General features: G+C 34.1%; 3 protein-coding genes across 7 annotated transcripts; all 3 read left to right on the top strand.

The window, feature by feature from the left end:
• Positions 1-7,695: 7,695 nt before the first annotated feature.
• Positions 7,696-9,349, top strand: LOC145735327 (uncharacterized). Its single transcript, XM_081989172.1, has 2 exons — positions 7,696-7,854; positions 8,047-9,349. Exons 1-2 carry the CDS (start codon positions 7,840-7,842, stop codon positions 9,211-9,213), a joined length of 1,182 nt encoding a protein of 393 aa, XP_081845298.1. The 5' UTR covers positions 7,696-7,839; the 3' UTR covers positions 9,214-9,349.
• A 40,726-nt stretch (positions 9,350-50,075) lies between these two features.
• LOC145735317 (uncharacterized) lies at positions 50,076-127,081 on the top strand. Of its 5 annotated transcripts, none has more exons than XR_014179644.1 (12): positions 50,076-50,220; positions 91,137-91,186; positions 105,327-105,440; positions 120,360-120,545; positions 120,599-120,909; positions 120,969-121,257; positions 121,322-121,518; positions 121,740-121,966; positions 122,253-122,564; positions 124,442-124,805; positions 125,488-126,828; positions 126,905-127,081. XR_014179644.1 is itself a non-coding variant. In XM_081989165.1 (12 exons), the coding sequence occupies exons 3-12, from the start codon at positions 105,398-105,400 to the stop codon at positions 126,682-126,684; spliced, it is 3,072 nt and encodes a 1,023-aa protein (XP_081845291.1). In that variant the 5' UTR covers positions 50,076-50,220; positions 91,137-91,186; positions 105,327-105,397; the 3' UTR covers positions 126,685-127,081. The 5 variants fall into 5 exon arrangements, 4 of the variants coding, with proteins under 4 accessions (XP_081845291.1, XP_081845292.1, XP_081845289.1 ...); XM_081989165.1 differs by having other exon boundaries at positions 120,599-120,777; positions 120,832-120,909; positions 125,488-127,081; XM_081989166.1 differs by having other exon boundaries at positions 122,367-122,564; positions 125,488-127,081.
• Positions 52,986-63,727, top strand: LOC145736100 (uncharacterized). Its single transcript, XM_081990351.1, has 2 exons — positions 52,986-58,301; positions 63,359-63,727. Exons 1-2 carry the CDS (start codon positions 52,986-52,988, stop codon positions 63,725-63,727), a joined length of 5,685 nt encoding a protein of 1,894 aa, XP_081846477.1.
• Positions 127,082-128,676: the final 1,595 nt, after the last annotated feature.

Genomic DNA, 128,676 nt, shown 5'->3' with positions numbered 1-128,676 from the left:
CAGGCCAAAATAAAACGGTTAATTTTGCAGTAGCATTCCTGGCAGGAATAAAGTTATCAATGTCTAAATTTCCATAATATGGCGATATGCATACTGGCTGCTTCATGAGCAGATTTACATACACTTTCAAGGGAGGAAGACCGGATGGATTTTCATTGTGGAAAAATGTAAATTTTCGTTTTCTTCGGCGCTTTCGCGCCGCTGAAATGATAAAAAGCCCGCCAGGAGATTTCATAATGTGTATGTTGAAAATTGCACTTAAATACTGGGGTTTCATTAAATTGCTTTTGCGCCAGAAAAATTGTTTTGCTTTAGATTGAGCCACAACGTTGTTGAAGGGCAAATTTGCATTTTAATTCGCCAAGGTAAAAGGGTAAAGGAGTTTTGTGTGTGTTTTTCATTTGCATCCTTCAGCTCTACTCCTTTACGTAAACGCTTTCTATAATACGTCACCTGTAATTAAATACATTGAAATAACCTTTGAAGTGCAATATTGTTGAGAAATTTCAAGAAAATAAATAATGGTGCAACTTAATTTTAATTTTCAAAAACTTGGTTTCTACCTAATGTGGCATTCTAAATCAAACTAAACTGTGACGTTGATGTATATAACTGTTAAAACCTGGCGAGTCTCTTCATAATATAAATAAAGATGACAATCACAGAGTATACAGGGTGTTTCTTGAAAGCTGTATCACTAATCTTTAACCGACTTAATTTCCCAAAAAGCATTTTAAAACAAAGTGTCAGTTTTCACTAAAATTCCCCAGATTATCGTTCCGTTTTGCTTTAATTCAACTTTCTTTAAATGTCCACTTAGATTTGCTAATCTCAAAACCAACAGAATTTGGTCATTGGATTTTTAAAACATTTTTAGAATCACTAACTACAAAATCCAACTCATAAACATTTTTTTTGTTTTTTCTGTCTGTGTGAGTGTTTAAATAATATTTTTTTATAAAAATTAGAATACCAAAAACCAATTTTTTCTAGTTTATACAAGTTGTATTTCCAGTTCAGTTAAGTCAATTTTACAGTGAAAGAAGACAGAAATGGAGTTTTCAAGACAGAGCGTGTATAGATTGACTTTCAGGCCTTACAAGTCTGAAACTGAGTAAACATAGTCTTGAAACTCGATTTTTCATGCTGAAAGCAGTTTTAAATCCTTTAGAGAGCTCGAATTTTTAGGATTGATGAGTTTTTAAGTCAATTTTATAGTGAAAGAAGCCAAAAATAAAGTTTTTAAAACTACAAAAAGTGTACAAAGTTGGCTTTCAGGCCTTACAAGTCTGAAACCGAGGAAAAATAGTCTTGAAACTCGATTTTTCAGGCTGAAAGCAGTTTTAAATCACTAAAAACTGTCTAGGATCCTTTAGAGAGCTCGAATTTTCAGCATTGATGAGTTTTTAAGTCAATTTTACAGTGAAAGAAGCCAGAAATGGAGTTTTTAAAACTACAGAGAGAGTACAAGTTGGCTTTCAGGCCTTACAAGTCTAAAACCGAATAAACAGTCTTGAAACTCGATTTTTCAGGCTGAAAGGAGTTTTAAATCACTAAAAACTGTCTAGGATCCTTTAGAAAGCTCGAATTTTCAGGATTGATGAGTTTTTGAGTCAATTGTACAGTGAAAGAAGCCAGAAATAAAGTTTTTAAAACTACAAAACGTGTACAAGTTGGCTTTCAGGCCTTAGGAGTCTGAAACTTAGTAAAAATAGTCTTGAAACTCGATTTTTCATGCTGAAAGCAGTTTTAAATCACTAAAAACTGTCTAGGATCCTTTCGAGAGCTCCAATTTTCAGGATTGATGAGATTCATCACTAAAAACTGTCTAGGATCCTTTAGAGAGCTCCAATTTTCAGAATTGTTGAGATTTTAAGTTAATTTTATAGTGAAAGAAGCCAGAAATTTAGTTTTCAAGACTGCAGTGAGTGTACAAGTTGGCTTTCGGTCGTTACAAGTCTGAAACCCAGTAAAAATAGTCTTGAAACTCGATTTTTCATGCTGAAAGCAGTTTTAAATCACTAAAAACTGTCTAGGATCCTTAAGAAAACTCGAATTTTCAGGATTGATGAGTTTTTAAGTCAATTTTACAGTGAAAGAAGCCAGAAATGGAGTTTTTAAAACTACAGAGAGAGTATAAGTTGGCTTTCAGGCCTTACAAGTCTGAAACTGAGTAAAAATAGTCTTGAAACTCGATTTTACAGGCTGAACAGTCTAGAATCCTTTAGAGAGCTCAAACTTTTATGGTTGATGAGGAAACTTAAAACTGTATTGTTTTTTCTTCAATTTTTATAGCTTCATAGAACAATATTTGACAGTTTTCAGTATTTTGAGATATGCAACTAGCCCTCTATAACCACTTTCAAAATGCCAGAAGTTCTTTCCAGAGGCATGAATCCTAAAATTTTCAAGAATCTTTTTAAATTGCCAGATGCTTCTATAACTATTTTGGAAATGCCAGAGGCCACTAAATCCTACGGAAAAACCTTTCAAAAATTGTTAAATGTCTCTACAAAATGTTCCAAAGAATTCAAGCTTTTTTCAAAATTGTCAGCTGCTTTTAGAGTTATTTGTGCAATCCCAAAGCCCTTTACAAGTGTCTCAAACCTGTCAAGAGTCTGGTAAGTGGCAATTTTAAAATGCTAATAATTGACTCATTTGATTTTTAGTGAAAAGGATTTTGTGGTAACATGGGGGAAAATTTTGAGATCAAATAAAGTTCTGCTTTGTTGCATTGTCAAGTTTAAATGATTCATGATATAGATTTTATCTTCTAGATATTGGTTAATAATAGAACTGGCAAATTAAGTGCATATTAAAAATCCTAATAAAAAGGTTTCAGCGTACCCCACGTGCCTTATCCTACACATTCAATTACCTAAATTTTCACTCCGGCGCCCTTCAACCCCATCCAAAAGACAAGGGCGTCCGAGAATTAAAACAATTTAATCTCGTCGCCTCGCGTCTACATTTTTGGGGAAATTACGTCCGCCCTTTTGACATAAAATGGGGCCGGTATCAGCGGCGGGCCCCCCGAAAACACTAACGCAATTAAGACGGTCTTGCAACAATAACGTTTCCCGTCCCGGAATTCGGAAAAGGAACGGGGACGCCGCTTAGGAATCCTTTACTCCAGAATTGGAAAGTCTAACCTAATACTCTTCATCGTGGCGGCATTATAAATTTAATCAGTTCGGGCAGAATGCGGTCATTCCGGACGTTTTTAATTTAATTAGGGAAAGTAATTTGTCTCGATGTTGAGCTATGTCTATTTATAAACGCTTTTGATGCTGTTCGGGAAATTGAAATAGTTTCCCCAGGGACGAAATTCCCTGGATTGCCAAGTGACGAAATGGACATTCTCGTCAATTGGATGCAGTCACATATACGCTCTCGAGAGATAAAAATAGTCGAGAATGTCGTTTACACAGGAAGGAATGAACGTTGCTTAACATAATCTACGGAAAGGTTTTTTTTTGTACTGTTATATAATTGGTTTTTTATAATCTAAAGTTGATTAGACAATCTCTTGTTTGTCGAATACGCACCTTTCTCTCTTTCAAGTCCTTTTAGTTACGAAAGCATGACCAGCATTTCACTCATCTGCTTTAATTCCATCCGGAAAATTAATGTTGAAGGGTTGACAAGCGGGGGCGTTTTTTCCTAAAGAAACAGCTATTGGCTTTTTTCTTCGCGAGAATAAATCTTTGATAAAGCTGACACAAATCTTTTTCTTTGCTAAATAATGTAGGTCCAGCTGAAACCGATACTGACACAAAGTAGAATTTATATTCTAATATCCGCCTCTCAACTGTACCATACAATTTATACAGCAGGACACCCTAGAAGACTGTTTAATATCAAAATTTTTAGACTAATTCCTATACCAAAGTTTGCAGTAAACAAAGAAATAATAATTACGTTTAGCTACAGGTGTAACTTAATTTAAACTTTTCCTTTTTAGGGTGTAACAGGGAGTTTAAGGGGGTAAATCTTAAACACGGTGGCACTTGTAATTAATTTCGAATTTGTAATTTGGTTCGGTAACTACGACAAATATTTGCAGGGCAAACTTACAAGAGTTGATACGAAAATTTTCAATTTGATCAGTTAATTACTTCAGTATTAAAATAATTAATAAATCCAAAATATAAGAAAATATTGTAGTAGAAAATAAGTTTTTCGTGGCGATCAACTTGGGAAATTGCAAACAATTGAAAGGAAGAAAGTAGGTGACTACTTCCCGCACGCATTTTCAGAAAGTGATGTACTGTTGCGTAGATTATTTTTCTCATCATGCTAACAACCAAGACAAGCTAGAGAAAATTGTATAGCCAATCACTGAAAGGTTTTTGAACCTGCCTGACCTCTGCTAAAGCCACAAGTGATTGGTTATGTAACAGTAATATTTATAGAAATTTGAAATTTCTTCATTGTCACTTCTGATTTAATCTGTAAAATGCCTTATAGCGTGTTGATAATATTGGACCGTGAAAACAAATGTGTCTTATGAAGGACAGATTTTAATTTACCTCATATTTTGCAAAATGTTGACCCATGCCATTTTAAATCTTCTTGCCCAGGCTGTCTAGAATTCCGATCCAAATATTTTTGAAGATGCCAAAGTCAATTTTTATTTTTACAATTTATGCCTATTTGCAATATAAAATTGTTTATTCTTAATTATTTCAGAAAGTATCAATTTTTCAAATAAATTCGATCTACCTTCACCCTAATTTTTAGGTGTTTCATTAAACTTCACTTTTTGAACTTTTTTAAACTGACTTTTTGACGCTAATTTTTGATCCCCCTGTATCATTATATTCAACTTTTTTGCACACCGAACAAGATGACACAACTCAAAAACCCGTTTTCTAATATGCTTACTTTTTAAGGACTCAAAAAGTAAAGTTTCGCATAAAATGGTAAATATCTCAGAAACTGATATTTATGAATATGATGTTATACATGAAATTCGTTTAAAATTTGACGTAGAATTCAAAAAAATATACAGGATTGTAAGCAACTTAATACTAATTTACCATAATTTTTGGATTTTCTACATGAAAAACTTGACTTTCTGTGCCTTTTAGAGCTGACTTTTTGAGGCTAATTTTTGTGCACCCTGTATCATTATTTTCAACTTTTTTGCACACAGAGAACAAGACGACAAAACTCAAAAATAAAGAAAAACCCGTTTTCTAATATGCTTACATTTTAAGGACTCAAAAAGTCAAGTTTTGCATCAAATGGTAAATATCTCAGAAACTGATACATTTAGGAATATGATATTATACATGAAATACGTCTAAAACTTGAAGTAGAATCCGAAAAACTATACAGAGTGTCTCATTTGTAAGTAACATAATACTAACTCATAACTTAACTAATTTTTGGATTTTCTACTTGAAAAACTTGACTTTCTGAGCTTTTTAGAGCTGACTTTTTGAGGCTAATTTTTGATCACTCTGTATCATCATTTTTAACTTAAAAACCAAAAAAAAAAGAACGTTTTTTAATATGCTTATATTTTGGGGATTGAAAATGTTAAGTTTCGCATAAAATGGTAAATATCTCAGAAAGTGATAAATTTAGGAATCTTATACATAGAATACGTCTAAAATTTGACGTAGAATCCGAAAAACCATACAGATTGTGTCTCATTTGTAAGTAACCTAATACTAACTTAGCCTAATTTTTGGGAGTTCTATTGATTCAATTTGAGTTCAATTTTTGACCACCCAGTATCATTATTTTCGACGTTTTTCTGCACCCACTCTTAGAACAAACTTTATTTAACAAGATAAAACACAAAAACCAACAAAAATCCGTTTTCTAAAATGTATAAATTGAAATTGTTTTAGGGAACAAAAATGTAAAATTTTACATAAAATGGTAAATTTTTCAGAAACGGATACATATAGGTATATGACATTATACATATACAAGGTATCCCATTTAAAATAAGCAAGTTGACTTCTACTTCCGGTTATACCGGAAGTGACAAAAGAATGAAAATATTTGTAAAATATAGCACTCATCAAATTTATCCAAATTTTATTGAACAGTTTGTATGGCTAACCCAGTATACTAAAGTTAACATACATTTTCTTCCCTGTAACACTGCATAGAACGCTATAGAACGATCATAAATGTGATTGAAAATACATTCTACTACAGGCTCTGGTAAACCAAAAATGGTATCTACTTTTATGGTTTTATTGGAGCAAAATCATTATACTTAGTAATGCATTTCTAACTTTCATGTTTAAATATGAAAATAGCACTAATACGGATTTGCACTTCAGTTAATAACAAAGCAATTTATGACTGTATACTGCGAGTAGTAAAAAACTGATCACTTCCCTTCTAAGAAGTAATTTCAGACTAACAGTAGTATTCTCTTTCTCTCCAGTTTCTTGTATTATTAGTTAATGATGTTTTATAGTTCTATAGAATTTACATTTATGTGCCTATAGTTTTTCTCATTTACTCTGTGGGAGTTATATGAATGGGAATCCTTATCATAAAGTTTAATAACAATTAGTAAATTTTATTGGTTTTTCAGTTAGCTACTCCAAGCTATTAAAAATTCTTCAGGTGCTAATGCTAATGTGCTTACTATAAACAAAATGGAATGGGTGGCAACTATGTGTGACTAAAGGCTATTAAGTTTTGAGAGGAAACTCAGAAGGTTCTAACCTTAATGTACCCCCTTGAACAATGAGACTTAACCCGACAGCCACTAGAAATGCACATTCTACCGTTTCCAGTTTTGGAAACCGATATTTTGCAGGCGAAACTGAAACTTCAGCCGTTTGGAACCGCCGCAAACCGTAAATCCAAAACCGGTCTGAATCCGCTTGGATCGTTCGTTCAAACAGATCCAAAATAAATTACCTTTAATGAATTCATTAAGAGTTGATCTCGGCCCTGGAGGGAAATGGATTTTGAGGGGATCTTATTAAATTCTCAAATACGCCATTAAACCCGGTATTCTTAAGGCGTCTTAATGCATTTTCAGTGTTAAAACAGTTCCACTTTCGGCGACATGCGATGGAGTTTCCACGTATAACGCGATTAGGGTTCGTGCACACTGTGATTTATCGAAGAAAGTTACTTTTATTTTCCTGTATCTATGTGTGTATATGTAAATGCATCTTGCATTTTAACTGTAATTATTTTGACCGGTTAATTAAGTTGGAAAAACTGTGATTAAAGCACTTTTACTTTTCATTGAACTTGTCCTGGTTGTTGTCCATTTTCAACCAGAACAACAAAAAAAAACGAGTCTTAAAACTTTCACGGTTAGTAATTTAATAAATTCAAATATCTAATTTACTGACATGTTTTCGGAAAAATTGTGAAATCGCGTTTAGTACGCCCATTTAAACACTGGTTTAACGGGCGTTGCTAGTTAAAGTCAGTCACCCCAGCATTTTTTCAAAATATCCCCTTCACTGATTTCCATTGAAGTTTCGTGTTTTAACAAAAATTACTGCTTTCTACTTAAATTGTTTTTTAAGACGTTTCAAAAATGATTTCCTATAGTCTCATAAATGTAGTGCATCCCAAAAAATTAGCCCCTCTAACAAATCTGCTGCACTTTGATACCATCAGAGAAAGTGCACCATTCGTTGCACACAAAGAAATGGGGGAACTACTTATAAGATAGACTTTTAAGCCTCGTGTTCGTTCAGTTTACCTTGGCATTGTCGTATATTTCTTTTCTTAGATATGTAGATAAGCTTTTTGGATCTTAATTTTTCCTAATTCGTGAATCAAAAGGTTTGCAGTTAACAGGTGTAGTGTGTTTGGTGAATTTGGCTAGTATACACCATGAAGATTTTACATGTAAGTACTTAAATGATACCAATTTCATTATTCCACTTTAAACTCGCACGTTATATTCAAGATCAATTACAGACGCTTTCTTTCTGTTATTTACCTTGCATAGAACAATTAATTAACATATGTCGAGCTCTACTTATTCTAGTTTAACGGTCGCAGAAATTAATCGAAACTCTCTTCTCGTTTTACTTTCAGGCATTGTTAACCTGCAGCCTGACGCTGGTCTTAGTCAGCGGCCAAAGGTACTCAAAGTCAATTTCTACTGTACAACAGAGAATGGGCTACACCCCTAATTTTTTGCATCATACTCCTGGTTATCACGGTGATTTGCACGGTCAAAACTCAATTAAACTTGACTACTATCAAGCTCAACAGCAACAGGTTTCATCAGTACCTAGAGGAAGGAATAAGTACCCTAATCAAGGCCCTCAACATGGAAATTCATTTAATGTGGGATATAACCTAAGGTTTCAAGAAGGGAATAAGAAATTTCACTTACCACCTGGAGGAAAAAAATTCGAAAATGCTGAAGTGATTAGAGGAAGACTGAAAAACAACGAGCAGGTTAGAGCACCAGGTCCTAACCAAGAGTACGGTCCTCAAACATTCCTTCAACAGAAACCTTCGTCAAGTACTCGTTACACATCATCACCAACTAATCAACACTATCAAACCACCAGGCAACCCTCATTCAGTTACCCCACTCAGCAAAACATCTTTATCAAACCTGAACAATCCCAAAATGATGCTCCATGGAAAAGTATTGGAGTAGAAGAGCAGCAAGCTATACAACCTCAAAACTATTTTGAAAAATCTTTTAACAATCCTCAAGGATTTGCAAGCTTCAATCACGAGGTGGCCTTAAAGAACAGCGAATCATTTGACTTTAGCAACGTCCACGGGCAAATTTCTTATGGAGATGATCGTAGTGGGGTGGAGGATAACATTCCAGCTGGATCAGAGCATCATCCCCAAAACATCGATCTGAATAACCTGAATATCGAAGCGCACATACCAAAAAATTTAAGAGGAGTCAAACCCTTACCGTTGGACACCAGTTTGCTTCAGGACCCAGTTTTGACGACATCCCTGAAGGGCAACCCTGATACCGCTAAACTTGGAGGAAAAGTGATTCCAATTCATTTTGACGTTAGTTCAGTTCAAGCAGCAGTACAGAAAGAATTGGGAAAATCACAAACCTACTCACCTTTTGGACAACAAAACTTTGATCAGTATAACTTACAGCAGAACGTATATGATGCACAAAAGGCTAATGATGTAGGTGGTTTTAATGGTGATCCATACAAAATTGTTTCGATGAGACCACCCCCTGTAACCCCTAATTTTGGATATAGACAGTAGAATATAGGCCAACCAAATAATTATGTAATATTTTTCGTAGACTGATTAACTTATCTGATATTTTGTTATTTATTTTTACTCTTTGTATTGTTGATTTTGCCATTGTTTATGTTGTAATACATTTTGTTACAGTTACATTGGATTGAGGTTTGTTTTATTGGAAACTACATAAACAAATGTTGGGATTAAACATTTTAGTTAGTTTTTTAGTTTGGTGCAGTTTATTCCAGTGTTCTCTATTGTATTTCTCCAACTTTGAGACAGTAGAAAAAGACACGATTTTCTAACAAACACTACATAGTGATACAAGCAACACACAATCTTTAGGAGTAAGTAAGTAATAAGTCATTAATAATGTCTGGGATACATAATAGCTGAAACTTGTCAAATAATCAATATAAATTTTCCCATAAAAATTCTTCAAAACAAAGTTTTAAAATAAAATCCATCGAGATGTCTCCTTAGTCAAATTGAATTATGTCGTAAATCAGAAAAGCACTTTTTTAATTTACATTTCCTTCAAAGGCTTCAATAATTTAAAAGTTGGCTTAAAGGCTTAAAACGAAAAGCCAACTTTAATCGATAATTCGAGGGCAAAGTTTGGACAAGTACAACTTTTGAACTAATTTATCATTAAGGAAGTTGAGACAGTCCACCCTATTCAGGAAAAATTACAGTAATTCGTATACTGATCTTATAAGAGAGTTTGTTTGTTAGAAAATATGCAAAGTTTAACACTTTTAGGTTAAAGCTAAGAACAACTATCCTATAGAATACGTATTTAAGTCGTTTAATATATTTTGAGCTTTTTTTTATTCTTTCAGTGCATTTAAACAGGGTTTTCAGTAATACAACAAGACTAAAGAAAGAAATTTTATAATTGTTAAAAACTTTGCAGTGGAATTTTCAAACATATAAATCAAGTAATATATGCAATCTTCCGTAAATGGCAAGGCACTTTCACATTAAAGCATGCCTTAAACTTTTAAAAACGCCATAACTAGCAGTCTAACTAACATGATTTCGTACCGTCTGGCGTTCAACAAATCTTCCTTTTTGGCTTGGCTCAAATTAAAACAATGCCCTTATAAATTATCCCTAAACAAAAACAATTTTGACGAGATATTTATCAGCATCGAGAATGAATAGGAAACGGTGGAACAAAGCAAGTTTTAAGAAAATTCAGGGACTCATAGTCAGCTAAAGCCCTTTCATTAAACCCGCATTGTCGCGTAATTTTAAATTCAAAACGCCCCGGTCGCTGGAGACTAATGACAAATAATTTTCCCGATTTAATTCCCGGATTTTCTCATGTCGGGATTCAAAAACGTTTTACGGCCTTCGTAAAGGCTTATCGTTCCCTTATTGTCATCGGAATTTTCCTGTTTTACCTGGAAAGGGCACTCTAATCAAAAGGGTTTTCACCCACACGGTTATGAAGATTTTTCCACCATATACGGGAATTAAGCGGAAAAATATTTGCCAGTTTTAATTGGTCTCCATTTACTTCAAGGGGCACTAATGACCTCGTTAGGTTGTATGTTCCATCACTGCTGTATGGTAATGAAGTCGAGCAGCCTTAATTTACATCTTTACCCCTCCATAGAAATTCAATTTTTTTTTGGTTTAAAAAAATGCTCGCAAATTTTCGTTGGCATTGCAAAAGCTTCATTTGGATTATACAGAGAATAAATTTAACACAAAAACACATGAAAGGGAAGTAAAAACGTTTTTAAAAGATGGTATTAACGAAAAGTCTCGTCAATTTACTTTATTAAAAAGGAGAATAATTTAATTTAGACGACTACATATTTATTAACCATGTTAAAAATAAATACATTGGAGTAACAGAATAAAACAGAAATAATAGGACAACCAATAAAGAGTTTGTAACATTTGTCACGATTATTCTTTTCTATTGGGATTATCCAAAATGGCAAAAAGCTATATCTACGTAATTTAAGACACTTGGCTGTTTCTCCCTTTTGTTAGTGAAAGTTATTAAAACGAAATAACAAGCTCCACAAACAATAACCCATTGTCATCCGCACTCGAAAGCGACAAACTAGCGGAAATAAATTTTTATCCGGGGTGCTTGGAAAACAACTTGGAGTTGACAGAAAAGCGGTAGTTATTAAAGGAGACGTCCGTTTTCTTATTAAATCCAAATAATATGACAATTGCAGCAGTTCCGGAACTGAGTTTTTTCCGAACCTCTCAATTAAGCTGATTGGTCCTCTTCGATGAGATAACACTTTCGTTGAAAAACAAACTTTAGTGTACAATGATTGTTTAATTTTAAAACTTACACAAGCATCAAGGTTTGTAGTAAATACTTTCGTTTACATTTAAATGATAATTTTTCGTTGGATACCTTCCAAAGATACCTTCAAACAGTGTTGAAAATTTCCCATCTCTGGACCTCTGAAGAATCCAAATCACATTTCGATATTTGGAAAATACTTTGAAATTTTTTTAAAACTCGAGTAAATACTCCATTTAACTTATTCATTAAAGCAATAACAATATTTGTTTATATACAGGGTTAGAAAAAGAAATTGAATAGTGGTGAAGTGTATCTATCATAAACTTGGAAATTTTCAAATACCACTCAACTATGAAACTACAAAACTTGTTTCAATGCAATACAATGCATTTTATAGTTTTATGAGCTGTTTTTTGGCAGCTGTGACGTGTCACGTCCTATTGTGGATATATTTCAATCTGTCACAATGGTGGTAACTGTCAAATACCACACCATAAAGCTGTAAAAATACAAAAACTGTTTAAAAGCACTATTATAGTAAATACACAGGTTTGAGCCACTTGTAGACAACTGGGGCATTTGCTCAAATAACTCTAGAAGCTTTTTCAATTTACTACTTCTAGTTTATCCTAGAATTTAGTGGCCTCTGGCATTTCCAAAATGATTGTAAAAGCATCAAGCAGTTTTTTTGGTAAAATATGTGTGCTACTTAGCATGGAACTTATGCAAAAAATATACACTTATTTGTAAAAATCCTCTATCTATGCACTACATTTAACAAACATTAGATAATATTAAACTTGGAATGTACTAAAGTACGAAAATGCCTTCAGTAAAGGGATACATAATATATAGCGTAACGGAAGTTAGTTTGGGAGTTGAAACTTTGGGGACACCTGTCAGCTACTAGTTGCAAAGTCGTAAAACCACATAATTATTGGAAGGCTATCCGGAAACTTCTCGGACTGGAGTTTCCACGTTTTCTTTCTTTTTACAGTTGAAAGTTTCCAAATGTATATTTTATGTGTGTTGGTTGCAAGCTACCTTGCAGATTACTCGGTTCGTATGGACGCTTTGGCGAATTAGTTCTATGGTAGTTCTTTGCTTAATAGTGCTGGTAGTTTTTGGTAAAGTTTGCTAGACTAGTAGTCTAGACGTTATTAAGTTCCTGTTTGGCTATAAACTTTACTGAAACTTATTACATTATAATTACCGGTAAATGCAAGTTAAGGTAGACAAGATGCATTAAATTGTGAAGAGCTGGTTCCTAAGTAAGCAAAACGTATAAATAAATTCGATGCCAAAGCCGTTTAGTTCCGCTTTATGGAAGTGGCTCGAGAATCGTATATCAGTGAGTTTTATAAACAGTTCTTAGGGAATCCAATCGACTGTTCCAGAAGAGAAATGCGAATATCTGGAATCAGTTCACGACTGAGCAATTTCTATATCGAAGTATTGAAACTCAGCTTTTGTATTCGATGCACAACGAAGTTAAACGAACGCGAACTTTTCCGTCGTGTATGTAAGTTGAAATTACCTGTAAGGTTTTATGATCTATCAGAATTTATCACTTTATATAGGAGGAAGATTAAGGCGGATGCACTCGTTATATGGACGTTAAAAAGATATTAGTCGAGTGATTATTTTAAGCGCTGGCAAAGGAGATTCGACACTAATCCCAAAGTTGAAGAAAGTCGTTACCGGATTATCGCTCCTGAAAATTTAATTGCGCAAGTTTTCGCTGAAATTATATTCAAAGTTACCATTATAACCTCTCCGAGGTAATTTTAGGGTAGCATAAATTGGACCTGGGAAAAAAAGTCTAATCGGTTAATGCCGGGTGCCATTTGTGGCTAAGCTCTCCAAATAAAAGCAATTTATTTACTGGGTGGATGCTTTAAGCTTCAGAATTTAAGAGCAATTAAGGAGGCAAATAGAGCTTTTAAATTGTAAATTACGCTTTTAAATGTTTGGTAGATGGTTTTTCAAACTACAAAATACAGAGCAACTAATTAACGTTGAAGTTTAAATGCTCAAGTAATGACAGTCAAATAAGTCTAAGGAAAAAGGCTGCTTCAGCAATTCTAACATAATTCAAAATAGAAAAAGTTAAATCATTATTTAGCTTCAATTTTAATTAACAACACTTTTAAGTTATTTTGTAACAAACATTAAACTTTCAAAAATATGCACACAAATTGTTGTTAACACTGATCTTTAAAAACAGCTATAAGTGCTCAATATGTCTATCCCATGCCAAAATCTGATTGAATCAAAAAATTGCATGTTCCTGTTCAGTTTGTAAGTTTCATCATTTACGTGTAATAAATTTGGTTTTTTACTATTCAGTATTACCTGATACTTTTAGCCAAGTATAGCTATTTGGTGTAAGATAGTCGCAAGATCAGTCATCAGTCAGTTTGAGCCAGATATTAACATGTTGGTGTCATCTGCAAAGCTTCTTAACATGAACTCAAACTGAGTTTAAGGCTTTTATGACTCCTGTCTTAAAAAGGTTGTTTCTGCGTTTTTCAGAATCAGAAACCGTTTGATTCTACCGAAATTGTGCAAAAAGTAAGCAAAAACCATCCTCAAAATCTGTTGCTTTTCTTATGCTAGACCTAACCAATTTTCTACCACCGTCCAGCTTTCTTACAAGTTTTACCATGCCACTAAAGAGGAAAGCAATGCTAGAGGTCAGAATTATTTATGTATTTAATTTGTATTGTAACAAGATGTTAAAGTAATACCTAGAATGATGGATAAGTTAAAGAAAAACATCTACATTTATCTGATCAGCAATTTTTAACTTTCCAGTTGTTAGGTACAGTTTTTTGCTTCTTTAGAACTGTTAAAATTTCCAGAGGCTCTAGGACCATTTCGAAAGTTTTATAGACCTATAAATCCTATTGAGGACCTTCTAAAAAATGCCAGAGGCTTCTACAAGTGTCTTAAACCTTCCCAGACTTGTTTAAAATTGTTAGAGTCTCTAGGGCCGTTTTGAATAATGTGCCTCCTCTAAATGCTACTGAGAACTTTCTGAAAAGTTCCAGAGCCCTCTACAACTGTCTTATAGTTTCCCAGAACTGTTTTGAATTGCCAGAGGTCTCTAGGACCATTTTGAAAGTTCCATAGATCTCTAAATCCTATTGAGAAACCTCTAAAAAGTTCCAGAGCTCTCTACAATTGTTTTACACTTTTCTAGAACTGTTTTAAAATGCCAGCGGCCTCTACAGGTGTCTTTGCAGACTGTGTTTTAAATTGTCAAAGACTTCTAGGGCCGTTTTGAATGTGCCAAAGACCTCTAAATGCTACTGACCACCTTCTAAAATGTTCCAGAGCCCTTTACAACAGTCGTACACTTTCCCAGAACTATTTTGAATTGTCAGGACCATTTTGAACGTTCTATAGACTTCTAAATCCTATTGAGAACCTTCTAAAAAGTGCCAGAGACTTCTACAAGTGTCTTAAACCTTTCCAGACATGTTTTAATTTGTCAGATGCCTCTAAAACAATTTTGAAAGTGCTAGAGCTCTCTAAATAATACTGCAAATGTTCTACACCTTCTAAATGTGTTCCAACCCATTTTTTGTGATTAAGGTGCCATCTGCACAGCTTGTTAACATGAATCTTTCTCTTGTATTTCATATTTTATTGATATACTGCTAAGTAACTAAAACAACTGCTTATTCGGAGTTTATGATCACTTTTCGTGTCTTATATGAAATTCCATGCTTTATTCCATATTTTCATAATTTGACCAGCAGATTCTCGTGATTGATCTTATCCTTTACTCAGATCCAGGAAAATGCTCAGGAAATTACCGAGATACTCGTTCTTGAATAAAATACTAAATAATGACAATTGGAAATGACTGTAAAATAAGCGTTAAACTCACAGTTTTCTATAAAGGTAAAGCACAAATTTACATACCAATATACTGCTAGGAAAACGAAAAAAGGAAGCAATCAATAACACTTAATAAAATAATAAATTTGGCAGCCACGCCTCGCAAATTTCTAAATTGCCACTATAAATCTGGATCTAATGGCACTCAAAATAGGACCGCGTTTACCATACAATAGAAGCCAATAACCAAAGCTGTTTAGCTTTTAAAAGGGCGAGATGTATATTTTTTACCTTTTTAGATTAATGCGTTCCAGAGTGGGGCTGCACTTAAGTGATTGAAAATGGCGGTCAGGTGTACACCGGCGTAGAATTAATTCCGGATTTTATTAGCTTTAAAACGTTGATGGAAAAAAATATAGATTGTAGAGGGGGAGTCTACATAAATTATTCAGGGGCCACGATTTTTGCCACGTCTGGAACAAATTCAAAGTGACTGGCTCCCGCTTTCAGGCATCCGCGATGTTTGCTGAATTTATTGTGGCCGACGCCACATTCAATATCTTAATCAGAAATCTCATTTTCTTTTAATTCTAGGCACGTTTACGCTTGCTTCTTCAGAATAAATTTCAGTCCTGTCGAGTATCTGAAAAACTGGAGATGAATATGATTATCATTCATACATAAACAATTTATTAATTGAACGATTGAAATTTATGGTTGCGAGAAAACCAAAAGTTATAACAATTATCAACCTAAAAGCGGTTAGCGCTAATTAAAATCGCTACACCCTGTTTGCATATATTGTTCGTCAGTTTAATTTACTTGCTGATTAAACTGCTATCCAATAAAACGTTCCAAATTAACGGAAATCGAGGTTTTAATCTGTTAATAAATTCTACGGTTAGGTTATTAAAATTTAAATTTGATGCATTCGAACGTCTATCGGATGCCAAATCATTAACTAATGGAAAAGCTTTTCAAAACTACTGTCAGTTACTTTTAGGAATTTTTAATAAATTAAATCTGCACATTGTCAAACAATGTTGTAATTTTGAAATGCTGGTAAACGTAAAACACTTAAAATTATTCGAAATTACAGTTCAAATGAAATTCCTGATTTGAGTTGATACATTCCAGAGTCTATTGCAACATTTTAGTAAATAGTTTGCAAGTGATTGGTCGAACTATGTAACATCCAATTTAGTTCCAACGTTATGTTTATATTCACATTTATTTTTTAAAAAATAATGCTTATTTAATTATTCTTAAAAATTATTGTTTTATTCTTACTTTTCTGCTAATGATTATTTGCCTAAAACTAGAAAATTACCTTTTTGGTTTTTGCCTTCTCTGCTGAATAATGTGTTACTGTGACTGAGCTGGCTGATTGTTCAAAATGGTCAAAGAAAGACAACTGATAAAAGAGTGGAAAAAAGTGTTAAAAATATTGAGCTGGCTAATTGACCATAATTTTTAAAAGAATACTAATTGTTGAAGGGTGAAGTTTTTAAGATAACATTAAGTATGACAGCTAGAAATGTAGCTTGTAATTTTTGAATTCTTTTACCTGAATACAGTTTTCTTTAAAAAATCACAAATAACCCGAAATATTTGCCATGGAATACTACAGTGTAACTACTAGAAATAGTGAAGTATCAGAATTTGACAGCTCTTAACTTGGTTACTGTGACAGCTAGAAGATTCATTCGAACGTCAAAATGTTTCACGTGATTTTGGTTTTCTTTAAAAAATTAGAAAAATTTCATAATTTGACAGTTCCTAACTTGGCCCCTGTGACAGCGAGGAGGTTCCTTGTAAGTGTGTAATGTAGACCAAAACTTCTACTTTCTTTTGTTAAGACAGAATTTAATGGAAAAACAGTAATAACTGAGAAAACTAACCTAGAACACTGTTGTGCAAGCGAAAATTAAATACAAAACTTTAGTATATTCTCTTCTACAGATTTTGAATGTTTAGTACGTTACTTATAAACTCAAACTATCCCAAAGTAGTGGTTTTCCCAGGTAAATATTTTTTCTTCAGGAGAAATCCTCAAAAAATACTCCAAACAAACAAAAATCATACATAAGAGAACACACATTTATCGTTCGTTATACACCATTGTTTCTTATGCAAAAACAAAAACAAAAATTTACTACGTTGTCAAAAGAAGATTGAAAGTGAAAGTATGTGTTGAAATGATTGAGCTAGCTAATTGCCCAGAAATTTCAAAAGAAGACTAACTGATAAAGAAGGAAAAATGTGTTGAATTGATTGAGTTGGCTTATTGCTCAGGAATTTCAAAAAGAGACCAACTGATGATGATTTTCTCCCTTAACTTGAATAGTTGTTTCAACAAATTTTCTTACCTGCTCTCTCTGGTAAAAGTATAACTTATCATATTACAAACTGTTTTCACAATTTCCAAATTTGGTTTCCATCATCGAAAATTTAATTTTTTAGTAAAAGAATGAGTGTATCATCTATCATATATTTTTTTAAGGTAAATACTAAAATTATTACTTGCCTCTCGTAAAATTCAGTTCAAACTCTGAATATTTTGATGGGAAGAAAAGATATTCTATGTTCAGGATGTTAGTTTGGGAATGCAAGACTATTGTTCAACTTTTAGTTAGAACTTCTCATGAGAGACAGTTTTTCTGGATTCCTGGAGGTTGTATGTTTTAAAAAAAGAGGAATTATCAAAACAAACTACTCAGAAGCTCTTGTGACCCCAAAACAGCTTAATGAAAGATGTGACAGTTACTGCAAATTCCATAGAAACTTTTTCATCTTTTAGTATAAGAAAATGTGTGTCAAGAAACTTTATGTGGTTTATATATTCTCAATGACACAGAAAGATATTTGAGGAAGAATTCTAAGAAATTGCGGTAGGGTAAATTTAAAGGTTGTAAGTGCGTCGAGGGGTTAAATCCAACGACATAACGAACACGGTCTTTTTAAATATTCACCCCCAAGTTTGGAAGATATACGAGGACGCCATTATAAATCACGTAACGGTTCTGGTTACGTGATCGGAATGTGACACTATTGCCCAATCCAGAAAGTCTTTATTGGAAACGTATGTATATTAATGGTGGCCTTAAATTGCGTTACAGTAACGTCAGAACTTTATTATGTATTGGATGGAGTCGGCAGGGGGGGGAGAAGCAAAAGAAATCTATTATTGTAGAAAGAAGAAGGAAACACACGTCTCTGGAGAGGTTTTCGGATTTATTTAAATAACTCCCGCGAAACTTCTGTAACTGACGGGCGGTAATAGAATTCATAACTCAGTAATACAGAACGCGGCTCCGTTTTATATTACTATATTACAAGAACTTGGCATGCCGGATATTAAAATAAAAAATGCCCGGTCATATTTTATTTAACCGTTAATTAAATGTATATAAGACCATTTTTACGCGGGTTTTAAATAAAACGAAATGGCTCATAATTCTTCGCGATACTTTACCCGCAAAAATAGCTGTTTTTAATTTAGGAGTTATGTGTTTTCTTAGAGCGCCCGCTCTAAGCTGCCTTATTACCTCTACTTTTTTCAACAAAGCTCCCCAAAAACAACCCTGACCCTTTAAAGCTCCGTTTTAACATTTCAGCTATTGAATTCTATTGTATCGTAAAACGGTTGGTCCTTTTCGGTGCCATTAAGTCCAAATTTATAGCAGCAATCTTGAAGTTTTCGAAGCGTGAATCTTGCCAAGGCCTGGATAAATTTGAATATGCCAGGGTAACAAGAGGCCTTCGTTCGCTAATTTGGCTTGAATCCACATTCCCGTGGGTTAACTATAGTAAATAACAGCCGGACTACGTATGATAAAAATTCCAAACTTGTTATCCACTTTAATTTTGAGCAAAACGAAAATCCGTATTGACTACGCTGGCTGGTTCAGTGTGTGGCTCCCCGAAGGCAATATATCGAATTTATTGCTTACATATACGTTAGGTTCAATATCTTAATCAGAAATCTTTTGCCGTGCTTTAATTCCGATCACGTTTTCTACAACAGTTCTTCCCAAAATTCCTTGATTTGTAGGTAAAAAAACGCCATCAGTTTCAATGAAAAATATTCGGCCAGCTTTAAACGACAAGCGGAAACACGCAAACTTTCTATTAAGGAAAATGAAATTTATCTTTTAGGGGTTGTTATAAAATAATTTGTGCAATTCCAATGCGTCATTTTCACCGCATTTATTTACTTTGCGAACATGCTTAACTAGATTTTCATTAGTTTTTCTGTTATTAGCCTGAAACCAGTCATATGGACGAGATGGTGAGTGTAAATGGTTCCACAAATCAATGGTACCAGTTTGAAGGTTTAACCTAACCTAACCTTTTTATGTCAAAACTGTTTATTAAGCATGTAGGTTAGTTTTCCATGTAAATGTCAACTATCATTACCCACTCCATAGAGATATAAAACTGTAAAACAAACTTAAAAAACAGCTGAATTCGTTTAAAGGTGTTTAATTGCATTTTGCATCTCAATAAGTAAATTTTTTTGGGATTTTATGTCAAAACTGTCTATTAGACATGTAGGTTAGTTTGCCAAGAAACTGTCAACTGTCAAAACTTGCTCCATAGAGGTATAAAACTGTAAAACACAGTTAAAAGGCAGCTGAGTTCGTTTGAAGGCATTTAATTGCATTTTTTACCTTCATGAGTTGGTTTTTTGGGTGATTTTGTCAAAACTGTCTATTAGAGATGTAGGTTAGTTTGCCAAGAAACTGTCAACTGTCAAAACCCGCTTCATAGAGATATAAAACTGTAAAACAAACTTAAAAAAGAGCTGAATTCGTTTAAAGGTGTTTAATTGCATTTTGCATCTCAATAAGTAAATTTTTTTGTGATTTTATGTCAAAACTGTTTATTAGACATGTAGGTTAGTTTGCCAAGAAACTGTCAACTGTCAAAACCTGCTCCATAGAAGTATAAAACTGTAAAACACACTTAAAAAACCCTGAATGCGGTAAAAGGTCTTTAACTGCATTTTTCACTTTTATGAGTAGATTTTTGGGTGGTTTTATGTCAAAACTGTCTGTTAGGCACGTAGGTTAGTTTGCCGGAGAAGTGTCAACTGTCTAAACCTGCTCCATAGAGGTATAAAACTGTAAAACACACTTAAAAGGCAGCTGAGTTCGTTTGAAGGCATTTAATTGCATTTTTCACCTTCATGAGTTGGTTTTTTGGGTGGTTTTGTCAAAACTGTCTATTAGGCATGTAGGTTAGTTTGCCGGAGATGTGTCAACTGTCCAAACCTGCATAGAGGTATAAAACTGTAAACCCCATTTGCACCGTCGTACTTGTCAAGCTTAAATTGAGTTTGGTTCAGACTGTGACGATACAGGTGGGAAAAGTTACAGTCTGGACTAAACTTAACTTAACCTAGACTTAAAGTACGATGGTGCAAATGGGGGTTAAATATACTTAGAAAGCAGCTGAATTTTTGGTTTTTTTTACATGTTTAGGTTATTTTTGATATCGTTGTTCGTTCGATAGAAATATCTGTATATATTTTGTGAAATATATTATTATTATTAGCATTATTGTATGTCTGGTAGACTGTAATGCGAGTCAGCTGCAGCATTACACTAGATCTGAGGAATCCTAATCTAACCTTAATCTATAATAGTTTCAATAAGATTACCCAATAAATATGCGCTATTTCCAGTACAAAACAATTAACAATGAGGTGATTTTATTGCCTGGCATTCCTTTAAGTACATAATCCTTATCAAGCACGTAAACTTTCAATTGAATACCATGAATCCAAAGGCACGACGTTTTAATACAAATATAGTAACGACGTCCAGTTTTTTCATTCCAAATCAATCTGTTGACCTTTAATCTGAATAAACCAACAATCAACAGTAATCCGATAAAATGAAATGAGAGTTGTTTTAAATTAAAAATGGTAATTCAGTGAATATCTTTATGCTTTGGCAAACTAATTATCAAAATTGTTTAAAATTCAATATTTGCGTCAATATAGTTAATTTAGAAAAAATAATCTGAGTGCACTGCTCTCGAACTTTATATACAGAAAAATTATGGTTTTATGTTTTTGCAGGGTTTTTTCAAATATTTAAACTTTTTAAATTGCAAATTGCCTACATTTAAAGTGTCCTGTATCTCTTAGGACCAGTTGTACAACAGTGGTTTAACCTCAAAACCAGATTTAAGTCAGAAACGTCACTTTGACAGCAATACATTTCATATGGCAAAGTATCAGTCCCAGTTCAACTTAACTGAAAATTTGTAACACGCTATACTGTGTATTGTAATATGAAATAATTCTCAAAAATCGTCAAGAAAATGTCAAAATATTTGGCTTATCATTATGGGGATGACTACAAGACTTTGGAGCTTTTTAAATAAAAGTTGTGGGTTTACTGCTCAAAAAAATTGGTTAATTATTGCTGACTCAAAATTTCTAACTGCTTGCTAATTCAAATTACTTTGCGTGCAAATAATGTTGAAAAGTACACTAAAAACCTCGAACAAAGCGATGTTTTGTTTTGTTTCAAACTGCTGTTTCTTGTTTTGGAGTTACACTGGCATTTTTTTTTTACCCATTGGCTAGGTATTTATAGTCATGAAAAGTCCAAACAGAACTTAATAAATACGCTGACCTTTCAAAAATAAACGTAGTTACTCGACCTAATTTGAAGTCTTATTGTTTATTATCCTCAGTCTGTTTCTGAAGGTGAAGACTCTTCACAAAAAAATCTAGAACCGATTTCAGTTCTAAGGCAAGCCTCTTGTTTCGAGCCCACTAGGTATTGTTTTTTTTAGGCTTCCTTTTTTTCACTATGATTGATCCTTAGTTGCACTTAGGTGTGTTCGTCTTAAGAAATAACGAGGCCACCATAAAACCAATTGTATAAATTGGCTGTTTTTTTACCATTAAATTTGACAAAAAGGAAATCAGTAACAGGATTTTTGAAATTCGCATCAGCATCCTTAAGCCACCGGGGTTTAGTGCCTTGTTCTCTTTACTATCCGAAAACCGTGAACGACAAATATAAATTTTCTATTCTCCTTCGAACTCTTTGCCCTGAGGAACTCATTTTACGAGGCAACCCAGGAAAACAAAACAATAAATCTGTTTTATTAACCCCTATTTATATGCGCTATCTGAGCTCATGGATTTTTTCCCTTTTTATTAGCTCAGTACGTTGCTGGTTATAGAAGTTCAATCCCTATTCTGGTTTCATTTAGTTTTATGTATACAGGGTGATTCCAAAGATGGGGCTTTCCTTTCACCTGCGAATAGGGCTTCAAAAAATAAGGTTTAAGGTTAAATACAATTTTTTCGAAATGTGAACAATAACGAAGATACAGGGTGTCAAAGTTTTACTGAAAAAATGAAAACAAAAAAATAACTTTAACTTAATTTTAACTTTTGAGAAATTTCAATCCGAAAATTGTGTCACTTTTTGTGAGTTTGCAGCGTTGTTGCTAAGTTTGAAGCCTTGTGAAGCTGTAATTTGCACTTCAATCTAGATTTTTTAAATATCATTAGAAAGAGGATAAAAAATGTTACAAAATGTCGGTTGAGCGAATTTTCTAACTTTTTCAGTTTTTGAGATATTTCAATTCGAAAATTGTGTCACTTTTTGTGAGTTTGCAGCGTTGTTGCTAAGTTTGAAGCCTTGTGAAGCTGTAATTTGCACTCCAATCTAGATTTTTTAAATATCATTAGAAAGAGGATAAAAAATGTTACAAAATGTCGGTTGAGCGAATTTTTCAGTTTTTGAGAAATTTCAATTCGAAAATTGTGTCACTTTTTGTGAGTTGAAAGCGTTGTTGCCAGGATTAAACCTTTGTGAAGCTGTAATTTGCACTCAAATGGAAAAAAAATGCAAAATGCTTCAACATGGTGTTGAGAGAATTTTTTAACTTTTGCACTTTTTCAGATATTTTAATTCAAAAATTGTGTCACTTTTTGTTTGAGTTTGCAGCGATGTTGCCAGGTTTGAAGCCTTGTGACGCTGTAATTTGTTCTCCAATCTAGATTTTCTATATATCGTTGAAAAGATGATTAAAAATGCTATAAAATGTCGATAGTATACACCCTGTATCTTCGTTATTGTTCATATTTCAAAAAAGCGTCAAACGAAAAAAAAACCCTATTTTTTGAAGCCCTATTTGCAGGTGAAAGGAAAGCCCCAACTTTGGAATAACTCTGTATATTTGCAAATTAGTAGTATATTAAGTCCACATGTGCAGTATTTGATTAAAGATGGTATAATGTCAAGCTTTGGTACCTTATAAGGTAATAAATAATGAGAACTAGACACGTTCAGTTCCTCGTGATTAGGAGCGGCCATAAGCAGTTCACGGTCAGCAAATCTTAGCCAAGAATACACCCGATTTGCCGCCTTCTCTCGTGTTTATGTCACTTTCGATTTGAATGAAAACATTGCAACAATAAAAATCCGGGGCGTGATCCATTGTTTATTAATTTAATCGAGTTCCGTCTCTAAATTAGCACCAAGGCCGGAGAAACTTGAGCGCAAAGTGGCGGATAAACGTCGACCAATAAACAAAATTGCATTTCCGAACCCGCTGCTAATGTCAATATAAATTTGGGGTTTCATCAGTTTATCTAGCTCAAAGGAGATTACCCTTAAAAGAATCTATTAGGAATTCCAATTTATCTAGACTGAAACACTGGCGGCAACGAAATAAACGAGATATTTATTGGCGGGGCCCTTTACAGTTTTTAAAACTGGGTTGGTTGCCCGTTGGCCATCTGAGAAATTTAATTTCAAATTGCTGAGATGGTATTGGGAAATCCGAAGAACTTTATCCTAACAATTTTTTCATTACATTTTTTTTGATAAAAACTGATCGTCTTGATGGTCTTTCTCAAGAAATAATGAAGAAAAATGTACTCTTTTTGTCTCCATAAAGAAGATATTTGGTATATTCATCCCCACAATTTTCCAATAATTATTAAACAATTTTAAAATCTGTTTGGTAGATTAAAAAAAAACGGTAATAACCATCATCTCTTTCAAATTTAAATGAATGAAAAGGATCTCTTTGGTAAATAGGCCATTTAGTTGATAAATTATTTTAATGGTAGTCTGCGCCTATTGGCTGAAAACAACAATAATTGATGACGCGTGTAGTGGTCAATAGTCACTTTATACCATTTAGCCTAGTTCCCGTTAAATAACTAATACGTTTGTATTATCCGACCAGCGACAATCTTTATTATAATATGTATGTAAAACCCGGTTTACGTTCAACTGTTAATGCTTTATATGGACTAATGGTCAAATAACTGTTGTCGAACAAAAATCGGGAATAATGGAATTGACCAGTCTGTAAAATTAATATTTCAGGTTAAGGCTTTCAATTATTCAAATGTGAGCTGAAGTGTGCCACAATGAATTTTATTAATTACGTGCATAAAAACAGGAAACAAAAATTTTGGACCTTTCCATACTCTTTTAAACTTCACTGTTCAAATACGAGCATACATTATTCATTTTATCACATTATAAATACATTATAACTTTGCTAGATCATTTTAGATTCGTCAGCCAGCTGATATTGCAGTAGAGGGTGGACAGGATGTTACAGAATACGTATTACAAATTTATAAGATTTTTTTAACATACAGTTGTGATGTCAGATTTACCGTTAAAATGGGACCGTTTTTAGTAACATTGCCATTATGTGGTTTGTAAAACATTTTATTTGGCGAATTGCCAAATCCCTATGTTTTGTTTTGCAGTGTTTTTTCAGGTTATTGGATAGAAAATTTAATTAGGATTCCAAAAATGTGCTTAAAACAGTCATTTTCTTACTCCAAGTGGGTTTTACAAGCGATTTTGTCCCTGACTGTTCTTTTAAACTGTGTTTCAGGTTTGAATTTGACACCATTTTTCTTTGTGACTATAGGTATAAAATTTTCTAATATTTTTTTTTCAAGTTACTGGATACAGAATTTTATGAGGATTTCAAAAATGTGCCTAAAACAGTCATTTTCTTACTCTAAGTGAGTTTTACAGGTGATTTTGTCCCTGACTGTTCGTTTCTGGACATTCAAATTTGACACCGTTTTTTTTCCTGACTGTATTAAATTTTGTAGTATTTTTTCAAGTTATTAAATAGGAAATGTAATGAGGATTCAAAAAATGTCCTTAAAACAATAATTTCTTTAACTCCTAGTGGGATTACAAGCGACTTTGTCCTTGACTGTCCTTGCAAACTGTATTTATGGCAGTTCAAACTTGACACCACTTTTTTTCCTGACTGTACTAAATTTTGTAGTATTTTTTCAGGTTATTAAATAGGAAATTTAATGAGGATTCCAAAAATGTGCTTAAAACAGTCATTTTCTTACTCCAAGTGGGTTTACAGGCGATTTTGTCCCTGACTGTCCTTGCAAACTGTATTTATGGCAGTTCAAACTTGACACCACTTTTTTTCCTGACTGTACTAAATTTCGTAGTATTTTTTCAGGTTATTAAATAGGAAATGTAATGAGGATTCCAAAAATGTGCTTAAAACAATTTTTTTCTTACTCCAAGTGGATTTACAAGCGATTTTGTCCCTGACTGTCCTTTCAAACTGTATTTGTGGCAGTTCAAACTTGACATAGCCTTTTTCCCTGACTGTACTAATTTTTGACGTGTTTTTTTAGGTTATTGAATAGAAAATTTGATGAGGATTCTAAAAATGTGCTTAAAATCTCCATTTTCTTACTTCAAGTGGGTCACGTGACTCCCTAGCTAAATTATTCTTTAAAACCACGTGATATCTGTCACTAATGTCAAAACTGTCAAAATTTCCCTAGAATCTGCAAAAGTTTAACAGAGTGTTCGAAATGAGACGTGTTTTAAGATTTATCATAGTTATTTTGACAATTGTCACGTGATCGTTTAGCTAAATAGTATTCTAAAATCACGTGACAACCTTCAGTAACGTCAAAAATGTCAAACTGTTCTCGAAAGTTGAAAAAATAGATATAAAACGTGTTTCTGAGATTTATGACAGTTATTTTGCTAGTTGTCACGTTGCTGTTTTGCTGAATTATTCTCTAAAACCACGTGATATTTGTCAATAATATCAATATTTAGAAAGCATGAATGAAAATCTGTATTTTTAAAGTATGGTTTATACATAGCAAACTGACATTGATGATTACATTTTGTGTATAATAATGTAAAATGAAATTAGTTTTGATCTACCGTAATCTACCGTTTTTTTGACCCATTATTCTACCACCAGTAAATACTTTGACTTGGCAAAACTGGTTGTGAGAGCAAAATGTAAAATAGCATGTAAAATATTACATTTAGTTAAAATGAGCTTTTGAGTGTTTTTAAGTATTTTCAAATGACTTGGCAATTATGAAACAACTTCTAGATGACGTGCACCAATATATGTTTGGTTATCACTATGTCTTCTTAGCCTGCTAGGGAAATAGACATTAACCCAATAATAACAGTTTCTTGTCCACCCATTCTCTCAAACGATGCTTGGTTACTAAAACTAATTTCCCTAGACAATTTTTTTAACTAAAAAATTTAAAAGCAAAACACATTAAAGGAACTAAAAAAGAAAATCTTGTTTAAAAGTTGTCGGAAAAGTAGTAGCTCACATTAAGGCGGATTGAGCAATTTAAATGCGAGCCACGCAGGTTTTGCGCGTCGAGCAATGCAGCGGTTTAAAATGCTCAATGCGAACGCCATTTTTTTTCTGGATGCTTTTACTAATTGAGTTTATTAAAACGCCAATTTGTTCCACGGTTTTGCATTTAAATTGTTCACAGATGTGTCTTTTTTTGCTTTGGTTTCGTTAAAAACTCTGCAATTTTTGCCAGTGCTGATTGTCATTAACCTCACTGGTGACTTTGTCAAACACTTCCAACACAGATTTAAAGATTACGAATTAAGAAAGTCTTTGCAAAAGCTTCTGAAAATTTGTATTTTTTAGAACTTTTCCTGGAGCGTGACAGGAAAGTAAATAAATAGAAATGGGTTTTACAAGTTTTTTTTGTGAGACGCCCACCCTGAGGATTTTTTAAGGGTCGATCAATCACTCCCAGCCAGATAAAATGCCTAAGAAATTAATTATTCCACGCCACAAACGGAATTTGTACTACAAGCGAAGATTGTTGCACGTAAGACTTTATAGGAAAACGGGAATACTAATCCTCTTTCTCTTCATTGTTAGGGGGTTGCCACTTAACCTTCCCGGCATAAATACACCACCCCCTCCTATAAATAAAACATGAAGATTGTGGCCTTCCTATTTGATATATGTTCTCCAGTACGTGCTTCTAAAGCGTTTTGCTACATGAGACGTAAAATTAAATTTAGTGAAATGATACGGCTTCATCTTCCCAAGAGAGATTGATTATCATAATTTCAAATTTGCCTCTCCAAAAAAAAAACTTTATGCGACCCTTGACAATGACAACATTATTATTTATTGGGCAATTTATCATTTTAAGGGATTACTACTTGCAACTTTCAAGGAGTTAAAAAATCCCTTTCAGGAAGATTTAAATTTCTGGGGAAAAAAGAATTTTTTTGGGGGTAAAACACACACAAAAAAAAACTATTTTACAAAGACTATCGGGACCCCGTAAATCATTGTCAGTGGGGAGGGTGATAAATCGCGGTTTAGAGGTGAGGCTTTCATGAATTTTGCATTACTTCATGTTCGAACCGCAATTATGCACAAAGGAAGAGCAAGGATCTGAAAGTCCTCTATTACCTTTTGAATTTCCTGGTCTCACCGTTTGGGCGACCATTTCAATTCTCTACTGGATTTGATTTACTATCTGCAAAATTCGATGGGATTTAAGCGAGCGACAATAATTTACATCAGTAAATCGGTGCAAACAGAACAGGTGCGCTGTTCGACATTTTCCTGCGGGTATTTTAAAGATTGCCATTCACTTAATGACTTTTCACATTTTTGTAACCTTTCAAATCAAAGTAAATTCTGTTTTAAATGTCGTTACATGAAATAATTGAAAACGCCCATTTATACAGTAGAAATTTTGTCCATTTGAATTTACTGTTGTGGTTCAAATCTATTAGAATATACAGTTTTTCAGTTAAAACCAGTTGGATTTTTTCCAGAACAAAATTGTAATAGAAAGAAGTAGTAGTCCATATTCTTTCAGTGGAGTCGCAGGAGTACGAAAGGAAGAAAATGACAAACAGTCTTCTGCTCAGACCTTACCATCTAAGGTCATAATAAAGTATTGTGGAGAAGACTGTTTGTCATTTTCTTCCTTTCGTAAAATTGTAATAGGAATTACACAATAAACTAGTGATGCGCGTAAATTTACCGGTAAGGTAAAGTGAAATTTAGTGTGACAGGAAAATTAACCTTAATTTTTGCAAATTCTAGGCAAATTTTGACAGTTTTGACATTAATGACAGGGAGATCACGTGGTTTTTGGAGGATATTTTCCGTGCAGTCACGTGACCACTGTCAAAAAACTATTTTGTATCAAATACTGCAAGAAAACTTTTCTAAACCCTGATTTTTGCAACTTTTGAGCACAGTTTGACAGTCAGGGACAAAAATACTTGTCAAACCTACTTGGAGTGAGAAAATGACTGTTTTAGGTACATTTTTGGAATTCTCGTAAAATTTCCTATCCAATAACTTGAAAAAACACTACAAAGTATGGTACGGTCAAGAAGAAAAGCGGTGTCAAAGTTTGAACTGACAGAAACACAGTTTGAAGTCAGTCAGGGCAAAATCGCCTGTAAAACCCATTTGGAAGAAAAAAATTATTATTTTAAGCACATTGTTGGAGTTCTTATTAAATTTCCTATCTAATAATCTAAAAAACACTACAAAATTTTGTACAGTAAGGGAGAAAAGCGGTGTCAAAGTTTAAACTGACAGAAACACAGTTTGAAAGAACGGTCAGAGACAAAATCGCCTATAAAACCCACTTGTAGTGAAAAAATTACTGTTTTAAGCACATTTTTGGAATCCTTATTAAATTTCCTATCCAATAACCTGAAAAACACTACAAAATTGTGTACAGTCAGGTAGAAAAGCGATGTCACAATTTTAACTGGCAGAAACACAGTTTGAAAGGACAGTCAGGGACAAAATGGCCTGTAGAACCCACTTGAAATTCAAAAATTACTGTTTTAAGCACATTTTTGGAATCCTCATTTAATTTCCTATCCAATAACCTGAAAAACACTAAAAAATGTTGTACAGTCAGGGAGAAAAGCGCTGTCAAAATTTGAACTGACAGAAACACAGTTTGAAAGGACAGTCAGGGACAAAAACGCCTGTAGAACCCTCTTGGAATAAAAAAATGACTGTTTAAGCACATTTTTGGAATCCTTATTAAATTTCCTATCTAGTAACCTAAAAAACACTACAAAATTTCGTACAGTCAGGGAGAAAAGCGCTGTCAAAATTTGAACTGGCAGAAACACAGGGTGAAAGGACAGTTAGGGACAAAGTTGCCTGTAAAACCCTCTTGGAGTGAAAAAATTACTGTTTTAAGCACATATTTGGATCCTCATAAAATTTCCTATCCAATAACCTGAAAAACACAAAAAAATGTTGTACAGTCAGGAAGAAAAGCGGTGTCAAAGTTTGAACTGAGAGAAACACAGTTTGAAAGGACAGTCAGGGACAAAATCGCCTGTAGAACCCAATTGGAATAAAAAAATGACTGTTTTAAGCACATTTTTGGAATCCTTATTAAATTTCCTATGTAGTAACCTAAAAAACACTACAAAATTTGGTACAGTCACGGAGAAAAACTCTGTCAAAATTTGAACTGGCAGAAACACAGGGTGAAAGGACAGTTAGGAACAAAGTTGCCTGTAAAACCCTCTTGGAGTGAGAAAATGACTGTTTTAAGAACATTTTTGGATTTCCTATCCAACATCCTGAAAAACACTACAAAATTTGGTAGAGTTACCTCAAGCACTATACAACAACAACAAGCACTATAAGATCAAGTAATGAAATTGCATAGATTTAAATAACGTTGCTCGATTCTCTCCTTGTAAGATGCTTGCGGATATCGACACGAACAACACAACAATCAGGTTAAAACGAGCCAAATATTATGTAAAAACAGCTTGTCTGACTATCTTATCTGCATATCTCATCAGTTAATAAAATTCTAATCATTAGGTTAGCTAACATCCAGTCAAAAACTGTTACGTCTATTGCTGAAATAAAAATAACATTCAATGACATTCCTTTAAAACTTGCAAGATTAATTAATTACATTTTCCAGGGATTTTCTTACCACAAGGAAATTGTGATTCTTCTTTGAATGTTTAGGATATCCTCTAAAAGTGATTAATTAATTCTCTTCTAATTGTATTTTTCATATTTCTTATACCTGTCTGAAATTATGTTTTTATTCAACTGAATACTTTTTTGATCAAACACTGCAAACTACAAAATCCATTTATATAGCTGCAATGCGGTTTCAATTATCCCGTTTCTCAAACTCTATAAATGTGCAACAAAATACAGCTAATATTATTCCCGGTTATAACATTATTTCGATTTAATTGCTTTGATATCAATTTCGATTCGAAATAGGTTTGTTGGACGCTCTATAACCAGCCGTAAATTTTCGGAGATAGATCCATAGAGCCCTTAATGCCCTGCCGTGGCCTGAATATTAAATTTAAATAAAAAGTGTCTTTTAAAAGATTTATGCGCCAGAATCCCATTAAAAATTTTGTCTGCGCGGCAATCTCGTAATGGTTTTAAACGATCATCTCCGAGGATTGTTATAATGGAGAAATTTGATACGGGGAATAAATTCACTTCATCGAACCGAATGTTTTTATAGGGTTCCAACTGGGGCTGATTCAATTTTTTTTGAATAAAAATCATTTCCAAATCTTTTTGAAAACACTGCCCGCATATCCAAGAATACCGTTCAAAAGGCATGGATTTATGAATATTTGATACATTAAACATGAAATCGCTTGATGCGGTCTCATAAGTCGGATATATGCAGTCTTTTCTTGTGTTCGCAGTCTTAAATGATGTGTAAAACGAAATTTTGCGGAACAAAGCCAAACTACTCCATTATCGGCTTCTGCAGTCTTACTCCTAGTGATATGTTTTCTGCAGTATGAAAATCTATTGTATTTATTAAATGGGAAGTACAACAGAAAATTTTAATTGATACTGATCATACAATATAAATCATTCTTCTTAAATCAGTCAAGGTAATTCAAACAATACTTGTTAGGAATTTTAAGTTTTAGCATCCTTAAAGATGAGCCGCATCTATCCAAGCTTAACAAAAATATCTCTATAAACTTAATATTACCTCAAGCCCCAAGATATCCTAATTAGGAACTCCTTCCTGCCAAATAAAAGGTTTCCGAGCGGTCTTTGAAGGTAAATTTAAGCGAAATAGCGTTCACAAGGGATTTCTTTAACCACAAGTGGATGGCGAAATATTACGCTACGGTTGCATCTTAGGAAAGCAACGCTTTGAAGCTTATTTTGTAGCTGAATGGTAACGTAACAAAGCCGGAGCGCTTTCTGATGATTAATGTGCCGAAGCGGCATATTTCCATCTGGGTTATTTCTTTCTTGAGGAACGACGTCGTAAGAGGGGTTGGAGGAGGGCTAAGATGTCGACCGGATATTAGGGATTAAGAACTTTATTAAAGAACCCTTCAAAAAGATTTCATTTTATTAAAAAGTTGACCAGTAGTCAATTTCGCGATTGCAAGACCGCCATTGAGAGAGGAAAATAATTTCCAGTTGGTCCAGGGTTTTTGCCTAATTAGCTAGAAAGCTTTTCGCTGGGTTGGTTAATTATTATTTTTCGGTTGTGGCGTATTCAGCAGTTAAACGGCCACCCGTCCATTAAGACCGTTAGCAAATAGGCAATTTTGCAAAACATGGGATTATCTGGGCTAAAATGTCGATGAACTAATTATACAAGCATATGTTGGCTACCAGATTGAACGTTTATTTGATCCCTTGTCATTTAAATCCTGTTCGGTAGTTGGTAAGTCCAGTTGACAAAGTTTTAAAAATCATAAAACAAAATTCTCTTATTCGTGACATTTAGATAGAAAAACATTTTCAACAAGACCAGTTTATTAATAATTAGTTTAATTTTCTATGTTGACATCGATTTTACGTGGTAATTAGACCCTTATTAAATTATTTACATTGTTGGGTGTTGCATGATAATAACACAGCTAATAATGTTCTACACCTAAAAGCCTGTTTTAGGGCCTGGTCTGCCAAGCCCTTTTCCCGGGATAATTTGGACGACTCATTTAAATTAAAAAGATATTTTATGTTGTTTGACTTAGTTTAATATCTAGAAAAGTATCATTCTTATTTTATAAATAAACAAAAGTGGCAGTATTCAGGACATCAATTGAGGAACATCTAGTATTTTACACGACTCACTTAGTTGGGACATTGTTCAAAAGTCTTCTTCTACTTGTTAGAGATCTACATGATCTCTTGATTCCGGATATGCTTCTGTATTGGTATTGGTAGGTGTGGATGGTGACAGATATACTGCGACCTGATTAGATCTATTGTACCCCATCTTCTTCTGCTATGTCAACGATTCCTTGTTCATAGCAGTCCCTTAAGATTTAGTTCTTTTAGGAATTTCAGGATCTTGAGAGGATTCATTTGAGTTATATCTTCTACAGTCAGCTGATATGATCCCAGTGTGTTCAACCTCCTGAGGTGTACAGCATAACACTCCAGATTGATTGATTGATTGATGCCCTTTTTCGTGCCAGAGTATCTGCTTGCTCTACTCTAACGTGCCCCGGAACCTAGAAGAGATCATTCCTAGATCATTGAGTTTTCCTAGACATTCCAAAACCATCATCGATGTTGGATGAGCTCAACGCTTTAATTTGGCTATCGGAAAGAAGCGGAATTTCCTTGTTTCAGTATTTGCTGTCGAGGTTGAACTGAATACACCTTTTGATAGTGAGTTTCAGTTTCAGTTTCCCCAGTTTCGCTAGTGATGGTCATACTAGCGTTTTACCTATGAATATGTCTTTATTGAGTTGCTGACTGATCTACTCTGTAGGTCATCTCATTCTCTCATAATTTTCTGTGAATATGGCATATCATGCTGATGTTACTGTAACTTATTCTACGATTTTGTTCATTAGGAAATTGACTCTCATTTGCAACATTATAAATTTGATCTAATTTGAAAGAATAAGAAACAAATTTTGAGTAAAATTTAAAAATATAATAACACACAGCTGTTTGTAAAACTTAATCTAGTGCCCTATTTTAAACTTTTTACTAATCAGAATGACAGAAACCAACAGTGATTCCAAATATGTATCAATACAAATTGGGATTCTTGATTGATTTTCTTCAAGAAGCCGTGGTGTGATATACTGAAACTTGAATCACTAGATCATTAAAACATTTTTCTGTGGTAATAACCAGACCAAGCACAATTCTAAATTTTATGTTCTTTGATATCGTTTTTTTCGTCCGGGTGGCTGATAATACACCGTTCAAAACAACGCAAAAGGTAAATTAAACTCGCTGGCTATACATAAAAGCAAAAAAAACAAATTAATTTAATCCCAGAAATAAAATCGGCGACACAAACACACAGCAGAATCTCTGTATTTTATTAGCAACGCAAATATGATAGGAAATTTGCATTGATAGCCGTGCGAGCTGCCAGATGCGAGAGAGTTTTATCTATTTCAAAACACGTGAAGTTTCCCAATCCTGCTTTTTTTCCAGTTCATGGTTTTAAACTGAATTAGGATATCTATGACTTGTCTGTCAAAGTTTCTGCGCTTTATAGAACCGATTGAGATAGTTTCTCTGTGTTCGTAAATGGGTGATGGATTGCTCGGCCTGAATCTGTACACAGGCCGATTTATTGCCAATAACTCGCTGAGAAATAATATTTACTATGACACGTGAATATTGATGGAATTTCCTATGTATTTGTTGATACGGAAAAGCAGCTACTTTTTGATCTAAGTCGCGACATGCTGAGGATTTATCGTGCAAAGAACCTATCGAGATTACGATAAAGCATAAACGTGTAATATATTTTATGCAACTGGGGATGTCGCTTTGTTGCGATATATAGATCAGTATTATGAAAGTGTATTGATTCAAGTAATATCAAACATTTGCGCTAAAATTTTAACGATTTATGCCCGTTCCCTTTTACGCCAAATGCTGGCTGATTTACGACCGGCAGTATTAAATGTTAAAGTTCCCGTTATTAGTAAACATGCCGGCAATTTTTGTTGCTTAATAAACTGCATCAAATAACAATTACAACCATGTGTGTTCTCCCTCTTGAAAGTTTTCCCATTTACCCTTCCAAGAGGCTGTGTGTGGAACACTTAATACACGGTGATTAAACTGAAAATATTTTCCAGTCGTTACGCGTATGAATGTATACAGCGAGCAAAATGTCAAGGAAAACAATTTTCCTATTATTTCTCTTTAGTCGGGCCCAGTTTAGGGGCGTTTTGTTAAATGGCCTATAAACCCGGGCTGCGCGAATACGACCTCTTTTGTTTCTCTAAATAACAAACTCTTTGATAACATCTCGGCTTTTGTTTCTGACGTATATATTTCTATATTATTCTGCCACTTAATGCCGCTGCTGCTGTTTATTCCTCAGATATCTGCCCGGAATTTATGAGCTGGGAAAGAAGAGCGAGCGTTATGCAAAAATAAAACCGCTGCTTAGCTGCGCTGTATATGGAACTTATTCTTTATTCTATTATATTAAAACCTTAACCAAAACCGCTTAAGGTTCGTATACACAAAGGTGCTTGAAAGCCTCGCTTAGTTTGCGTCAGGGGACGCATAATAGGTACCCCCATGTGCGTTTTCCTATGACTGTTCCTTTGATCAGTGAACCATTGCAGCATTAATAATGTAGAATATGTATGCGTTGGATGTACGTATAAGGGATATACACACAAATGTAACCTTAGAGAGTAATGAGTTAAAAAAAAATTAAATTACATAGTAGTTCAAAGCTCTTGTCAGTTCCTTACAGAGAAGATAATAACTACTGTGAAGAAGAATGTACTTACAAAAATCCTGATTAAAGAAGAAGAGGAAATTTGAAAACATGTGAGAAGAAACCAGTTCAGAAACGCCATATACTTTAAAAATGAACAGAAATAACAGAGCTTGAAGCTTGAAACTAACTTACTTCCAAAAATGTTTTATAAAGACTATTTAAATACTGTAGTTTTGATTGAAGAAAGTGTTGTACATCATTCATCAAAGACATTACGAATATTATGCAACCATTTTATTTATACAGCCCTGCATATTTGGTTTAACTGGAATACGAACTCTATTCTAAGCAAACAATATTATAACAACACATATTACATACTACATTTATTATAATTAAAGTCCGGATTAAAAAGTACTAAAATAGTGAAAAAAAGCGCTTAAAAGGCAATTTTTTTTCCTTACAAAACCATAAAAATATGTAAAAAATCATAAAACTCTTACAGAGAGTCAATTTTTTTATTTTTTTTGAATTCAAACTCTAGAAATTTTTGAAGCTTTTGAACTGCTTTAGAAACGTACGAAAAAAACTTTCAAATTGTTTTGAACTACTTAAGGAACATTCGAAAGGTTTCTGGACAGTTTAAGAAACATATTGAAGATTCTGGAATACTTTAGAGGCATTTGGAAATTCTTAGACGGTTCTAGAATTTTCTGAAAGCTTCTAGACTGTTTTGATACCTTTTCGGAGCTTCTAGGCTAGTTGAAGAGCATTTAGAATCTTTTAGACGGTTTTAAAAGCTTTTGCAAGCTTCCAGGTTGTTTTGAAAGTCTTCCAAGTATTTTAGAAGCATTTTGGAGTTTCTGTAGTGCTTTGAAATCTTTTTAAACTACTTTAAAAGTTTTGAAGGTTCTGGACTGCTTTTAAAAGCATTTAAAAGCTTGTAGACGACTCTAGAAACTTTTGGAAGCTGTTAAATTGCTCTAGAAGCATACGGAAGCTTAGAGTCTTGCAATCTTTAGAGAGCTTCTATAGATAAGTTGAAAAGCATTTGGAAGCAAGCTTTAAGACTGTTCTAAAAGCTTTTGGAACCTTCTAGGCTGTTTTGAAAGCTTTTTGCAGGAGCTTCTATAGTGTTTTGGAATGTTTTTTCATTTTTTTAGACTAATTTGGAGCATTTGGAAATTATTTGGTCAGTTTAAATTTGTAAATTGATACTTACTCATTTTGCAACAAATAATTGGACTGTTTTTGTCTCTCAGAAGCCTTCAATATCTCAATATGGCTATTGCAATTGTAAATTAACCTATACACAATAAAAACATACAAAAAATAGCAGCAAATAAGCACAAAAAGAAGAAAAAAGTATGAAAAAATGTGTCAAATAACGCGTTTTTGCGTAAATCGTTTACATTAGATGTCAAAGGTTGGTTGCTTTTGTTATGTACAAAAAGCAAAATTTCTAGAAATTCGGACTCTAATTATAGCAAAAAACTAGTATTAAAATCTATTTCATTCCTAATTATTATCAATTTTTATTTTCATTCCTAATAAGAAAATTATGACAAAAATTAGAAATGTCACCAATCAATAGTATGGCAATAAGCGCAATTGAGCAGCTATATGAACAGCCATACTCTATGATAAGGTAGGGAAACACTGTGTTGCCAGCATTCCTGGTGACAACACTATTTATAGCACTAATGAGATGAAAAGACCATGCCAAGGAATGGGAATTCACCGTTAGACTACACACTCCACTTTTGCTGATGACCATATAATCATAGCATAGAATAAAAAAAATCTGAAATTTATGTCAAGGAAACAAAAATTAGGTGTGATGAATACATTTATTTCGGAACAAAAATAACAACAGAAGGAAACACACAAAAAAAAATAGAGAGTAGAATAGGAAAAGGAAAAAGAACAATTAGATACTAACTAAACTCTATATTATGGTTAAACAACACCTCTTCTGAAAAGAAACCCTATATCTACTTCACAGTGTTAAAACGCATGGTCTTTCTGGCATCGAGAAGAGACAGAATAAAGGAAATAGTAAGAGTAGAAAAAACGATTAGTGATAGAGGACTTTCAACCAAAACAGTTAAGCTGGTACGGACAAAGAATGGCAGAACACAGAATTCCAAAACTCGCATTTCAGTAGATACTAACAGAAAGAAATACTTAAAAGTTACTTGGATAAGGAGCATTAAGAGACCAGGAAACCGGGAGCTGAATTTGGACAGTTGTCTTTCAGTCTAATTTAAGTCAAAACAACAACTTATATGCATAATTTGATATTAAACTTGTTGGTATAGTTTCTATTTACGCAAATGAATAAATTGATTTTCCACCTGATATATCGTGCTTGTTTAATCCCTGTCCGATATCGTAACATTAATTAAAACACCTGGATATTGGAGACAACGCGTAGCCAGAAACCGCATCCCGAGTTTCAATTCCAATTCCGAATCGAACCAGAAGGTGTCGCAGGAGCAATTATTGCAGACTCGGCTTCGCTGACAACTTGTCATTTAATTGCATCTAGACGTACTAAGCACGAAAATCATTCGCATCGAGTTCCAATTCCTCGTCGTCTTTGGTTTGTTAGCAAGTTTGCGGAATAATTTGCATATATACATCTTTGCGCGACTAAATTTCCTATTATACTGGCAGGCCTTTAGTAGGAAAATTCAATAAGGCGCAGAGTACGCTTTATAATATCTAAATATTTTCGTTTAGTGAAGAGAATAATGGGTTGGGGGGCAAAAGCAGAGCAAACGTTTCAAAGGTAATTATTCGGTTGCTTGTTCCGTCATGTTAATTTGCCAGGCAGACGTCATCAGCAACTAGTCAACATCTGCACCGGGCTATGATAATTAAAGGAGCTTCAGGGTTTCGTTGATTTCAAACTGTGCATTCTGTATGGTAACTAGTACAACTCAATCTGTATCCAATTTGGAAGGAGGTTACCGTATAAGACATGCATTAAACATGCAGATGCTCGTTAAATGGAGATATCGAGTATTATTAGTTTCCACACAAACACATTGATTACTTTTTTTCCCCATTAAATTTGTAAATCACTGGTGTAGATATGAATCTCAATTCTTGATATAATAATAGAGTATAATGATGTGGTACTAAACACAAAATGTTACGACAGTGAGAGGTAGTATAATGCCAAGAAATTTTCTATAACAACTCATTATTTTAAATTGTGGGTAATTCAATATTTGCTCAAACTGACAAGAAGTTTGCTTAAGGCAGCAACTGTTTTAATGAATACACCAATTTAGTTTAAAAATCTTTCATATAGCATCAATATGATATTGATTCAGTTTTGAATTATGATGTGTTTAAGACATTTTGGGAAAGATAAGCAATAGGAACACAAGAACCATTAAAGTGATTTAGATGTGGAAATTGTTGAAATTACAGGGTTTTTCAATGAAAAGTAGCCACCCTGAATACCTTCCAAAATAATTTCTCTGTTAAAAAATGCTAAGACACGTCAACAAAGATTGCAAGGGGTACATCTTTTTACGTAGGATTTGAAGTTCTGCCATCAGCCCCTTTGCCGCCATAGCCACCCCCACTAAGTTTTTAAATGGCGCCATACCCTGTGTGGCACATCGTTGGAAAGGGTATTTCATAAGGAATTAATTGCACTATTTTATTTGTACATTTGCTTTGAATTGAGACCAAAAAAAAAAAAAAAACATTTTTTTCTTATTTTGGTCAAACTGCTGATAACACTACCGAATACCTGTTTTCCATTCCATGTTTTTGCCTTAGTCGGTCAACTTGTAAGTTCGTTTTGAAGGAACATTGTCAATATGGTTTACACGACTGCTGAAAGCATAGAAATTGTACGTTTTTCATCCAGATAAATTAATTGGTCATCAGTATGTCTTAAAGTTGATGCAAAAATTCATGGAAACTGGTATTTTAGGAGACCACATAGTTGGTCCGTTTTTTATTGACGGTAATTTGAATGGCGCTACTTATCTTGAGCTTCTTGACACCACTGTTGATCCGACCATAACAGAGCTACTAGAAAATGATGAAAATTTATTTGAAAATCAACTAATTTTCCAACAAGACCTCCAGACTATTCACTTCCCGTTCGAAAATATCTGAACAATCGATTTCCTGGAAGATGGATTGGTAGACGTGTTCCAATGGAATGGCCTGCGAGATCACCCGAGCTCACTCCGTTGGACTTTTTTCTATGGGGGCATTTAAAATCTAAAGTCTATGCAACCCAGCCGGCCAATATTGCAGACTTTAGGCAGAGAATAATACATGAATGCCGACAACTGATACCGCAAGTCCTCACAAATGTTCGCGAACTCTTCCAAAGTCGCTTGTATTATTGTATGGAAGTTAACGGAGGTTATTTTGAGCCATTAATTAAATGATAACCGCTATTTGCTATTATTTCTGCAGTTAACAAAAAATAAACATAAAACGTATTTTTTATTTTTTTTGGTCTCAATTCAAAGCAAATGTACGAATAAAATAGTGCAATTAATTCCTTATGAAATACCCTTTCCAACGATGTGCCACACACAGGGTATAGTGCCATTTGAAAACTTAGCGGGGGTGGCTATGGCGGCAAAGGGGCTGATGGCAGAAATTCAAATCCTACGTAAAAAGATGTCCCCCTTGCAATCTTTGTTGACGGGTCTTAGCATTTTTTAACAGAGAAATTATTTTGGAAAATATTCAGGGTGACTACTTTTCATTGAAAAACCCTGTATTGGTTTACAACTCGTAATAAAAATAATGTCTGAATTAGTGAAACACTATTTTAACTTGTTATTTCATAGCGTTGGAACAAAGAATCTGCTTTGTTACTTTGATTTGACCCCAACATACTTTAACCCAACTTTTTATAGCGGATTTTCACGCTAAACTGAAACGAAAAATGCCAATGTACTAATTCTCGCCCTCCCAATCAATAATTATTAGCGTTTTTCATGTTAATCGGCAACAAAAGGTTTCCAGAAGTAATGGCACTCCAGGGAGCTGGATTGTGTGCGAGTAGGCGTGACGAACCTGAACTATAGTTAGTTGCGATCCGGCAATTATTCCACCTTTATCACGACATCCGCTGGTGGAATCAAATGCTAAACGGTATATCACGCAATAGCCGATGGCACGTCTTCATCACACCCATGGAATCAGTGGCGTAGGTTACAACCATATTTCAGGTGAAATTAAAATCTCTCAAAAAGAAGAACTTTCCTAGAATACAACTTTAAACTCCAGCTAAATTCAGTACATTACAGAATGTTAATTATTCAGTCAGAGTCAGAGAGCGAGCAACAGTATGTAGTCATTTATAATAACCTCCAGAGAGCTACCTTTATCGTCGAATCAAATTATTATTTATCAACATTTTGACATTTACTGTTATTTAGAATATCTATGAGTTCTCCACACCTCTGCACCAAATTTACTAAAGCTAACACATTTACGTATTTAACCCTGAAGTAATGGCATTTAGGCAATCAAAATTTATTATGATTTTGTACTGCTTAATGGTGCCCGATCACGGAAAGTTCTTTTTGGTAAAATTTCTAATCCAATCGCATCCAATAATAAACGAGCATCGAAACTTACAGGCAGGCAATTGGATTGGTGGCTATTTGGCTAGTTTATAACACTAAACCTGTAGATGGACAGAAACAATTAGTTCTCTAGGTTTGGCAAACACAAAACTGGTATCAATTTCCCATCCCACCTTGTTTAGTTTAGTTAGTTTACGGAGTTACGTAATGAGATCCCATGTTGTTTTAGATGCATTAACTGGATGCACATAGTTTGCATCGAAACAACCAGGAAGAGATAATGGAGATTCGATATTATGCTTAACAAAGTTTGGTTACTTAAGGTTTGTAAAGTATTCAGGTCTGCAACCTAGCGCAAACTGTGTGGCTACAGCTAGTATTAAATACAGCAGCTTTATGGAACGCCCTGTAGCAGAAATCGTTAAATCAACAACTGTAATATCGATGTTTTTAATCAGAATTTAATTTCCTGGAATGGTATTAAAACTGGAGACGCCTGCAGCAGCACAACTGGCAAGGAAATAAATTAGAGACAACGCACATATACGCCAGAATAACGGGCGTTCAGGATAAACAAATTAAATTAATCTCGAATCTGGAAATCGGCGAAACAAACACGATGCGATTTTCCTACTTTATTAGCAAGGCAAATAATATGATAGGAAATTTGCATTGATAGTCCTGGTTCCGCGGAAGTGCATAATGTTATCTGTTTTTCATTGTTATAACGGAAAATTTATCTTTGCTGTTTTCTACCTATTTTAAGGTGGGAGTGTTTTAGAATAAATAATGTCTGCCAGTTGTAATTTCCATTAATCCTCTGTGGTATGTGGTGTTTAGCCATAAATCACTATTTAATTGGGTTATAGTAATGCGGAATATAAGTACAACCTAAAAAAGGATCTGCACATTACAAAAAAAAACTTATTGTAGCTTCCTGGTTATATTTTGGTGAAAACAATTATTAAAACATTCTCAAAAGCAGCATTGAACCATGTAATTTGCCTGTCAGCAAGAGCAACAAGTTGTGCAACATTCAATTTGGTTTCATTGAAAAATAATTTGTTTCTATTACAGTAAAAAAGTTTGGTACTTACGGCCTGTTTTGTATATTATGGTAATGTAAAGGCGGTTTCCTTTTTGATGATTCGATTTATAGTCCTTGAAAACACGGTTAATTTAATAAAAATCAAACAACCACGTCACCTTGAATCTTATCCGTTTCTAAATGGCACAGTAATTACTACTTACGGTAGCAAATTAGATTAATACTAGTCGATATGAGTTTGTACGTATTAATCAAAGTTACGCCCAATTTGGTACCCAATCTTGTAGAATGATAAATGGTACTAGGTACTTAGAGGTAGGCTGTGGAACACGTGCCAAATGAAAGATAGAGAACTTGGTGGGTGTTCTTTATTAATTTTGTTTGTTATGTATAGCTTCAATGTGAATTATAAAAAAAGGTAAATTAGTGACATTCTTACAAATAATCATCCATTTGTTTTAATTGCAGTATAAAACGGTTTGACAAAAATGATTGAATATTCAAATTGAACATAAATGCAAGTAATTATTAATACAGTAATGCAATCGAGTTGGCACGTGTAGTGATCGATTAGCAATTATAATTACCGATTGGAAATAATGATTCGTACTTTTAATACCTATTTAATCCTACTGTTACTTGTTTTAATTAGGTTAATTTGGTAATTAATATACAATATCATAATGCCTTACTTCTGTCCAGATGATATTTGTGCTACTACAAGAAAATTTCATGCTTCATAACAGAAACAACAGTCCAGTTGACTTTCTTCATCAGCCTTGAAAAAAACAACATTTAAGACTAAAAAATGCTTAGACTAATAAATGGTTTGAAACACAACTCATAACTTTCTTTTTAGACAAAACTTAGTTGTTCCCCTAAGTTGACCCCCAAAATCTAAGCAGAAAAGCCAAAGACAATCACTTTAGACACATTGAAGAGCAAGGTTAGCCTTAGTACCGCACCTACACTAAACTATTAATCTTAAAAGGTTATTATATTCGCACTCCCTCACTGTGTCGCAATTCCGGTACCAATCAACAGTGACAATCTTGACTTATATTACATTTAGATATCGGCCACCCGCAAGAATTTTGATTCAAATTCAGTGAACGCTGATAATGGTTTGGGAATTATGTCGATCACAATCTGTGTACACTGAGAAAATGGTTTATTAAGGTTCAGTTTGGTTGTATCAAAAATTGCTTCTCAGACACAATGTTCTTGCTGCTTTTATTGTTTTTTTTTTTGGTGTATTGCTAATCCTAGACATGATAGAACACTACTAGTCATATTATTTGACTCAGCACACCTCTAAACCTATGATCTCTTCTAGTAGCTAGTTACTAAACGAGGATGGAATTCCTGTAACATAATTAAAAATGAAAAGCTAGATAAAATCTTTTTCCCAATCCAATCTTCTTGTCATGCTGTTTATCTTTCATCTTTTTTCCTCGTAAGACGAAGGTAAAGATAAACGATATGTGGCATTGCATCAGTTCTCTATTTGCTATTATTATGCGCTTTAGTGGTCTACTAATCACATCCTGGTTAGGAAAAAATCTAAGAAAATTGAGTTTTAATACAATTTTACTAGATACAGCATTAAAATAGTACTTGACTGATATGAACTGTCAACTTAAGTTATCTTAAAAAACACGACAGATTTCTATATGTTAATAACTTTAATCAACAGTAGCTACAAAAAATAGTGGGTGAGTCGCATTTTTTTTCTATTCCTAAATTGTGCGTTGTAGTATAGATTTAATTGCATATTTTTTGCGGAGCAAGAATTGCCTCGACCCTAACGAAGCAAAAAAACTTGTAATAAAATAAATTCCACTTTGACTTTCGCATGAAACCAACATCCCCTATTACCATAAGAATGCCCCCGTTACCGCAAAAATAAGATAATTTTATTCAGAAGACGCCTTTTCTGGTTGGCTGTTTATTCGGTTGTGTCGCCGTGGGGCACAATTGATTATGTGAATAGAACAACATGTCACATTTTTATCGAAATCTGTGGCTTCAGGTTATACGTTCCCCCTTTTTATGACGATCTATTCGCCGGCACCGCTTGTTTTGCCTTTTTGATAATAAAATATACGTCCACATTCGCTCGTCCTCGATAAACGTAATTGAGACATCACAAAACAGGAACAGTTTATATGATCTTTTGCCTTGTCTTGGAGAAATGATTATGTGATCAAATAATTGAATTTGCAGCTCCAAGACCAATTTTTCCCTTCAGCAGGCAACGAAAACACAAAAAAGAAGAAGAATCTGGCTTGAAGAAGTAAAAAGTCATCTCAGAAAGGTTTACAAGCTAATTTTTTGATAATGAAAATAGTTTAAAAACAGAATTTTTAAACTAATTTTTGGAGTTAGGACTGCAAAAATGAGCATTCAAGACTTGTGAGAGATCTACTATTAGGAATAGTCTTAAAATTTGTTTTTTCAGACTGCAATCTATTATCGAGTGTCTGAAACTGGATTTCAAGCACTAAAAACAGTCCGGAAATCAAGACAAAAATTGTGGCATAAAACTCTTTTTTATTATTAAAAATAGTCTAAAAGTTTTCTTTCAACTAGAAATGATTTTACTAAGACTAAAGAGAGTTCAAAAATCTATTTTCAGGACTTTAATTGGAGTACCAACTCAATTTTATGAACTGAAACAAATCTAGAATTCAATTAAACACTGTAAAGAGTTAGTCCGAAAATAAAATTTTCGGGCTAACTCATTTCTAAAAATTGGATTTCAAGACATTTAGTTCCAAAATTTTTTACTTTAATTTCTGAAGAGTCTGAAACTTGACTTTTACTATAATAGTTAGTCTTAAACTCGATTTTTCAGTCTTAAAGCACTAAAAACAATTTAGTCAATTTAATAGTGAAAAAACTTGAAATGACCAAGACAATGTACAAACTGGCTTGCAGTCCTGATAAGTTAAAAATTTTGGGTAGATAGTCTTGAAACTGGATTTTTCGGACTGAAAGCCTTAAAGCACTAAAAACAGTCTAGATTTTTAAGGAATGCTCAATTTTTTAGCACTGAGGTGTCTAAAAGTCAATTTAATAGAGACAAAGCTTCAAATGACATTTTTAAGCTTATGAAGAATGTAAAAATTGTTTTTAAGTCTGCTATATCATACATTTAGTGAAGATAGTCTTGAAACTCGATTTTCCAAGCTGAAGTCAGTTTTGAAGCACTAGAAGTAGTAGAAAATGACTATTTTCAAGACTAAAATATTGAAATTGGTCTTCAAATTATGAAAACTTACTTCAAATGCAAATTTTAAGCTTTTGATGTCACTTTCATTGGTTTATAGTCACTTTTACGTGTCCAAGTCAATTTTCAAGATTTAAATGTGTAAATTTATAAAAATTTATAAAAATTCTAAAAAAGTAGTTTTTTATGTCTACAAGTCAGTTTTCAATACAAAAGCCTTTCAATTTATCTGAAAACTATGACGACTGACTACAAAGACATTCTTTAAGCTTTTAAGACAAATTGTCTAAAAACTACGGAAACTTGTTACGAAGACAATTTTTAAGTCTCTCAAGTCAATTTATTCGTTTCTAAGTCAATTTTTAAGACCAAAGTCATTCAGTTTGTCCGGAAACTACACGGACATTTTTTAAGCTTCTTAGTCAATTTTCACCGTTTCCAAGACAATTTTTAAGTTGGGTTGCGTTGGTTTCGGGTATTTGAATGTAATAACTCAAATCTCATAAATAAATTAAATTTCAAATCAGAGTTTTATAAAAGATACTTTCTTTTTCAACTTGAACAGTTCAGGACAGTTTTGACAATCCTCATTAACATTCCATAATGAGTATTAATTTCATAAGTGCTTGTTTTAGAAAGCATTTTTCGGGAAAACAACATAGTTTGATAAAGTTGACTGTTACTCCAAATTTGTTGTATAACTTTATAGTGATAGCATGATAGCAAAACTTGCTTTTAGTGCTAGAGTTGATGGAAGAAAATCACTTTTAGCCTTGCATTAATGGAATACTATAGTTTTATCTAGTACAAAAGCAACAGACAGCTTTCGGAAATTGGCAAAAGCGTCAGAACTTCCCGTTATGTAGCTGGGGATTGCACTTATAAATAGAGCCTTTCAATCGCTTTGAATGCAAACAGTTTCATCAAATATTCGAATCGAAGCCGCAACCACACTTGACTTTGTTGTGCATTTGATTGTTCCATTGCATTTCAAAGTTTTTTCATTATAAGTGGAGCAACGACAGAATAATTATATAATAATAATTGTTAAATGGTTGACTGATTTATTATCGGTTGGCTGAAGTCATCAATCTTTTCGACTTCTAATACAAAAACTGATATTATCTGATCTGGTATACACTACAAGTTTTGTTATTCTAATCTGCTTTGGTATAAATTCAAGATAATTTTAGTTTATTCTGTGTATGCTCTTCGTGTGATATAAATCACGAAAAAACTTGTACAAACATCCAGCTAGAGGCAAGGAAGTAATAAATTACTTCCCCAACAAAGTGTGTCACTTACTTAAGCACGTGAGAAAGTAATTAGATCCTAAATAATTAACCGCCTCAACCCTACACATCTTCTTTGTCTAGGGTTGTAGCAAGAAATTCGTGTACCTAATGAAAGATTCACACGAGACGAGCTAATTCGTTCCACTTTACCTGACTTTCTTGAAATATACATGTTTTAAGGTCTTTGCTTGACACCGTGCTTCGATCTCCCCTTACAACACTGATTTTGATTCATGGTTACCATGCAATTAATAGCTGATTATTAATTTAACCATTTAAGTTGGAAAACGTTGTAGGCTATCAAAACAAACAACGCTCACTTAAACTAGATTTTTTTGACTAATTAAGAGTACTTGTGAGAAAATAGTTCCTTGAGTATGTTATGCGTGTAAGTGTGTATGTAGATATGTGCAAGGTTGAACCGTAATTGCCGCAGATTTATTCATCAACCTTGTGTATTATTTTTATTGGTTTTCTAGGTTTTTGTAGTGAAAGTGCCTCCAATAAAATTGTAAAACTTTTTGCATTCAATCTAGGTTAGCGATTTTCCTTTTGCCTGTGGTTTAACCCAATCAAAATTACGCCACTGTGAGATTCACACTAGGAAATCAGATTCAAACTTACAACCAGGAACTGAAAATCGTTAAAAAAACTTTCTCCATTAGAATTATTCATTGCGAAAGACCCTCTAGTTTATTTAGATGCAATCTTGAAATATCTCTCTCTAAGGGGAAACTTGGAGTTAATGAATCACTTAAGTGAGTGGATATTCTGACCATGATGACCAATTACTCTAGGATAAAGGTTTTGATGAATTAGCCTGTTTTCTTGACAATTAATTGTGTTAAGATGTTGTTAAAAATTAGTACAAAGCAATGTTTTTCATTCACCATTTAGTGACGACCTTCATTTCATTATGTGCATTGACACAAGAGGTCAATAGTGACTTCAAATAAAAAAAATGTAGAAGGTATTTGCTTTACTTGCTCAAGATACTTAAAATTAATATTATTACAAGAATAAAGAATCCATACAACTACAATGTGAGTCTAATTAAACATAACTAAGTTGAAGAATAAACATGATTTTATGAAAACTCTAATTTGTTGATAAATATCAACGTTACGACGGATTTAAACTTAGAAGCAAAGTTGTTTTTTTCTTTAGTCTGGTATAGTTAACGTTTGAATTTACTGTTGCAAAATACTGCTACAGAATAATTCTTTGTCACAAATATTCAATTCCATTTATTACGACTTTGAAATTACTTTAATACTATTTTTTTGCTGTCGTAGTATGGTTTCTTAGTAAGACTAAGTGCGTTTCTTCAGTAAGAACTGTAATTACTATTGTAGTGCAATAGTGTTCATTTAATATTAGTATCCCACATTTTACAGGATGTCCAGCAGACACATGAACAAAAGGACAAACTCTTTTATCCCTAACAATTTTTTATCGTAGCTTTTTGATTCAATTTGCTTAAGTGCCAAATTGTACCTTTTACTTTAGTAAAACCATTAACTATGATTATATTGCTTTAATTTCCATTTAATTACTATCCAACAATATTTACTAGTGATGAGTAAAATAAATAGTAAATATTTTACTTTACCAGGAAAATTTGACCTATAAATTACTGGTAAATTACAAATACTGTGTTTCTGGCAGTTCAAATTTTAACACTGCCTTTCTCTCTGACTGTACCATATTTTGTAAAGATAAGAAGGAGTATAGGAAATTTCATAAAGATTCCAAAAATGTGCTTAAAACAGTAATTTTCTCACTGCAAGTGGGTTTTACAGGCGATTTTGTCGCTGACGGTCCTTTCAAACTGTGTTTCTGACAGTTTGAACTTTGACACAGCTTTTCTTTCTGACAACCAATTTTTGTAGTGTTTTTCAGGATATTCATAGGAAATTTAATAAGGATTCCAAAAATGGGCTTAAACCAGTCATTTTCTCACTCCAAATGGGTCTGACAAGCAATTTTATTCCTGATTGTCAAACTGTGCCAAAAAGATGGAAAAATCAGGGTTTAGAAAACTTTTCTTTCAGTATTCGATACACTACGTGTTTCTGAGATTTATGACAGTTATTTTGACAGTGATCACGTGAGTGCCTAGCTAAATTATCCTCCAAGAACCACGTGATGTATGTGACTAACATCAAAACTGTCAAAATTTGCCTAGAATTACAATTTAGCCCAGTTTTCTTACAGTTATTGAAACAACGTGTTTCTGAGATTGATGACAGTTTTTATTGTTTTATTACTGATAAACCAAAATCTCTAAAATAATAAATGAACCAAAACAGCCTTTTATTCCATCTTTACTTTTCAGGATTTTATTTTGACCAAAAATTTACTGGTAAAATTGGTAAATTTTCCTGTCACACTAAATTTTACTTTTCCAATTTTACTTTACCTTACCGATAAATAACCAGTCAAGGTAAACAAGTAAAAATGTATAAAACTAGTTGCAAAATAGTGGAAATATCAACACTAATCTTTCGATACAATTTGTGTCAATTACTTGGAAATTATAGCAAAAATCAACATCAACACATTCACACCAGCAAATGACATGCATCTGAGCTATTTTCTGCTTACTTGCAGTAATGTATAAATTAGTACTTTTAGACAAAAAATACAAGCTTTATGACCTTCTAGACCTGTTTCCAATACAATGCTTAACACTACTAATAATAATTGTAGTAGTAAACTTTATAAGCTTCACATCTTTTGTGTGGTAGATTTGTTGATTATGATAAACACTCTTTTAGGATTATTAAGTTATGTAAAGATATTAGATTGGAAAAAACTGACAGAATTAACAGTCACTCATTAAGAAAATCAGTAACAACACGAGGATTTTGCAAATTAAGATCGCTTGACGAATATTTAAGTAGGCGTTACATATTGTTGCAAGAACTTTTGTTTGTCCTTAACACGTAGGAGAAATTGTATGTTCAGGTTGTACTAATTGTCAGATAATGCCATGTAATTTGTTTACACGGATTTCAACAAATAATTTGTTGTTTTTACTGGAAATAGGTAAATTTGTAGAAATTATGTCACGTTCTTTATTATAGCATTCACTATTCTTTACTGTGTGATTATTATTATGTGTAAAAAATATTAGGGTCAATTATTTAATGATTTTAGATATGAAACTGGAACAACAATGGAAGCAACTTGATTTACTTGTATTTTGGTTTCTGTAATCAATCAAAATCACTGATTTTCACTAAGACTGATGGCTAATTCTTAATTAATCATCCTGAGGTGACATTTAGTGGTATGGAGAATTGAGTAATTCGGAGTTTAAATAAACGATCGCGACGTTTCGACACCCCGAACTGATTTCGCCACCATCATCATGAACCTCGTGAGAAAATGCCAAGATGCTCCAATTAATGAACGGTGCCAAGCAATTAAACGGGAAAATTACGCAAACGAGTACCGGTACTGCCGCAACGTGCACACGCCGCCAAACAATACGACAACTGTACCCACTGAATGGTACTCTTCGGGTGACCTAGAGAGAAAACTGTGCACCCGGGAGTACCCGGTCAGTCTTCGACGGAGTCTTTGCCTCTTGTTTCAGTCGCCGTGTAGACTTCAATACGCCTAGTGGTTCTCCTTCTCTCTTCCTGTTGTGCGACGATACGTCATCGTGCTCTCTTTTGTCGGTGCGCTTCTTCCGGTGAGTACCTTGCCCTTTTTTTGCTATTGTCCGTGCCCTCCTCCGGTACCCCTTCTCGTTGATATGGTGTCACCAGGTCAGTGGTGGGGGATTCGGTGCCCTTTTTCGGCGATCACCCCCCTACGGCACGTAGAAAGTGCTTTGTTTGGTTCGAAACCGCGGAAGATTATACAGAGATATCGATGCTCGATTAAGTGAGAATTTTACTTTTACTCTTTGAGCTGCCGGGCATCTGTTGTTTATGTTAATGATGATCAATCAGGATGTGACGGTGTTCGTATATAATTATTTTCAAACGTGATGTTCGTTTTTATTACGACTTCAAGCGGATTTTTGATTTCTCTGATTGATTACGGTAATCACCCTAATTTAGCAATATTTGGGTTTGTACACTGTAGACAGGTCAAGACTAAGTTTATTTAGTAACTTTTCTGATTTGGAGGAAATTGCTTTAATAAGAAAGCAAATTAATAAAGTGTAATAATAACACAGTGTATTAAAAACAGGATTGTATAGAACAAAAGGTACTCTAAAACTGAACTTTAAGAATAATATCAAGGTTACTGTAATAGCTATTATTTTCAATAGTTTTTTTGTTAATAGTTGCCTTTAGTATGCTAATATAAATTATATTCCAGTCTTATAACATATATTATTAATGTTTTTTTAATCAATCAATTTACTCTTAGAATCTCATTTCTATAGAAATAAAATTATTCTGAAGTGAAAGCCCTTAGCATTGTAATCCGATATAAACTTGATCTTTCACATTTAACAGGGAACCAAGAATGAAAAAGAGCATTTAATAACAGTTAATACCAAAATGAATTTTGATAAAAATCATACAAGCGGTTTTGGAGATTTTAGTTTTAATCTTCCTAGACAAAATCGCACTAATAAAAGCAGCTATACAGGGAAAGATCAGAAATTCAAAAACCCTCTTCATTTGCGCTTTCTTTAGCTTTAGCTTAACAGAAATTAGTGAAATTGCCATTAGATTTTTAATAAAAAATGATTTTTTAGTAAAAACGAATTTATCAGGCCCACTTTTTCTGGTAGTCATAATTATTCAGGTCTAAATTGCATCTTTAACGTAGCATCAAACTTTCACTGCAGTTAATTTTTGATATGTCTTCTTAAATCGTTTCTTTAATCGTATATAAAAATTCCTGATTTTGCTTATTTGCTGTTTTTAAATCGTTTTTGATCTTTTTTTCAGCCTCTTGGTTATTTGAGCTTAATGAAACATTGACACTTTCACTAATAAATTGTTACTTGACCAGTTTCTCTAAGTTTTGAGAAACATTCTTCTGTAGTCAACTTATTTACCTGTCAAGGTATTTGCCAGTTTTTCTATAAAATTTTTTCAAAATTATCTTTTTCAAGAAGAAAATCTTGCAAAGTCAAATCATTGTTTCCTAAATTTCTCAAATTGTAGTCTTTTGGAATTAACTTTGAATTTATTTTTAAAAAAACATATGACGACAATAAATCTTCGAAGCCAGCAACTATCATAATTTAGTAAAATATGGTTAATAAGGTATTTGTGGGTGTCTGAAACATAATCTTATATATTCTTCTTGTATTTTCTGTCATGAGTGACAAAGATCGATTGAAAGTAATAATTAATTAGTGGATGTTCTGTGTAAGTAATATTTTTTAAAAAACAATGCTTGCAGGTCAAGGCAACTAACATAATGTTCATAACCCATTTTTGCTTGAAAGAATCCGTAATAATATGAAATGTTCGTGGTGAATGTCATACATAACCATGAAAATTAGTTTGGTTGTTGAGATTTGCTTGAAAACAGTCACATGACTAAGAAAATGCACTTTTAACTTGTTAAAGTGTAAAAATTCAAAGTTAGCTAGCTATTTTCCAAGCCAAATTTCAAGCTGAATTGTGAAATCAGTCACGTGACCTTAAGAAGGAAATTCCTTAGAGAGAATAATGGTAAACCAAAACTAGAACTGCTTGAAAACAGTCACGTGACTTAAAAAAATCCACTTTTATCTTCTAAAGTCTAAAAATTCAAAGTTAGCTAGGTAGTAGCTATTTTCCAAGCCAAATTTCAAGCTGAATTGTGAAATCAGTCACGTGACCTTAAGAAGGCAATTCTTAGAGAGAATAATGGTAAACCAAAACTAGAACTGCTTGAAAACAGTCACGTGACTTAAAAAAATCCACTTTTATCTTCTAAAGTCTAAAAATTCAAAGTTAGCTAGTTAGTAACAATTTTCTAAGCAAAAAATTCAAGCAGATTTTTAAAATCACTTACCTTAAGAACGCAATTCTTAAAGATAGAATAATAGTACGTAAATCAGTCTCAATTTGACCAAACTTTAATTGTATTTTTTTTGTCACTCTATTTTCGTAAACTATTGTCGCGCACTTACAATAATAATTAACCTCAATTCGGAACGCACTCTGTTTGTAAAGTATAGTGTGTATCGGGCAAGACGTCATTATTGAAAGATCGACATTTGACAGTGCATGTGTGTAAACCAGACTGGTAGAGAACCTAAAAAAAATAATGTGTCTTTTTGGTGGAAAAAAGTAGAGGTTGCAGAAAATAAAGAATTTAGTAATTTTCCTCGTTAAATTTAAATAGTGGAGTTTTATTTGCCTCAAACCGGTGGTTTGTGTTCGCGAAGTCCACATTTGGCGACCGTGACAGGACGGGGAAAATTGACTATTGTGTTGGAGACTTCAGGTCCAAAGTTTAGGGAGATTTCATTTGTGTAAAGTTACAGTCTGTGGAAAGATGGATCTCGAAATCAAGAAAAAAGGCCGTAAAGTTCTTCGGGCATCCTTTACAAGGTGCTGTACAGAGTTAGAGACTGTATTAGCAGAGCCAACTGAAGACCAGTTACAGAAGGCACAAGTGTTGCAGGAGTTATTAACTGGGAAGTTAGCAGAACTGCAGGTGAAAGACGCCGAGATATTTGAAGCTATGTTAGTGTGTGATGTTGAAGAAGAGGACTTAATTAAAGAGAAAGACATGTGTGATACATACTTAAAACGTGCAAAAACCCTTGAATTGTGCTATTTGAAGCTACGTAAAGTGGACAGTCCTCAAATTGATGACTTAAATGAAAGTGCTAGTTCCGTTGCTGCTATTACAGGTAAGAGGAAGTTTAAATTGCCTGTAATACAATTTAAAAAGTTTGATGGAAACATAAAAGATTGGCTTTCCTTTTGGGCACAATTTAAGAAAATCCATGAAGATATTGAGATGGACCCTGCTGACAAGATCGAATATCTTATTCAGTCTACTGTGCCAGGTAGTAGGGCTAGGCGAGTTGTTGAAAGTTTTCCTGCTATAGGAGTAAATTATGTACAAATTGTAGATAGTTTAAGAAGTAGGTTTGGTAGGGAAGACCTACAAATTGAAGTATATGTCAGGGAACTATTGAAGTTAATTTTAAACAACGCCCTAGCCAAGACAAAAATTGAGTTGTTTAACCTTTATGATAGTCTCGAAACTCAGTTAAGGTCACTTCAAACTTTAGGAATTACAGCTGATAAGTATGCTGCCATTCTTTACCCATTAATTGAATCTTGTCTTCCTGAGGAATTACTAAGAGTATGGCAACGTAGCACTGTGGGACATTTGAAAGAAAATGAGGAATATGAAGAAAATTCTAATAGTGTACCAAGTGGTTGTAACAACAGCTTAGAAAGTCGACTTAAAGCTTTAATGACATTTTTGCAAAGTGAAGTACAAAATGAGCAACGAATCAGTCTTGCTGCTGAAGGTTTTGGACTATGTAGTGTAAGAAATCGCTCGGATACTCCAGGTGGCCATGTAGAACGGAGGAAAAAGGTGTCACTAGAATATCCATCAACTGCAGCTGACTTGCTTAATAATACTACAGTTGTTAAGTGTCTCTTTTGTGAAGGTGGTCATGAAAGTGTAAATTGTTTCAAGGCAACAAAATTACCTTTAGAGAAAAAGAAGCAAATTGTTAATGATAAAAGAGCATGTTTCTCTTGTTTAAGGAAAGGACATCAAGCTAGAAAGTGTAGAGGTCATGTAAAATGTTTGGTGTGTGAAAAGAGTCATGTCACTTTGATGTGTCCTGAGATAAAATCAAATAGGAATACACCAACTGCCAGTGAACAACCTATTGAAGCTCAACACTCAATTCACCAGGAAGATTTGGTAGCAACTAACTGTGTTAGCCTTGGTATTGCTTCTCGAGTTTTTATGCAAACTTTACGCGTTGAGATGGCAGCCCCTAATGGTTCCTGTAGTGTTCGTGCTCTAATAGACACAGGATCGCAACGTTCTTATGTTTTGCAGTCTACTGTTCAAAAATTAAAGTTAGTTGAATTATCTCGACATAAAATACTGCACTGTTTATTTGGAGGTCGTTTAGTGGAACAGACCCACAGTCGTTTTGAGGTAGAACTAGTATACAAGGGTCATAGATGCAAATTAGAAGTTTTGAGCCAACCTACCATATGCAATGAAGTGATTCCTGTACCTCCAGGACTCTGGATTGATGAGTTGCATAGCCTAGGCATAGAGCTTGCAGATACTGCGGAAAATTCTGCCATTGAGGTAATGATAGGGGCAGATGCGGCAGGTTACTTAATTACTGGAAGGAAACATCTACTTGACTGTGGACTGGTGGCTGTAGAAACACTACTTGGGTGGACTTTGATGGGCAAATTGCAAAATGAGTATTGGAAGGACCATCTGGCTACTTCAACCATAAATTTGTATCTTAATGATCAAGTTATTGCCAATTTGTGGGAGTTGGATATATTAGGCATAACTGAACCCAGCAGAGACAAAAGTAGAAGGGAATTGGAAATTTCAGCAGAGATTTTTTTCAATGAGACAGTAAAAGTGGACAGTGAAGGCCGCTATGAAGTAAGACTACCATGGCTGGAGGGGCATCCTGTACTTCCCAGTAATCTGTTAGTTGCTCAGAAACGTTTGACATCCACTTTGAGAAAGCTGAACACAATGGATTTGTATGAACTATATAACGGCGTATTACTGGAATGGGAAGAAGCTGGAATTATTGAGCGAGTACCCAAGGGAAATGTAACAACATATAGTCACTACTTGCCCCACAGACCAGTTGTACGAGAAAGTTCAGCGACTACCAAGATCCGGCCAGTTTTTGACGCTGGTGCAAGACAAGGTCAGTGCCCTTCTTTAAATCAATGTTTGGAAAAGGGCCCCAATTTGATAGAGATTATACCTGATGTTTTGATTGGGTTCAGAAAGTACCGAATTGGAGTAATATCTGATATTAAAAAGGCGTTTCTTCAAATAGCAGTAAATGAAGCAGATCGGGATTTTCTCAGGTTTTTGTGGATCAACAGCAAAGAAGAGGAGATTATCTACCGACATCGACGGGTGGTGTTTGGCGTTAACTGCAGCCCGTTTCTTCTTGCGGCGACAATAAGACACCATCTTGAGCTAACCAAGGAAAAAATAGCTTCTTCAGAATGGCCTTATCAAATGAATACTTTGGATAAACTTAATGGTTGTTTCTATGTGGATAATTGCGTTACAAGTTTGCCAGATGAAGCATCAGTGGAGTCATTTGTTAAGGAATCTTTTGAAATCATGCTCAAGGGTAAGTTTGAACTTACAGGGTGGGAGAAATCTTGTAGTAAAAGTCCTAGGATGAACAAGAATCAGTTAGACATTAATGTTTTGGGTCTTACTTGGAACTTGAATCGAGACACTCTGTCCTTGAGGAACAGCTTGAAGGAGGTAGACATACCCGAGGATCTGACGATAACTAGAAGACTCATATTATCCCACACTCAACGGATTTTTGACCCTATTGGTTTGGTGAGTCCCACAACATTGTGTCCAAAGCTATTATTACAGCAAACTTGGAAGCGAGGACTAAACTGGGATTCGGAAGTCAATGAAGAGATTGCCAATGAGTTTAGGGTATGGGTTAGTGAATTAAAATATTTGCACGAGTTAGAGATCCCACGATGGGTGAATTTAAGACCTGATTGCCAAGAAACTTACTCGTTACATGTCTTCTGTGACGCAAGTGCAAAGGCTTACGCTTGTGTAATTTTTTTAAGAGTTGAACAAACCAAAGAAGTATCAATCAGTTTGCTGGCGTCTAAAGCAAGAGTTGCACCTTTGAAGGCGATAACCATACCACGGCTAGAACTGCTAGGTGCTACAATTGCAGCAAGGTTGTATACCACTGTGCAGTCCAATTTTGATGTGAAGATGCGTAGCTATTTTTGGACGGATTCTACGACTGTTCTTTCATGGATACGAAGGAAAGAAGAATGGTCTACCTTTGTTCGAAACAGAGTTAATGAGATCCGTGAATTAACCTCAGTGTCATCCTGGAATCACGTGCCTGGTCGTCTAAATTCGGCGGACTTGCCTTCTCGAGGATGCTACGCAAGAAAATTATACGAATCAAAATGGTGGGAGGGACCAAGTTGGCTTTATGAGGACGAAAAGAATTGGCCTAAATCAGAACCGCCTTGTTCTGACGAGGAGATTTTCAAAGAAAGGAGAAAAACTGTGGTTGCCTTAGTTAACGCCCATATTGATTCAATAGATGAATGGCATCTTAACTATTTTTCAAAATATATAAAAACTATTCGAATGATTGCTTGGATTTTCAGATTTTGCCATAATGCACGTCATCCTACAAGCAAGCAAGAAGGAGGTATAACTGCCAAAGAACTAAACGACGCTGAAACGTTTGTTCTAAAGACATTGCAGCAATCCAACTTACCATTGGATGACCCAAGATTAAAACCTCTCAATATTTTTGTCGACGATTTAGGTCTTATTCGATTGAAGACGCCTATTATTAACAGGGACGACACGGAATGGTTTCGGTTGCCGATTATCCTACCTTCAAGACAGCCAGTAGTGGATAAGCTAATATTCGACTTACATGTGAGAGAGTGTCATGCCGGTGTTCAAATGTTAATGAGCGTTTTGAGAGAGAAATATTGGATTTTGAGTGGTCGAAAATACATACGTTCTGTTTTAGCAAAATGCGTGACATGTAAGAGGCATGGAGGTAAACCATTAAATACATTAGTGCCACCTTTGCCGCTCGACCGAGTAAGAGATGCTGTTGCCTTCGAGATTGTTGGTGTTGACTTTGCGGGCCCCCTTCATCTAAAAAATGGCGATAAAGTGTGGGTTTGTCTCTTTACCTGTGCTATTTTCCGAGCTGTTCACTTGGAGCTAGCCACCTCTTTGTCTACACCTTGTTTTCTACGCGCTTTGAGGCGTTTTATTGCGAGACGTGGTCGACCAAAAACTATTTACTCGGACAACGGGACAAACTTTGTTGGGGCGAATAACCTGATGCAAAGCCTGAATTGGGATGAAATCGTGGAGAAAACTGCTATTGATCGTATCATATGGCGGTTCAACCCCCCTGCTGCCCCATGGTGGGGAGGCTTTTGGGAGAGGATGATAGGAATTATGAAATCACTTCTCAGAAGAACACTAGGTCGAGCTTCACTCAGCTATGAAGAATTGTTAACGTTGCTTTGTGATTGTGAGGCGATCATTAATTCAAGACCTTTAACGGAGATGACTGGTGACAAGAATGAACTAGTCACTTTAACACCGGCTATGTACTTAAGAGAGCAAGCAGAGAGCGGAATTCCCGATTGTGACCAAATTGATCGTGTTTCATTACAGCGAAGAGTGGTGCGGTTACAAACTCTGAGAGATGCTTTGCGAATGAGATTTCGAAGCGAATATCTGGGACAATTACGAGTGATATATAACAAACACCAATTGTCACGCCCTGTGAAGATCGGGGAGGTCGTCCTCATTGGCAGTGATGGTAGTAAACGACTAAATTGGCCGCTTGGACGGGTCACTGAATTGTTACCGGGAGGAGATGGTCGTGTTAGACTAGTCCGACTGGCGACTTCTGGAGGTCATGTTCTGCGTCCAATCCAGAGAGTGTTTCCTTTAGAAGTGGATGCTACAGATGAGTTCGAGAATACTCCGGCTGAAGGCGCTGCCGAAGATACCCAAGACTACTGTGAAAATAGTGAATCGGTGTTCGCGAAAAGCGGGAGTGATGTGAAAAGCAGAGTACCCGAAACGAAAACTTCGCGGAGTGGTAGGCTAATAAAGACGCCGTCTAGATTATTAGATTAGAATAAGGTTTATTTTTGTAGACTTGTTTTGTTGAAAAAAAAAAAAGGGGAAATTTTATAAGTTTGCTTTTATGTTGTGAGAAACTTTTATGTTGACAAAAGTTTCTCAGGTGGGAGAATGTCGCGCACTTACAATAATAATTAACCTCAATTCGGAACGCACTCTGTTTGTAAAGTATAGTGTGTATCGGGCAAGACGTCATTATTGAAAGATCGACATTTGACAGTGCATGTGTGTAAACCAGACTGGTAGAGAACCTAAAAAAAATAATGTGTCTTTTTGGTGGAAAAAAGTAGAGGTTGCAGAAAATAAAGAATTTAGTAATTTTCCTCGTTAAATTTAAATAGTGGAGTTTTATTTGCCTCAAACCGGTGGTTTGTGTTCGCGAAGTCCACAACTATATTGATATTCCCCGTAGCTTGTAATTTATATTCAACTGGAAATGATTTAATTATACCGGTCACAAAAAATTGAATTTATTCGAAATATAATTTGAATTCAAAAAAATAGAGCCTCTAGACGGCAACAATTTTTTTATGTAAATAAAGTAATATTTGAATTTGATCTAAAAAGGAATTAAATATTAAATTAAATTTGGGGAAATTTAAAATTCAATTTTCCTCTAAATGTAGTTTCAGGTACGCTTGGAGTGGTCGTAAGCCGACGCTTCTGGCAGAAATTATTTGATTTATATTGGCCGTAGCCCCGATAAAAATAAAATGCATTTTTATAAAGCCATTTAGATAAATTGAGCAAGTAATTTATATTTTTAGGTTGAAAATATTTTCCGGGACCAACCGTCGAATGACTGGCAGTAAATTTTTGTCCCAACCTTAATATTTCGTTTTACTCAGTTAAGCAAAAACAATAGTTTCAATTCGGTAGTTAATACGTCAATTTAAATGTAAATATCTTTATTATTTTCAAACATTGAAAGTCACATGTTGTAACACGATGGATAAAATCTTAAAGACCACCTAGTTTAGCGTGAAATGGCAATGGATGTAGAAATCTAGCAGGAAAATAAGTTCCTTATCGAAACGCATCGCTTCTAGTTAAGGTTACTCTGAATCACTAGTTTCGTTACCTTTCAGCGGTTTCATATGCAATAAACCGCAATTTAGAAACATGCATAAATAGAATAAAACTATTCTTTCAAACTGTGAAGAAAACTGTCAATGGTAAAAAGTGTTGTGCCGATATCAGGTCACGACTAGAATCTATAACTAGCTAACAGTAGCTTTTAAATAATACAAAGAAAGTCATCGATATTAACTAAGGCGACTGAATGGAAAATTTTAATTACACACAGGCACAACAATGAAATGTTATACTAATCAGTTACCAAAGGAAAAAAAAACAAGGCTTACTATTATCTAGCTAGAAATCGCCTGAAGAATTCACGTGTCCGTAAACGCGGACCATAACTAACGGTTACAAGTCACTTGCCTGTTTACACTGTTTAAAATGATTTACTGATGGTAAAAAAATACAATTTGTGCTTCAATGAGAAACCAATAAGACATTTTTAAAACAATAATCGGTTTTTAGTGCGGAATTCTTTACGCCTCGATGGCGATATTTACTCAACAACTACTCGGATGCGGTTTTTGAGATATTCCAACTTAATAGTTGATATTTTCTAAAGTCGTATTATCCTCTCTTAGTAGACAATGGAAAAACTTAACTGTGTGTATTTAAATTTTGTTAATTAAATTATATGTATACATTAATAAGTTATTTAATTTGTGAAAGCAAAAAAAAATTACAGATTACAGATGGAAAACTCATCACTCTGATTTCCGTAATTTGAATAACAACAAATCATAATGTAAAGAGTAATTTTATGAATCTGTAAGTGCAATTTGACCATGTTGCCAGTACTATTTCTAGATTTGTCACCCTCATCAGTCATAACCTAACCTAACCTATTTCGATTAATACTTACTGTCTCCAAATGTGTTCTATCTATTATCCCCAGTTAAACTAATTTGCCATTCCTTTCTATTTAGTTATAGAATGAGCAAGAATTTTCATTAACATATGGCTTCCAAGCTTGTAATGTGTGTTTCTTATTATAAATGTTGTAGTTAGAGGTATATTAGAATATAAAACCGTTTTCATCCAGCTTAAATCTTGAAGAATACATTTTGCATATTATGCTTCTCTAATGGTACTATTTTTAGAAAGGAGTGGTCTGAACTGTGTGTATTCTGTCAATGAGAACTAAATAAAATAACATACTAACTATAACCAAAGGCAAACTTACCTGAATCAGTCAAGTAAAAAAATAGCGTGTATTATTAAATATATTCAAAGCTTCAGATGTTAATTTTGCTTAAACGAAGCAATTAATAAGCAGTTTAGGAGAATTTGCCTAAATTTACCATATACCCATATTTCCTTAATTGCTTTGGTCGCTGTTTGGCTAACCTTTATAATTGATAGACTGAATTGTATAAATTATTGTTTATAGAGTGATTTTCTTTTTTTTATGGACTAGTAGAAATTTTAGGTGTTCATAAATGGTCGAGCAACAGTAATCACGTTGTTGAAAGATTAATTTTCTTCTTAGTCTGTATCTCAAGAAGGCTGCACTTGTAGACATATGTTAATCGAAACTTGTCTTCCTCTTTCTTTTCCTAATTTTCTGCAAACACTTAAAAAACACTCTATATACAACAGCAGTGGACAATTACATGTTAATAGAGACTTGTGGAAGTAAAGTGGCTGTTATTATAGTCTTTGCGACGTAGTCTCTTACTAACAATGTTAAGCATCCATTAAAGTTATTATTGTTACCTTGATCCATTTCATTGCAAGTCGATTTTTGATATTTTAAGAAAATTTCTACCAAAAGGAACATCAATCAACTTTTTTACACAATTTGTGTATTAAATATAGTAATTTTATTCGACAATAACAAAACACTTCCCAGTTTAGTGTGTAGTATACAGTTACATAGTTGAATAAGGAAATAAAAGTAATAATTAGATATGAATGAAAAAATTTTACGTGATTGGTGCGTGACTCTTAAAATCGTGCTCCATTTACAATAAGATAATAGCACCGGTAGAATTGTGGTTATTTTAATTTGAATGTATTGGAAGATTTATTTTTACAAGCGTTTTTATTTACTCAGCACAATCACAGTGATTGTTAATAAAAAAGAACCGTTTAAGATCTCCAATTGCCTCGTAAAACCTTCTAAATGCTCCTAAAGTAATCTAAAAAGATTTCAGAAACTTCCAAAACTTCCAACAGTGTCTAGAAGCTTCTAAATGCTCCTGAAGCAGCATAGAAGCTTTTGAAACAGTCTAAAAAGTTCCGTATGATTCTAGAGCAGTTTAAAACCTTCCAACAATTTCTAGAACCGTCTAAGATTTCCAATTACCTCTAAAGCAGTCCAGAACCTTCAATATGCTCAACTTATCTACGTTTTAAGAAACTTCAAATAATCTTTTTCAATTACTTTGTGTAGATCCAAGATTTTATATGGTCAGAATGGATCAAAGAATTAATTTAACTACATTAGTTGATTAAAATTATTTAAAAGTACTGAATGTTATAAAATATGAGTTTCTGGATGTCCCTTCCAGGAAATCTAGAGGGTTAACCCTACTATTTTAGTAACGTTGTGTCACACTATCCAATCGAACAACTGTAATAAATACCTGTTAATTATGGGCAATTAAAAACTAAAAAATTTAACAGGTATTGAATAGCGTAATTACAACCCATAACTCTCAAATACCTAACTTTATGATGTTTCATTAATAGCGTGAAAAAGCTTTGTTTGAAAAAAATCTCACGTTCTTGTGAAACTTAACTGCATTGCAGTTAGTTCCCATCTTTCAATTTGAGGTTTAGATGTGTCAATTGTGCTTATTGTGGTAATTAAATGTGTTTAATTTGATGATACGATTAAACTAGAAAATCGATCAAATGAATGAAGATCTAGGCCAAGTTAAGGAGATTACGACTGTCAGTAGTGTAAAAAAGATATAATAGACGAAAGTTTAATTTGAAAATCATTATTAAATCCGTATCAAAACGTGCACCATATAAGTCATGGTTAAAACTAGGTTATGAACTGGCCCTGATGGAATAATAGAAGTTAGTCGTTCCATTTTCTCCGAGAGAGTAATCTGAAAATAATCTCCACTTTCATAAAATTTAAGGAGTCAGTTTAGTCTTTTTCTGGGTCGCCTGACTCTATACGCCCAGAAAATTGTTTTCGTATAATTTTTCTTGTAAACTTTGGAATGAGAGCAGTTTCTTGCAACATGTGCCGTTCGTTGCAGTAATGTCCCGGAATATTTCAAAGCGGCAACGGGCGATTTCCTAAGCGAAAACTTCGTATACGTTTTACGGTGTACAAGTGAGTGATGGATCGTTTTGTCGCTCGACTCAAGCCGCTCAACAAGGTGTTATTTAACTCAAACCCTTTCTGCATGTTATTATCAAACGTCTTTTATTGAAAAGAGGAAATAAAGAATTTCCGTTCATCTTCTGCAACGAACGGCAGCAAAAGTTGTTAGCCGTCTAGACGGAAATAATTTTCAGGGCGTTACGTCAAATACAGACGTGACTTTCATACCGAAAAAATAATGGAGGATGGGGTTAACGGTACGGCTCTTGTCGAATCTTCGACGGTCCTTTAACATCAATACGAGAAATGTCATCAGATTATTGCTCGATAACATGTGAAATAACGCAATCCCATCTGACAGATAGCAATAAGAAGACTACAACAGATGGAAGTCAGATAGAAAGTGGAGCGTGACTGGAATGAAAATACTGCGAATGGTTGAGGAAGTATGACGGGCTCGTGTAAAATGGCGTTAGTTTCTCAAAAATCATAATAATAAAATATTTATTTACCTTGCTGTGTTATTGCTCTATAAATGACAAAAAAATTATTTTATGGTAAAAACAAACTTAAGTGCAACCATGCATTTCCAAGTGCGACTGACTATTACATTACATAGAAACCGGATATTTATCTGCTACCATCTCAGGTGGCCGTAAAAGGATTTATCCCTGTTTCGAATAGGGTCGCGCTAGTCAAGATCAAGGCTAAACCATTTGACCTCAACATCATACAATCATATGCTCCAACATCCCAAAGCAATGAACAAGAAATAGAGGAGTTCTATGAACAGCTTAGAACTGCTTTCAAACACACAAAGAAGGAAGAAGTTAATATAATGCTGGGCGACATGAACGCTAAGATCGGACAGGGAAAGGTTGAGGATGTGGTTGGTGGTTTCGGGCTGGGAGTGAGAAATGAGAGAGGGGAACGTTTAATAGAATTCTGCCAAGAAATGGACATCACAGTTATGAACACTTTTTTTTAAACTACCGCCCAGAAGACTATACACATGGAGATCCCCGGTTGATAACAACAATAGAACAGTGAGAAATCAGATCGACTATATAATGATAAATAGAAGATATCGCAACGCGGTTGTCTCTTGTAAGACATACCCAGGCGCGGACATACCGTCAGATCACAACCTGCTACTAGCTCGTACTAAACTTCGATTGAAGAAGATAGACAAAAGGAAACCCTCAAAGGTTGCTGACATGCGAAAACTCAAACAGGATGACGTACTCCAACAAACAAAGGAGAGGCTAAACAAGGAAATCAAAACTATACTTGAAGACAGCAACCAAGAAACAGAAATAGAAGACCTATGGAACAAAATAAAAGTATCAATAACCTCCGTCACAAAAGAAGAGCTAGGACCGGATAGGACGGTAAAAAGACAACAATGGATGACAGATTCTATCTTGGAACTTATGGAAGAGAGAAGACAACACAGAAACAGAGACAATGTAAAATACAAGGAACTACACAGAAGAGTCCTCAGAGCAATTAAGGACGCCAAGGAATGCTGGCTAAAAGAAAAATGTGTCGAAATCGAGATCTTACTACAAAAACACGACAGCTTCAACCTCCATAAGAAAATAAAGGAAACAACAGGAAGACACCAAAGACGGGGTCAAGGAATAATCTTGGACTCGAATGACAACATCATTACCGAGACTGACAAAAAGCTTACAAGATGGAAGCAATACATGGAGGAACTTTTCGGAGACGAAAACATCGATAATATGCCCGTCAGAGTCGGCGAAGAAGGACCTACCATCACACAGGAGGAAGTAGAATCAGCTATTAAACGACTAAAAAACAACAAAGCTCCTGGGCCAGACCAGATTCATGGAGAAGTACTCAAACTGCTAGACCCAGAACAGATGAAACTGCTGACCAACCTCTTCAACAAGATTTACACAGGCGGACAAATACCAAATGACTGGCTGTTGTCAACATTCATTCCACTTCCCAAAAAGGCAAATGCAACTAAATGCTCTGACCACAGAATAATCAGCTTGATGAGTCATATCCTAAAAGCGTTCCTTAATATCATCCAAGCACGTGTATATAGAAGACTCGACGAGAGAATAAGCGATACACAATTTGGTTTCAGGAAAGGACTCGGCACTCGAGAGGCCTTGTTCTCCATACAGGTCCTGATCCAACGAGCACGAGACGTCAACGCAGACGTCTTTGCATGCTTCATAGATTTCGAAAAGGCCTTTGATAAAGTCCAACATGGTAAACTTATCTCAATCCTACGTGAATCAGGAATCGACGACAGAGACACAGATATAATATCAAAGCTATACCTACAACAAAGAGCCATTGTACAGGTCGAAAACGAAACATCTGAAGAGTTTAATATAAGGAGAGGAGTGCGCCAAGGTTGTATACTGTCGCCTCTTCTATTCAACGTATACTCGGAACATCTATTTAAAGAGGCATTGGAGAACATGGAGGATGGAGTTGGGATAAACGGGGAAATAATAAACAACATAAGATATGCTGATGATACCGTCCTTATAGCAGACACGGCTGAAGGACTTCAGAGACTCATAGACCGTGTAGAGACCGCATGCAACAGATATGGTATGAACATAAACTGTAAGAAGACACACATACTGATTGTCAGTAAAAACACCATTGGAAACTTACAGTTTACCGCCAACAATGTAGCTCTCACAGTAGCCGAGACAGTTACATACCTGGGCTGTACCTTGAATAAGGATTGGGATCACTCTCGAGAAATAAGATGCCGAATCGAGAGAGCAAGAGGTACATTCAACAAGATGCGTAACGTACTGTGCAGTCTATCTCTCAACATCCATACCAGAATAAGAGTTTTAAAATGCTATGTACTCTCAACCCTCCTATACGGGGCAGAAGCGTGGACCCTTACTGATGCCTCATCTAAACGCATAGATGCATTTGAGATGTGGTGCTATCGCCGCATGCTAAGAATCCCATGGATACACCATGTATCAAACGACACAGTACTGCAACGCATCGGTGGACAACTAGAATTCCTACCAAACGTCAAACGCAGAAAACTGGAATACTTTGGGCATATCATGCGAGGTGAAAAATACCACCTTCTTCAACTCATACTACAGGGAAAAATAGAGGGCCGAAGGTCAGCAGGACGCAGACGAATATCATGGCTGCGAAATCTGCGAACATGGACCGGAATGACGTCAACAGCACTATTCAGAGCGGCGGTGAATAGAGTGATTTGGACCAATGTGATAGCCAACATCCACAGAGGATAGGCACTTCAAGAAGAAGATCTCAGGTAAATCGATTTAAACTCACTAAATTTATTTTATTGCCAACCATATAAGTAACACCTTTATTACTTCTTGGAATGTGTCATTTTCCGACTTCTACTTCCCACGCTTATTTTCCACCTTGTCGAGTATAATACTCTTCTATACAAGTTTAGAATTATAAGGGAATAGTCGTATAAAACCTAACCAATTACGCTAATTTAATTTTAGTTTGGTAGGTTATTTTTACGCATAATTACGGCCTACATAACTGACACATTTCGTAAATTTGCCATCGCATGTGTGTCGCGAAAATGCCTGGGGCAAATTTAACCAACTCGAAGGACCGAAAATACACGGTTTCCGCACAAATCGGATCTGAATATTTGATAAATGCAGTTCGTGCACGTTCGATTTTGACGCAATGCACGCACCGAGTGAATTATGAACATTTTCCAACACCCTTTTCCAAAACAAAACCACTTTCTGTTGGGAGAACCTTCAGGAATATCACTGAAGATGATTCACCTACTAAATGAAACAATGATCTCTATTCATGCATCTGAAGTCAAGGTATTCACGATTTTACTTCCATGTGTAATGTCTGATTGATATGTTTAGTGAAAAGGTTAATCGCAATTAGCTTTAAACGTATTTTAATAGGCTTTTGTCCGCATTAATGAACTTTTATTGAAATATGAGTGTTAAAATTATTAGAACCGTAGGCGGTAACAATAAAAGTTCTTTTAGCCTAAAAGTCAATTTACGCCGACTGTGTAATAATAGGGCCACATTTGAGGGAATGAGGGTCCTTTTTCTTAAAAGTAGGGTTCTATTATTCTGTTTATGTTTAGTAAATGACCCCCAAATTCTTCTAATTTTAGGCCACAAAGAGGGATTTTGCAGATGGGTGGCATAAACAAAGGTTACTCTTTAGTAAACGTAACCTTGCTTAAGTCATGATTTCTATGACATATCACGTTCGGTCGTATTTTCCTGCAGGCCAAACTGTAATATTAGTACATCCAAATTACAGCTTGCAATTTTCAGTTTGAGCTTTGACGCTAACATAAAAGCGCGTTATATTGCCAAAACATCCGGTTTAAAAAAAAGTAAATTAAATAGGACTGATGTGTTGTAAAAAATGAGCAACAGAGAAAATCGCGTTTAGAACGTTTTTAATTTCGATATTGCATGAAACGGCAGGCAATGACCAAATGAAAATTTAATGCTTCGATCATTTGGAGCTATTTTATTGAAAAAACTGTTTGGCTGATGTTTGTATGCATTTCGCAACTTCATTTGATCGATAAACATTGGAGGAACATAATGTTTTATGTTTTATATTCAATAGGACTTTTTCCTCGATATTGTTGAAAATTTTAACAAAAGAAGGTTGGGAAACATCTGCTGTATAATTGTTAGTTCAACATTTGCGCTATTTCGGGAAGTTTAATTAATATATTTTAGTCAAAACAATGCTTTGCGTTAACCGCACCTTCTGTTCTGTTTTTTCCTATTATACGTATTGATATTAGCTATTGTTGGGGGTATTTTTAGTATTCATTTTCAGACATTTTGCTTATGGTGTTTAAGCTAGCAGTAGCTTAAAAAATTAAGTAATTTCAGCTAAGTTCGTAGTTTGTGATTGGTCAAGAAAAAGCAGTAAGCTGAAAGTTTTTAAGACAGTTTGAAGAGCATATTGAACGCTCTGGACTGCTCTAGAAAAATCTTAGACGGTTATAGAAATTCTTGGAAGCTTTTAAACTGTTTTGAAAACTTTTAGACAGTTCCAAAGGCTTTTGGAAGGATCTATGCTGCTTCAGGAGCATTTGGAAGCTTCTAGACACTGTTGGAAGCTTTTGGAGTTTCTATAGTGTTTTGGAAGCTTCTTCAATCTTTTTAGACTACCTCAGGAGCATTTATAAGGTTTTAGGACAATTTAAAGAGTATTTTCAATGTTCTGGACTGCTTTAGAGGCAGTTGGAAATTTTAGACGGTTTTATAAATTTTTGGAAGCTTTCAAACTGCTCTGGAAGCATACGGACGCTTACCCTCTCGATTTCCTGGAAGGTACATCAAATATAAATCATTCATATTTGGTAACATTCAGTACTTTTAGATAATTTAAATCAACTAATGTAGCTAAATTAATTCTTTTATCCATTCTGACCTAATAAAATCTACACAAAGTGGTTGAAAAAAATTATTATTTTAAGTTTCTTAAAAAGTAGGTAAGATGAGCATTTAGAAGGTCTTAAGATAGTTTAAAGAGCATATTGAAGATTCTGGACGGCTTTAGACGCTTCTAGAAATTGTTGGAAGCTTTAAATTGCTCTAGAATTATACGGAAGCTTTTAGACTGTTTTAAAAGCTTCTGGACTAGTTTAAGAGCATTTGGAAGCTTTTGGATATCTCTAGACTGTTTCATCAGCATTTGGAAGCTTTTAGACTATTCTAAAAACCTTTGTAAGGCTCTATGCTGTTTCAGCAGCATTTGGAAGCTTAAAATCTGTAATTTTATAATTGCAATATTCGAGACTTTTTAGACACCCTGTATTTTTTTTTCTGATCTGTCTTGAATTTTTCATTTAGAAACATTATTCGTATTCAATAGGTTTAAAGGTGTTTTAAACTGTTTTGAAGATATTTTCTGCTGCACCAAGTCACTTTTTTTGTTAATTTTAAGATCGTTTTGACTAAGCTAGATTTCAAAAATTACTGGGTGGACCCTACTTTACTTTGCCTCTCTTAATTATTGTAACTTATTCAAGAAAGTCTTCCTTAGTTAATCTCTGTTAACTTTGTTCATTAAAATCACTGTACAAAATTTGTTACAAGAGATAATAATTTAACAGCTTGAACTAGTCTAATTTTACATGCTTTTCAACTATTTCCTTACAACAAACAAACACTGTAAATATACTGCCAGATGAAGAGATATTAAATAACGTTGAATCGGTCAGTGGCACGCCAAGTTTTAATTACAGGCATCCCATGTTAATGTCAAGAATTGCGGTTTTATTGTGTTTTATAAGTTAATTACATTTTATGCAGGTTTGGCTTTCACCTATAATTAAGTTAAGAGCTGTACTATATTTATTATTTGCAACAAAGTAGCATTGAAACAAGCTTATCCTGGTATTTAAAAACAAAGTGACATAGAAAATTTTGAGTGCATTGTGTTTCTCTGATTTACCCATGATTTTGCCACATTTTTCACATATTCGTTACACGTCATCTGAAGTAAGAATTATCAATGCAAAACTGCTTCGCTAACAAATTACCTATTCACGCAATGTTCGAGACTAGTCAACTATCTTCCCCTACTGATTTTTCGTAAATGAGATACGTGCCCAGTTTGACAATAGTCTAGTAATCCTAAAAAAACCGTATTCCGAAATTTAATTAGTAATTCCTCTCCTATGCCTATTGCAATAGCGGTTTTTTTGTAGCGTGAAACAATTACCCTGGTTGTGTAAAAATTACACTTGCAAATAACCTGGTTGTTTTATTATTATTAATTATCGGGGCAGCTTTCGTTTTTTTTTTATTTTCCCAGATAATTGTGTTTAGTGATTCGGTATTCCTAACTTGGTTGCGTAAGGCCCTTCGTAACCGAGCTGAAAATGGTATTATGTGTATGGTTCTAATTTGTTTATCTAATGCGGTTATTTGTTTCATGTTTTTGATTGGACTCTGTTTTGAAATTAGGTATGTAGAAAGGAGACTTAAGATGTCCAGGAATGCAACAGAAGGCGAACGAACATTCTTTAATAATCGGTTATTGATCGTGTTCGGTTGCACTTACAAGGCGATGGCGTGCCTAGATAAAACCTCATTTGCCTCGGTTTATTACTCCTTGTTTACTAATATGGAACTAAGTAATAATTTAAGAAAGGGGTATCGTTTTCTCATGACGCCCAGTTAATTTTGATTGATAAATGGGCAACGAATTACATGTGTACTGTTGTTAATTATCGTGGCCTTAGTTCTGTCCCGAAACGTCGATTAAACGACTTCTGGGTTTGGCTTGTAATTTATTTTTTTTATCGATTTAGAAATGACTGCCTTACCTTTAAATGCAAAAGTTTGTTATAATTTAATTTACTTACAGCAAAATAGTTATTAAGCACTGTTTTATACTGAAACAACGTTGCAAGCCTTCTTGGAGAATTTAATAAAAATGCTCCCCAAAACTGTAATGAAGAGAATCTCATCTCATTGAACGACAAGTTGATTCACCTGTGTTCTCTTGAACTGAATTGAAAAAGGAATGAAGCTGTAATCAGAATATTGACAAACAGCAAATGGTTAGTTAAAAATGCTTTAAACCTAAGCTGATGTCCTGTTTTTCCTTAAACCCTGTAAGTTTTCTCCACTGAATGTACTTCAGACACATATTTTGTATCATAACAACATATCACTAACATTAACTCATTCAGGAAGCTCGTATGTCTCGTTTTGCTGGATAAATGTCGACAAACGTCACGAAAACGACTCATATATCTTGAGTTATAACCTAACCCACCTACTCGAACATCTTGTTTGGCCTTGTACTTTTGTATCACAGCCAGTTTAAAATTGGCGAACTTAAATTCCTATGTCGGCGCCTTATTCTCCCCCAACAAGTGCCATATATACTAACTGTAATAAGTATCTGTCCGCAACATAACCGTGCTTTTTGTCACTTTTCTTTATATTAAGTCTTGCAGAGCGAAAATTACGACCTTCCTACAGTGTAACGTAACACGTTGTTCAGAAAGGGGAGAAAGGAACACTTTCCTCCCTCGTATAAGGTTGCTGGAACCTTATATATACACACCTCAAACGAGAAGCTCTTGCGTTTTATTTTTAATACCGCCACATATCGGGCTAATGGGGCGGTATTATGTTCTATGTGATAAAAGGGAGTAAATTATCGCCTCGATATATAAGTTGGTAACGAGTTGTTTAGTTTATGTTATGATTCTCCAGGGCCGATACTAGTTATACGTGTGTCAATATGGCCAACAACTTGCAACGAAATCGAGCTAAAACGGCTTCACATTTTTAATCGAATAGCCGATTCAATGTCCCTCGAGAGTAATTCCGTTTTAAGGGTATTTCCCATCAGTTTCATTTTACAGTCCCTGAGAGTGCTCGCCAAAGGAAATTATACATTTAGGAAATTTACAGGGGGAACAACTTTTGCCTCACAAACTCGGAAAGTGGGAGATCAGTTTAAGAATTTATTGGTAGGGTGGAAATGCAGAGACAACGGCTTTTCTTCTTTGCAATGAAAAATTCATAAGGGACTCAATAGTTTTGATTCGATCGGTTCATAAATTACCCCGATTTAATGCAGGTAGAAAGTATAATTTGTAACAGTTCATTAAATAAATTACGGTCACCGGTTAATATTTCACATGGGTAGAACCGCTTGTCCCTTTCTCACATATATTTGAGTGATTTTGGTCATTATGTTAAAACCATTACAATGAATGCTTCCAATATGAGTTATTTTATGCTCCAAAAAAACAATATAATAACACAAAAGCTGATTTATATTAGTGTGGAAATTTGCAAGCATGCATTTAAAAAAAAAATGTCACTGAACAGTAATAGAATGAGGTAATTATTCAAATAATGTTTTAATAAATCTGTAATATGAGAAAATTCTTCACCAATTTGCGCAGTGCATGTAAATGGAAGAATACTGATTATAGTCTGTTCAGTGACTTCTGACATACTTTTATAGGCCTCTGGCAAATTTCAACATGACCTGAAAGGCCTCTGACAATTTAAAACCAATCTTGAAAGGTTTGAGACACTTGTAGAGGCATCTAGCACTTTTTAGAAACTGTCAGTAGCACTTAGAGGCCTCTGATAATTTAAAACAAGTCTGTGATTGAATAAGACCCTTGTAGATGCCTCTGAAACTTTTTAGGAAGTTCTCAATAGCATTTAGTGGTCTATCAAACTTTCAATATGGTCCTAGGGGCCTCTGACAATTTAAAATAAGTCTGGGAAAGTTTAAAACAGTTCTAGAAGCCTCTGGAACTTTTTAGAAGGTTCTCAATAGCATTTAGAGGTCTATGGAACTTTGAGAATGGTCATAGAGGCCTTTGGCAATTTAAAACAGTTCTGGGACAGTTTAAGACGGCTCTGAAAATTTTCAGAAAGTTTTCAATTGCATTTAGAGGTCTTTGGCATATTAAAAATGGTTATAGAGGCCTCTGACAATTTAAAACAATTCTGGAAAGGTTTAAAACACTTGTAGAAGTCTCTGGCACTTTTTAGAAAATTCTCAATAGCATTTAGTGGTCTATGGAACTTTCAAGATAGTCCTAGGGGCCTCTGACAATTTAAAATAAGTCTGGAAAGGTTTAGAACACTTTTAGGAAGTTCTCTATAGCATTTAGAGGTCTATAGAACTTTCAAAATGGTCATAGAGCACTCTGGCAATTTAAAACAGTACAGGAAAAGTGTAAGACAGTTGTAGAGGGCTCTAAAACTTTCCAGAAAGTTGTCAGTAGATTTTAGAAGTCTTTTTCACATTCAAAACTGTCCTGGAGACCATTGACAATTTAAAATAAATCTGGGAAAGTTTAAGACAGTTGTAGAGGACTCTGGCACTTTTCAGAATGTTCTCAGGAGCATTTAGAGTTCTCTGGTACTTTAAAAATGGCCCAAAAAGATAATGAAAAAGTCAAATTGAAAGTGTCAGTAATGCACATAGATACAAAGCAAATCGTTATCAATTCATTTTTCTTTCAGGTACTTACTAGCTAATTTTGTTTGGTTTTTGAGCTATACTTTTGCCTCACATTGTTCGAAAATGCCTATTCATTTTACTTATGGACAACGTGAAAAACAAAAATAAAGATGACAAATTGACATGTTCTAGCATCTTTTGTATCCTTTGCTTGTGACAAGAGAAATTTATTTGCCACAAGTGAAAAATATGTTGTCAGATACACTAGAAGAGAATAAACTTTTTATTTTAGGCACATAATCACCCTGTAAATATTTTATAAAGACCTTTCGAAGGGTAAAAAAAGGTTTTGTGTCGAATGTTTACAAGATCAATGTAAATGGTCAAGGCAAAAGCAGGTCAGCTTTAAAAAGTAAACAGAACCAAAATGATTGATTAGTCCCATTAAGGATATGAAGACTGTATGCTCATATAACTGGTTGTGTTTTGTAATTCATCTCTGAACTGAATTTTGCTTCCTAGAGTTAATTACAAATATGGCAAAATTATGTCATCTAGGACAAATTTAATTTTTAATAGGCTAAACACAACACAAATTCTGCTGGTAAAAGCAAACACCAATATTTAATAATAACCTTAAATTAAAAAGTCCTACATGGTATGAAAAAAAAATGAAATTAGGTTTTGTTATCTTTACTACTGTGATCTGCGGAAAACAAGGTTTTACAGCAGAAAAGTGATGATAAGCTCAACCCTTAAAAGGAAATTTCCAGTGCGGAAATAAACATTTTGTCAGAAGTGTTAAATAAAACAACCCTCGTAAGTCCGCTTTACATTACTCTGTCGATATTATCACACAGGCTGTTGTATTTTGTAATAGTTTGTTCAATAAAACTGCCAATGGGACAGTAAAACACAAAATGTCGGTAGTAAATTCGCCACTTTTAAACATTTTTATTGGCTCTGGAAAGCTTTTATTTCCGACGTTCAATAATAGAGCCGTTAGGATCATTGTTCCCATATGTGCTCTAAAGTCCCGCGACTCGTTTTGTCCATTCCGGGCCACCTTGTCAACCATTTTTTTCTTGTTTTGACGCAGAACGGACTACAAAAACTAATTAAATTCGCATTTGGAAAAAATGAGCCAAATTTAATCCTGAGCAAGAATTAGGACGTTGCCAGTTACACGAGTTACGGAAATGTGGACACGTCCCGCGTCATTCCGCTCTAATTTGAGATGTTTTTCGTGTAACATATTAACTTGACCGTTTGTCATTGTTGCGAATCCCAGCCACATAACGAGGGTTTAGTCGTTTTGAGCTGGGCTGTGGGTAAAAACGGTTTGATTTTCACATACTAACGATACAAAATTCAACAGTTTTTGACTATGGTTAAGCACAGCAACTAGAAACGTGCCAGACAGATCGTTTATAACACATTTCAATGCCATATGGGAGATTTTTGTTATGCCAGTTTTTTTAACGGACAAAACTGCAATAGCAGCAAATTTTTACTTACAAACTGGGTCGTTGTCAGTATGTCATTTTAGTTGCAGCGCATTTACGTAAATGCAGTTGAGGTTTTATAGGCTGCCTGCAATGAAAAAATATAGCTGCAAGGGTTGTAAAAACTACCAAATTATAATCATTGTCAAGGTTTTGCAGTAAATTGTTAAATGATTATAATGACGTCCATTTGCAGTGTGTTTTACACATTTAAGTTCACTGTCATTTTGTTCGTTTACGACGCGTACCTAATTAGCAAAAGATGTAATAAAGATATTGTTGCTTCAAGTACCATTTAAAAGTGAAATATGTTTATGGGTGTTTAAATTGCGTTTAGTACGTATGGTTATGGTTCTGCACAATTATCTCTATTCAGAGAATTAACATATTATTTTACCGGCTGTGTTAGGTGATTTGTGTTTGATTAGTGTAAGTAGCGAAAGTAGATAAGCTTGAGTAATGAGGAATTGGTAGGATTTTGTGTTTTTATGCAGATTGATAAAACCAACATCAGAAAATGACAAGTCTTTACGGTCAAATGTTTAATGTTCAGGTCAAATTGAAATTGCTTTTATCTAGTCACTTTCCAAGAACATAAAATCACGTCTCAATACACAATGCGAGCAAAAACTAACTTTATTTCGTACTGGGGGATTTTCTACTGTTTTTTTATCTGGAAATGCATGACATAAACGTATGTCGCCCCCATTAGTCAGATAAGGTTGGCGAGACATTGATAATCGTCAACACATACTGAATGAAGCATAACTTATGCAGATACAATCATAAGCGCCAAGTTCATTACGAGTAATTGATTCGTACTGCCCTAGTTTACCACGGACTCACCTAATACCAGATATAACTCTTCATTCCGTAATTAGTTCTAGGTCAGCATACCTAGGTGAGGCTGCTCTACTTTGCACGCAGATATCAATTTGTAATTGTAATGACTACTTTGACAGTTTTTCACGTAGTATAGGCGTATAGGCGGGTTATCTTCTATTGTTGCCCCAGCTCTGCTACGCCTTGTACCTGTTTCCTTTATATACTAAGGTCAACCTTTTAACTTGATAAATAAATAAACAATCTCTCCTAGGGGCCTTGCAGCAACCATTTCGATACGGTCTAGTAATGCAAAATTGCCAATAAAAAATCCTTTTTTTACTACCAGTATTGTTTCTAAATATTAAAGGCATTTGGTTTATTTTAAATAATGGGAATTTATCTCGGTAATGATTATTGGAGCAAGACTTGCCGGTAGAAGGAGAGTCCAAAACTACACAGGTGCGTAAAATGTATCGCCCCAAGTTTACGGTTTTGGGGCCCTTACAGCCATTAGTTATTGGTCTAATCATTATTAATGAGGTAATTAGCCAAATTAAACTCTGGTATATATTACAATTTAAACAGTAGCCCTAATGGTGACCGAATGAAATATGAATGTACAGAAAAACCTTGTGTTAGAGCTTGTTGTAAGTAAAAAAAGTGGTATTTCTCTTAATTAGGAAAAAAACACAATTATAACACACACCCAGTAATGTACTCCTTTTCCAATCTTTAATGAGTAATATGCAAAAGTAAGGTTTGGGTACAATTGCATTGTAAGTAATTTAGCTTATCTAAATGTAAAATTTATGTTTTTGCTTGACGGTCAGAATAATATTTAACAAAATTTACCTTTCACTCAATTTAATGCTTTTGATTTCATACAATGATACACAGTTAAATACTATACAGTGTCTAGAACCTAGATTATATCAAGCAAGATGATTTAAAGCATTTTCTCGATCTTCTTGATAAACTGAATCTAATATAGTATAATTATTAGTTATTACTCTTATTATTGCTGACCCTTTTTGATCTTTTTCGTTCTAACCAGTGTTGCCAAGTCAAAATATTTAATGGCGGTAGAATAATCAGTGAAAAAACAGTAGATCAAAACAAATTCATTCATTTTACATTATTATACAAGGGGTCTTTAATCATTCTTGCTCTAAAAACCGTACTTTAAAAATACAGATTTTATATTTATAATTGTTTTTTAAGTTTTGCCATTAGTGACAAATATCACGTGGTTTTAAAGGATAATTTAGCTAGGCAGTCACGTGACCAATGTCAAAAATCATAAATCTCAAAAACACGTTTTATATCAAATACTGCAAGAAAACGTTTTTAAATCCTGATTTTTGCAACTTTTGAGCATGGTTTGACAATTTTGACGTTAGTGCCTGTTGTCACGTGATTTCAGAAGACTATTTAGCTAGACTATGAAGTGACAATTGTCAAAATAACTGTTAAATCTCAGAAAATCGTCTTGTTTCGAAAACTGTGTTAAAATGTAATTCTTGCAAATTCTAGTAAAATTTTGACAATTGTGACATTAGTGACAGACATCACGTGGTGTTAGAGAATAATTTGGAGAAAGAAAATGACTATTATAAGCCCATTTTTAGAACCCTTATTAAATTTCCTATTCAATAAATTGAAAAACTGAGTTTAGAGCTTTTGAATTTGAAAAAATCTAACATTATCCCGCATTCCGCGACCCCTACAAAACTACTTAAATTGCAAGTAATAACTAATTTTTAAATCAAACCACTTTTAAACCTGGACAAACACGTACGTTCAGTTGTCCTACGTCGGTTATCGATCAGCTGATAATGACAATTTGCTAAAGTCCCTAATTAGTAAGTTGAAATTCAATGTGTACAAAAATATCCTTTTTTGATTTACAGAAAGTAATATTCCACCAATTCCACTGAATGATCAAATCTAGACAAGAATATTATGATAGTGCCACAAAAAATTAAATTATCTTTGTTTGACTGAAAAACTTGGAGTCACCTGAAAACCTAATTAAAACAGCAATCAATGACTGCAGATAGCAAGATATTTGGTCAAAAATTGGATTCTACTAAAAATCCTTGAAAATAAAATTTAGAGAGATGTCTGCTTTAAAATTGATTTTTTTGTGAAGAAAATGAAGAATTCTTGAAATACATATTAATGAATTTATTACATAATTCAAGATCCTCCAATTCCATCATTCCACATTTGCTTAGGAGTTTTAACAAATCGAGTCGTTTGTACTCCAGAAGTTAAAATAGATATTGAAACTTCCTTAAGTCCTTCAGTTATAGAAACGATTTTTTCAACCCTAAAATTCGATATAGACATCCAAACTCAATTATTCACATCTGCACAAACTGCATTTCCAAACAATGTAGTCGATTGTATCTGATAACGCAAAATCTATTACTTTCTCTTAGGAAGTGCAGATCCTTGCTTTACTTATAATGGTTATTCAATTACCTGGTAGAGATTAAACTAAAACTGAACAAAAGGGATACAAGTGTTAGATTATAATGCTTATATAGTATAATTTTGTGCTTATCACTGAAAAGCATGTCTTTGTTTCGATTTCTTGTAAATCCAAATATGTGTGAATTCTCGAATGGTCAGTATTCGCTTTGCTGAAGCTATCCAGTCAAAAGGAAAGCAGTAAACAACTCCTTTTACTTTAAATTGGTTATTATTTTGATCAAATCACCTGGAAATATTTTTTTTATTTAGAACTTGACGTTTTTGTGTCAATATTGATCAAAAACATTTAATAAATGTTCCTTAAATTTGATGTTTCTCCAATATTTGCCTAAAGCTGTTCAACCAAACTGTAGCAGAAGGGATATAAGCCATGAATGTTGTTAAAACTTTACCTCTCATAATTAACAATTTATGTCACTCATTACGTGTTGCACTAATTACAGGCATTGTAATGTTAAACAATAAAACATGACATTTTAAAAGATAATCTACTAAAACCGGAACAAACTAAAATGGGTGACGACAAATTCTTAATTAAAGTGGCGAATAATAAACGTAAATGAATAAATAATGGCCTGACAAAATTTCGCAAGAAAGCCAAGGCAAAGCGTTTGTCTTAATATGTTATTACATTAAGCACGTCATTTTTTAATATTCGTTAATTAAATGTTGTGTGTACAGGCTGTTCTAACGCATTATAAGAAAGGCAGCATTGCACACGCACACCTACAATGAAAATTATTAAATTATTGACCTTTTGTTTCTTGATAGTTCGTCATAATTCATTATGAGTATGCGGACTGGTAATAGCAGGGGCGTGCTTGGAATAGTCACAGTTGGTTTGTTTTTATCCAAAAATCCCTCCACAAGTCATTGATCGCACTCAAACAGGTTTATAAAAAGGGTGAACGACCAAATGGTTGTAAAAAAAATGGTATTCAAGGCAATTTGTTAGGCTAATGCCCCATCGACTGTGGTTTAACAATTCGTACCTCGATATAAGAGAAAGTAAAAGTTAATTTCTTCCTCGGTTCCTTTTAGAGAAACCTGTTCTGCGGCATCTCACCATATAAATTGCATGCGTGCCATCGATACTACAACATTTTTTACCACTATCGTCATCATCAGCCACTTTTTGAATAATTTAACTGGCAACGACTGAAACCGTGCCCTAACATGCTCGATTCTATGCTTCATCGAGTTCAATAACGTCCACTTTGCACGGAGGATCGTGAGAAGAAAACCGATACCAGAAAAAGAGCAGATTTACATTTTTTGAGTTATGCAATCTGGTGGTTGATGCAAAAATTCGTGCCGTGTTTCGTTATGGAAGAACAAATTGTTGCTTTACATAGTTTTTCTCAATAATGGGTTGGTAACGCGAGAATTGTTATGGGATTGTTTTACTTTTGATGCCGAAAGGTTGAGAAATTTGATGTTTCGATGTACAAGACGGTGTAGGCTTTTTAAACTTAATTAATAAAATAATTGAATTACATATTCAGTTTTTTTAAAAATCTATTTTTTTAGGCTGGTTGAGCTAGTTCTGGGCACTACAGCTTGCTTTTTGGTTTGTTAGAGAATACTGAATTTAGCATTTTCTAGACTCATTTAGGCTGTGCTAAACTCGCCTGGTTTTAGATTTTTAGGCAATCTGAGGTTAATTTTCTCAGGTTGACAGTGTTTTTTATTATCTAAAACAAAAGTCTACTTCAACTAATTTTATTACTGTGTTTCACACCTATGACAACCAAAAACAAAGTCGAGGATTGCCTAAACAATTTCCAGGGATTCACCCTTCCAAATTAAAGCACAAACAAACTTAATTTGGGAAGAAAAAAATATGATTACGAACATTCGTGCGATTCGGACACAAAATTATTTGCTTCGGTGACCGGACCGGGTCGTATTAGCGAACGCAAATTCCATTTGTTGCCAACAAATAGCGCAATTTGCTTGAATTAATGTGTGCATGATTTCGGCCTTTCAATTTTATAAGAGTCTAACCGGGTTTGCAATGTTTAGCAAACACATCAAAGGTTTCCACGTTTCGTGTCGATCAATTCAATTCTGTTTTGGTTTGAACTGAAACTGGGAAGGTAATTTTTTTAAGACATGTCGCACCAAGCTCGAGGGACGTAGGAAAGGAAAATAAAGCTGCCGAACTGCGAGAAACCGGACAACTAAGCCGGAAAAGCTTAAGAACTTGGAAAACAGAAAAAGTAGGCCGAAATCCTGGAAACAGCAGCGGCTGGAAAAGCGATAAAGAAAATAAACTGGCGGGCTGAGATAACCAAGTACAACAACGGCTGTGTTTGGATTAGCCAAAGTGAGTTATATAGATCCAATATACACTCCCGGTTTGGGGTAAAGAAAATAGAGCCTTTTCACTGGTAAAACGATAGAATCTTTCTTAATTATCCTTCGGACAGATCGTTTTTCCAATTTGTTGTTTCAACTGGACTAGAGAACATCACACCTCTGTTGACCTAGAGTCTGAATGTAATAACTCAGCAATTGTCCTAATGAATATAGGATCTTGTCACCAGTCAAACACCATTTAAGACCTTTTGATAGTTGCTTGATTTATGCAATAGATCATTATTGAATGGGGCTAAATTGCGTGCGGTGCGTGTAGGCCACCTAAACGGCTCTACGTCAAGAAATGTGCAAATAATGGTGGTGAAATTAAATTTTTGATTGAAATAAATTGCCTCAGTTATTTGTTTTAATTGGCTGCAAGCCACATGGAAAATTCTATGCCTTTATTTGGCACGTGCATTAATTTGAAAGTAGCTCAACTTGGTTAGACCGTCTTTTTATGTAATTTGCGTAATGACACGTTCTGTTAAAATACCTGAAAATAATTTTCGACCAATCATTAAAGCCTAACTATTATTTAAGTTTCTATTTAATGCACACGAGAATGTATTTGTTGTAACACTAAACTCGTTTACGAGATAATTGAGTTATTACGTTCAAAGACCCTAACCCAACTTAAAAATCGTCGTGAAAACAGTGAAAATTGACTTAAGAAGCTTAACAAATGTCGTTGTAGCCAGTTTTCTTAGTTTCCAGACAAATTGAAAAACTTTAGTCTTGAAAATTGACTTAAATCTTCACAATTGACTTGGACACTAAAAAGTGACGCTAAATCAATAAAATGTAGGTAACATCAGAAGTTAAAAATTTGCATTTGAAAAGTAAGTTTTCATAATTTTAAGTCAAATTTTAATATATTAGTCTTGAAATTTGTTTTAAATACAGGATATTGACATTAGCTTTATGAAAAGTGACTTGAAAACTATCTTTTCAAGTTTTTTACTTTCTTTTTCATTTTCTTAAAACTCTGGACTATTTTTAGTGCTTCCAAACTGCTTTCAGCTTGGAAAAACGAGTTTCAAGACTATCTTCACCAAGTTTTTGATATAGCAGACTCAACAACAATTTTTACCTTTTCCATAGGCTTAAAAATATTATTTCAAGCTTTGTCACTATTAAATTGACTTCTAGACACCTCAATGTTAAAAATTCGACATTTCTTAAAAATCTAGACTGTTTTAGTGCTTTAAGGCTGTTTTCAACCTAAAAATTCAAGTTTCAAGACTATCTTTACAACATTTTTCACTTATTAGGACTAAAAGCTAGTTTCTTCCCTATTAAATTGACTTCTAAACTCATCGATGCGAAAAATTGAAGCAATTCTAAGAAACTCGGACTGTTTTCAGTGCTTTTAGACTGAAAAATCGAGTTTAAGACTATTTGTAATCGTAAAAGTCAAGTTTCAGTAATGAAAGTAAACAATTTGGGCACTAAATGCTAGGATATTAGTTTTGAAATATAATTTTTTAGAAACGAATTAGTCCAAAAATTTAATTTGGACTGTTTTTATTGTTTAATTGAATTCTAGATTTGTTTCACTCCAGAAAATTGAGTAGTTCACCGACTAATGTCTTGAAAATAGACTTTTGGACTTTAGTCTTAGTAAAGTCACTTCTAGTTTTAAAAGTCGACTTTTAGACTATTTTTAGTAGTAAAAAGTGAGTTTTACGTCCAACAATTTTTGTCTTTGATTTCCGTACTGTTTTAGTGCTAAAAAAACGTATTTTAAAATTATTTTTAGTTGTAAATAACAATTTTTGTGTAGAGTTGAGAAGAATAGAGTTGAGTACAGATGTCACCAGATGTTGCACAATAACTACTAAAATTAGCTGTTTTTATTTTTTTCGATTTTATTGCAGGACACCCAAAAATTGTTGCAATTCATTATTTGTGCTAACCGTACAGAGTGTTTAAAAGTTTAGTTTGAATTGTCAAAATTTTTCTTGAGAAGGTAAAAAAACTCTTCAAATTTGTACAGGGTGTTCAATTACAAAAAGTAGTGTTTTCCTGTGTGAAATGCTTTTGCTGCAACTAAAAGTACAAGCTTCCACTTGCTTGGGACACATTATGTTTGAAAAGCGGAAACATGACTCGTGTGAAATAACAGTAATATACAGAGAAGACCTGTAAAAATACAGTTCTCCAAATTGAACAAGGAATTAAAAAACGTAAATTTTTAATAATATTGAGTGAACGTAAATATACAGTGATAAAATCATAAAATTGCCACAATTTCAATAATATGAAAAATAAAAAAGAATCAATTGACGTTAAGACACAAAACAAAACGGAATACGGAAGGAACTGGCTTAAATGAAAACAGAGGGGCGATTTCGCCCCGAAACTTCCAGTCTATCGATTCTCAATATAAATCAAATTAAATGAAACAAGGTTTCTCGGTTTACGTCCATCACACGCCCGAAGATTTAATTGCGTTCCCTTTTAAACACTTTTCTCCACGTCACTGATGGCTGACGGCGACGGGGTAGAAACAATCAAAGCTAACGTCCTTACTGGAGGAAATCGTTCGCGGCGTTTTGAAACGAGAAGAATTAACAACGGACCAGAGGGCCTGCAGAATTTATTTGTTTCAGTTTGTCAAGCCAATCAGGTCGATCATGACTTGCAGTGATTTATAGCGTCACAGACAATGGGAAGATTGGAGGAAAAACGCGTGAATCAAGCTCGTAAATCGACGGCCGCTCTTTTGTCTTGTGCATCTAGTCAGATGTTGTGAAAATGAATCGTGTTTTCCCTTTCACTCGATCCAATTGCATCAATGTTTCCCATGCTTATGATAGTAATTTCGCTTGAATCCTATGCCAGATACTGTTCCGTTTAATATCTCAATGATCTATTAAGACACTCAAATGTTAAAATGTAAAACAGAACGAAACAGAATAAATGCTAGAACCAGAGAGATAAAAGAAGAATACTGGGAAAGATTTACCAAAGAGATGGAGGGAGATATGTACGGAAGCCAGAGAAATATATGAGGAATGCTAAGAAGGAACAAATTAGAAAAGGATACTATGCAGACCAATAAAATCAATGCGGTAGAATGGAAGGTATATTTCGAAAACCTATATAAAGAAAATGAGGGAATTGAACAAATACTAATAGATGAAGACCAAGAAGAAGACAATGAGATTGAAACATCTGAAACATCTTAAAAATTGAAAAAGCTTACCTTTGCGTTGTCTGCTACGCAGATGATGCGGTGCTCATTGCGAATTCTGATGAGGACCTTCACTCCTTTAATCAATCAGCAAAACAATTAAATATGGTCATTAACACAGACAAAACCAAATGTCTCGCATCATCAAAAGAACCAACAAGATGAAAACTGGAGATTGACCAGGAAATTGTAGAACAAGTAAATCAGTTCAAATACTTAGGAGCTGTGATAACAAGTTATGGAAATCTACACGATGATGTCAGAAGGGTCTCGAATATCAGGATGTCTAACAGACATTGTGTGGAAAACAAATATCTCAACATAAGCAGTAAAATAAGAGTATATAAATTGACATTCAGACCAGTCACCAGAGCAAGATACAGGAGATAGGAAGGTGGGTAAGACAGAGAAGAAAATACTGGAAGAAACACGTAAACAGAATGGAAGACAAAAATCGCAAAAACAAACAATCCTGTCGGAAAACAAACCCAAGGCAGACCTCCAAAAAGAGTGCTGGGCATCAACGTCCGAAAGGGCATAATAGGACAAAACAGGCATTAGCCTACCTATATGGACACCCATATTGGAAAGAAAGAATAAGAAGAAGAAATGTTAAAGTATTGTTTTGGTTCAGTCATCTGTAAAATTCACGGTCAAGATCGGTTAAAAGGTGTAAAACGGGCTGCTGATCTCACAATAACGGCAGCATCAATTCAAGGTCCACCACTTCACGACGGTAAACAGTAATGTTCCTTTGCCATTTAGAATTCTCCTAATTAATGAAGATTGTTGTTCTGGTGCCATGTCATCGACTTGGGTGCAGCTCGAAATGGAGGAAATGCGTTTTATCCTTATTGCTTTCATTTACATGGAAACCAGTTGCATTTCCGCGCTGCAATTTCGTTCTGCTACACCCACTGCCAAGGCACGTAATTGACTTGTACTTAGGTGATATTCAAAGAACTGACACGTGACGTGCAGAAATCACGCGTGACTAGAAACCTTGCCGTTGAATAGTTATTATAGAAATATTTCTCATGTAGGGCTTTCAACGATTCATATTACCATGGAAAAGGTGTGACAGTTTAATAAACCGTGCGACACGTGACTTGTGCGGAGGATGCTGCACGTGCACTTTTAGTTTATCAGGCAAGTATACGGGAGAAAATAAATCGTTAAACTTCGAATCTGGATTTATTGCGCGCATTAACCCGATTAAAACCCTCCCGAATCGGGAACATTAAAATCTTAATGTAAAACGCTTGGCTCTCCGCGGTCTATATCGGACGAGTCCGCATTACGCCACATCCAGATTAAGTTTTAAATTATAAATGAAGTCGCCCCTAACCCCGAATTTATATAGAGCACACGGATAATCCGAGATTAATAATAACATCCTCCGAACTAATTATTATGGATTAGCGCAGCCGCTTGTTTCCTACTATATTACTAGGGACCTCTTTGTAGTTCTAGGGAAGTTCGAGTTATATTCAGATTTTAAATTTATGAAATTCAAGTTTAGAATGCTTTTATTATGTATGATCATTTGTGAATTTTAAGGCACTATACGTATTACTTTTGAAAAAAGGAACTTTTAAATATTTCTCTGTGATAATCCAACTCACAGCCAGAATAACAACATAATTTTAAATAGTTAGTTGTGTCTATTTAAGACTGCCTTAAAGCTATCATGATCTTTGCTAATTCTGATTTAAAGATGCTTTTAGCTTGAGAAACATTGTTTTTTGTTTCGCTATGTTTTTCCATTTGGAGACCGACTCTTGCTTACTTATTTTCACAACAGAAACTTAGATTTAATAAAACTAGAACTAAATAAACAATTATGGCACTCTGTTAGCACTTTTCTGTTTTGCTTCAACATTTACCGCAACAACAAAACTAAAATTTTCTTCAGTATATTGCATTTCAAACATTCCAGTCGATAACACCAGTTTTTCATTATGCAGAATGCAAAACAGATGTTTTAACTGAAAATATGTTTCATTAAATTTTATCAATTTGGTTATTTTCGTTTCACTTAATTGTGTGTGAGCATCAAAGTGATTACTTTCAAAATATGTTTTATTAATAAGTGGTTTTATTACCATTTTTAAAACTGGAACAAAACCGAACAAGCTACAATTAAAAACAGTACAACTAGATCCAAAAAACAGATTTTTGACATTTTTCTTATTAGTGGAACACTAAAGAAACTTAGATTTGGGAAACTGACACAAAACCACTTTTACACTTATTTCCGCAAGTAATACAAATTAAATGATAGTCTGGCCAGGCAATAATTTTAGTTTTGTGGAACATTAATATTCAACATGCAGTTGACCATGAATATGATGCCATTATTCAATAGTTATTGTATTACTAATGTAGCTACCTCTTTAGGTATTTACTGCTTTTTCGCTAAAGTTGTTCGAGACCAAAGGGTACATAAATAGTAAAGTAATATATGCAAATTTTACAGCCTCGTAAATAGCAATATTGCAGAGTTAATTCTTCTAAATAAGGACTTTAAATATTGAAAAACAGGGAACCACAACAAGCATTAATGTTGCTAATATCAAAACTAAATGTTTAGTGACTTAACAACCTTAACAAGCAGTTGCTAAGTAGTTTTGTCACTGTGAAATATTTCTGAAAAAGTATTTTGATAACTACCTATTCAGTTACTATAAATAATTTATAATAATACACTACTAAGCTTGTATTATACCGGGTATTTACATTTCTTTAAATTTATGGCATAATATGCAAATGTCTAGTAAAACACAAAGGTAAAAATACATGGTCAATTTCAATAAACGCCCATTTTGCTTTCCTGCTTCTACACTCCTATTAAAGAAAGAGACACTTATCATGGAACTTGGCAAACACATCGAAAAAATATGCAAAACAACCACGTTTGTATTCAGTTTTTATAGTCGCATTGCAGACCGGACCAAACAACGAGTCAACGTCGTTTTCATGAAAGATTCATGAAATCATAAAGGTGTTATTCTCCCGGAGGGAGTGGTCAGTAAAATCCTGGTATTAAATTTTCACGTCTTCAGGATTTCAATTTTCAGCAGTAAAACTGCGGAAGTTGACCCGCTTTCTGCACCTCACAAATGACTTCTTTGGTGCAAGGGTTGTTTATGCATTTATGACTTAAGAAGCACGTCTGCTTGTATGGAATCTCAAATAAACTTGGCTTTGATACATTCAACTTTGCTTGAGTAAATAACGTTGGCGTAATTAAATTACTTAACTGTTGTTTGCGTTTACACACTGTTATTTAGTGAGTCATGTTTACACACATTTCTTCGACAAACCATCTTTGCATACTTAACAGATTGCAGCCTAGTAACACTTAGCAGACGAAGACAAATGCTCAACGATAACATTGACATAGAATGTACTACGAGAACCTTAAAGTAAGGTCAACTGCTCTTAATTTTTTAAATGCAATAGCTCATATAAGTGAAATTACGTGTCTGTTGTATTACTTCGTAATTAACGTAGACTAGGTTGGGCAAGTCTGTCAAAGGATTTTTATAAGTTCAATGGCAGTTCCTAGTGTTAATTGAAAATATTAATAAGTGGCAATCTAATGCACCATTTAGGAATAATAGTTAAAGTTAAGTTGTAAATTCTTATCAAGATGTAGTAACCTAATGAAAGACGTTTAGTGGATCAAGGTAAAGTAGCAAGTGAATTTGCATCACTGTAGAGAGTAATAAATTATGTAGTTATGTTAATTTTTTGTTAAGTAATGAAACTAGAACTACTTGAGCTAAATGGAGCACATACATGAAAAAGTAATTTAAATTTTAATATCACTGCAATTACCAAACTGATTAAAAGTATAAAAATTCTAAAAAAAGTAACGTTTCTAAAACTACAATAATATTTCAGAGCGATCACGGTAAGGAATTTTGTAATGCAGGAAACATAAAACTTCCTCTAACTTTCCACTGTTCTAAAATGCAATATTTAGTGAAATTTCTTATTTTATAAAGTAAAAAAAAAAACTGTTTTTAAAGAGTATGTAATACAGCTCGTTTAAAACTCCCTGTCAGAAAATAATGAAAAGATAAAGCAACAGTCAACAAAGTTTGTTAACGGGATCAAGCCAAACTTTAAATTAGCTTCCAAAATAACACATCGCATTTAACTTTGCCATATCCCGTAATTAAATAGAAAGTTTTATTGGATTTCGCGAATCTTTCAACTAGTTGAACTTTGCAGATTATGAACGTCGTAAGTGAACAATTGATCGTAAAGCCTTAGAAGGCTCTCGAGGGAGAGAAACGCTGATTCGATCAGACTTTGAAGAGTAAAACTCAGCAAAACAAAGCGAATCCAAAAATTGCGTTAGCCCCCTCGAAATATGGTGGTAACGCGTTGGAAAGCTTCTCGAGACCTGTAAAGCGGTTACAAGAAAATCCTTCTGCCGTCAAAAATCCCACGCACGCTTTTTGTTGTTTTCGACAAACATTCAGAAAGTATTTTTGTTGTTTGATTACTTTTCCATCGGCTGCGGGATCAGTGATTTAACTTTCTCCCGTCATTTTGTAAAGCGTCAAAAAGTTTTAGATTCGAAGCTCCGGCACGTAGTTTTAAAGCAAATATCATTCTCTCCAACAACTTTTTTTACTCAAACTCAATTTTGTTCAGAACTGCATTCTTGAACAATTTAGTTAAATTGTACGAAATGGAAAACTTAATTTAAGACAACAGCCATAACCTTTAAATTGCAACCTCGAAACTAATGCAGTAGGGAAACCAAATGGAGCTTTCCTTAAATTTTAGAAAGCATACAGCGAGGGCGACTGTTTCTAATGGGTTCCAGTTCGAAAGTTCAGTCCGCATTACTTAAACATTAAAGTTTATAAATCATGTAAATTGTTTTAATTCGTTCCACGTGCAACTGACACTTAAAATTTAGGGAAACACTCGCCTTTGTTTTTGAACTACTACAGGAATAGTTTTTAGATTTTTTATGCAAGTTATAAAAGATTTGGATGCACAATAAAGGATTTCTGGATAACAGAGAGAGCAGTAAATAACAGTTTAACTGTTTATAAGAAAATTATGATTTTTCTTTGAAGAACACCTATTACAATTGATTACCTCACTCATTCAAGTTTATTTTATTCACAACATTAAATTGTATGTTTTATTTAACGTTATTAAAAATATTACAAGTTGCTTCGTGTTTGAAAGGTGATAGAGTAGACAGAAGTCAATAATCACATTTTTAACATATCTCTAAGTTGAAATAGTCTACCAAAAAAAAAGTCCTAATTATAGCAGAATGCTTACTTAACATGTATTCATATTGATTTTGCCCGGCTATTTACCAGTAAGATAAAGTAAAATTCAGTGTGACAGAAAAATTCAAATTTCAAATTTTTCGTAATTTTCAGTTGAAATTGTGATTTGAAATTCGAGCACCTTGTATCTCGGTTATTTTTGGGAGTTTTAGGGTTGTTGAACCACTCAAATTAACCGCCTTGAAAGCTCTTTCCAGTAGTGTAAAGCAAAAAATTATATCTTAAAAATTGCATACAGGGTGGCCAAAAAATCTCAATCACTACTTTGTGACGGACTGTGAAACTTCCAGAGATGAGTTTCTCTAAAGATATTTTTGCTCTCGTTCAAATTTTTCGTAATTTTCACCGTTTCTGAGTTATTTAGGAAATACTGGTTTGATGCAACAAATTTACAAATCAGTTGAAATTGTTGGTTATTTTTGGGAGTTCAGTGAGGTTACACCACTGAAATTAACCGCCTTGAACTCCTTTATCCAGTGGTGTAGAGCAAAAAATTCTATCTGAAAAATTGCGTACAGGGTGACTAAAAATACTCAATCACAATAATTTCCATGCACACGCTGTATACTGGAAGCAAAAACGGTCCTGCAAACTTACGGTGTTGGTTTAACAAGTTGATTAGGAACATTTTTGGTCTCTTGCAATTTTTTTGTAACTTTCACCATTTTCGAGTTATTTAGGAAAAACTGGTTTGGTGTAACAAATATTAAAATTAGTTGAAATTGTGGTTTGAAATTTGAACACACTGTAACTCAGTTATTTATGGGATTTCAGGGTGGGTCAAACACTTAAAAGAACCGTTTTAAGCTCCTCTTTCCAGTGATGTAGAGTAAAAAATTCTATCTTAAAAATTGCGTACAGGGTGACCAAAAATAGTCAATCACTATACTTTCCATGTGCACCCTGTATACTGGTAGTAAAAAAGGTCCTGCAAACTTACGGTGTTGGTTTAACAAGTATTTTAGGGACATTTTTGGTCTCTTGCAATTTTTCTCTAACTTTCAGCGTTTTATTTAGGAAAAATTAGTTTGGTGAGACAAATATTTAAATTAGTTGAAATTGTGGTTTTGAACACGGACAGTCAGGGACAAAATTGCTTGTAAAGCCCACTTGGAGAAAGAAAATGATTGTTTTAAGTACATTTTTGGAATCCTTATTAAATTTCTTTTTCAATAACCTGAAAAACACTACAAAATTTGGTACAGTCAGTGGAGAAAAGCGGTGTCAAAATTTGAACTGCCAGAAACAGAGTTTGCAAGAACAGTCAGTGACAAAATTGCCTGTAAAACCCACTTGGAGTAAGAAAATGATTGTTTTAAGTTCATTTTTGGAATCCTCATTAAATTTCCTATCCGATAACCTAAAAAAACACCACAAGATTTGGTACAGTTAGAGAGAAAAGCGGTGTCAAAATTTGAACTGTCAGAAACAGAGTTTGCAAGAACAGTCAGTGACAAAATTGCCTGTAAAACCCACTTGGAGTAAGAAAATGACTGTTTTGAGTACATTTCTGGAATTCTTATTAAATTTCTTTTTCAATAACCTGAAAAACACTACAAAATTTGGTACAGTCAGTGAGCGGTGTCAAAATTTGAACTCCCAGAAACAGAGTTTGCAAGAACAGTCAGTGACAAAATTGCCTGTAAAACCCACTTGGAGTAAGAAAATGATTGTTTTAAGTTCATTTTTGGAATCCTTATTAAAATTCTTTTTCAATAACCTGAAAAACTCCACAAAATTTGGTACAGTCAGTGGAGAAAAGCGGTGTCAAAATTTGAACTCCCAGAAACAGAGTTTGCAAGAACAGTCAGTGACAAAATTGCCTGTAAAACCCACTTGGAGTAAGAAAATGATTGTTTTAAGTACATTTTTGGAATCCTCATTAAATTTCCTATCCGATAACCTAAAAAAAACACCACAAAATTTAGTACAGTCAGTGGAGAAAAGCGGTGTCAAAATTTGAACTGTCAGAAACAGAGTTTGCAAGAACAGTCAGTGACAAAATTGCCTGTAAAACCCACTTGGAGTAAGAAAATGACTGTTTTGAGTACATTTCTGGAATTCTTATTAAATTTCTTTTTCAATAACCTGAAAAACACTACAAAATTTGGTACAGTCAGTGAGCGGTGTCAAAATTTGAACTCCCAGAAACAGAGTTTGCAAGAACAGTCAGTGACAAAATTGCCTGTAAAACCCACTTGGAGTAAGAAAATGATTGTTTTAAGTTCATTTTTGGAATCCTTATTAAAATTCTTTTTCAATAACCTGAAAAACTCCACAAAATTTGGTACAGTCAGTGGAGAAAAGCGGTGTCAAAATTTGAACTCCCAGAAACAGAGTTTGCAAGAACAGTCAGTGACAAAATTGCCTGTAAAACCCACTTGGAGTAAGAAAATGATTGTTTTAAGTACATTTTTGGAATCCTCATTAAATTTCCTATCCGATAACCTAAAAAAAACACCACAAAATTTAGTACAGTCAGTGGAGAAAAGCGGTGTCAAAATTTGAACTGCCAGAAACACAGTATTTGTAATTTACCACTCATCTACTGGTAATTTCCCGAACAAATTTTATTGATAAGGTAAAATATTTAATTTACCCATTACTAGGTAGTAAGCTATTATTAAGAAGCCATGAAAGCAATTAACTTTACAAATATTGCTCATTTCCTTCTATAAAGCAGTAATTTGTTATTTTTTTCAGGTGGAGATTTTGAACCAAAAAAAGCCAAGTACACAAATAGCGTAGGAATTGTAAGTACCAAATTTTTTTAAATGTATTCATTAGTGTAAAAATTAATAACTTTTAATTTACAATAACGTAAGTTTTAATTATATTAGTACTAGTTCCATGAATACAACACTACTTTGTTACTGTTTTTAATTCTACAGCAATTGAACAATATTTTAATAGTTTAAATTACATTTAAATAAAGAAACATAGTTGGTTTGTAAGTATTTGGGTTAATGGTGTCCAAAATTACTACAGAAATTAAAAAAATGCTATTCTAAAAACTGATTTTTAACTTTCGAACTAGCAAAAGCTTCTAACGTGGCTTTAATATGCGCCCTTTTGGAAGCTAACAAGTGCTTTGAGTGAAAGATACGTGGAACGGCAGGCAATCCATCAAATTTCCAAACAAAACCAGAAAAACAACGGTGCTGAGTTATTTCCAGTTTTAGATTCGGGAAACATATCTGTATTATTATTTTTTTCTCAGAAATGTTGTGATATTAAATTCCTTTGATGTAATTACATATGTGGGAGGTATGTAACTTTTTCGAATTTTTTATAAAAAAATTTTTCAAACATTTTCATCCACGTTAATGGACGTTGTCCATAGAAACGCTGCCTGTAATAAAATTTGCATAGATTAATTCGGCCCCAACTAAATTAGACTTTAATGACAAAAACTTGTTTTATTTCAAATTTGACTAAACACTCTCTGAAACGCGACGAATCGAGTTAAAACCTTTAATCCTACAGCTGAATTGATTATTAATTTATTGGAATTTGCACGAAATAAATACACAATCTAGAAGCAATTTCGTTTTTTTGTTGCGTTCAAAGCGACAAAATCAAAAGCGAAATTCGATCCCGGTGCAAATAGCAAAATATACTTTTCTCATGAATGGATTTTGGAGCTGTAACATGGCCAGACATTCCCATTAAAGGCCAGACTATCGGCAAAATGACCGGTACCCAAGAGTCCCGGGAGTGTTCGCTTTAAAAGTGCTCCTGAATATTTAATGGTTTTTCCCTTTCGCGTTTCTCGATAATGTGTTTACGGTGATAATATTTTGATACTTGTACGAGGGAAGGTTTAATTGGAGTTGGGGGATTATCCCAATAAATTTTAAGTAGAATTAATGAAGAAACTGGACAGTGGTTCGACTGAACGAAAACTTTATCGTTTTTGTCTTGAACTAATTCACACAATTCCTTCAATTACTGTAATTTATTTTTGTCGGTGCAATTGTGTAATTTAATTGAAAACTTTTTATACACATTCCAAATAAAACCTGGAAAACCTAATATTTAAATGGCAGTTAAAAAACCACTCTAATTTACCAAAAATGGTGCAATGCAATTACTAATTAAATACGTTACACTTCAGTGAGATTTTAAATTCTGTAACTGAAAGTGTTCAAATGGGTACTTTTACTAAAGAACATAATTGAATTATAGTTTTTTTTTCGAATGCAAGCAAATGATGAATTCGTAAAATTTAATGGACAGTTAACTTGGTTAAGTTTAATTGGTTTACGGTTTGTTGAGAGATACTGAATGTTTCAATTGATGGTGACACTTGGTTGTTTTTTTGGTTGTTATGTAATTCAGGAAGGTTTTATATAAACTTGTGGTGTTCTAGGTGGATTTACTGTAATATTTCCGTTTGTTTCACGTAATAAGAGCATAGGTGAAAAAACTGTCAAAATGGCAGTAATTGCTTACTACAGAAACTAGCTTTTTAGGTAAACTACGTGTCACTCTTTTTAACAATGTTCAATTGAGGAAAAACTGATTATAGCTTACTTTTATGTAAACTCTTTTTATAACTCTATTTTTTTTAATACACCCTGTATCAATATCTAGTTAATTCCAAAGCAGTATTGGACAACAGTGTGACCCAACTTTTTTTCCATTTAACCTAACTGTTTTATTATCTGGGACACCCTGTATAGAAGTTTTAGCTATAGACAAATAGTGCTTTTGTTAATTTAGCTTCAATGATTTGACAACACCTCTGGTTTTTTTTACCAGATTGTAGCCAATGTTTAATGTTGAACCACCCTGTAAAGCATTGTGAGAAGACAGCGCTAGGAGGCCAAAAATTATACTAAAACCAGGCTGAAGTACCAAAATGCACTGTTTGCTTTGACAGGTCATAGCTCTGGTTCTATCACAGATACAGGGCGGATTTTTTTACCAGTTTGCAGCCAATACAATGTTCTATTGAACGACCCTGTAAAGCAATGTCAGAAAAAAGTTTAGTGACAGCGCCAGGCGGACAAAAATTATACTAAAACCAGGCTGAAGTACCAAAATGCATTGTTTGCTTTGACAGGTCATAGCTCTGGTTCTATCACAGCTACAGGGTGGATTTTTTTACCAGTTTGCAGCCAATACAATGTTCTATTGAACGACCCTGTAAAGCAATGTCAGAAAAAAGTTTAGTGACAGCGCCAGGCGGACAAAAATTATACTAAAACCAGGCTGAAGTACCAAAATGCACTGTTTGCTTTGACAGGTCATAGCTCTGGTTCTATCACAGCTACAGGGTGGATTTTTTTACCAGTTTGCAGCCAATACAATGTTCTATTGAACCACCCTGTAAAGCAATGTCAGAAAAAAGTTTAGTGACAGCGCTAGGCGGACAAAAATTATACTAAAACCAGGCTGAAGTACCAAAATGCACTGTTTGCTTTGACAGGTGATTACTCTGGTTCTATCACAGATACAGGGCGGATTTTTTTACTTGTTTGCAGCCAATACAATGTTCTATTGAACCACCCTGTAAAGCAATGTCAGAAAAAAGTTTAGTGACAGCGCCAGGCGGACAAAAATTATACTAAAACCAGGCTGAAGTACCAAAATGCACTGTTTGCTCTAACAGGTCATAGCTCTGGTTCTATCACAGCTACAGGGTGGATTTTTTCACCAGTTTGTAGCCAATACAATGTTTTATTGAACCACCCTGTAAAGCATTGTCAGAAAAAAGTTTAGTGACAACGCCAGGCGGACAAAAATTATACTAAAACCAGGCTGAAGTACCAAAATGCACTGTTTGCTTTGACAGGTCATAGCTCTGGTTTTATCACAGCTACAGGGTGGATTTTTTCACCAGTTTGTAGCCAATACAATGTTTTATTGAACCACCCTGTAAAGCATTGTCAGAAAAAAGTTTAGTGACAGCGCCAGGCGGACAAAAATTATACTAAAACCAGGCTGAAGTACCAAAATGCATTGTTTGCTTTGACAGGTGATTACTCTGGTTCTAACACAGCTACAGGGTGGATTTTTCTGTCAGTTTGCAGCCAAAATAATGTTTTATTGAGCACTGTCAGAGAAATATCCCATTATAATATAATACCCATGATACCTTATTCTGATTTTTTTGAGAAAAAAATTGTATTTTTAATTTTAACTTTGACTGTGCAAATAACTTTGAATTGGTATTAAAAATTTAACGAATAATGTCAAAGTGACAGAATAGGTTTAATAAGGGACTTGCGACCTAAAATGTGCTTACTTAAATTCTTATGTCCCTTTTTGGCAATTTTTTACACTTGTTAGCAATATAATGGAACATACTTTGTCTATAAATAATCTTTGATAGGATAAAACGTCTGCTCATGTTTGTGCAATCTGATTTAAAACTTTACTGGACATAAGAAGCTTAAAAGCTGCCCTACAATTGAGTCCATTTCATGCACAGACTCCTCGCTTAAAAAGAGACGTGCACCAACAAAACGGTGGACAATAAACCCTTCCAATGTAATATATTAGTTAAACAAGGGTGTGCACTTCGAACCGGAGCCTCTTTGTGAGAAACTATTCAACAAAATTAAACACACGTCCCCGAAATAAAGTTGTTACACTGCCCAGGGCTGCCTGACAAATCGACAATTCGTAACCGCAGATGACCCTAATTGGATTAGTTTGGGTATGGCATTTACCCAACTATGGAATATTAATACAAGTCAAAGTTTACGCGAACCAGCTTATGGCGAAACCAATTTAGGGTCGGACCTCTTCCAGCCAGCATTTATTTTATTAAAAGACGTGGTTCGTAAAAAGCGATTTTACTACTTGGAGAAACTCAATTTGGAGATAGAGTTTGGTGGAGCCAGTAGTGGAAGTTTTTGTTTTAATGCTGACGACGTGGAACTGGAAAAGTCATTTGGTTAAGTGCTTTAGTCGCCTTGGAATTGCTGTTTCTTGTTTTTAACTTCTTAACTGCTGTATAACGTCACTTCTTAATTTCTCTAAGAATGGTGTCTGGAACAATCATATACACGAAACGTGTCAGTTAATTAACCGACGAGAAAACCCAGAAAACTTATAAAAGCAAACATACCAACAGTCTGTTGAATTATGCTGGAAATACATATTTTCATATTTCACTCATTAAAAATTCTACTTTACAGTATTCCTTTCACATCATTTCACAGACACTAGTACTGTATTAACGTACATAAAACATTTATCAGTCACTCAGTATATCTGAATTATCCAAGCTAATTACAGCAACAGTGTCTAGAATCTAGCTTGGTTAAGCTGCTCGAAAATTTAACGGCAAATTAAACCGTATGCGTTAGACATGCCTGCTCCAATTACTTATTAAAAAAGCAATTTAGTTTTTCCCTACTAAACTTGTCCCCGTGTATCAGATAATAAAAGCGACAAATTTTAGTGCAGCTTAGTTTGCAGAGCCGTAAATCTTCTGGCAATTTAAAATTTTAATGGGATTCGCAACTTTTCGGGTACTTAAATTATTATAATGCAAATAATGTAATATTTATGCAATTTGCAGGGACGTTTCTCTGCATATGATAACTGCATGTCAACATGAAATGCCCGAAATGTATTTTGGAATGAAATTTTAATGAGGAATTCACTGACTGACCGGATGGGCTTGATAATAGAGTTGCATAAGGTCCTGCATTGTTACTAGTTAGTGCCTTTTTGTGTTTGCTGGTTTTGAATTTGAATTAATTAGTATATTTTGTTGAAATATGGACAATACTGAAACTTCAGGATTTATGTAAACTAATTAATATTAAAATAATAGTCGATTATTCCAGTAATTATTATAACCTTTTAAATGTTTGAAGGTATAAAGTGGAAAAACACTAATTTACTATAAATCATCAGGGAACAGGCGAATATGAAAATACAATAAGCCATATAAATAATATTTCTCATTAGGCTTCATGAAGTAGTAGAAATATTGAAATAAACTGCTCGTCAAAAAGAATGGGACAGCAAAATTTTAGCTCCTTTTTCAAATTGATTGACTCGATTTTAATAATTCTTTTGACAATTAAAAGGTATTTTCTTTCTCTTTCTGATGGCCTAAATAATCTTTTTGAAAGTTGTCACGGATCCGAGTATACAGGGTGTGACTGAGGTGTTGTCAAAACCTCAAAATTTGTTTGTGTTTCAAAACAACCTTAATCGAGTCTTGTGGTCAATATCTCGTTTTCGCCAGTTTGGTGATTTAGGGCCGTTTACAAATTGCAAGATTTCAAAAAGGAAGGTTACACTCAAAACTACCCAATTTAAGTAAAAAGCTTAATCTGCGTTATACAGGGTGTCCCAAACAAACTTTGAAAACAATGTTGGGCAGATAGCAGATAACAGCTATTTAATAAATTTTGTCTCGATCGACTTTGTGTTGTTACTTTCACTTACACTCACTACTCACTGTAGGAATATGGACTACTTCTTTTCATTAAATTGGGTAGTTTTAAATGTAATTATCCCGTATCTCTTCAGCAAAAAATCTAAAAAAATTGTTGAATTTAAAGAGATGTAAAAATGAACCCATTTTTGAAATTTACCAATACATTTACTAAGCTGGTGACAACGTTTAGTTTTATAAATTGGATCATTAAACAAATAGTGTGCTTCTTTATCCAATATCATTATTTTCCACTAAAATCACTAAACATGCCAAGATTTATGATAAAATTAAGCTTTTTACTTAAATTAGGTATTTTTAAGTTAACCTTCCTAATCTCTTTCTTTTTCCACAAAAGATTTAAAGAAATGGTTAAATTAAAAACAAGAAAATTAAAAATAACCCCTTTTTTGAAATCTTGCAATACAATTTGTAAACTGCCCTTAATCACCAAACTAGCAAAAACGTCTAAAAATATTGACCACAAGACTCCATAAAGGTTATTGTAAAATCCAAAAAATATTTTTACTGGAGAAATGGCGTTAGACCAAATTTCTCATTTTTTGACCTCAGTCACACCCTGTATACTCGGATCTGTGAAAACTTTCAAAAAGATGTTTTAGGTCATCAGAAAGAGGAACCCAATACCTTCTAAACCTCAAAAAAATTATTAAAATCGATTATTAGCTGTGTCATTCTTTTTGACGAGCAGTTGAGTACTGGAGGAAAACAGGAAATATCACATCTCACCGTTTTTCACTTTAAACTGATATTTTTAAAGTCACGTGTTTCTTTTAGGATTCAAAATGGAATTTATAAGGTCACGTGACAGTTCAGAATGTTACTGAATGAAATTTATTTTTAAAGGTCACATGACATGATTTTTTTAAAATCCATCACTGATATAACTAAGATAAAACTGTCTATATCTGAATAATTTTCCTGAAGTGTATTTTTGGTAAACACTGCCATACACATTTACTTAATGAAATCAAAAATTAATTATTTATTTAGCCATTAGGTTCGTTTGTATAATTTTACCGTGTTATAAACAGGTTTAATTATCTAATTGCATACATCAAGCTTTTACAGAAATATGCTTTCCACGTCAATTATTTAAATTACAATACGTTATCTAACCTTACTCACAACGACATTTTATAAATTAAACTGTCTAAAATTTCCATGGATATTCTAAAACTTAAATGAACGTAGATAACACGTTCAAGTCTGACGTTTTGCTAGTAATCAAAAGCATTCAGTGAACCGCAATCGTAAAAAGAGAAACGTCATTCATTACTTCCTATACGAGAGATAAACAATGAAAAAAGTGAATCTGTAACAATGAGAATGTCACAGAAACAATGCGTGCGTTATCATTTATTCATTTGTACAAAAGATCGCTTTCAGTTTTTATTGTATTTGTGGTAAAAGGGACTGGAAAAAGATTATTTGCCCCAAAAGTTTTTTCGACTTTATTGTAATTTAAATTGTTTTTTTTTGTGCATGATTTTTAGTGCAAAAAGATGTTGATGATATTGTTGCTTAAATAACAATTTTTTGGACAAGTCCTTGTGAGTTAAGTTATACAATCATTGTCGATATGCCAGTCACATTCACGTAACTCTATTACTATGCACCGCCTAAACAAATCCATGGGCGTGTCAAAACTAAAATATGTATGAGTTTCCACATAAACAACTTGTTTTCAGGCTTACCTCGGAATGCTTAAAATCTTCTTTAAGCCCATTAAAAACCTCGTTAGAAAGAATGGGATAGCAAGAAAAAGAGTGCAATTAAACCTAAAATAGTGAATATTATTCAGACGGCAATTTACAAGTATTCACTCAGGGACTCGGGCTTTTAACGTAATGGACGGAAAGGTTTTTATTCAGCCTGGTTATTAAAAGCACTGGCACAGTTATAATCCCCATAAATGATTGCTATATTTTCTTAATTTAGGAAAACAAAATGGGGACTGCTGGTTTTTAATGTGCGGCATTTTTACGTGAATAATTACCACAAAACTCAAGAGAGTTGCTCCCATTAGATTTTTTGTTGTAAAAATTAAAATTTGCATTTCTGTGAACTGAGTTGACAAAGAAGTATGCACAAACGATGATTATAACTCAGCCAAGACCTTCAGATAACTGATGTTATCTGACATGCACATTCTCCATGTAACTAAATCGCGATTTATGTTCCTTGTTTGTTGTCTCAGTACCATTACGTAACCCTGAGATGGGCCTGAAACGCGACTGTTAATCTTCTTAGCAATTTGCGTTTTATTTGCCGAAGGAAAATCACCGATTATGAGTACGGAAATTCAATTTTGGGAACTATTTTTTAGGCTCGGAATAGTCCATTTACCTTTTTTTCGAGGCACAATAGGACTCGCTGCTTTTAATATCACATCATAGCAAATCGATATTTTTTAAGGAAAAGCTGTCGAAAAAAATGATGGAGAGTCAATATTTGCTTTTATATTCGGTATTATGAAAATTGATGGAAAGTTGACTAGTCAAGAGTTTTGAGCTAAATTTATAACCAACCACAATAGGCTCGCTTTATTGGAAAGACTGTATTTTACTGTTTAACCTAACCCAAAAACTCCATTTCTAATCTTTAATTCAAATCATTTACAGTTAATTTATTAGTTTAATTAGTTGAATGTATAACAAAATTTGCCCACAAAAATGACTTACATTTTACGTATTAACAGACCCATAATTCATTTAGTTCACAATAGCTCTTTGTGTAGTTAAGGCTGTTTAGATCCCAAGAAGATACGAGGGTTAAATATGGTTTCATAGCTTACAGGGACCGAACATGCTATAAGTCCATATTTAGCCCTCACATTGACCCCTTTTGGGACCGTTATTACCCTCTAGAGATGGTTATTTTGAGTGGTAATAAATAATGAGTATTTTATCGAAAATAGTTAACTAAGAACCTTAGAAGAGACCTCGTTTTAAGTGAAAATTTAAACTCAAATTAACTTCTTAAAGACAAATTGAAAATTTGTAGTTGCAGATGACCATAATTGGATTTCTTGGGTTTACCCAATTGCGGAATATTAATACAAGTCAAAGTTTGCGCAGACCAACTTATTGCGAATCTAATTTCTGGCCGGTTTCCCCTCTAGCTAGACCTTTGTGTGAAATGAAATTCATTCGGTTAGATCAGAACCAAAGTTCCGCAATTACGAATCTTCAAAAGCGCAGAATTGCCACCTATAAATAAACCCGAGAATATTATTTACAGTCGGTCCCAAAAGGACGGGAATTCAATCAAATTTGCAAGTCCTTCTCATATATCTCGGCTCTGGTTCGAATTATTCTAGCGTATTATCAGAAATGAAAATACTCTGACTGACCAAATACATTTCGGTCGGGATTTGGCAGCCGCCCCAAGGCAAGATAGCTTATTAGCTAGGGAATATTTCGTAAAACGGATCAAAAGAATCTGGCTGCCAAGCTGGAAAGGTTTTTAATCTTGTTTTGTTGTTTTCCAATCCAAAAATCAGGTTTAGACATCGGTTTTTGTCTTGACAAATTCTAAAACAGAATTGATGTTTTTTTTTCATCCAAACTAATTACTTCTCTCCAACAATAGGCTCTTTGAATGTACAATACAATTTCCATTTCACAAACTACTAATACGAACACAACTTTCACGTTTGCCGGATGCTTTAGCTGATTAACTTTTTAAGCAACAAATGAATTAATTTTCAGAACCACTGGTTTTCCAACTAATAATTAATTTTACAACAATGAAACCTACGAGTTTAATTCGCCAGCTTATTGCACGGGCGCCTATTACATTCAACTCAGTTTCATTTTGGGATAAACAGTTAATTACGTGAAATATCCAGTTGGCGAAAAAAATGCAAAACTTGTAAAGGTAAAACAGGAACTCAAGGCAAATAATTTATCATCAGGATACACAGGCCATGGAAGATTTTAGGGGGAATCTTCTAAGATATGAAATTAAAAAACTCGAGGATTTATGGAGAGTTGGGGAAGCTTTATGAATAAGGAAGTGGAGTGTTCATTAAGATTTAAAGAAAACTCTTTTGGAAAAAAGGGATTTTATACCAATTTTCAATTACAGTATAGGGACATTACATTAGAGAGTATCAATGAAGCATTTGACGTGGTTTATTTTTGTATTAAAAAAAGCTAATAATGGGCGTAAATTGGAAAACTAAATTCAATGTAACATAAAAATGTAAATTTAGGGGTTTAATTGAAATTTCCTTGAAAGATTTTATTTTCCTGCCCTGGCTGTCATTAATTTGAAAAGTCATAAATCTGAATCACTTCAATTTTCATGCTCCTCTTACTCTAATAGCAGCAGTGATGAACTGTAAAATTTCCAATCATGAGTTGAGCAGTTCTTTACGAACATTTTTGCTCTTTTTTAAAATTTTCGTTACTTTCATTGTTTCTGAGTTATCTTAAAATATGCGTACAGGGTGGTCAAAAAATCTGAATTATTACACTTTTCATGCATCCCCTGTATAGTAGCGGCACTGACGGACTGTCAAACTTTCAGGGATGAGTTTCGCAGTTCTTTTCGAATACCTTTGTTCACTTTCAATTTTTTTGTAGCTTTTACCGTTTCTGAGTTATTCAGCAAAAACTGGTTTGGTGCAACAAATTTTCAAGTCAGTTCAATTGTGGTTTGAAATTTGAATACCCTGTAACTCAGTTACTTTTATTAGGTTGAACTACTCAAATCAACCGTCTTGAGCTCCTCTTTCCAGTAATGGAAATGGAAATCTTAAAAATTCTCTACAGGGTGGCCAAAAAATCTGAATTATTACACTTCTCATGCATCCCCTATGTACACCATATAACTGAGTTATTTTTGGGAGTTCAGGGTGGTTGAACCAGTTAAAAGAACTAGTTTGAGCTCCTCTTTCCAGTGGTGTAGAGCAAAATATTCAATCTTAAAAATTGCATACAGGGTAACAAAAATACTGAACCATACTTTTCCATAATTTGAACCATAATTTTCTTGCACACTCTGTATACTGGAAGCAAAAATGGTCCTGAAAATGTTACTGTGTTGGTTTCAGGAGCTGATTAGGGACATTTTTGGTCTCCTACAATTTTTTTGTAACTTTCACTATTTTCGAGTTATTTAAGAAAAACTGGTTTGGTAAAAGAAATATTTACATCAGTTAGAACGCGGTTTAAAGGACGGTCATGGAGAAAATCGTTTGGAGTAAGAAAATGGTTGTTTTAGGCAGATTTTTGGAATCTTTATTAAATTTCTTATTTAATAACCTAAAAAAACACTACATTACTATTATTTACTGGTAATTTACCAATCACTAGAAATATCAATCTTAATAAAATCTTAGTTCTGAAATTCCTTTCCTTCATCGGTGTATACAATGCTGCAATGTTGGAGGAAAATTTTTGGATTGAATTTTACAGTCAAGAACAAAGTACATACAAATTTTTATGGCATTGCAGAAGCTATTTGCCCGGATTTTATTATATGAATCCAAGAAAAACCGTTCTTTGAGAGTAGTGCAGTGATTTCTGCTCTGTTGACGCAAAACCAATTTGTTTGAAAAGATATTTTATCGACCAAATTCCAAAAACTAATTCTAAAGTAATCGACTTCACAAAGTAACAAATCAGCTTTTCGGTGGAGGAAACTTTTTGAATTTAAAACTTTTTCATTCGCAGTTAAAATACGACCGACGCTTTTGTCGGAGCTCACTCAAGAATCAATTACCGTCCCTTTTTCGGTAAAAAAATTGGGTGGTTTTATTGCTTAGCGCAGAAGGATGAAACTGAAAATTATTATCAGAACATGTTTATTCAATGAAACCGCGAACCGCAAAAGCCCCATTCTGAATAGTGATTGTCAAAGCAAGTCGAACACATTCGGTTAAGCACTTTATAGCCAAACCGCCGACCGATGTCGAAATTTATAGTTTCAAACTTAATAAATCCGAATTCCCACGCATAGTGTACTAGTCACTGAATTTTGGTTTTGGTAAGCCAAACCCAATTTATGCGGATTAATTATTCATCTTTTCCATTTGAATTCGCAATAATCAAGGTTGTTGTAGTTATTCCCACAAATCACCTAGTTACAGCAATCTGATTTTCATCTCAAGCCAACCGCCCATAAATCAAACTAAATTCAATAGATAAGGGTGGAAGTTAGACAAAAAGGCAGTTAATTAAGTGGAAGGAGTGTCTGGCTGGTTGTTTATACAAATTTGCATACAATTTAGATTTCTGGGTGAGCGTGGTCGTCCGTGTTTACGATTCCCCGGACGATCAATAGTCCACAGCTCTTAACATATAGAATCCGTCTAGCCGGAGTTAATTTTCGAACTAGCTGTCGGATTTAATTACCAAACGAATTTAATTAAATGCGTATGTTGTGATTAAACAGCTTAAGGCGGACCTAAGACGTCGAGATTGTTTACCAAAAATCGACTAAGTTGCTGAAAAACTTACAAACCAGCAATTGACAATTCTTCGTATTCCTAGAGATTTAAAAGTTACTTTAGAATAGTTACAATACCTGGCAAAAGTTTAAGTTAAACTTTAAGAGAAGTGTATTAAAGAACGTCAAAATGTGGGAACTCAATTAAGAACATTGTTGTCAATATTTCAGTATTTTACCATCCATTAACAGAAAATTAAACCAGGAAAAATGTTTGATATTTTAAAATCGTTTTTGACAGTTTCCATTGAACTTAATTCTCTTTTCTTCAAGCTTTCCAATCCACACAGTTTTTAAGTCAAATTTTGATTCCAATCTTCAGTAATATACACTAAACAAACTATTCAAAATTCAAGCAGTGGAATAAAAATCGTTTGAATTTCACTCTCTCTAAAACTAGCATATTTTGTACAGAGAATCATTATCAAGTCAAGGACTCTCGTTTAAGTGGCTGAGCGGCACTTAAGTGATTTATTTCCTTATTAGCATCCGACTTCCACGGAGTAAGAGAGTTTTTAGTTTCCTAATTTCAATTTCAGATCCAGTTTTAAATTGAATAATATTATTATTCATGGAACATCCGCCGGAAAGTACAGCAAAATCGTTACACAAAACGAATCGCTAGTGGAGTCTGGCCTTAATAACAGACCGGATTTATACTTGGTGCTAGATAAAACCGTTTAATTTTATTGCCTTTTATGCAATTTTTAGAGTCGGACCACGTACGTGAAGCTTAATATAACATTGTCTCCTTAAAGAGTGTTTTCTTGCGTTTGGTGTGGATTTTAATTTTTTTTTCAAAGTTTTGGACATTGTTAGACTGTATTTAACATTACCAGACAAATTTACAATATTTTGAGACTTTTAAAAATTGTTCAGACTTGTTTGAAACTTGAGATTCTTTTAAGACATTTTTATGCAATTTTGGACATTATTAGACTGGTTTTAATATTTCTAGACAAATTTGATTATTTTGAGACGTTTTAAAAACTATTTAGACAATTTTGAACATTATTAGACTGTTTTCAACATTTTTAGACACATTTGAATATTTTGAGACATTTCCAAAACTATTCAGACAATTTCTGACATTATTAGATTTGTTTGAACATTTCTAGATAAAGTTGAATATCTTGAAACTCTTTTAAAACGTTTTTAGGCAATTTTTGATGCTATTAGATTGGTTTTAATATTTCTATACAAATTAGAATATTTTGAGACTCTTTAAAAAATTATCCATACAATTTTGGACATTATTAGGCAGTTTTAAACATTTTTAGATACATTTAAATATTTTGAAACTCTTCTTCGGATCTTAATAGACTGTTTTCAATATTTTTAGGCAAATTTGAATGTTTTGAGACTGTTTTAAAAATTATTCCGTTAATTTATGACATTATTAGACTTGTTTGAAGATTTCTAGATAAAATTGAATATCTCGAAACTTTTAAAACATTTTTTGATGCTATTAGACTGTTTTCAAGATTTCTATCCAAATTTGAACATTTTGAGACTCTGTTAACCATTATGCTACAATTCTGGACATTATTAGAGTAAGCTCAATATTTTTTGACTTGTTTGTACATTTCTAGATAAGTTTGAAAATTATGTGTCCTTTTTTAAACAATTTTGGACATTACTCGTTACATTTTGGACTCATTGTTTTTAATTTGTAATAATTGTGTTTATATTGTTCTTTTTTTACGAGACGGTAACTGTGTCTACGATTTTATATTTTAGCGCGTGTTTTGTGCCATTTGATTATTGTAGTTTTAAGAGTATGGTATGAGATCTGTTGATATATTTGTGAAATTATGTAGCCATTGGGCTAAATAAATATCATTATTATTATTATTATTATATGCGTTTTCGATTTTGCCAGCCAGAGCCATACTGACTGGGTGAAATGTGTCCAAATGTGCCTGATATCCCTAAAACTAGCTAATTTGCAGCTTTAATTGGTTTCACCATGAACGACTGACTAAGAGTTAAATTTTTAATTCCAGAATTCACTGCAGGCTAAAATGATCGCTGACTGCTAATTGGGGCTGCAACTTTAAAGTGACATTGGCCAGTCATGATCGTTAAAATGCTGCTGGTCACCGCTGCCATTCTAACGGGTAAGCATATTTTAACAATGAAAATAAATCGATTCTAACAAGAACCTACGAAAAGTTACCTTACTACATTTCCAGCGTTATTTACTAACCTATAAATTTCACCCCACATGTATTTTAGATGGAAAAGTTCTCCGAAGAAAGTTTGGTAGAATCGAGGAATTTATAAATCATAAAAACTTTTTGAGAGAGTAATCGTGTTACAGCGTCGATATGGCCTTATTAGATTAACCTCCCCTATTTTTATCAAAACACTGATTGACAACCCGGCATGGACAACAAAAATGATTCATAATAATTATCCTGGCGGTGTATTTATCAGTCATATTATGGCCGGGTATGACTGAATGCGTTTGTCGAATAACGGCGGTCATAAATTTTAGTTTGCCGGTGACAAAATTTGACGTCAAATATATGGCGGTGCACGGTGTAGGGCATTAATTGTAATAATTTTGCCGACGTAACTGATTATAGGTCTGGTTCTTGTGTCAGGCCTTGGTTTCAGCGTTCAGGAGGAGGTTTTTCAATCTGAGTTTGAGTAATGCAGACAATTTCGAGATGAGTTTTTATCTGTGAACAATGGAAATTTATGAAGCTAAAATTTATTTTCTTATTATCTTTAAAGACCAACGACGGGCTGTTTCTTGATTCTGACGTAAAGTAATAAGGTCACATTACTGCCAGCATTGTGGAATATCTGAAATATGTATGGTGCACACACAAGAACGCTCTATCTACTCTAATTATAACGTGTTTATTCAAAGTTAAAGCAAAGAGTGTCAAAATGGTTTGCACTGACCTTTGACTCCCTCTACCGGCCAAACTTTAAAACCAACCAATCAACTTTAATACGTCGATGGAAAGCCCCTTTCATTGGCTATCCATAGACGTACAAAAGTCATAACAAAGTGTATTAAATAAGCAAGTTATTCAAGACCAAAGCAACAGGTGTCAAAATTTTCACGAAAATGGAGTTTCTGGTCTATAGAAAATAGATTTTGTGGAATATCTCCTAAACTAGTAGAGATACGGAAAAAGTGCAAGCAATAAAAGTCGTTTGAAAAAACTCAGGAAAACTAAATCTGGACTTTAAATCAACGAATTCCCACTGAATTTGCATACGGGGCGACCAAACTCTTAGGAACCTGCCCTCTTGGACTCACCCTGTAAACCAAAAGCCACAAAGGTAATTGTGGAGAACACCACTAAAAAGAGATGGAAAAGCGGTGTTTTTTGAGTGGTTTGATGTTACTGTACTTCAACAAACAGCCAAACTACAGACTGAGACTGTTTTTGGTCCCTAAAATGGATTTTGTGCAATATCTCTTAAACTAGTAGATATACGGGAAAAATGTATAAAAATTGCGTAAAAAAGGTCAAATGAACTGAATCTGGACTTAATACCGGCAAATTCCCCCTACAGGGTGACTAACTTTTTTGACTCATCCTGTACATGAAAGCCCACCAAGGTAATTGTGGAGTACACCACTAGAAAGAGGAGAAAAAGCGGTATTTTTTCAGTGGTTTGATGTTGCTGTACTTCAACAAATAGCCGAGCTACAAAATCTAAAATTGTGTGCAATATCTCCTAAACTAGTAAATATACCGAAATAGTGCAAGGGATAAAAATTCAAGAAAACTAAATCTGGACTTTAAACCGATAAATTCCCAGTGAAACTGCATACAGGGTGACTAAACTCAACTGAACACCAAAAGCCCACATTTTTAACAAGCTAATTGAAATGGTACTACAATCATAATGCAATTATAGTCAATTACTCCAACAAAAACAAGAAATGCAAAGAAATTCTGAAATTTTGTCAATTGCTCTTGATATTGTTAAAAAGAACCATTTTCTGGCCTAATGGTTTTCACATATTACACTATACTTTATTTCTTATGACCGTCATACGGAACTTTGGTAATTAATAGATCATTCTCAAATTATTGTTATTAACTTTGTTCGGGTTATTGATTCTGAACTTCGAATATGGGTTAGAACCATTTGTATATAGGCCTGTAAATTAGTACACAGCAAGACTTATTCCATCCATGCAGATGGTCCAAGTCAGTTTTGGAACAGTTCCTGAACGGTTCAGAATCATGAATCCCCAAAAAAAGCTACTATGACAATGTAAAATTTGACAATTACGTTTAAACTGATAAATTTTAAAGGTCACGTAACTCTTTTTTTTATAATAATTAAAAATCCAGCACTGAGTAAATAGCTTCCATTTTAGTTCGGTTGCTAAGACTGTAAGTAAAATAGGAATTTAAATTATCGAAATGTTTCCACGTTTTCGTTTCGCAATTTAGAAGATAATGTCGCCACAATCCTATTACGTACAAACATCGAGGCTGAGAGAAGTTGGCTTTCTGCTCAATAGAGAATTTCCCATCAAAGGACCTTAATAAGATGCTGAAGTTAGAATCATTAATTAACCTTGCATGTCTGATTTCCAAGGCTCAAAAGGAACGTTCATAATTTAGAGTGACAAAGTTTCGGTGTCAGGAAGTTGTGACAATAAGATTTGTTAAAGTTGGCTCGGTGGCGGAACCCTTGAACGGTTGACGTAACAAAACTCCGCGGCCTTAACAATTCCTTTTGATATAATTAGAGTCTGTCGACTAAATAACCGACGTTATTCATTAAAGTGCAAATTACCAAGCTCGCAGAAAAAAAAAACGAATCTAATACGAGAGAGGACCAAGAAATAATTTTTGCACAAACTTTTATTCTCGCAATTTAAAAGGGAAACGCTCCCTATTCTCAAGGTAATTAAACACCCTGCAAAAGTGTTTTCCCTAAGTGGAAAAACTTTGTAAAATACTTCGGGTTTGAGTCGGAGCGTTTTCGGAACTCGAGAGGACTATTTAACAAAGTTTACCTTTTATAGAGTGGCAACCATAACAATAGACGACACAAAGAAATTCTCCTCGGTTTTATTTTTGAGGTAAAATAGAGCTACACGCTGGAAACAGCATCGTTTCACGTAAGCCCACAGTGTGTTTTTTTTTGTAAGCGCGACAATAGCTCTATAATTACAGAGAACAAAGGCTATATAGAGATATTAAGTTTTCTTTTATTTATTGAGCCAAACCGAGCGAGAAATGCAGTTTTTCATTATTTTTTTGTTTGTCGCGGTTTTGGAATGGAGGAAATTCCAATTATATTGCCTTAATATGCATTCACATGTATTCCAATGGTTTTTTTCTCTATTCTCTGTAATGCCTTTAAAGTCATTGTTATTCCACAAAAACTTACCACCGTATAAACCATACATCCAACTGTGATATTAAATTATGAAAAAGTAAATTGCGCTTAGGAAAAAAGTTTAACCATATTTTAGAACCACTCGTGCTTCGGAATAATATATGTCGCAGCTTAAGGGTCACCTTCGGGTCGCACTAGGACGATTTATGTTCGGACTTTAAAATTATAGATTGCCTTAATCTTTTTGTCGTTCCTTTTCCTAGGAGATTTATTGAACGACAAAATAACGAATTTCTTCTTAGTCTTCGTCTTCAATGTCCGTTTTATGAAAAATGTTCCTTAAAAATGCTACTACGGCCCTCGGTGATTAATGCGCGGAAACGTCGTCAATTTACGACAATTTATGAAAACGAATACCAAGAAAATGTTTTTAATGTCCACATACAACGTTGTTTTCCAATTTGTATTTTGATTTATACTTTGTTCAATGTCATTGAAAATTTTTTAATAAATAAAAGCGGTAAATCAACTACAAGCAACGTTTTGCTTCTTTAGTGTTACTATTCAGTTCACTTGACTTGTAAATATTAAATACTGCAGGGACGGTAGTTTTAGAATTATTCAGGGCACAACCAAACATTTCACACTAGATACAGAGACCAAGTCCATATTAAAAATGTATAAATTGTTCTTGTATTAATTTTATTTGGACTTTGGAATAAAAAAAGCTAAGACTTTTAGTTTAAGTACAATTATTGTATAGTCTTTGCATTGTTAATTATTTTTTTTTGTTTTTTGTGTTAAAACTTCTGAAATAGTGTCCAGTTGTCAAATATAGAGAAGTATTGATTTCAAGAATCAGATTGGAGCAACATACAGCACTTTTTGATTTTTGTCTAGAGAAATGTAGAAATCTAAGATTTTAGAGGTTTACAAGTTTATCTAAAAATAAGTCACCCTTAATAAATAAATATTATTTTGAGATTTAAAACAGTCACGTGACCTTCAAATTCCGTTTTTCTTTAACAAAACAAAAAGTTTGCATTAAAAACTGTCAAAATCAACAAAATTGGTAATGAAAACCAGGTGAAGAAATAACTGCTCCTAGTGTTGAAGAATACTAAGAAGCTAGAAAAAATTTAGATTTACCTACATGCTTACTATTTTTTTTTTAATAAAGAATTATTGTTTTTTTTTGGGATAGGTATAATTTTCAACCGCTCGTAGAAAAAAACACTCGTGGAAAGCATCTTTTCCGCACGGGATGTAGTAGGCCAAACGACGCGTAGCGGTAAAGTATTGCTTTTCGCACTTGTTAGGAAAATAACTATTTTGCTTAAGGGCTTCCTGAAGGAGTTACAAGGCAAAAACTGTCAAGGTGCACCAAACAGTTTTTTTTAAACTAACCCCATTTCGACTGAAAAATAGGGTTATGCTATCACTTTTAACGGGGTCTTGTATACATTAAGCATCCACGAGTTTGGTCACCAAATTTTTTCTCCAGTCCTGAGAAAAAAGAAATTACCACAATTTACCTTCCTACGATGTTGTCAAATATAAGCTTAAATAGCTGTTATACTGTTACACAATGAGTTGTACAATTAACATTGCAATTAGTTACAATTTATAAAAACAATCTTGGCCACCTACACTAATCGGATGTTTAGGCTGTCAAACATATTTTTATTAATAAAAACAATAAAATTCAGTTGAAGTATTAAATATTAATAACGAAAAAAAAGTGTCTGGCAACGTCGCATAATTCATAGAGGATAACTAATACTTGACAGTATGTACGTCAACTTCAGATGTCATTCAATATTCCTTCAATTATGAGGATTGGAAATTTTTTAAAAAATCATCTTGGTGCCTCACCTTTACAGTTCGCTAGCTCCGCTAGAGGTCACTTTTTGACTAGAGTTTATATGACACTTTGGAGTTTTTTTTTGTACTTTCCACTCTTGAATTATCCATATATAATCAATTTGGAGCACCCTGTAGTAAATTTGTATTTTTCCACTTCACACCGCCTTTGCCGTCTCTTAATCCGGTAGTAACACGTTATTATTTTGTCACTCTGCAATTAACTTTTAATGCTAGCTAACATATCCTTTCAATGTTACCTTAATTGCTCTCGCATTTAAGCTTAATGCATAAATATCGATTGACGTGAAAATAATTAGAAATTACTTCGAATCAAATTAATAATTAAATGAAAAGTTCGTTTCACTAATTGAATGAATATTGAAAACTTAATTGTTTTAATTTTGGTATAAATTGAAAATATCCAGGGGACGTTGATGATTACACTGAAATTACATTAACTGGAAGCAGTGAAAAACATTTTGGTAAAAAAACTAATTTCGGGCATCTCAGAGAAAAGCAGCTTATAACCCTATTAACAAGGGACAAGAAAAATTGCACCAAATTGATTCGGGGATTAAAAGTACGTCCTCTGACAACATTTACGAGGATGAGAGTAATGGTTTTAATAATCGTGAGAACAATGCATCGACACGGAGGCGTCCAACCTTTCAGCCTCTTGTCGTTTCCTTAAAGGTGAATTAAGCAGTGATTGTCTTTCAGACCGCCTCTTATTCCCTTTATCTCCCCGGAAGCCGGGATATTAATTAAAATTTTTGTATCAGCCTGTAGTAAAGGCGGTATTGATAACGACAGTCATTAATCAAAATGCACTGGTGTTACGAAAACGACCTTAAACCGTTCAGTTTCAATAGATTGAATGCGACTTCTTGCTCTTTTTTAGTGCACTGCGTACCATGCCAAGTTTTTCAACCACTAAACGATTTTCAAGGAAATTGCTTTACACTTTGCATCTAATTAACCGGAACTCCATATCTCGTTTTACTTTTTTCTTCTACAGGGAGCAAACGATTAAATTCCCATTTTTACTGCTCCACAATGCGATTAATAGGAAAGAGCATCGATCATTTGGTGAACTTGGCAAAACTCGATTAACAGAAAAAATGGCCGTTGTTTTAATTTATTTACGTCAGCAAATTGTAGCAGTGAACGTTTCATTTCAATGGCGGGCCTTTTTTCCAAATTAAAAGTCCAATTCCGCGCAAAATAAATACTTCAGCGCCACATTTGACTTGCTTTTGTTGGTATATACAAATGCATGTATTTGCTTTTAACGCAATTTGTCTATTTCAGGAGGGTTCATTTTCAGTGGCTTTGGTTCGATTGGACCTAAAAAATCCCCTTTTTGAAAGGGCTGTTATTTTTTTAATTTGTTTTCAGTCATCAATTTGGTAATGCGTTGTTGTTGGGGCAACAGGTTTGCATAATTCATGCCGATTTTAAATTGGCTTGGGCTTTGGAACGCCAACTGACTTATTAACGTGCTTGTTTGTTGATTTCATCGCACATCTGTTTTGACACGTAAAATTCAGCAATCTAGCAGATTTAGGTTGAAAAATGATGGCCAAATGCCACCAACAACCATTACAGTTTTATTACCTTTAAAATAAATAATTGAAAATTTTATTTATATAGAGCTAAAAACCGCAATATTTGCCTGTCGAGCTGGTATTTAAAAAGAGTCAATTTAATTTGTTTAAAGCCACTATATTGTAATTTAAACAATTTGAACAGCCAAGCAAATTGAGTTAGACTTTATCACAAAATGCCAACTAGAGCTTTTACACTCAAAAGAGTTTTTCTCAAAAAATACACTTATCTACGTTAAATTCCAACTTCAACTCAAGAATTTACATTGTCACAATGTAAACACTCTTCAAACCAAAATAGTAGTGTTTATCAGTTTGGCCACATTGCAAACACTCTTCGAATAAAAATAGTGAAATTTTTGACAACATTGCAATAACACTTCAAATCAAATTAATTAAATTTGTCAGTTTGGTGTCATTGCAAACACTCTCCGAGCCAAATTAGTAAAATATGTCGGTTAGGCAACTGTTCAAACATTTTGACTAAATTTGAAAAGTTTATCAGTTTTTTTAATCAGTCAGTACCAAAATAGTAGTTTGTCATTTTGGCAACATTGCAAACACTTCTCAAACCAAAATAGTAGAATTTGTGAATTTGGTCACATTGCAATCACTCTTTAAACTAAAATTGTCGAGTTTATCTATTTGGCAACATTGCAAACACACTTCAAATCAAATTCATTACTTTTGTCAGTTTGGTAACGTTGCAAACACATTTCGACCAAATTAGAAATATTTGTTAATTACTATTGCAACTAAATCAATAAACAACTAATTTTCAGGTTTAAAGGCGCATTTTCACTAATTTCCGAGTTTGACGTCACAATTTAATTAATTTACGAGTTTAAAATCTCAATTTAATTAATCATCGAGTTGAAAGCCGCAATTTAACTAATTTCCGAGTTCAAAGTCGGAATTTAACTAATTTTTGAGTTGAAAGACCATTGATAAGGCAACTTGTAATTGATTGCATATTCACAGCATTTAAAAGTGAAATTTTCCGAGTTTGTATTGCTTTTTTCTAGTCCCATTGTAAAAGTACAACAAATCAAGATTAATTAAAAATAACCATTTTATGTAACTGAAATCCAACTTCTGCTAAATTATTGTTGGATAAAACGAATTTAAATTTGCGTATTTAGAGAGAACTACCCTGAACCATATGGAAGTAATTACATTCTGCGGAAAACTAAAAGAAAACTCCATTTAAAACCAGTCGCAATTTCAAAATATTCCAATTAAAAGTCCTATAAATACATATTATTGAAATGATCAGCAAAACATATTTTGTTTAACAAACTGCATAAACAATCTCCAATGCGACAAATTGAAGGAAATGCTGGAGGATTTTTTTTTATTGACGTATAGCAATAAAATTGTATTTTTATGAAAGCTTAATTCCCTGCCTGTATGTAGTAAATGTAAACATATAATATTCAGAGCTACGTTTTGTACATTTTAAAAATTAAAAGCGGTTGTCAAACTAATTTAGTTTTATGAATCAGTCATTTGGCCATTTAATTCGAGGCCTTTATCCCTCGATAAAATGCAGCAAAATTTTCGATAAATTAATTTAAAATTTACCCTTTCGAGAGCCGAGCGCAGTTTAAATAAAAATCCATATTAATGCGACATATTTGGCATTGCCATTTGATACAAATTCGTTTCGATTAAGGTCAAAAAATTGAAATTTGTCCCTCGATTGGGGTGCAAAGACCTCTCAAAATATTTAGATGCTTTCGGCCTTCGAAATTATTGAGGGAAGTTTTCCCTCTGCTGAAAAACGAGGCAATTCGAAAGCGATACGAAGTTCACTCTATGGGGATGGTGAGATTTATGTTTATGGACGTCATTCGGTACAGTTTTATTTCGGGCAAAACCCAAATAAAACCTCGACAACTTCATGAGGATCTTGTTTTTGAAACGTTTAAATTGAATGCCAACATACAGGGTGGTCCAATTATAAATATCAATAAATCACCATTCGATAAACCATCAAAAAATAAATTCATTATGTCATTTTCCTGAAAAATGCTTTCTAAGGAAAATCGATCTAATTTCAGTTAAAAAAATCGTTTTTTTTTGTCATAACAAACATTTCTCAGTTGGAACAAGCACTTTTAAAGCAATTCCTAGTAGTAAAAAACAGGTTTTCGACTATTCAGGGCAAATTGACACTTAAAACTGTTTATTATAAGTAGTATACGTTACGTTCGTTTATTATAAGTCTAGTATTAGAAAATTCGCGTGCCTGATCACTCTGTTGCTTAAGTTTTGCAACAAAGCTGTAAATTGACAATTTGTAAAGGATTCCGATACAAACACAGCTGTTTTGCGGCACCTTTAACACGAAGGGAAAGGATCTTACGTCGTGTCTAATTTATAGCCCCGACCGCCATCCTGTTGTGTTTGGGCCTCTAAAATTATTGCTCTTTGCTTTTCCTCGCGGCTTGCTGTTCGGGACTTTGAATAATGAATTTTATTTCATCCCTTTCTAGCGCAAAAAAACCGTGCATAAATCATTTTAATGTCTGCTGAAAACCGACGAAAGTATTCTGGATTTGCCCATCACCAACTTTGATTTTGATGTAGGAAGTAAAATTCTCAGTGAAGAGCTAAAGTCAAACTATTTTTGCTACGTCAATTTTCCATGTACTAACCGTTGATTAATGACAACAAAAAATATTGCACGCTCTAGTTGAATTTATGGCTCTCCAAATCGTTTTATTAGTGTTTGAACATTGTCTCAAAGCAAAATTACATTCCGAGTCTGACAAATTACGACACCGGATAACCGTCCCTTATTTTATCAGCCAAATCCTCGGCTTTTTCCTTAAAAATCCTGGAGGCTTTAATCGAGTCCCTGCTGAGCAGATTTCCGAACCTTCTGTCACTATAGTTTTCTTTGGATCTGTGTTAGCTTTCGTAAATGAATGTATTTCTTGACCAGCTCGACCGCACGAAAATCTTGAAAATGCTTGTTTTGGAGGATTTAAGGAACAATACAGACTAGTAAAAACAATTAAATTCAGTACCTATCTGACTTTACTTTGGTTTTGTAAGAGAATTTTCTACTTCTTTTTGTTCTTTTATTCAAAGGGCAGAGAATGATAAATCTTTAATGCATGTTCGAAAGTGTTAGCAACCTTACAACGTAGATCAATTACTATCCAATTTTTCGATTAAGTCTAATCGGCTCGAGCCACGTCCGATACACGGCATTTTCAGTTGACCCATGTCACCGTGGCCCTTTTTTATCGGCAACACGTCAGATTAAATTTTCCTATGTTTTTTTGGAGAGCTGGAAAATTGCCGGGGATTTGCCGCATAAACCTGCATGTTTGCTTTTCCAGTAGTTTCATTGCTGCGCTTTTAATACCGACAATCGTTCCCGTAAAGCCATTTGCCAATGATGAATTTGCAGGCTTATATCGTTAATGGATAAACGCAATACTGGATATGGAACAATTCAGTTTGTTTGCTACTAAAGGAGACGGCTTCTTTCGTGTTGGCGAAAAGTTTCTCCAAGGCTTTGTTTATTTTTATTCTTCTGTCTAGAGATATTTTCTAGACGGTGGAAAGCAGAACCATTCATTATATTTTTAAAGAGACCATTCAACAGATACATTTTAAAGGGGCCTTTTATGCGTATATTCAGTCTGATTAATCCTTAAGGAGGATACAAATGAAAAGGCCGTTCTCGATCACAGTCTTTGTATGCTTAAGGCCTATACGCTCCCAAAACTAAAAGCCCCGAGAGAAAAATTGCATACATGGAATATATATTTCAGATTTTCGGATACGGCGGGTTAAATGGAAAAGAAAAATCGACTGTAATCAATTTTTGGCACAGGTGCATATCAGTAATAATTCAACATGATAAACGTGGCATGCGAGCAAAATGCACTGATGGGAAATGTGAACCAAAATTGCAGGTTTGTTTAGCGGCTACACTTTCGGTATTTTAATTTTAGGATTCTAGCTTAAACTGAAAATATGAGTATTTTTACACGCTTGACATTTTTATAAACGTATTCAGGACAAATGTCCAAATATATCTTCACCGAACCCCTTGTCAAATGGCCTAAATTCGAATGTTGAGTGTTTGAAAGTGTGAAAGATTATCTCGTTCTTTTTTTACGGGTTACAGAAACGAAATAGCCAAAAAAATCGGTAATTCAATTATCTGAAACGACTTTTAAGGGTATTAACAAAAGGCATACCGACGAGGAATCGGATCAAGGTGGCACAAGTATCCAGCATTAACTCCGAAAGACGGAAATGAAAGCGCTCTCTAATGAAAATAAATTGTTTGTTTCTTTTAGGGTTGAATTAAAATTTAATTACATTTACGGGAATTTATTTCTCTTTTCCTTCCCCTGAATATTTAACAGTCGCTGCGATCTCAGAGTTGATGTGGATAATTGTTTTCGGTTAAACAAGCTTTGTCCCGATTATGTCAAATTTATTCCAGGTTTGGTAACCGAAACAAAATATTTTGTATGTTTGTTTTTATACTAAATTTCCAAACTCACTTAACTAGTGATCTTATACATAAAACAGAAAAAAAAGGCCGGAGACTGGCATTAATCACGTCAGGACCGAAACCAGCGGCGCTGATTTATATTATTGGAAAGTAATAAAGAAAATGGATCATATATTATCATTGCTAAAAACCGGGGCATTTTCTGTCGCCGACCAACAAAAACCGACGTATATGAATGTGGAATTTTACGAAATGAAACGTTAAAATTCTGTATCACTTTCTTTGTTCTTGTTTTTCGTTCGGTTGTCCGCAAATGGATTGTATTCATTAACCCAGATACTAACTGCAAGCAATAAATTATATTGGGTGGGATAGAGGAAGTATTATCAAATCAATTTGGGTTCACTTTGTTTTGTCTGATTGTCTCTTTAATTTGGTAGAGGAATACTAACATAAAATTACTTGAAAAATCGTATATCCACTAGTTTAAAGAAGTTTACTAGAGAAACTTTCTTGAGTTTCCACTGCAAAACTGTTTCCCCGTTATAACTATCAGAAGTCGTTAATTAACTTTTATAACATCAATGAAAAGGAGTTTGCAATTAACTTTTGGGAAAGTTTTCAGTTTGATAAAGCTTTAGCAAAACAAGCTTGAATGATAAGATTCAATATTGCAACAGTAAATATTTTTTTGTTAAGAGAATTTGTCAAGAAAGTGTAATTGAAAATAGCTTTAGCAGAACCTTGTAGATTAAGTTACTGGAGTCAAAATTTATTTTAACCAGCCTTAGTTAATAAAATACATGATAAAGTGCATAATAAAATCTGCTAAAGTTAAAAATGTGTCTTTCCTTCTCTTGAATATGGTGCACAGTGGACAGTTTGAAATTGATCAATAATATTAATTATAATAAATATTACTGATCATTATTCTTCAAGTTTTGTCTGAGTTAACAGTCTGATCATAAGGTTCATACTTAAAATTTAAATAATTTTGTTCTGGATATAAGAGTTTGCAGTAAAATGCTCTTAGATTGTTCTAAAAGCTTTTGGAAGCTTGTTGCGTTTTACAGTGTTTTGGAACCTTCTGAAATCTTTTTAGACTATCTCGGGAGCATTGGACAGTTTAAGGAGCATACTGAAGGTTCTGGGCTTCTTTAGAGGCATATTTTGAAATCTTATAGAGAGTTCTAGAAATTCTTGAAAGCTTTTAAACTGCTCTAGAACCATACGGAAGCTGTTAGACTGTTTTAAAATCTTTTGAAAACTTCTAGACTAGTTGAAGAGCATTTAGAACCTTTTAGATTGTTTCAAAAGATTTTGGAAGTTTCTACATGCTGTTTCAGGAGCATTTGGAGGCTTCTAGATACTATTTTGAAAGCTTTTGGTGTCTCTATAGTGTTTTGGAACCTTCTTAAATATTTTTAGACTACTTCAGGACCATTTGGAAGGTTTTTGGACGGTTTAAAGAGCATATTAAAGGTTTTGGACTGCGTTAGAGGCATTTGGAAATCTTAGACGGTTCTAGAAATTGTTGAATTCTTTTAAACTGCTTGGGAATCATACGGAAGCTTTTAGACTGTTTTTAAATCTTTTGAAAGCAGTTGAAGAGCATTTGGAAGCGTTTTAGACTGTTGCAAAAAGATTTTGGAAGTTTCTACATGCTGTTTCAGGAGCATTTGGAAGCTTCTAGATAATATTTTGAAAGCTTCTGGACTCTCTAGTGTTTTGGAACCTTCTTAAATTTTTTTAGACTACTTAAGGACCATTTGGAATGTTTTTTGACAGTTTAAAGAGCATATTAAAGGTTCTGGACTGCGTTAGAGGCATTTGGAAATCTTAGAGGGTTCTAGAAACTGTTGAACTCTTTTAAACTGCTTTGGAATCATACGGAAGATTTTAGACTGTTTTGAAATTTTTTAAAAGCAGTTGAACAGCATTTGGAAGCGTTTTAGACTGTTGCAAAAGCTTTTGGAAGCTTCTATGCCGTTTCAAGGGCATTTGGTAGTTTCTTGACTATTTTGGAAGCTTCTAAAATCTTTTTCAATTACTTTAGGAGCAGTTGGAAGGTTTTTTGGACAGTTTAAAGAGCATATTGAAGGTTTTGGACTGCTTTAGAGGCACTCGGAAACTTAGAAAAAATTGTTAGAGACTTTTAAACTTCTCTAAAAGCATACGGGAACTGTTAGAAGCTTCTAGGCTGTTTCAGCAGAATTTGAAAGTTTCTAGACTGTTTTGGAATAATAATCTTAAGAATGTCTTAATGAATATAGGTACAATTTCAGGTTACATAATACTTTTTAAAATTACAGAAATCTTTTTCAACTTTTAGCTGTCATAGTTGACACATGACATACATTTTAGATGGGATTTTGGACTATTTCAAGTCACATTGACGTTTTTCAAATGTTAAATGCGAATTTTTCAATGTCACATAATGAACTTTAAATTTAAACCGTTATTTTGTATTTTATTGCATTATGTCACCAATTTACGCGATCATTTTCTAGGTGTCATTACTATTCCAGATTTTAGATTTTCTTCAAGTTTTAAGCTGTCATTTTAGACTGTTTTTAGATCAGGTGACAATTATGCAAATTTTGGATACTATTTTGGTGAAGTAGACTATTTTTCAAATTTAAGGTGTAATTTTGGAGTACGTGCTAACTTCTATTATCTTAAGATATCAAATTTTAAGGTTTTTATTTTTTGTTATTTTCAGTTTCATTAAAGAACCAATTACGGTGCATTTTTAGGTCACGTGATAGTTTTGCTTATTTGGGCTTTTCGAAGTCACGTGACAGTATTTTGATGTTTGAGCTGCTGTATTACAACTGGTAGTTAAGCTGCTCTTAGATAATTTTTCTGTCTCTTCTCCAAAGTTTATGCTATAATATGTAGTCATTGTTTGCTGCAACACTAACAATAACTGTAATATTTACAAAACGAGCGACTTTTTCCTTAGTTTACCCTGTATATCTAAAATAAACGTTTAAAACTAGTACACTAAAACAGTCATAGTTAACTTGGTACATAAAAAAAACTTGCTAAATTATAGAACCTAACAAAAATCAACATCTAGTTAGAATTTTGTCTGTCCTCAATTGGAAAATGTATTGAACAATTTCCTTTTGACAGGAAGCGATGTAGTATAAATAATATAACATTAGGGTAATGATCATTGCAAATTGCCTCCTATAATTTTGAACTCGCCGGAACTGTAATGTAACCGACTTATAAAAAGCCACTATAAAGTTAATGAAAGACCGTAAAAAGTAAATGGCCTTCAATAAAGAGGACAAACAACCTTTCCCATAACAAAATAAAACTGCATTGTGCACGGTTAATACCATTAAACCGTTATCGCATTTAGAGGGTGCCGGGGGGGCAGGTTAGTTGTAAAAACTTTATATCCGCGGTTATAAGTTCACTAAAACTCTGTTGCCTTAATTTCAGGGTTGCATTTTATTACAGTTCGAAAATTTTCGCATTTATTTAAACCAGCAAATTTGAACAAGTACAGTTTTACAGGAAAAATGGGAAGGAATTCGGAATGTTTTTCAATTTCCGCTCTAAAACTATTTAACCCAGCTAGAACTATCAGAACTCGTTAATTAACTTTTATAACATCAATGTGGACTGGAAATTCTGAAAATCAAATGGAAAGTTATTGGGTCGATAAAAATTTTACTGCGCGCTATTGGAATATGTGTTGGTTTGTTAAAAAATTGTGTCTATTTTGGTTTCAGCCATTTGTGTTGGTGGCCACGCCCAGGTATTTGTCCATCCAGATGTTCAAGCCCAAATGACCACCCCTGTAATCAAAAACGATAACCTGGTGACCCAAACCGTATATGGATTCTTAGATTTCACTACAACTATTGGCAACACTGTGATGGTGTTTTCACCACAAAGTAGTTCAGTAGCAGTCACAGGTTTTACACTTTTTTCCAGCATTTATGTGATAACGTATTAAATTTGTTTATAGAAAAATCGAAGGATGTCTCCTCGAATGTAATAATAGACACTAAACCCCCAGAGAAAAAAAACGTCGCGACGGAGATCAAACCCTCAAAGCCGCAGCCAATTTTGAAAAAGACAGAATCGTCGGTGGTGCAAGTAAATCCAGCATCGAATAAGGAAATTAAAATTTCCCAAGCGACTAAGGTGAGCGTTGTCGAGGCCAAACCTGATCCTCCGATAATTGTAAGCAAAGTCCAGGTGATCGAAGAGGTTAAACCTTCGGCTCAAGTTAATATAATCAGCAAAGTTGAGGTCGTTACTGAGGCTCCGAGACCGGTCAGTTTTTGATTTCAAACGTCTCAACTTAAGCAACAAAAGACTGATTTAATTTCCAGGTCCTGGCTAGCAAAGTGGAAATAATAACAGAGGAAAAGCCAACTCAAAGCGTAATACAGAGCGTCGTTCAAATCAAGTCCGACGACGAACCTGCCGCTATTATCGGAAACAACATCGGCGAACCAGAGTATGACTTCCTTTCCAGACAGCCTTCCGAAGTCGTTGAGGAGACGTACAAAGTAATAAACTTAAGACCCAGTTCGAAGTTTCAGTTAAAACCTCGCAGCACCGCAGAACCTAAAAGGAGAGACAGTGTACGTCCGACCGGATTAGTCTCAAAAATGGAAGGTTAAAGTTTTTGTCATTATTTTATCATAAATCAAAACCGAGTAATTTTTTGATTACTTTCCAGGTATGGTGGTCAATGATGGTATCATGACTTCGTATGAAACAAGCGTAATTGGGACCTACATTAATGGCAAGTACGCTCAAGTGTTGCAAAGTACTTCTCAAGTTTTTCCTAGAGAACATCCGCCAAAAGGAAAAATTGCACCTAGTCAGAGCTTAAGAATACTGAAAACTGCTGCACCTACTTTAAAATCTTCCAAAGTAAGTTAATTTTGGTGTCAATAAGTTTTTGTGCAATAACGGTAAATCCACTAAAATTGTGTTAAACAGAAAGCAGAATTAAAAAAATTTCAGTGTAAAGCAGCCAACCTGAAACTTTAAAACTAAAAATTTGAAATATTGCTATGTGTAATACTGGATTAAAATAAGGGCTAAAAATCTAATAATAAAATCTTATCGGAAGGGAATGCTTTTATTTCTAGAAACAGTTGGAGGCAACACCTGCAGGGTCCATTAACGAACAGTTGTCGGTAACGCCGTCGGATGCTCAAAACTCAATAAAAACCACAAGAAAGCCGGGAAAAAGGTTTAAAAACCGACAAAAGGAGGCCGAAACGCCGGAGCAGAAGACGGAGAAAGACAACACCGTGACCAGCCAGCCGGCATACAAAAAGTCGACGAAGAACAGGACTTCGTCCCGGAATTCCAAGTGAGTTTCCTTTGATTGCTGTTTTCTTTTGCACTTCTCCAGCTGCGTTAACGCGGTTTGTTTTCCCTTTTTCCGGCAATTGTTACTATTGCTATTGTTTATAGCGTTTAACCGGACTGCTGAGGTGGTAAGCTATTCTTCTTCTAAGCCCTTATTTTCTAATTAACCCTTGTTATGTTGTATCACACCTTGTACGTAGAATGTTCATCACTTTTATAAGCATGTCACTACTTTGTAAGCATGATAAGCACCGACACGACACTAACACCAATGTAAATAAATACAGACAACACACGTCTTCACAAAGACAGTCAAAATCTGGTCGGGGTCATCGCAAATCCAATCGAAAATCAAAATCTTCAAAAACCTCTTCTACTACTACTGCTACCACTGCCTATAGTGAAGAAACTACGCCAGCGTCTGCGAAGAGATTTTCTGGAAATAACAACAATAGGAAGAAATCTAGTAGAGCTTCAGCACCAGCCAAAGAAGATAGTCCTGGCTTTAGCAGGAGAGGATACAAACCTAGAGTGCAAAGTTCCAGTGTTGATCAGGGTGCTGTTGCATCTACCAGTTTCTATAAATTCAAATTAAATAGGTATGTATGACTGTGTGATTTTAAGAAATTTTTGTTTATTATTTGGTTTATAGTTATTATCATCAAATACTGTTATACAGTGAAGTTTATCATTTTTGAACACTATAATCAATTTCATGATATTTACTGTCAAGTTTTAGTACTAAAACTATCAATATCTACAATGTTAAAACTGGAACCACCAACGCCATTTTAAATGATAATTTTGAGTGCTAAGCCAATTTCATTATTTTTACTGTCAAATTTTAGTACTAAAATAGTAAATTTTATTTCTTTACCATTAAACTTTAGCATTAGAGCAGCCAATTTCATAATGTTTTCTGTCTAATTTAAGTACTCAAACTATGAATTTCATTATCTAAAATGTTGAAATTTGAACCTAAATTTTATCAATTTCAGCATTTTAAATGATAAGTTTGAACGCTAAGCCAGTCAATTTTATTATTTTTACTGTCAGGTTCTAGTACTAAAATAATAAATTTCACCTCGTTACCATTAAACTTAAGTAATAGAGCAGCCAATTTCATAAATTTTGCTGTCTAATTTAAGTACTAAAACTGTCAATTTCATGATTTAAAATGTTAAAATTTGATCCTAAATTTTTAATGCGTAACATGTGAAGATTTTAGTACTAAATTTTACCAATTTGCTTACTTAAATAGTCAACATCAGAGGCACATTTCAGAACTAAAAAACATAGTTAATTTCATATTTTTTCTGTCAATTTTGGCAACTTTGGCAATTTCATAATGTTTTTTGTCTAATTTAAGTACTCAAACTGTTGAAATTTGAACCTAAATTTTAGCAATTTCAGCATTTTAAATGATAAGTTTGAATGCTAAGCCAGTCAATTTTATTATTTTTACTGTCAGGTTCTAGAACTAAAATAATAAATTTCACCTCTTTACCATTAACCTTAAGTAATAGAGCAGCCAATTTCATAAATTTTGCTGTCTAATTTAAGTACTAAAACTGTCAATTTCATTATTTAAAATGTTAAAATTTGATACTAAATTTTTAATGCGTAACATGTGACAGATTTGCGTACTAAATTTCACTCACCAATTTGCTTACTTAAATAATCAACATCACAGGCACATTTCAGAACTAAAAAACAGTTAATTTCATATTTTTTCTGTCAATTTTGGCAACTTGTTGTTTTTTTTTCTTTTATTTTTACTGTCAAATTTGAACAATGAACGTTGTTCACAACACTTGTGTTTATAGTTCAAATTTGATTGGTACTATTTGTTCAGACATCATTTCCATGTTAAGCAAATTGGTATTCCTTAAAGGACCGTTTAGCAAGGATATTTACCATACAAATTCGACTAATCTAGACGTGAACTAAGCTAGAGAATATTGATTAATATCCTTAAACTGAAACCGAGACTGAATAGAACTATTCCGGTGTAAACCTATTTGAATGTCCGATATATGTGTCCTAAATTCACACTTCGACAAGTACTAAAGCCCATATTAGGAGATAAACTATGCGAGAAATAGAGCAGCTCTATTATGCTTGAGGGACTGACATCAAACCCCAAAATTTCCTTCCGCATTGTCGACAACTCAGCACCGCTGTTCCCGGTTTAAAAATTTACTGCCTAAAAAGTATCTTTTAGTGTTTAAGTACATAGACGTAGCTAAAGCCTGCCATAAACGTTTTTACTGCAAAACGAAATCCATTTGGAATATGAGTGCAGAAACGCTGATATCCAACTGGAATTTGTAAATGTGAATGCAGAACGAAAAAGCGTTGCAGGAACTTTCTTTGACTCTCCATAAATACTGAAACGGCACCTTTGACAAAGTGGTTCGCTTTAGCTGCACTATGAGACGCGTTACGCTCGAAGGGAGTATTAATTATGTTGCAGAACTCCAGGAAGATGGCAATACAAAACGACGCCAAAACCGCGCGTAACAATCCGCAAACAAAACGACGACAACGACGTCAACAACAACAACGAAACTTTATCGACTCCTTCGGCGGCTAAGCAGGAGTTGGCGGCTCAAGGCGGCGGAGAAACAGCCGTCCCCCAGGCTAGATCGGACGATGTAGATAGTTTGGAAGGGTCAGAGTCAATTGCTACCATTATCGATGACGATAGTGCCACTGAAAATCGCGTGGACAGTCCCTCACTACCTTTGGAAACCCTTAAAGTTGAAATATCTACTCCTCCTGATTTTAAGGACATTTACTATGAAATTGCTACCATTAAATCACCCTACACGTTCCAGGTAGGTGCTTTTAAGACTTAATTTCAAATAACTACCAAAGTTATGTGGATTTATGGTCAATTGTATAGAAGTCGTTTAAACTTAAAACTGGATATTAGTAAAATAACGTTTAGATCTATTTTAGTTTGTACTGTCATTAGAATCAACTTTTTTAAACCTTTGGAAAACGGCTAATAATTGCATAATTTCAATTCAAAATATTTTACTTTGTTTTCTTTGAGTTGTTCAAAATCAAGTTTTGAAGGGAGCATTAGCTGCAAAACATGTGAAACTTGCCTCGGGGGAAATGAAAATAGGGTTGCTTTCTTGAAAGGCAATTTAATTGTTGTTTGTTCTCGTAAAGATCATTGTTTCGGTTTAACTGCTTTCTCGATTACGATGTCTAATCTAAATGGCTAAATGCCATACTTAGCCAGAGGCGTTCGTTCTATGCTATTTTGATATCTGTGCCATTTAGACATATTTCTGATAAGGAAAACTGTTTAAAAAGTAAGAATATTTTGAATTATCCTTATTTATCACTATTTTTCTAGTTCCCAGTTTTTTCTAGTGTTAACCACTTATTCGCCAGTTGCTTTTCTTTTTTTGTACACTTCTCCTCAAAAAGTTGGCAATTTTTAAGAGTTTTATGTTTCCACAATACTTCCTCATCACTCTATTCAGTTTTCTTCTCTTGTTTTAGGTGGGCAACGTAAAAAACACACGTTACATCACAGTAACGTCGACGTTCGAGAAAAGCTTGGAAAACATCGAACCGACGCCCACCCTATCTCCGACAGAACCGCTGACCGAAAACATTCTTGCCACGACGAGTAATTACGCAAAAGACAATAACCTAGATTCCAGCATCGCAACGCTACCGCCCATTTATCTGGCATCGGACGTCGCGACGCCTCCGCTCGAAACACTTACCGAAACGTTCAGCACCACCCAGACGTTGCTCAAGACACACATTCTGCCTGTAATTCGCAGTGTAAACGACACCACCAGCTCCACTTTAGTTCAGACTTACTTAATAACCAGGTTGGTGACGGCGACGAAAACGTTACCACCTATGGAGGCGTATCATTTTAATCCTTCAAAAACTTTGAATGAGTTTAATAGTAGACTTGACGAGGCTGGATCAGAATTGCATTTAGAACTGGAGTTTGGGGATGATAATGAGCAAGACGAGGATGGAGTACCTGGTAGCAGAATTTTGCCAGCAGACTTGGACTTAGCTAATATCGGCACGGATTTCAAACTGCCTGAAACTGACAAGGCTAAAATCGAACAAGAGCTGAAAAACAGAAAGAAACAGCAAAAGAAGAAAGAACCACAACTAAGTCCTGATCAGTTACAGCAACTAGCTTTGTTGAGGCTTCTGAACCCAGGAGCACAAGGACAGGTGATCACCACATCAAAACCTGTATTAAAGGTGGAGACTGTGTATGAAACCCACGTGTTACCAGTAACTCAGGGTCACAACACTATCCTAAGTACAATCTCCAAAGTGAAAGGAACTTTCACCAAAACCGACTACGAATTTGGAACCAGCACTATCCCCCCTGCCTTCCCGCAACCCATACCTCAAATACCCCAAATACCCCAGATACCTCAAATTCCACAAATCCCACCTATATTCCCTCAACCGGTTGCACCACAATTTACCATCACATCTTCACCGGTAACTCAGAACACTATAATCACTCAGACAAACAGTAAAGTGCTGAAACTTACTTTTGGAGCGAAAACAGCTTTAACGACAGTGTTCTCAACTACAGTAATACCAACAGTGCTTACCAGTTATATGACTGCTTCAGTACCAGTGGTGGCACCAACGGCAGCTTACCCAGGGTATTTCCCTCCAGCTTACCCTGGTTACCCTTATGTGGGTTAAGTGAATGGTTACCATTACCCAAAAATATAGACATACAGTGATTGTGCTATTGAACTTTTTTATGTAGATCTAGACATTTAAGAAATTCTCATCTTGTATATAACGTCCCATTTATTTCATAAACGTATTATAATGAATTTTAAGGTGCTAACACTTCCTATACAGGGGTTTGTAGTTAAACATTAATTAAGTCCTTGAAACTCCCTGTATATATTGCCAGGGATCAGAATATTCTACGCTTACCAAGCAACTAACGTTAAATCAGACAACCTTTGCCATGACATTATACCTCTGTATACTGCCAGCTTTTGAACTGATTTTTGTTTTTTTCTGTCATTTTAATATAATGTATGTGATTCCAGAGATTTTTAAATAATAAAGTTTTGTACATATCTTATGAGAGAACTGTTTGTTTTTTGTCAAACCATACAAAAGCAGCAGCAGTTAATCTGACCAGACAATTTTTAATTCAAAAGGATTTTCAATAGGAGAGATATCGTATCCGACATGCAATTAAGCCGACCGATGAACTGCACGGAATTAATACCTTTCCCTCAGGTATTGAGCTTCCGACCTGAAAGTCATTTCGGAAAAATTACTTTCATATCTGGCCATTAATTTCACTTGGATTGGGTGATAGATTTTTTCAGGTTGGTACGGTTTGTAGGCATTTGATTATGTATTCACAAATGAAGAATCAACCTAGCAAATTATGAAGCAGACACTTAAGGGAATGTAAGCAAAGATTACATATTTTATGTATGCATGTAAGCAGACATTTACATATTCGACTATAGTGATTGCATCAGCCTACCGTCGTTTTTCTGTTGTTTAAATAGCTCTGGTTCTAGTAGTTCCTAATAAACTGATCTTGACGAAACTTTGAGGATTGCTACCATAAAAAAGTCTGTACGTCCTGAAAATTTCAGCGTTCTACCTCATTCCATTTGTACAGGGTGGATTTTTGAGTTAACTTTAGTTTAATTCAGAAAAGCAAAAAAAAAATAAATAAGATTGGTTTATAAGAGAGTTTTGCATGCAACTCCCTAATTATGAATATTTACTCTTGCACTTAGGAATTTATAGAGAACTTTAAGGGCTACACCTAAAAAACTACTAAAAACTAAAAATCGAATTATGTAACTAGTAAAATAACCAAAATAGAAGCTGTCAAAGTTAACATTGTTAATTTGTCATCTAATTTTTCAGATTGAATAAGATTCCAAGAGCTACACAGTGCTCAAAACTAAACCGCTGTAACTGTCAAAATAACCGTAAAGTTTTTTGACAGTTGCTGCTCTTACAAGCATCAGCTCCCTAATAGTAAACCCTTGTTAAGGGACTTTCATAGAGAATTTAAACTAGACCGCTGCTACTGTCAAATTAACCGAGTTATGAGCTGTCAAAGTTAACACTGTTCAATACTTGCCAAAGCACTTCAACAGGATATTTAAATAAGCTTTCAAGAGCTACACAATGATCAAAACTACAACTCTGTAACTGTCAAAATAATCAAGTTATGACCTGTCACAGTTGACTAGCTTATTCTTCTGATTTGACGCTTTCAGAGTATGTTGCCACAGCAATAATACATAATATAATAAGTTACTTTCATTTAAAATTCTTAATTGTTTGTCTTTGCTATTTTTACTCCATATTTAACAAAGATTTGTTATATAACTGTAGTAGTAATACGTCGTCAATATAATACATTAAATCGTTCCTTTGTTCAACGTTTTTTTCGTTTCTAGCCTTTCTATAATAACGAATTATTATTCTTTTGATGGGGAATATTCTTGTCCAATACAAATTATAATGATTTTTTACCTTAGACAATCAAATATTTATCCCTGATTCAATCAAAGGCTCTATTACCCTCATTTTCAAAGCAATCAAATTAGATATTATTAGAGTCATTCTTCAATTGTAACAAAGTTCCAGGAAATAATTTCTGTTTAAAAATTGACGATTTAGTTTGCTATTAATTTTAAA

The sequence above is a fragment of the Ips typographus genome, linkage group LG11 (assembly GCF_016097725.1).
Source record: "Ips typographus isolate SLU linkage group LG11, UJ_Ityp_2.0, whole genome shotgun sequence".
Classification (NCBI taxonomy): domain Eukaryota; kingdom Metazoa; phylum Arthropoda; class Insecta; order Coleoptera; family Curculionidae; genus Ips; species Ips typographus.
This window is presented reverse-complemented; position numbering and strand designations above follow the sequence as displayed.

Coding starts and splice junctions, on each gene's coding strand:
- LOC145735317 (XM_081989163.1), top strand. CDS start 105,398: ATGATCGTTAAAATGCTGCTGGTCACCGCTGCCATTCTAACGG. Junction 120,546..120,598: donor TAGTTCAGTAGCAGTCACAG/GTTTTACACTTT, acceptor ATTTGTTTATAG/AAAAATCGAAGGATGTCTCC. Junction 121,967..122,252: donor ACTTCGTCCCGGAATTCCAA/GTGAGTTTCCTT, acceptor AAATAAATACAG/ACAACACACGTCTTCACAAA.
- LOC145736100 (XM_081990351.1), top strand. CDS start 52,986: ATGGATCTCGAAATCAAGAAAAAAGGCCGTAAAGTTCTTCGGGCATCC. Junction 58,302..63,358: donor GGAGTGATGTGAAAAGCAGA/GTACCCGAAACG, acceptor TACATTACATAG/AAACCGGATATTTATCTGCT.